The sequence below is a fragment of the Gigantopelta aegis genome, chromosome 4, assembly GCF_016097555.1.
Source record: "Gigantopelta aegis isolate Gae_Host chromosome 4, Gae_host_genome, whole genome shotgun sequence".
Lineage (NCBI taxonomy): Eukaryota > Metazoa > Mollusca > Gastropoda > Neomphalida > Peltospiridae > Gigantopelta > Gigantopelta aegis.
In genome coordinates this window covers 72406856-72521855 of record NC_054702.1, presented here as the reverse complement: position 1 = coordinate 72521855, position 115000 = coordinate 72406856, and the positions used below count along the sequence as shown (strand labels likewise).

At 35.3% G+C, this 115000-nt stretch overlaps 4 protein-coding genes across 8 annotated transcripts in view; 1 reads left to right on the top strand and 3 right to left on the bottom strand.

Annotated features, from left to right (window-relative positions):
• The window catches only part of LOC121372250, a 16806-nt gene extending 7745 nt beyond the window's left edge, over nucleotides 1-9061 (bottom strand). Inside the window, exons 1-4 of the mRNA XM_041498541.1 lie at nucleotides 8951-9061; nucleotides 7509-7553; nucleotides 4510-4625; nucleotides 2495-2658 (exon numbers count right to left, since the gene is read on the bottom strand). Coding sequence (XP_041354475.1) covers nucleotides 2495-2658; nucleotides 4510-4625; nucleotides 7509-7553; nucleotides 8951-8987 — 362 coding nt within the window. The 5' untranslated portion in view covers nucleotides 8988-9061. The remainder of the gene's footprint in view (nucleotides 1-2494; nucleotides 2659-4509; nucleotides 4626-7508; nucleotides 7554-8950) is intronic.
• A 13780-nt stretch (nucleotides 9062-22841) lies between these two features.
• Nucleotides 22842-34118, bottom strand: LOC121369982 (sorting nexin-18-like). Its single transcript, XM_041495065.1, has 6 exons — nucleotides 34082-34118; nucleotides 28137-28252; nucleotides 26495-26658; nucleotides 25402-25429; nucleotides 24901-25009; nucleotides 22842-23098 (listed from the first exon to the last, which is right to left on the bottom strand). The coding sequence occupies exons 1-6, from the start codon at nucleotides 34116-34118 to the stop codon at nucleotides 22842-22844; spliced, it is 711 nt and encodes a 236-aa protein (XP_041350999.1).
• Nucleotides 34119-34618: 500 nt separating this feature from the next.
• Nucleotides 34619-90270, top strand: LOC121371062 (neutral alpha-glucosidase AB-like). 3 transcript variants are annotated; one of them, XM_041496689.1, is made up of 23 exons: nucleotides 34619-34717; nucleotides 45482-45592; nucleotides 46743-46985; nucleotides 51212-51379; nucleotides 54474-54531; nucleotides 54867-54984; nucleotides 57049-57145; nucleotides 65364-65465; nucleotides 65755-65833; nucleotides 67758-67931; nucleotides 68900-68961; nucleotides 72749-72826; nucleotides 73574-73776; nucleotides 75873-76096; nucleotides 79533-79629; nucleotides 79982-80142; nucleotides 80752-81001; nucleotides 82159-82235; nucleotides 82701-82775; nucleotides 83323-83436; nucleotides 84699-84808; nucleotides 85639-85742; nucleotides 86591-90270. In XM_041496689.1, exons 2-23 carry the CDS (start codon nucleotides 45489-45491, stop codon nucleotides 86698-86700), a joined length of 2808 nt encoding a protein of 935 aa, XP_041352623.1. In that variant the 5' UTR covers nucleotides 34619-34717; nucleotides 45482-45488; the 3' UTR covers nucleotides 86701-90270. The 3 variants fall into 3 exon arrangements, with proteins under 3 accessions (XP_041352623.1, XP_041352622.1, XP_041352621.1); XM_041496688.1 differs by having other exon boundaries at nucleotides 54417-54531; nucleotides 67773-67931; XM_041496687.1 differs by having other exon boundaries at nucleotides 54417-54531.
• Nucleotides 90271-92792: 2522 nt separating this feature from the next.
• The window catches only part of LOC121371061, a 109732-nt gene continuing 87524 nt past the window's right edge, over nucleotides 92793-115000 (bottom strand). For all 3 annotated transcript variants that reach the window (XM_041496684.1, XM_041496685.1, XM_041496683.1), the window contains 12 exons: nucleotides 109890-109990; nucleotides 107492-107608; nucleotides 105516-105666; nucleotides 105021-105221; nucleotides 102491-102607; nucleotides 102059-102154; nucleotides 101300-101429; nucleotides 100744-100848; nucleotides 100078-100124; nucleotides 99665-99682; nucleotides 99050-99118; nucleotides 92793-98657 (listed from right to left, as the gene is read on the bottom strand). In XM_041496684.1, the coding sequence (XP_041352618.1) occupies nucleotides 95301-98657; nucleotides 99050-99118; nucleotides 99665-99682; nucleotides 100078-100124; nucleotides 100744-100848; nucleotides 101300-101429; nucleotides 102059-102154; nucleotides 102491-102607; nucleotides 105021-105221; nucleotides 105516-105666; nucleotides 107492-107608; nucleotides 109890-109990 (4509 nt within the window). In that variant the 3' untranslated portion in view covers nucleotides 92793-95300. The remainder of the gene's footprint in view (nucleotides 98658-99049; nucleotides 99119-99664; nucleotides 99683-100077; nucleotides 100125-100743; nucleotides 100849-101299; nucleotides 101430-102058; nucleotides 102155-102490; nucleotides 102608-105020; nucleotides 105222-105515; nucleotides 105667-107491; nucleotides 107609-109889; nucleotides 109991-115000) is intronic.

Sequence of the window (115000 nt, the reverse complement as noted above, 5' to 3'; positions counted from 1 at the left end):
TCCGATAGGCCTGTATTCTTTTGTATTACCCCATGCGTAACCTCATCGTGGTGCAGGGGTGTAACATTTTTTTTGAGAATGGCCAATACAGCACAAATTGAAATTTTGAGTAAAAGTCAGTATCTATCTGTGAAATGTGTACTTTTGCACAGTTCTTTACACTATTTTTATTTAAATCTTGATTTTTTTTATTGATGTTGATCATCACCTTATTTGTTTGCATTACCATAGTTTGACACCCAATAGCCGATGTATTTTTCGTGCTGGGGTGTTGTTAAACATACAATCATTCATTCATTCTTTTGTATTATTTAACCATGTAGAACAGACCATCAGCATTAATTTTCTTAACGCCAATATTACATACAATTGCTCTATTTTATTCTAAACCATATGGGGAAAAATACATTGCCTTGGTGGAAAAACAAAAACAATTAAACCTGTCAAAACATACTGATAATATGAAATGGGAGTTGCATTGTTTAGAGCAGTTAACACACTGTTATGATCGATGCAATGGTTATCTTGTTCTACTACGTTTTACCCAATTGCCACTGTTGTCGGCGGGGGTTGGGTGTGTGTGTGTTAGATCCACAAACGTTATCGGCCATTTTGGGTAAAGTGTAACTGACTCTACTCACACACTGCATTGAAATATCACATGTAGATTCAAATTGAACACTATCGTAGTTTAGACTTTGACACAGATGAAAACATGAAAAAATTACTCGTGCCAATAGTGATCAATATTAAAACTAGAGACGATTGATTACCACCATAATATAAAAACTTGCGTGTGCTGGGGAGGAGTTTGGGGGTCGAAACCCCTTCCTCCTCAAGCAATGTTTTGTTTTCTCAATGTATTTTTCGGGGAAGTACGACTCGACCCCACCCCGACGTATAAACCTCTGCCGCCACAGTCTAGCCACTACACCCTCTACTAAAATTCCTGCACTCCGCCTGCTCTGATTGTCAGCCCTTGACATCAACTTTTTTTAAAAGCACACCAAATAGATTGAAGATGACTGTCGGTGAAAACGATACTAGCTACTAGTAATGTAAGAATGATAATTGATTGAGACATTAACGAGATACGACTAGTCTAATTATAATATTGATTGACTTGTGATAACGTTATTTTCTAGGCTCTAGTTGTATTGATGATTTTGTTTGACATTCATTACCAAACTAATATACTGTGGAGCATACATTCGCAATGGCACACAAATATGAAGATAAAAACAAATTGGCACTTACATACATTTATTTATTTATACAAGGTGGTGTGGGTGGGTGTATGTAAACGAAAAGTGCGTTAATGATAAGGCTGCGTGATTGACCTTGCGTGTCCATATCCTTTTATAATCTGATAATAAGATATTGGATGTAGTTTTCGTACGGTTCACTTACACCATGCGTCCAAGACAAAAGTAGCCAACTGCTATTCATTGGCCATACACGAGCAACGACGAATCAATAAATCGAGTAGATTGTAATTTGAAGTTTAAATAAAGGTTTTTGTGTTCATGTTCAGTTATGCATGAGAAGTCGACCACAAAAATCGAGTTGAATACTTTGCCATGTTTAATGCAGGTACCATGATAACTGGAGAATACAACAGCAGGAGTTAGCTCCGTCGTGGAGGTGTAACAAGAAATAGGATCTAACCTTTTAATAATAATAATAATAATAATAATGTCATTGGTTTCAACCTGTGTTCCACAACTGTGGTATGTTTTGTCCTATCTTTGAAAAGATACATATACATATCAATTCAATAATAACAATCATTCAATATCTAACTAGTGTAATATTGGCGTGATGTGAGCGTGACGTAGATCACTTGCTGATCCAATTCGTAGACAACATGTAGTAGATCTCGACATCTGCTTACTTCTGCGTTGCGGCTTGTTTCCAGTTGGTTTGTAATAAATAAAATACTAAACTAGCTTGCCTGTCATACCATTTTTATGAAACTCGTCAGATACCAAAACTGTTCACTCATATATATATATATATATATATATATATATATATATATATATATATATATATATATATATATATATATATATATATATATATATATATATGAACTTTGGTGGATATTAAACATTAACGTTTGTTACTTCATTGGCGTAGCCAGGATTTGACATGGGGGGGGGGGGGGGGATAAGCACCGACCATAACCCACTACTAGAGTACCAGTAGCGGATCCAGAAAATCTTCTCTTTTTTATTTTTTTATTTTTGGGGGATGGGGAGTGGTGCGCAATGACATATGGCCGAAGGCAACAAACGTTTTCGGGCGGATTTCTCGGATTCTCGAAAGTAAAAAATGAAAACCTTTAATAAAAATATAACTGTCTCAAAATTTAGGGGGCCCCCCTTAGATCCGCCATTGAACTGTACATTTATTAATTAATTATCGGATACTGGATTTATGAGTGTAGTGGTGTCGTTAAACAAGGCAACAAACAGGTGTAAAGTCTCACTTTATATCCTCTTCACTTGAGCATAACGCCCACACCATCTCTGCGTTCTTGCTGGCTTGTTTAGGGATTCCAATCAGGTGCTCGATACGTCCACCTTCTGGTAGTTCTGGGCGATTCGGAACTTGCTGGCAAACCATTCCGACGGCAAGGAATTGGCAAACATCCTGCAAAACAAACACATTGTAGCCACATATAATTATAATTGCAACTGGGCGAATGATACTCCGTAATGACATTATAAACTTCTATTTGGTTTTGTAATTGACAAACATCCTGCAACACAAACTATGGTCACACATAATTACAACAGAAGCTGGGTAAATGATACTCCATAATACTATAGAAACGTTTATTTGGTTTTATTTGTGGAAACTGCCAATGTTCTACAACTGGTACGCCAGTTTATGCGATACGTGATATGTCTGAAACTATCAATGTTCTACAAATGGAACGCCAGTTTCTGTGATATGTGATATTAGTCTGAAACTGCCAATGTTCTACAACTGGAACGCCAGTTTCTGTGATATGTGATATTGTGTCTGAAACTGCCAATGTTCTACAAATGGAACGCCAGTTTCTTTGATATGTGATATTAGTCTGAAACTGCCAATGTTCTACAAATGGAACGCCAGTTTCTGTGATATGTGATATTGTGTCTGAAACTGCCAATGTTTCACAGCTGATACGCCAGTTTCTGTGCTGTGATATGTGAAATGTTCCACAACTGGTACGCCAGTTTCTGTGATATGTGATATGTCTGAAACTCCCAAAGTTCTGCAACTTGTACGCCAGTTTCTGTGATATTAGGACATCGCATATAACATACAATTTGTATTAATCAGTATAAGAATAGTTTGAGGAAGAAGGTTATTTCATTTCACATCAGATGGAGTTAACCATTAACAGAAGTTATATTATCATTATTATCATCATCATCATCATTATCATCAACGTCACCAGTAGCAGCAGCAGTTGTAAAGCGGTGATTATGATGTATGAAAACTAAACCTATACTGTTACCATGTGGGATCGATCCCCGTCGGTGTGCCCATTTGGCTATTTCTCGTTCTAGCCAGTGCACCACGACTGGTATATCAAAGGTCGTGTATGTGCTATCCTGTCTGTAGCTGTCTGTAGGATGGTGCGTATAAAAGATCCCTTGCTACTAATGGAAACATGTAGCGGGTTTTGTCTAAGACTATGTCAAAATTACCAAATATTTGACATCCATTAGCCGATGATTAATAAATGAATATACTCTAGTGGTGTCGTTAAACAAAACAAAACTATTACCATGTGCGCTATTTACGTACAACCACACCGTATGTGATAAATAAAAAGTACTGTACGTATTTGTATGTCTTGCATTCACAATCGATCATAATGTGTTTAAAATACTTACAACATTGTTTTCAATAGGTTGCATCTAGCCATATAATTTAGACAAATTGAAAATGTTGGTACTGGAGATGAATTTCATTATCTATTTATATGCAAAATATTTAGACAGAAAGATTAAAATATCTTAACAAATACTATGTAAATAGATCAAATATATACAAATTCCAGCAACTCTTCAGCTCAAAACGTATTAGTGTTCTTAAAAAATTGTGTAAGTTTATATCAATTATTAACAATTTTGTGCTTCTTGACTTACGTGTACTTTTAACTGTTTTTAATATTTAGCTGCTCATCTGTTTGTATCGTGGTATATATGTTCTGAAATCATCTTGACAATTTGTATGTTTATTATTATTTATGTTCCTCTGATGCCACCGAATGGGGCCATGAGAGTAAATAAAGTTCTGTTCTGTTCACAGACATAGCACATATAAACTGAAAGGGTGGGTTGGGGGAGACAACTATACCATTCCCCTTGTTTAGTTGCTGCTGTGTAATGGTTAAATGATCAGATTTCAGAAAAGTCTAAAATCACAACAAATGATTATCTCCAGAATACTTTTGTTTGAAAGAATAAATAAATAAATTAATTAAATATTGTAACAAACTTTTACCTTAAGCACGATACGCCCTTTGGGCTGAATGCTACGTTCATCTTTGAACCAGGCTAGAGTGCTGTCTCCGTATAAAATAAATAGTTCTTGATCCCAACTCTTTGAAAAGGAACTCTCTGCAACAGAAATTGTTTAAATATTGTTAAAGAAAAAAAAAGAAAGAAATGTTTTATTAACGACGCACTCAACACATTGTATTTACGGTTATATGGCGTCAGACATAATAGTTAAGGACCACACAGATATTGAGTGAGGAAACCCGCTGTCGCCACTTCATGGGCTACTCTTTTCGATTAGCAGCAACGGTTCTTTTATATGCACCATCCCACAGACAGGGTCGTACATACCTCGGCCTTTGATATATCAGTCGTGGTGCACTGGCTAGAACGAGAAATAGTCCAATGGGCCGATCGACGGGGATCGATCCCACACCGACTGCGCATCGAGCGAGCGCTGTACCACTGGGCTACGTCTCGCAATATTGTTAAAGATTACATACGGAATAGTACAATGGGTATCTCATTGTATGTTATGGTTAAATATGCGTATGACATGACATCGCATCACATTACATTATGTACATACACGTGTATTTTAAATATAGATTGTTTTAACAATTGACGTACAGGCTCCAATATATGTAGGGCGCCTGCTGATTTTTGCCAGAATTAAACGAAAATATCCGAATCTGGATAACAACGTTTATTTATATTAGCATTACTGCCAAACAGCTATATAGGGTTGTAAACAAATCAATATGCATTTTTACAAGGATTACAATTAATATTGTAGATGTAAATACATAGTGAAAGGTTTCAGGCAAGCTCATTTTGCCAAAATATCTCTTTTTTGCCCGAATTTGAGAATTTGGTCCAGCCCTGGGGAGGGGTCAGTCCCTCCCCGTCTCGTACGTTCGCGACGGTTTGTTTTGGTTGATGTTTTTTGTGATGAACATGATAGAAGAACTATATTAAATATCCAATGTACTTTAGTAGCGTCCTATATTCAAAGAAAACAACTTTTAACTTCAATGAAGAATTAAACTTCATTTGGTCTATACTAAGGCTTAAAACCGATTTTTGTGTTAAAATTATAGTTTTACGTATAGTACAAGACTTCTTATTATTGGTAGTTCGAACATAAAGGACACTAACCCCTTTCCAATTCTAGGTCTTTTTTCTAGTGTTGTGACTGCCTTATATTCAGTACAAAGGCATAAACAGAAAGTCAAATTATTTCAGCCGTGAGCGCTATTATTATATGTTAAATAGGTTTTGTGTTAATATATGTTTATAAAAATGTATATCGCTAACGACTAAGTCAATATTTATCCTTTTTAGCAACGATTACAATTTTCTATTGAACCAATGACGTGACGTTGTCAGGGAGAATACTAAATATATTTGCTTTGACGCAAGAAACTACTTTATGAAATGTACCACCCATTGTGGTACTTATAATTGCTGAATATCTACCCTTGATCTACTAAACAGACAGAATACGACGCGAGTATCGCTACTCTACACCAAACCTGAATGAGTGTATTTTTAGATTTCGTAATTCACTGTGTACAGATTATTGGTTAAAATGTTGTTTTGTCCCGGTACTTATTAAAACCAAGTTTCAATTCATACACATTACGTTGTAGTTTGAACGCGCGCAGTTTGAGTACTGTACACACACGTACCGGCATCGGTGGCGTAGTGGTTGTGTTATGCCTTCGACCTTAAATCTAGTAGGTACTGTGTTGGCACCCGGTACCAGCTGTCATCGAGTACTATGGCTGACTAGTGTGAATATGAACGACAAAACACTTTGAAAATCGTATCTCTGTGTAATACAGAATCAAAATGAAGTTTTTGGTGTCGTGGTTGATCCAATGAGTCAATGTGGGTGTTTCGCCCACATAATAGAAGGACTGCCAATTTCTATGACAGTATATTTTTCCTATATTGCCTGTAAGAGGACTGCCTCTCAGTACAGTTCCTAGTTCCGTGGTACGAATACAATGCTGATATATTTGACCCGATGTGTTATTGGTTAATCCGATCATCGTTCGATAATTAGTATACAAGTATATTAAAAGCCATGGTATGTACTGTCTTGTCTAAGAGAAAGTTCTAATAAAATGTCCCTTGCTACTATCTGTCAGCAGTGGGTTTTCTTTTCTACACTAACCAATTAACTTGTGTCCAGAGAAGACGTCCCTAGTCAATGTGCATGACAAACCGTAGTTTGATATAAGCTTGAAAATATAAATTATATTGCCATGGTACAAATCATACAAATACCCGTATGAAAGTGTTTTAAAGTAAACGTATAAGGTACTACTAAAAAAATTTTTTTTTAAAGCAACAGTACCTATTTTTATCATGGTAGGTATATTTGCCTAACATACATTTTGCAAAATTTCACATTATTCTTTACAAAATTTCCAATATTTATGTCTGTACACAGTATGTTTCAAATTCTGTATAACCATTCTAATGTGAGTTATGTGTAGCCTTGACACTATCAGTTTGATTTGGGGTACTAAAATTTAAAAATAAAAAGAGAAGGCAAACAGTCGATGTTGTTATAGACAATGTAAATAACATCGTTTTAACAATGACCAATGCAGATTAGTTAAATTATATTTTAAATATACTGATAGAGAAAAATAAGGAAACACTTGGTATTGTACCGACTTCAGTTCACCAATAGTATCAAATACAGAGATGTAACGTGAGGGTTGAATGTTAATAATGTTGGGTTGTATGTCAACAACACGGTTACATTTTTATGACACGATGGATGAGGTTTTTGGTTTTACTTACAATAAGATTATAGTATCACTATTTTCTTTCCATCAGTATATTAACACTATCCCCAGCATTAGTCCATAATATAATCTTGATATGTCCATATAAAGAATGCTTTAATGTAAATTGTATGGACTTTTTTTTTTTAAATTAAAAGTTTCAGAAGTCTGATTAAAATACGTCTGCAGGCCTACTTACTGTTAAATCTCCTCATGTGCCCAGCCTTTGATCTAGCGGCATTTCCTGAAAATCAGATAAATACGATAAGTCAATAAATGACATAATAATTAGTATCACATTATATGACAAAAACCTTTTACGGGCGAATTTTTAAAAATATATTTTTAATTAATTAATTTATTTATTTAACATATTAGAAATTAATTAAAATACGAAATATTAATGTTTATTTATTATTAAAAATGTAGTTCATTATCTTTTTTAAACAATAACAATAATGGATGTCAAATATTCTAATTTTTGAAGGATGTTCTTTCCGGACAATAACGTCGAGTTTTACGTATGCACGTTCATGTACAGGGCAGGACATACTACTACATTTGATATAATGCCAGCCGTGGAGCAGTGGTTGTAACGGGAAAGAACCCAGTAGGTTCAAAAAGAGGGAGAGGTGATCGACACTAGGAGATAAATTACAGGAACTCGACTACTCAAGCTACATCTGGACACCACGTACTTTATTAGACAGTTATATATATATATATATATATTTTTTTTTTTTTAAAGTCTGTCATTCCTTAGAAATTATTATAAAGGGCCAATTTCATATCAAAGACGTATGCTAACACGTTTCCAACTCATACAGTAACTTATAAATGGAACCATTGATAATATCATGATTCAACATCCAAACAAATACCTTTTTCAAATTATAGGAACAAAATATATATATAAAATTCCTTTTAAAATTATTAAATAAATGTTTTTAAAAAACACCCCAAACCAACCAATCACCAAATCTCCTCGTTTTCTGACGTAATTCCTTTACCAATCATTATTGCTTATACAGGTAGTTCTCTTTCTAATGCAGGGGCGTAGCGTGAGCTGGACCTGGGGGGTGGGGGGTGGGCCCGAATATGAACCAAGTGGACCTTTTCTATTTTGTTTTTGCACCACCAGAAACTCCATATGTATAAACCAGTATGTTTTAGTTCTGAAAGCGGACCATTTGCTTCAGCGGGGGGGGGGGGGGGGGGGGGTTGGGGTGGGGGGGGGGGGGTGGGGGGTGGGGGGGGGGGGGGGGGGGGGGGGGGGGGGGGGGTGGGGGGTGGGGGGGGGTGGGGGGGGGGGGGGGTGTGGGGGGGGGGGGGGGGGGGGGGGGGGGTGGGGGGTGGGGGGGGTAGGGGGGGGGGGGGGGGGGGGGGGGGGTTCTTCCGAACCCCCCTACCCCCAGCCTACGCCCCTGTAGTGTATGTAAGTTTAAGTCAACATTTGATTTCTATATCAAGAAAGGTATATAAAATTTTACGGTTGGTTTAACGCTTATAGTTTTTGTTGTTAACTCCACGGCTAATCAATGGTTAATCAAAATAAAGTCTAAAATTTCTCTGAACTGTAATTATTCCGTTGCCGTAGAATTTCTCAGATACATAATCATGTCTAAAAACTGAATTACTTACTTGTTAATTCTACGGATTTTTCGCCGCCACACGACATTATGAACGAAAGGGCAACACACGTTGCAGGTTGTTTGATTTGTTGACAACTGTCGTAAGGAAAGAAAAGAACTGGATAGATCGAATATGCCTGTTACCTGTAAGCTAGCCATACACACAAAAAAACATAGTTACTAAGGCCTGGGTGACGCTGTAAACACTATTATATAGAGTAACCTCACCGACACTAAACTTACTGCTGAATATCATCGCTCACAGATTAGTGACACAGACTGTAGGTGTGGTGTAACACAAATTAATACTAAGACCGGGGTTTTTATAGTTCTAGAAAAATAAAAGCAAACCCATGTGTTTTGAAATATTTTGTATTTGCCACTTAAATTCAGCGCCTTGCTTGGCACAAAATAACATGCTTGACAAACACGACGGAAGCATTAAGTGTGTGTGTTTTATATATATATATATATATATATATATATATATATATATATATATATATATATATATATATATATATATACAAATGTGTGTGTACACACACACACACACACACACAAACATACATACAAACAACATACATGACTCGATAGCTCAGAGCGCATCGTGGTTAGTCTAGAAATTTGCGGGCGATTAGGTGCCACAGGTTCGAGTCCCAGCAACGGCATGGGACAATTTGTGAGGCCAGAAAGGATTTAATTATCCCCTGCGCCAGTGCGTTAATATCTATATGTATGTAACAGTCAACCTCGACATACATACACTATATAGATATTCATACATCAATACATACATGCATGCATAAATGCATAAATGCATACATACATACATACGAATGAATGAATGAATGAATGAATGAATGAATGAATGTATGTATGTATGTATGTATGAATGAATGAATGAATGAATGAATGAATGAATGAATGAATGAATGAATGAATGAATGAATGAATGAATGAATGAATGAATGAAAAAAGAAATTCTCCAATTAGACACAAGGGATACTTATAAATAATATTTTTCTTAGAGAGGAGCTGCCCATACCCCCGCTAGGTATGACTTTGCATTTGTCTTGTTTATAAATTAGGATCAGATTGTAATCGGTGGCAGAGTTTACTGTGTAAACGATTTATCGGATTGATTTCCTTTGTACTACTTACAGCAACAGTCGCTTCACAAACAGAAGAATAGGGTTCGGAAATACAATATATACTAACCGTTTCCAACAATATGGATTTTTTCCTGCTAATATAATTAAGTTGGCCCATAGAGAGTAGTGGTAATTGTTAAGATCTTTGATACCGTCTATACCTTCGTCAATCGGCCTCTGAATTATGGTTGCCAAACGAGACCAGTGTCCCGGACCTTGGTTATTATGATCGTAATAAAATAACTTGCAACATATGTGTATTGCATGTGGCAATAAAGAACGCTATGTACATGTATAGTAATTACATGTCAGCAAAAAAAGTAATTCAGATCCAGTTGCGAAATGAGAACTCAAAGTAGTTATTTAAAAGTTTAATCAAATGTCAGGCTCTCAAGGCGCGCAATCCCTTCTTGATAGTACAGAGGAATGATATCGTAACATAATGCATTGCTTTTGCCAGAGAAAATGAAATTCTGAAGAAGAAGAAGAAGAAGAAGAAGAAAAAGAAGAAGAAAAAGAAGAAGAAAAAGAAGAAGAAAAAGATGAAAAAATCGGAGACAAGACGCGATGTGCAAGGGGGGGGGGGGGGGGGGTCGTAATCCTCTCAAAGAAAATTTTATTTTTTAAAGCGTATTTTCCGAAGAGCATGACCCAACCCCCACCCCCCCCCCCCCCCCTCAATTAAAACTTCGCTCGCCACAATCTAGAACCCTTCCTCTTGTACAATATGAATTAGCACTTTCTGCACATTATTGTATTCACGTTAGCTGTATATAATAAACGACATGCCCAACTGAACATTAACGCAATAATTGTGTTTGATATAACAAAACAAATCAGCCTGCAAAAACGGAAGTATTATCATACAGCATATGGGAATGTTTTGGCGAATCTGACCCAACCCACATAGATATATATGTCAATGTTCAAACTGAAAACATTATTAAGACTGAAGTTTCAGAGTGATGATATTGTAAGAATTGTAAATATATGATGATGCAAAAAATGGTATGTTATCTGTGTAAGCGTGTACGTACGTGTGTGCATATTTGCTTGCGTAGTATGTGGCGTTGTACGTGTCGCTTTGTCTTTTTTAGACCTTGATATGAAACATGAATGTGTCTAGTTCATACTAGAACAAATTTTCCGAGACTTCACTATATTAAAAACCCGTTATAGCATTGTGAGCGCGTTTTTAAAAAAAAGGTTAGTTATAAGACAAATTTAACAGCAATAAATTAGATTCACAATAATGGAATTTAAGTGATTTTTTGTTTATTTCTGAAAATAAGGGAAATGTGCCTTTACATACAAATCAAATGAATAAGTATGATCTCAATAATTAATTCTGATGCACTATTTGTTTTTCCCCGCAAAATGCAGTATTGCTGAGGCATAGGCTAGGGGGTTCGGTTCTCGCTGAGACTAAACATATTTTTATTAGGCTATTCATAGAGAAAATGTAGACAAACGGGTCCACCAAGTTCAACCCGCCATCCTGGTTCAGACCATGATTTGGTGTCATTTCTTTTGGAAAGTTGAGCAGTACCAAAGTACCAAGGATTAAACGTGTACAAACTACATGTATTAAAGTCTTTTACTAGATTTTTGATAGCAACATTATACTGCATCAACAAAGGGGGGGGGGGGGGGGGGGGGGGGTGGGGGTCGAGGGCCCGATAATAAATCAGAATTAAAAAAAAAATTTTTTTATATAAAATATGAATATTTAAAATATCAACCTACGGTAACTGATTTGATAACTATTATAAATAAACTTTTTACAACAGACAACTCTTTTATTATAAAATATTTTTTATTGTGAAAATATTTCTATACAGACATAAGTAATGTGCAAAATACAGCAGCAATGTAAACCTCTTTCTATACATTAAACTGTCATTAAATCTAAAGGTGAATCCACATGATATGAGTGCCTCATACAAAAATAGCCACAAGTATAGCTGACTGTTACGATTCTGTTGGTTGCTATGCTTTCGAACGAGGCACTCGTATCATATGGCATCGCCTCAACACATCATTTTCCTCAGTACTATTAACATGTGAAGTGCATTACATTTTACCAAAATTTCTAACATGATAGTCTTTGTCATTGCTGTTGAAAATACAATATGTTTTAGAGAATTCTTACATTGAGAAATACAGTATAGATGTACAGAACATGTATGTAGTTTGATAAACAAATTAATAAAAGCACAATGATTTATTAATCATTTATTAATAATCAGCTATTGGACGTCAAACATTTGGTAATTCTGATACATAATCTTGAAGGAAATATTTTACATTTTCATATTAGCAGCAAGGGTCTTTTATATGCACTTTCCAGACAAGACAGCACATACCACAGCATTTGATATACAAGTCGTGAGACACTCATTGGGACTAGAAAAGAAAATCAATCAGAGAATGGGCCCACTGTTGGGGTTCGATCCTGTGACCAAAGAGCCTCAGCAAGCGCTCTACTGACTGAGCTAGATTCTATCACCTGATAGAAGTGACAGAAAGAACTTAATTTGCATCTTGAATCACTAATTCAGTATTCAGTACTATTGGAAGCAGGATGTAGTTTAGGGATTACAGAACAGCTCAGTACCCTCAGTGTGCTAGTTCTCATTCCAATTAGTGTTCTACTTTTTCACTTAAAAAGAGTGGTATGTACTGTCCTGTCTATAGGAATATGCACATACAGCTATTTTGCAGGTAATCAAGATAGTAGCGACTACTAGTCTATGGTGGTATGCTATTCTTGTTGCATTCTACAGACAAAGTGTTTGAGTTCATATTGAACAGCCAATGATTAATAATGTGCCGAGGTCTCCTAACACATTATAATTTTCCTTCTTCCAAATCTAGTAACTTTTGTTCATACATCTCCCACGTAAGATGTTTTATCCCTAAAAACTCTGCCAAACAATTTGTTTTTAAAAACATTTTGTGCAACTTCTTAGTTCCTACCCTTTCCTACCAGTGTTACTGACTTGAGAAGAATATAAAATATACTCACTACATTTCTCATCTTTGTAACAAAACCTACTGAAACTGAAACAGATGCCAACACACCATATTGTGGAACCTATGGGTGTAAGCAATACTACATGGCACCTGTACTGTGTTATAACAGTACAATAGAAAAACTGTCCCACATGTGCTGCAGTACTTCTAGCTCTGTCATAGTTTGAGAAGGAAAAAAATTACTGTGTTTTATGATAATAAAATACTATTTATTTTATCCAAAATTACTCCTTATCTAAAAGGAAAAATTGTCATTTTTAACTCTTGAATTCAGTGACTTTTGGATAATAAATAAGAATATAGATTAAAATGGGAAAAAAGAAGATTTGATGTGCTGCAAGCATTTGAGTAAACTAAAACCTGTCATATAAAAGTGCAGAAACACTACATTTTAGTAACACTCCGAAGTACTTAAAAAACGGAAGCCAACTAATGTGCATGATATTTATGTCACATAAAATATAGTTTGTGCACAGAATATGGACTAAATGAGGTATCGACTGACTAGCATAAATATATTTATGTAATATAGCATCATAACATGTGTACAGAAGAAATAAGAGATACTTTCTCCATGTTGATCTGGGCCCCTATTTTTGAAGCCATCTTAGCACTATAAAATTGTAAAACCATTGTAGGTTATGACGTCACTACAGCACACGCCATAGTGACGTCATAGCTTATGATGATTTTACAATATGGGTCCAGGTGCACAAGATTTAAAGTGATTGCCAGTTACAAAACATGATTAAAAGATTAACAATATATGTTTGTCTTCTCATGGAGCAATTTATATTAACAAGGCTTGAGAAACACAGCATATCCCCTCGCGATATTATAGAGTTGAACGTCTCTTGTGGCTATTGATAACTATTTTGGTTCTACACTGTAAGTAGAAGCAATTAAAACATGTCTTGTTTTCTATCTCTAATCTCTGACTTTTGATAGATTGCATAACTTCAAAGATAAATATGACATTAGTTTTAAAAATCTGGAAAAATTTCCAGGGACTTGAAAATTAAAATTTTCATTAATGAACAGGGGCAGGAAGAGTTTTTCGGGTGGAACTAAAATCTGGAATTGCAGAAAAATTTGAAAAACATAATTATATTATTGGCTACAACATGATGATTTTTTGATGACATACAATACATGTTAAAACAAATATTAAAACATGTTAAATACATATATGTTAACAATAATAATTCATATATATTGCATATGTATAATTAACATATATATGGTTTAATTTGTATTAGTAACCAACAACTTTTTAATTTTGATAAATGCCTATGACTGAAATGTCGAAGAAGAGACTTAATTTTAGATATTATATTGTTGGAATTTTTATCCTGGTGGATACATTTGATGGTATACTACTTTCTTCAGCTGATGAATAGTTGTCATTTAAAGTTTATGCTGCAGATTATTACTAAAAGTGCACTATGAGAAGACATAAAAAATAAAAATAAAACACTGACCAATTAGAAATATCAAAAGGCTATACACAATCATAAATTAATAGAATTCTTAATTATGCTTGGATAAAAACAAGCTAAGTCATCGGTTTTGAAAAACAAACAGAAAATAAATACATTTCAAGAACACATACATGTGCATCAATTTATCACAGATTTTGGTAATAATATAAATAAATATTTTAAACATAATATATAATCACATATATGTAAATAGTTTTAAAATCTATCACACAAGAATTAACAAGGATAAAATATATACTAGGCCAGCTGCCAAATATTTAAAAATAAAAAGAATCAGATCACCTTTGGACGGATGAGTTTACCTGTAGCAAGCTTAAAAAAGGTAACATTATATGTCATTGTGTCACTTTTAACCTACGAATTCACATGGCAGTCATATGGATATACATGTATTAACATTTTATTTTATATCTAAACCACCAATGATCTTTCACTTTTGTTTACTACTGCAATATATTCAGCTTCTGTATCTTACTATATAATAGGGAAAGTATCAATATTAAAATCAAAATAAATCCCACCACAAACAACTTCACAAAATAAAATACTATACTGAAACCCAAACATTGAAGGAACGTGTGCTACATGTATAAACTATATGCTCCTTTAAAAATAGGCACATAGGTCTCAGTCCATTGTTATTGGGGCGCATGTCACATAAACCAAATTCTTTTTGAAATTACCAGTATTCACATTCAAAAAATTAAAAACAACAAAGCTTAAAAAAGAATGCGAGATTCTTAACACAATTGTAATTAATAAAGTGTTAACCAAATATAGATGGTTAAACAGACATATTTAAAGGTAAATATACATACTGGTTTTTAAAAAATAATATAATGTGTCATGATTAACGAGTTTAACACATACCACAGTACTATATATGATGAAATAGTTTTCTTAGTAATAATTCACCTGTAACTGCACCTGTCTTCTTCTCCAAAACAATTTCAACAACAACGTGTGATCTAGAAGAACCTGATATTACCAGTAAGTTATTTACAAAGTCAGGGTGATAAAGGGAGATAATTTATCCCAAGTCTTTTGTTGTCACAAATATGTATTCTTGATGAAAACCAAATACATATATTGAAAGCTATATATATTCTTAGCTAAATCTTAGCTAAAACAAACACTAAAGGTAATTCATATTGCTAAACACCAGCCAGATTGTTTTTGAAACAAATATAAATTAAATATAACAAAAGATCCGTAGTGATTTAACAATAGTTGACATATAACCCCACTGAGTTTGTCACTGAAACATATATCCCCACTGAGTTTGTCACTGAAACATATAACCCCACTGAGTTTGTCACTGAAACATATAACCCCAATGAGATTGTCACTGAAACATATAACCACACTGAGTTTGTCACTGAAACATATAACCCCAATAAGTTTGTCACTGAAACATTTTGACGGAATAAAAACATCTATTTTACTTATCACTGACATATCAAATTAAATGTAAGCAATGATACATTTCAAACACTACGGTCTTACTATCAATAAATCTAAATGCCTGATACAGATCATTACATGATGTGACCTGGCATAGCGACACAGTGAGTTTTGATCACTTTTAGAGAGATTCAAACACAACACAAGGCCAAACAAAATACATTTCTGGTCTCTGGTCAGTGCGTGCGTTGATTCTGAACCTTGTACGTACCCCCCCCCCCCCCCCTTCCGAGGTATGACGTCGATTTTTGCCGGCCTTTTTTTTTGCTACGATGTAAAACCACATTTGGAGTCAAAATGCCATCGCACATGAAGTAAGATGTGCATTCTGATTTCAATTTAAATTTGCCTCTTATTTCGGTATCAAATATTCCAACCTTTTCTGTGCTATCCATGCTTTAAAAAAAAGAAGAAAAAAAAAGCTGCACCGCCACTTCAATTCTTGAACTTTGGTCTGACCAGAGACTGACCTTTTTTTTGGGGGGGGGGGGGGGGGGGGGGGTGGCTAGTCCTGGTATGCTGACTGGAGACCATTCTTATAAAACTGTTAAACTTTACATTAACACTTTGGACAAATGTCCAATTACTGTCTAATCACGCACTGTTGTCGCTACATTGTGCCCAGTCTACACTATGGTCCCTCTCTGGCATTAGAGAAGATGGGACAGAAACACATTTAAACTAAACACCAACTATGTAATGATTCAAAACACAACACCATTCAAGTATAAATCTACAAACACAGACTTATTATCCAAAATGTTATCCTGTTGGGATACAAACATCAGTGTGCGTGCTTGGGAATATAAATTCCTGATATTCTTCAAATACGCTAATTAAAATAGGACATCATAATTAGAATATACAATTAAATTAAAATAGGACTTCATAATTAGAATATACAATTAAGTTGCATGAAAAAGGGAGTCTACACACTAAACAACTTCACACGAGTTCACACACAAGTCGATTAATTAGGAATATTATTCCAAGAGTTCACAAAAAAAGAAATCAGAAATCAACACATCTTATTCCCAATCACAGAAAAGGCAAAGGCACAGTGAAAGTTTTAATCACCAATATTAATCAAGGGAGTTAACCAATAAGCTGAAATGTTAACTAAATAAAATGAAGCTTTTTAATTTTAGGTCATGTTATCTCTGAAGGAAAAATGGTTTCTATAAATATTTCACTGAACAAAGATAAAGAAAACAAAGTAAAGAAATTAAAATAAAAACTGTATCCTCTACACCAATTTGTATGGCAGTGAAGAGTTTGCAACATGAAAACTTGGCGTGGAAAACAAATTGTGTGCAAACACTAGTCAAATTCCTGGAAGTTAATTAGGACAACAATGATAGGCTATTCTAGTCATTCACTGTTTATCAAACTTGTAGAGTTAACTGTTAGTGGTCAATCTGTCCGTCAGATTTTCAAGTCAAAGCAGTCCATTTGATGCAATAGTCAACATTTTATTTTTGCTTTTCTGCTACTTTGTTTTGCAAATACGCAGATTTTGATCAGAGACTATTCAATTAAACAGCTTGTTTGGCATATAATTTATAGTAAATGGTTTGTTGTTTCAACAAATATTGCAATTAGGTGAAATATTCATTTACCTGCTATGCAATTAGGTGGAACCCACTGTATTCCAGTATTATTTCCACAGAATTAAATGCCTCACCTATTTGATGTTGCTGACAGCTGCATCCACTAATGTTCATCTTAATGCATATTAAAATAAATAAATACAAATTTAATTAATAAAATGCAGTTAAAATTTTAGTAAAAAAAAAGAGCAATGGTTTAACTAGGAACCAAATGTCATTAATCTAGAACTTACAGTTTGTGAGAAATGGAGTTAAATGCGAAACTTTAACATTGAGCTGAACACAAAGTTGATGCTGTTGCCTAAAAAGTAATTCCTGTATCTTGTTTTTTTTACTTCATGAAGATGAGACAAAAAGTATATAGGGGAGGAAAAACTGTATTGGCTCTAATTACTTTTCAGCAGACTTGAGTAATACCCTTTAAATAATTTAAACTCAATATTTAGAAGTCCCCACCATCAAAATCTCCACCCCCAAAATCATCCCCACCTCCAAAGTCATCATATCCCCCACCATCATCATATCCTCCCCCATCATCATACCCTCCATCATCATATCCTCCCCCATCATCGTACTCCCCACCATCATTGTAATTATTCTCAACATTTGTTTCATTAATTTCTGTGTTTTCAATGTTCGTGTTGTCCGTGTAGTAATTGTTTTCAATGTGGTAATCGGGCCCGTAGTCATGATACCCTCCACCCCAGCCCCCACCATAGCCCATACCTCCGTAATAACCACCACCCCAACCAAAGCCAAATGGTCGGGCCATTCCATAGCCCAGTGCACCTCCCAGGAGCATCCCTGTGAAAAGAAAGAAAAAAAGATGAGTAAATCAGAATAACACACACATTGTTTCAGTACATAATAGCCTGCCATTTCGATATCCAATATTTTTGGTAGTGCTGGTTAGATTTTATAAAAATTATTACGTATCTAAGACTGATATGAGTTCTTCGGACTAATCTGTATTCTCACCAGTTCATGTCAATTTTGACATCACAGTGCTGATTTGTGTTCTATTATACATCTCACAGCATCATGTTCTTTAAATGATGTAACAGCATTGCTAATAATAAACATTCAACTAGGTATTACAGTGTTTGCAAGGTAATACTAGCATACTTGGATTATAATACTAACTGTTGAGAATAACTGCTTTCCACATAACTTTATAACATTCTACCTATTAAAAAAATACAATTTAATTTGTCCTGCTCATATTGAGCTCAAATTCATGTATGTTATCTTGGCAAGGTCTTAGGAACTGGTAAGGCCTGATTTATAATTTAAAAAAAGAGCATACTGCATGATGTTGTCAATCCTGCTCAAAATATTATATCACCAAACACTGTCATCGAAACATAAATTTATGTTTCAAGATAATATTCTATTGGACCATTTTAAACTGTCACCCTGCTTTTAAACTCAATAACTGCCACTGTGTCATGAAAAAATCTGATTCCCTCCACTCTGACACATGCTAACAGTAAAGGATACTTAACACTCACCAGTGGCAAAACTACCCATTCTATATGACCCCCTCCCCCCCACCTCCACTCTGACACATGCTAATAGTACAGTATATTCCACTCCACTCTATCATATGCTAACAGTACAGTATATAATATTACACTCCATCATATCCTGACAATACAGTATATTTAACACTCACCAGTGGCAAAGTCACCCATTCCATCTAACCCTCCACCCTTGAAACATGCTAACAGTACAGTATATTCCACTCCATCACATGCTAACAGTACAGTATATTCCACTCTATCATATGCTAACAGTACAGTATATTGAACACTCACCAGTGGCAAAACCACCCATTCCATCTAACCCTCCACTCTTGAAACACGCTAACAGTACAGTATATTCCACTCCGTCACATGCTAACAGTACAGTACATTCCACTCTATCATATGCTAACAGTACAGTATATTGAACATTCACCAGTGGCAAAGCCACCCATTCCATCTAACCCTCCACCCTTAAAACATGCTAACAGTACAGTATATTCCACTCCAGTACAGCACATGCTAACAGTACAGTACATACTCCATCCACTCCATCACATGCTAACAGTACAGTACATTCCACTCCATCACATGCTAACAGTACAGCATATTCCACTCCATCACATGCTAACAGTACAGTACATTCCACTACATCATATGCTAACAGTACAGTATATTGAACACTCACCAGTGGCAAAGCTAACAGTACAGTATATTGAACACTCACCAGTGGCAAAGCCACCCCATTCCATCTAACACCCTCCACTCTACAGTACATTCCACTCCATCATATGCTAACAGTACAGATATTCCACTCCATCACATGCTAACAGTACAGTATATTCCACTCCATCACATGCTAACAGTACAGTATATTCCATATTCCACTCCATCACATGCTAACAGTACAGTACATTCCACTACATCATATGCTAACAGTAACAGTACAGTATTGCTAACAGTACAGTACATTCCACTCCATCATATGCTAACAGTACAGTATATTGAACACTCACCAGCAAAGCCACCCATTCCATCTAACCCTCCACTCTGACAGACACATGCTAACGGTACAGTATATTCCACTCCATCACATGCTAACAGTACAGTATATATTCCACTCCATCACATGCTAACAGTACAGTACATTCCACTCTATCATATGCTAACAGTACAGTATATTGAACACTCACCAGTGGCAAAGCCACCCATTCCATCTAACCCTCCACTCTTGAAACACGCTAACAGTACAGTATATTCCACTCCGTCACATGCTAACAGTACAGTATATAATATTCCACTCCATCACATATGCTAACAGTACAGTATATTCCTCTCCATCACATGCTAACAGTACAGTATATTCCACTCCATCACATGCCACTCCATCACATCCTAACAGTAATATTCCTCTCCATCACATGCTAACAGTACAGTACAGTACATTCCACTCCATCATATGCTAACAGTACAGTATATTCCACTCCATCACATGCTAACAGTACAGTACATTCCACTCCATCATATGCTAACAGTACAGTATATTGAACACTCACCAGTGGCAAAGCCACCCACTCCATCTAACTCTCCACTCTTGAAACATGCTAACAGTACAGTATATTCCACTCCATCACATGCTAACAGTACAGTATATTCCACTCCATCACATGCTAACAGTACAGTACATTCCACTCCATCATATGCTATCAGTACAGTATATTGAACACTCACCAGTGGCAAAGCCACCCATTCCATCTAACCCTCCACTCTGACACATGCTAACGGTACAGTATATTCCACTCCATCACAAGCTAACAGTACAGTATATATTCCACTCCATCACATGCTAACAGTACAGTACATTCCACTCCATCATATGCTAACAGTACAGTATATTGAACACTCACCAGTGGCAAAGCCACCCATTCCATCTAACCCTCCACTCTTGAAACACGCTAACAGTACAGTATATTCCACTCCATCACATGCTAACAGTACAGTATACTCCACTCCATCACATGCTAACAGTACAGTATATTCCACTCCATCACATGCTAACAGTACAGTATATTCCACTCCATCATACGCTAACAGTACAGTACATTCCACTCCATCATAGCCTAACAGTACAGTATATTGAACACTCACCAGTGGCAAAGCCACCCATTCCATCTGACCCTCCACTCTGACACATGCTAACAGTACAGTATATTCCACTCCATCACATGCTAACAGTACAGTATATTCCACTCCATCACATGCTAACAGTACAGTATACTCCACTCCATCACATGCTAACAGTACAGCATATTCCACTCCATCACATGCTAACAGTACAGTACATTCCACTACATCATATGCTAACAGTACAGTATATTGAACACTCACCAGTGGCAAAGCCACCCATTCCATCTAACCCTCCACTCTGACACATGCTAACGGTACAGTATATTCCACTCCATCACATGCTAACAGTACAGTATATATTCCACTCCATCACATGCTAACAGTACAGTACATTCCACTCTATCATATGCTAACAGTACAGTATATTGAACACTCACCAGTGGCAAAGCCACCCATTCCATCTAACCCTCCACTCTTGAAACACGCTAACAGTACAGTATATTCCACTCCGTCACATGCTAACAGTACAGTATATAATATTCCACTCCATCACATGCTAACAGTACAGTATATTCCTCTCCATCACATGCTAACAGTACAGTATATTCCACTCCATCACATGCTAACAGTACAGTACATTCCACTCCATCATATGCTAACAGTACAGTATATTCCACTCCATCACATGCTAACAGTACAGTACATTCCACTCCATCATATGCTAACAGTACAGTATATTGAACACTCACCAGTGGCAAAGCCACCCACTCCATGTAACTCTCCACTCTTGAAACATGCTAACAGTACAGTATATTCCATTCCATCACATGCTAACAGTACAGTATATTCCACTCCATCACATGCTAACAGTACAGTACATTCCACTCCATCATATGCTATCAGTACAGTATATTGAACACTCACCAGTGGCAAAGCCACCCATTCCATCTAACCCTCCACTCTGACACATGCTAACGGTACAGTATATTCCACTCCATCACAAGCTAACAGTACAGTATATATTCCACTCCATCACATGCTAACAGTACAGTACATTCCACTCCATCATATGCTAACAGTACAGTATATTGAACACTCACCAGTGGCAAAGCCACCCATTCCATCTAACCCTCCACTCTTGAAACACGCTAACAGTACAGTATATTCCACTCCATCACATGCTAACAGTACAGTATACTCCACTCCATCACATGCTAACAGTACAGTATATTCCACTCCATCACATGCTAACAGTACAGTATATTCCACTCCATCATACGCTAACAGTACAGTACATTCCACTCCATCATAGCCTAACAGTACAGTATATTGAACACTCACCAGTGGCAAAGCCACCCATTCCATCTGACCCTCCACTCTGACACATGCTAACAGTACAGTATATTCCACTCCATCACATGCTAACAGTACAGTATATTCCACTCCATCACATGCTAACAGTACAGTACAGTATATTGCACTCCATCATAGGCTAACAGTACAGTATACTGAACACTCACCGGTGGCAAAGCCGCCCATTCCATCTGACCCCCCTCCTCCTCCACGACCACCTCTGTCCTGCACTATCACTGTGGTGCCTCCTCCTCCTTGGCCACCAGCCTGCTGTTGCCGGGGGTAACCACCTTGTTGAGGTCTGTTAGCACCATAGCCTTGTTGTGGAGGTGGGTATGATGGGGCCTGCCCACCATATCCTTGTTGAGGAGGTGGGTATCCTGGCTGGCCTGTGAAAATAAATTAATATTCATCACATTAAGAAGAGCCTGCCTCGGTGGAACAGCATTCATGTAAGGTGTGCTGTGTCATATGGTCATTTCAGCTCAGTGGACTCCGAGTTACAAGCAGTACACAATTACTGTTATATCTAGAGAATAATACATGAGTGGCTGTTAGATACCATTTATCTCACAACGAGTTGTTTTAAAATGTATCTAAGGAGCGTAAGCGAGTTTGTTATGTTTTTAAACAATGAGTTGGTATAAATGGTATTTAACGGACACAAATATATTATTCTATTTCTTACATATCCTCAAAAACCAGGTTTTAAACAAATTTTAACATCTTTTTTGACTAAAACTTATTTACAGCCGATGCACTTGTAAACAACTTACGTGTCAGGTTAATTATACGTAACAGTGTAATCTATTTCCACTGTGTTGTTTTTCATTGGCTGCATGGCACTGGTGACCTGGTCATCACCTAGTAGTAGCCAGTCGTATGTCTTCAAACTGTTAACACATGCACGTGTTATCACAAATAATGCATGGTGTTCTCACCAACGGGTGGGTAAGAAATTTATACATGACAGTGGTCAGGCTTTCTGTCAGAAATAAGTTGAGGGTATGTAATAAAAACAAAAACATCTTATGGGTTTTAAATCTTTTGAAAATGGACAGTGCATGTCATGCACTTTGTCAAATTTTGTACAGCAGTTTATTATAATCTTTCTAAAAATTACAAAAATGTATCCGTTAATTTCCAATATTTTAGGGATAATTTTACCTTTCATATCCTCTAGCATAAACCCTGGTAGTATATGCTATGTTAAATATGCAGACTTTCAGATTTTATAGATCAAAAAGAGTAGCCTATGAAGTAGTGACAGCGGGTTTCCTCTCTCAATATCTATGTGGTCCTTAACCATATGTCTGATGCCATATAACCGTATATAAAATGTATTCAGTGCGTCATTAAATAAAACACTTCTTTCTTTCTTTTCTTTTACCATTACCATGATTACTGAGAAGAGTTTCTAACAGATTTCAATGATCATGGGACATAGAACTGAAACAAATTTTCCAATAAACTTTTAAATATTAAGACCTGAAATGTATATACTAAATGTGAAATATTTTCAGGCACTAATATTTAGCAATTATTTCCCTTTATATATAATCAAATACTTACCTATGGCACCCAGGTGCAAATGTAAAAAAAAAAATTCAGTATGGTAAATTAAAAAAACTAAAATCTAATATTATACAATCTATTTAGAATTTTTGAATTGCAAATGGTTGTGTATTTTAATCATACACTGCATTCTTTAACCCACATACTTCTTGTTCATTTAATTTAATTAACCCACAACTCATTAACTCAAACCGTGAAGATTCTATATGATCATTTTGGATTTTCTTTATTGTTGCATTAGCATTATATCACAATATTGGCAAATACTAATGACCTTGCAGCTGACATAACAATTGGCAAAGGTATATGAAATATTAACAAATGTAAAAAACCCCACCCAAAACAGGATTTCTGTTGTTGTTGCATTTCATTTACACATTTACCTTAGTTTGACACCCAACAGCTGATGCATGTTTTGTGCTGGGGGGGGTCTTTAACAATTCATTCATTTGTTCGTTCGTTTGTTTGTTCATTCATTCTGTTGTTATTTTTTTTTAGTTATTCTATCCAAATAATGGTAGTTTTGACTATTTCTTGTACAAAAAAAAAGAAAGAATTAGTTTTTTAGCATTCTTAAATGTTTTTATTGTTTTCATTGCATTGTCATGAATTTTACCTTGGGTAACTCCTGGGTGGAATCCTGGGGGTGGGGCCACTGGTGGAGGGCCCCCTGGAGGTGGGGCACCAGGATGGCCCTGCTGTGGTGGTTGTGGTGGTGGAGGCAACTGAAATAAATACAGATACATGTGCTCACTTAAGTTACATCTCTCTATTATTCTTTACTGCCATGTCCTTTTTAAACTTTTTTTTTTTTAATATAGTAAATGTTCAAGCATTAAAACAAGTTTATTGTCATGTAAAGTGGCCTTCTAATAACCAAAAAACTGGGTCAGAAAAGATGCAATTCAGTCAGACAAAAAATATATTTTACTAAGATTATAAGAAACTTTACTTTAAATCAGTGGAATTATTAAATTTTGAGAATCAATATAAATGTTTTAAACAAACATGACGTATAATATATGTACAAGATTAAAATATTTATAATGATTTTCAAATTCTCAAAAAATTACTAACCATCATAAAATGTGTCAATTATTTTAATTATTATACTCACCACACCAATTATAGCCTCAACCCAGGACCTAAAACATACAGAATAAACAGTGTTAAAATGATCTGTAATAAATATTTTAGTATACTAATTCAATAAATCAACAAGCAGCAACATATTTTCACCACATAAATGGAATCTGAATAAGATGTAATCAGTATGGTAAGCATGTGGTCTGGCAGGCTTAAAACTATCAAACATACATAGTTTGCAAAATAAAAACTAAAGAAACAATAAAGAATTATAAAGAAAAAGTTGAATTGGAAAGAACTGCATAGAACAGAAACTCGGTGTCTGATTATTTTGTGTCACCACACTACAAGAGACTCATCAGACATACCTAAAAACATTACAATCACCACCTGTAAACATCAAAATGTTGACAAGACAGAAAATAAATATTTGTTTAATGAGCACATTTTTAAACCAAGGCTATATGAATCTAATATATGGTTATTTCAATATGTGATCCAGAGAAAACCTTCTGCTGCTACCACCACCAATAACTCCAGACTCCAAAATTGTTTAACATGGCCACATCCTTTCAAGGTTTAGTCATGTCTCCACTGGACCCTACCTCTGGCAAGACCAGTGGTTTGGCCTAAGGCAGAAACTACCAATAAAGCAGCACAAACAGAACAGTACATACCACATCCTATGATGTACCAGCAGTAGTGAAGTACTGGACAGGATGGAAATCTTCTCCACCCCGAGTCCATAGAGGGGGATTGATCCAGTGACTCACCGCTCTTCAGGCAAGCACTCTACCACTGGCCCCAACATTTTGATAGGTATCGCTGTCACCAGAACCACAAGCAGTCATAGACTCATAGCCACAGAAACTGACAGTCATAGGTAATAAAAACCTAAGATAATAGAGAGTCTATGATTTCTCTATGCAAAATGTCCGTGAAATGTGCGAGAGGCGCCTGTCTCATGAAATTTGATGAAGGAACAAATGTATCAACTTACATGTCTTCTAGACATAAAAATGCAAATAACATGCCTGTGGAAAGGGATTTGCTTGACCTAGAAACATGTATGAGGTGTATTACGCAGGAAAATCTTAAACTCTCTAATACGATGCACATCTTACTTGAGGTCCTCTTCAGATGAACACACTGCCCACACCATCTTCGTCTTCTTGTTGGGTTTCAAGGGAATTCCCATCATGTTAGAAAGTCGGCCACCTGACGGCAGTTCTGGGCGATTTGGCACTTGCTGGCATATTAACCCCACAGCAAGAAACTGACACACGTCCTGGTTTGAAAACACAACAATTCAGCACAATTAAATGTCTCGCCTACCATAAAGTTTTTTTAGTGAACCATGATAAACATCCATAAGTGCAACTATAAACCAAGTTTCAATGATCTGGAATTACTATTTTTGAGAAATGGATGTAAACGCGAAACTTTTAACGCAAATGTTGACACCATTGCTAATGCCACTATAGAAATATTAATGCATGTACGTATATCTCGCCTGTTTACTTCATAAAGGCTAGACAAAAAGGAAATGTTACATTGTAAGCTGTTTATCACTGACAAAAAGGAAACTTTACATTGTAAGCTGTTTATCACTGACAAAAAGGAAACTTTACATTGTAAGCTGTTTATCACTGACAAAAAGGAAACTTTACATTGTAAGCTGTTTATCACTGACAAAAAGGAAACATTACATTGTAAGCTGTTTATCACTGACAAAAAGGAAACATTACATTGTAAGCTGTTTATCACTGACAAAAAGGAAACCTAACATTGTAAGCTGTTTATCACTGACAAAAAGGAAACTTTACATTGTAAGCTGTTTATCACTGACAAAAAGGAAACCTAACATTGTAAGCTGTTTATTACTGACAAAAAGGAAACATTACATTGTAAGCCGTTTATCACTGACAAAAAATAAACCTAACATTGTAAGCTGTTTATCACTGACAAAAAGGAAACATTACATTGTAAGCTGTTTATCACTGACAAAAAGGAAACATTACATTGTAAGCTGTTTATCGCTGACAAAAAGGAAACCTAACATTGTAAGCTGTTTATCACTGACAAAAAGGAAACATAACATTGTAAGCAGTTTATCACTGACAAAAAGGAAACATTACATTGTAAGCTGTTTATCACTGACAAAAAGGAAACTTTACATTGTAAGCTGTTTATCACTGACAAAAAGGAAACCTAACATTGTAAGCAGTTTATCACTGACAAAAAGGAAACATAACATTGTAAGCAGTTTATCACTGACAAAAAGGAAACATTACATTGTAAGCTGTTTATCACTGACAAAAAGGAAACATAACACTGTAAGCAGTTTATCACTGTCTTCAGTATACAGGTGACAGACAGATGATAACAGGAAAATTAATGAGACTAAAAACATTTTTTTTTTTTTAAGCATGGAATTATTTCGTGAATTTCAACTTATTTCTGACCTTACATTCAATTAAGGATCAAGCATGCTGTCCTGAGCTGGGATTAATGGTTAATTAGAGTGAAATCGGTGTGGTGGCCTTACAGCTCAGGAGTCTAATTCACAAAACTCTTCTAGGCTCTCTCAAGTAATATTGCATCCTTCTTGCATATCGTTTTACACTGCACTGTGAGATCGAAAGGTTGCAAGAGTTTAGACAATTAGTCCCCAGCCTCTGGAGTTACTCTACTTACTGGGCTATAACTCTGGCACTTAACAACATTAAATCTGATGGCTTGACCAAAGTTTACAGATTAAATTACCTTCAAAAAGACACTCCCTTTTGGCTCAATGGCTTTTTCATTTTTGTACCAGGCTAGGGTGCTGTCCTGGAATAAAACGAATAGTTCGGGATTCCAGCTCTTTGAAAAGGAACCCTCTGAAATAGAAATTTGAAAGATTACAGCAAAATAGTCTTAACTCATGTAAAGTGAGATAGTTACATTATTAAATGTGTTTTCAAGTACATGTATTCAGTTTTATGAATATCATGTAACTAATGGCAAACAAATGCCATCTGGTAGATATATTTTCAGAGTATCTTGTAGATGTGAATGCAAAGGTTGTTTTTTTTGTTTTTGTTTTTTTAATTCTTAAAATATGTATATACAGACATACATTTGTGTACCTGTATGTACCTTTTTTAAAAATGCAAGGAAAATAACAAGTTTAATATGTCAGATAAAATTATTGACACTACAGAGTTTTTAATTATTACCAAATAGGTACGTATTAATATACAGACATTTCAGCAACACACATGTACTTTACATGTACCAACGTACTTTAAATTGGAAAAATAATGAACATGTTTTAACAAGCATGGGAAATAAATAAAAAATACATACTACTTGCACTGGTAATATTCACTGATATTATTTGCTGGACATCTGTCTAGTGTGTTCTTTTGTTAATTTAATACTTACACTACTTAGATACACCTGAGAGAGGAGAGTTTGCTTAATAATTCTCTCAGTACAATGTTTAATTAATGTTTATTGTTTATGTTTATATAATTAGCCAAATTCAAGTATAATTAACATTTGGCGACTGCATAAACAACAGCTATAAAAAAAATACAAAAAAATACACACTGTTAAACTTTTTAATATATCCTGACTTGACTCTAGCAGCATTTGCTGAAAAGAAAAATGAAAAAGAAGTCAAATGATGATTAAATAAAACAACTTGAACAAATAAAATTCCTAATGATAGGAGTTGTTTATTTTAGAAGGGAAAGATTTATGTCTAATAATATTAATAAAAATAAATATTGACGGGTTACGGAAACGAGCGGACAACGGTTGGGAGGGGGGCGAAGGGGGTAGTGGGAGGCTGACAAAAGAGGGCATCTAGCCTCCCCTCCCATCCTACACACTGAAGTCTTCGATGGGACCATCTTTACCCCCATATAAATAATTTAAAAATCTTTTTGTGGTTTAATGCCAAACTCTCTCTGCTTAGTTTTCCTGGGGCTAAAAATATAAAATTAAATATTTAAAATAAATTTTCTTTATTTGGACCGCCCGTCGAAAATTGGCATTTATTTGTAATATAAGGAATTAGTTATCATATTCATAATTTTTGGACATGCCATCTGAATTAAGCCATTCCATTTTAGTATAAAGTCAAAATTGTCCTTATTAATTAAATACCTTCTGTCCGATGCTCAGCCACTGGCCTTGCCAGAGACTGGATGTGGGATGGACATGCCTGAACTTCTTTTGGATATAGGCAAGTAAATAAAGTAACAGTAACAGTAATCCATAAAGTACTAAAGTAGAGTCGGAAATAGAATAATAATGATTTTCGTCAATTATTTCTTTCATATTAAAACGACAAGTAATTATTTTGTAAATACCTATTTAATGATATTCTACCTAAGTTACCATTTACTTGTTTGGGCTCTCACTGAGGTACAAGGTGGTGTTTACTCTTGAAATTGAAATAAAGATGTCAGTAAACAGGACATCTGTGACCTTTATTGGAACAAACCATAACACATTTTTATGACATACAAATGTCAATTTCATTTACCCTTAAATAAACTTAATTTAAAACTGCAAGTTAACTAATTATTTTGAATAATACTGCAGCATAAATTATTAATTATGACCAGCATATTTAGTGAATATAAATTCAATATAAGTATATTAGAAATTTACACAATCTTGCAACCACTTAAAGGTGCTATATTAGAAGCTATACGTGAACATCTGTTAGTCATAAACATTCTCCAATTGAAATGTATTTTCTACTTGTAGATAAATTATTTCCTATAATCATTTATGGGCATATAGTTAAAGGTGTAGTCTTTAAATGTTAGAGAAAAATTTAATAAAAACATGATTTGCAACAGTTGTCATTATGCAACTGAGATAGCACCTTTAATACCGGTATACTAGATCACAAACTTAGAATGGTTCTTGACAGTTTTGCTCAAAAGTTACTTATAAATATCTACAAATATTTAGTTTTGAAGATGGATAGGGGTACACTGTCATCAGAAGGGTCCCTCACATATGTGTAACAGCAATGAAATTGACACATGCTGACCAAATGTGTTATAGTCTGTTCCAATAAAGTGCACAAATCATCTGTTTACGGATATCTTTCTTTTAATTTCAAGAGTAAACACCACCTTGTACATCAATAAGAGCCAAAACAAGTAAATGCTAAATTAGGTAGACTATCATTAAATAGATATTTACAAAATATTTACTTGTCTGTTTAATATGTAAGAAATAATCAACGAATATCATTTTTATTCTACTTCCGACAGTACTATAGTCTTGGGGTTTTAAAAAAAAAAAAATTGTTTGTTTATTGTCACATGTAAAACATAAACGTCCACAATTTTTCTTTTAGTTAAATTTGTACACAGTAAATATCAAGATGTTAAAAAATTGCTACAGTTGATAGATAGTACAAAGTAATTAAATAAAGAAATCAGCTAATTTTTAGAGGAGTTATTGATATTTAAAATGATGCAATTGTGTTTAATTAGGCATATTTCATATGAAAAGTGCATGAAATGCCATGGGAAGTGTGTGTGTGGGGGGGGGGGCTGCAGCAGGGTGCAACTGCCCCCCCCCCCCCCCCCCCGGTGTTGGAGAAAATCCTCAAAGTCAGGCAAAAATTAAAGAGGTATTTGGGTAGTGATTCATTTGCAACCCTACAATCATGTACATGTACAGTCAAACTTCGATAATTCGATCTTGAAGGGGACGAAGAAATAGTTTCAAGAAGTTTGAGTTTTCGAAATTAATATATAAGAGTTCAAATTAAAACTGCATTGCAGCTGGATGATTTCGCTTAATACTGTAAAAAGCGTGTGCTTTACTGCTTACCTCTAAACTCTGAAAACTATGCATCCCCAGTTGAAAGGCAAAGTAATATATAACTGTCAGCCCTCCACTTTTTGTTGGCATCTTCTGACGCCTGTGATACATTTATTTTGCGTATATTGTAAAAGTAAGTAAATAACAAAACAAAAAGATAACCCAAATAAATTTGAAATACATATGCTTGGGCATATACATGTATTTACTGACAGAAAAAACAACAATGAAAAACGAGGGTATTTACTTACATCTATATAACAGGAAGTAAATGATAAAATGAACGCTGATGTATTTTGCAGATGTCAAAACATGGCGGAATGCAACTAAAATTTAAAACACCATTTCATTCCACTTAGCCGGCAATCTATTATTCTGTAATTATCACCGTAATCCTTGACAGTCCAGACTACCTGAGACAGGTGCGTTTCGTCTGATTGGCAATTCATTTGGCAACAACATTTTGATCAATCCACACACGTCGAGTTTTAGAGGCGCATAATCTATTAAATCTTTATTGTGGAACCAAAGAATTAAGTCAAGAGATTGAGTTTATCGAGTGTTTGAAGTTTGAGTTTTTTAAGGCCTTCATTACTAATTTGTATAGCAATTCGGTCGGGACCGTTGCTTCAGGTAGAAAGATCGAAATTTTCGAGAGATCGAAGGTGGAGTTATTGAAGTTTGACTGTATATAGCTGTTTGACAGTAATACTATAATATTAATACATGGTGTTATCCAGATTTTGGCATTTTCATTTAATTTTAATTCAAGCAAAAATTGGCCTGCCCTCACTACGAAAATGGGAGCCCATATGCTTAAGGCATATTTACAGCCATTATACCCAATCGCTGTGTTTTACTAACCACAATTATTTTTGCAAATGAACTACAAATCATATCTCAATACTTCATGATTTTTGTTGCTGGCAAAATGATCAAAAATATTATCAAATTAGCTGTCATACCAATGATCATAACTTTTTATTTAAAAATTCTATGTACATGTAAATATTATTTTAAAAAGCTAATTACCATAAAAAAATTATAAATGAGTGGTACATGTATGCACCTTCAATGTTTTAACTAACCTTCATGCTGTTCCACTCAATAATGTCAGATGTCAGTTAAAACATCAAAAGTTTGCAAAATCACCATGTATACCCAGTACCACACATAAGTTTATATGGTTACCGGTACTTCAACTACATATAAGTAAATACAATTGCATAATTTTAAACATAACTAACTACTCTAAAATATCATAAAAATTTGAAGAAGAAGAAGAAGAAGAAGAAGAAGAAGAAAAAAACAACAGCATGCAAATACTACTTCAGAATTGAATTGAAAAATTAGGAGAAGTGACTTCTCCCGTATCAGAAGAAAGTGTAGAAGTTTAATAAAAAATAAACAAGGCAAATATTTATCAGTACATTTCCAACCCCTGCAAAAAAAAATGCTGTGGAAAAATAGTGTCCACAGCACTTCCACTGCAATTTTATCATTAACATGTCTGCAACTCTGGATTGTAAGCAAATCTGAACGCTGAGTTTATTTTTTGTTTCTTTTGCCAATAAGATTCATTTATATCAGTGATGGCATTTGTTGACTGAAAATGATGTAATAGAATTAACATGTGAATAACGCATGCACAATAAAGAATAATGGGATTGTAAAGGGATGACAATTTATCATGTACAGTTTAGTCAGTCCGTAGTGACGTGCCAGTTCAATCTTTATCTTTTAATTCTATTACATCAAAGTGTCAGAATATATTTAGGAAGTCTGCCACCAAGACTGAATGCCCTCCTTTCAAACCTAAGTATATCAATATAGTTTATTTAGTTTTTTTTGGATTAGGCCACTCGGCACCAAAAAAGGGTAGCGTATTTTGTGAAAATAAATGACGAAGAAAATTTTATTAAACTATCGGAATTATCTCTCTATATATGTACAGTCAAACCTCGTTGTACTGGCCACTTTGGGACCCAACTGATTTTGGCATTATTACAAGTTTTATTGTTTCCACTCAGGTAAGTGCACCAAAGCTTAATAGCGGCCCCAAAGTATCCTAGTTATGTTACAGAATAACAAAACATATGCTATATTACAGCCCTCTTTATTCTGACTGATATGCTTGAAAGTACTGATGAACAAACGCCCAAAGAGAGGCTCAAATAGTGTATGCTATAAAACTTGAGGGAGGGGTATATGTTTAGAATTATGTCATTTTTCAAAACGATTTCTAATTTTATTTGTAAGAGCTAATGAAGTAATTTTGGAGGGTGGGGTGGGGGCTTAACATTACATACTATTTTAAAGGTTTAAATAAATAATAAAAAGGTAGCAATCTTGAGTTTCCATTATGGAATTGTTGGAACGACCATCATCACCTGACACAATGCTGGCATGTACCTCATGAAGTCACACATTTGGCGAATTAGTGATTGGCAGACTACACCCAAGATCAGTCAGCTAATGTTTGCAAATTATTTTCACTAGTTCCCAAAGTGGTAATTCAGTTTACTGTGTAGCATAAAAAAGTCTAGCAAACGGAAAAAATATCCGCCGGGTCCCCCCTTCCCCTAACCCTAACCTTAACTCCAACCCTAGCCCTAACCCCAGCCATAACCCCAACCCCAACCCCAACCCCTAACCCTACGCCTAACCCTCAACCCTAACTAAAAATAATAATGGAGGGGACCGGGCGGATATTATACCGATGGCGGTATATCGGGTTGTTTTACTATGCTTTTGTATAGGAATGTGTCACCCAATGTATTGGCAGACACGGGGCGAAACGACACGGGGCGATCGGGAATAAGGGCGAAACGACCCGATACCCTTTAATTTACTGATTAAACACTTACTTGATAAACGTACCGACTTGTCTCCACCACAAGACATTACAATATAAAATAAAACGAAGATAAATGGATATTTTTTAGACCAAACTAGCGGCCCTATTACATGCACCAACTGACAATCAATATCAGAAAAGTTGTTTGTGCCGTTGAGAATCACAACGGATGTAAACAGTTTTTTGACACTGTTCATTTCCTTTGCTACGCAACTTATAATAAGTTTCTCAACAGGGTAATAGTCGAGCAAGCGCATCTGCGGCTACGTACTTAGTAATTCATTTAAAGGCCATTTTCCATCCATCACTTAGGGGTTATCTCAAAAGCTGTTATGTGTTTGACCATAATGAATAAATCTGTCAATGCATTGTATTAGTTTTATGAGATGCTCCCGTCCACAAATAGCTATCTTCTATCAATATTTAATTTAATGTAAATAAACCAATAACTATATAATTAGTAAAATAATCCGTTCAATAATGTATAACAAATCAATGATAAGTTAAATGGTGAATACGAATGGGCGGCCAGCGCTTAAAGGGACTAGTTTTACTTCAATGAAGGCCAGTCGACATTTTACACGAGGATTTTAGAATTTCATGGAAGATACCCCACAGTAAATTAGAGCTAATAACTTCGAACTTTGTAAGTTTATCTTTCAAAATGTATTCTTTTCTCTAGTATAAATAACTAACATTTTGTTGACGATAACTCATTGGTTGGTTACTAGTGATCAATTGAAATGGAAACGTTGACAACACACTTTATTTTAACCGTTTTAGGTGACGTGTTTTCGTGAATAACTTCACTAGTTTATTGCAATGTAGAATCCGAAATTTAGTTCGGGAAAACAAACATTTCTATGCAATTTTTATATTAATTTTAATGAATGTTTTGTTATAAAATAAAGAGTTATTCTTAAGTTCTCTTTCACAAGCAACATCAATATCATGCTCAGCCAGACAAATGTTGCTGACACCTGTAAGCTGAGTAATCTGTAATCACAGTAATGGTAATCCGGAGAGACGTAAAAAGTGTGGTTCTTTCTATGTCTGGATCTCGTTACAGGCCCAATTTAATAGCTTGTATTCAAAACTTGTGACATCATGTTTCGACTGTTTCTCAAACAAAATAGTGCAACAGGTGGAATGCAGATGATTCGTCCTCTGGACGTTTCATCCACAGACGATTTGGACACTAAAAATTTGTCCACTGTTGAACTCGAGACGATTCGTCCACAACCAAAAATTGTTCTTGGCTAATTCGTCCACTATAAAATTTTTTTTAGTTATTTACCATATATTTCGTCCACGGACTAAAAAAATGTACGGACACTTTTTATTTTAGTGGAATATCGAGACAGAATTGTGAGAAAAGTGCAGATTGTAACCTAACCTAGCTTTGCCATGCCCATATCTCTGACATAACCAGTGGTTTAATAATAATTATATACATATACATACATATATACATACATACATACCAGGGGTGGGGAAAAATAAAATTGTCAATCGGTCCCACTTGATGTCACTACCGGGGGGGGGGGGGGGGGGGGGGGGGAGATAAAAAAAATAAAAAATTATTTGCCAAATAGTTTTTTTTAAAATCATAGTGATATTTGTATAGTTTTATCTTGAATCATGAACGCGAAACGATAAACATGAAAACATAAAAAAATTAAAAATTAATCACATATGATCATTGAAAACCCCCACAAATTGTACGTATATATTTTACATAATAGAATAAATAATATAAAAAAGGAATAAAAGTTATGAATTTTAATTCCCATATATGTATAAAAAGTACGAGTATTCACAATTAATAAAAGATAGCATCGTTAATTATTGGATAAACTACATTGAACAGTCAACAATAAATACATTTATAGATTATTTCATTATATTTTATGCTATTTTAAGCAGTTTGTATTGCACAAAAGCCTCTTGCTTTGGACTAGGACACTCGACCCGACAGAGCTCCGTACACAGGTGTTGATTGTAACCAGTTGCAAATTCTGGGTCCTTTGTTGTTTTAATTGGAGTGTAATACCTTGATGGCTCTCTAAACCAAGAATGGTGCTATCGTTAATGTCCGTGTAACTCATGACCGACTCAGCGACTTTGACAAATGTCTAGCCTAGTGGCAGTCGATTGACACTACTGTAGGTCCGACTCAAGTGACTGCGATATACTTAGGCAGACTTTAAAATCACCAACCTCTGAAACACCAGCCATATTGACCACTATTTATTTATTATTTTAAATCATGCACGAGATACCGATGTCTGGGCTGGCCGGTCCACTTGATCGATAGGAATTTGTTCCAATAATAGAATTGGGCAGGTACTTCGGACCGACAAGAATGACAAAAGTGGGACCGGCAAACGCGCGTTTTTAAAAAATAATTTCGGTCTCAGAGATCGAGAATCGGTCCCAGACCGGGAAAAAGGGGCTTTTCCCCATCCCTGATACATACATACATATATTAGATATATAGTTTGTTTCATTGTTTCATATACTAGTAGTTTATAACCTACCGTACTCGCTAAAAAATAACATTTTTGTAGGAGGATGGGACAGACTATAGTTTTTATGCCACACATTTAACATTAAACCGTATAACCAAGTCAGGAACCAGTCATCATAGTTTACAAACATTAGCACAGCTTACTGTCGCTAAACATGTCAGTAGACCAATTAATCTGCAGGATAAATGAGCAATGAATGTTTTGAAAGTACCGTACAGTCAAACCTCATCATAACGCCCTCCGGTATACTACCATCCCCAATTATCGCCTAAAACATTTTTGAACACAGATTGTCTGTATTTAAATTTATTTAAATGTACTCTTATTTTACCGTATTTCATGCTGTGTTCCAGTCTTCGCATGTTTATCATGATTCAGTCGTAACTTCAGTTGTGAATGGCCATTGATCATTTCAGAAGTCATATTCACAAGTGAAGAACTGAATGAAAAGCTGACCCCACTTTCAGGACATTTGTTAGGATAGTGTTCAATACAAAACAGAATACTTTTGGAAAATATTTAAGCATATATACCTGGTAATTATAATACATTTTGCAGGGTTCAAAATACACATGAAGGAAGTAAAATATGGCCTTCTGTTATTTTTTTAATATAGCAGGCTAAAAGAAATATAGCGTGCTAAGAAACAATATAGCTTGCTGGATATAAGACAGCATGGGGTGAGTGGAGGGTTTGGGATTGTGAGTGGAATGTTCGCTAAATAGCAGATGAAATAATCGTACATCCGTTTGTCTCTTGGAAAATTACCTGCATTTTTTTTTTTTTTTTTAGCTATTTCGAGATCTATATTTGGCAAATATTTATTGAAATATTTTACTGTGAAAAATAAATTGGCCAATAAAAAAATTAGACCTTTAGAAGTAAATAATAAATTTTAAAAAACCCTTCAAGTTCAACTGTTAATAAGTTAAATATTGTCAAAGGATCTGTTTCGGTGAAAAGCATGTTTTAATGGATGAATGCAACCAGAGGGGACTATAGGTTTCATCACTGTCTGTCTGTCTGTCTGCCCCACATGTTTTCCAGATGTTATTTTTAGAAGGCTTTGAGATATTGAGCTGAAATTATGTCTATAGCTTCACCATGTTTGACTTTTATGACGATTTACCAATGTTTGACAGTTATGGCCCCTAAAGTAAGGAGATGTGAATATTTGTTTTCCAGACTTTTTTTCAGAAGACCTTTAGATTTTGAGCTGAAATTTTGTGTATAGGGTTATCATGTAGTGTTACAGATCAAGTTTGACTTTATCTACCCGTTTTTAACAGTTATGGCCCTTGAACATAGGAGATGTGAAAATTTGTTTTCCAGACTTTTGCAATGCCTAGAGATATCAAGATGAAATTTTGCATATAGCTAAATATCATTTGTATGTAGCTTTACAGATCAAGTTTAACTTTCATAGTGATTTATCCACTTTTCAGAGTTATGGCCTTTGAATTTAGGAGCCATGAAAAATTGTTTGGCCCGGTAAGAGATATGTAGCAGAACTCTCAAAATGCTTGTTCTATATATAACAGTCAAACGGCTCCTGTGTTAAGTGACCACTCAAATTCCTCTATAATAATTTTCATTGTTAAGTGACCTGTATGATGTGACTACTTGTCTAATGGGGCCAACATCCACCTAAAATGGAATCCAAAATTGCTCAAATATAGTACATTTTTACTTTCTGTGAAAGGGTTATTTTAAACAGCAGGAAACAATCCATCATCACACCTTCACGGATGCTAGTAGACATCAATATATAACAATGCTATAATTAAACTACTAAAACCCAGTCACATACTTTGATATATACATTTAAGAACTGATGCTAATAATCCAAACAGATAGAAGGAAATAATATATAGCTTTAGCAGCTGCTATATTGAAATTGCTAGTATTGTTCTGTATACATTGATCAGTAATAATAATGAACACCTGTTACATGATTAGGACCTTTAGTTTAGAATCTACATACATGTATGTGGAAAACAAACGTTTAAAACAAAATTAATCAGGTATTGAAAGATTCATTATCCAATTTTTTGAATGAAAATTTTAATAAATTAATCAAGATACTTTAAGTTGGATTTTGTTTGATTGTAACTTATTTTCGGGCGTGTATCCATTTATGATTCAAGCATGCTGTCCTGGGCATACAACTCGGCTGTCTGTACTCTGTGTCAAAGACAGTGGGTTAGTGGTTAATGAAAGAGATGGCAGTGCAGTCATCTCCCCACTGGAATTATTGTGAAATGCTGTGTGGTTTAAGTTTGAGGCTTCTTTTTTGATGGACCAAAGCAGATTTTTAATCATAATGGTACAGCAGGTAAAAAATAGTTTAAAATGGGGAAAATTAACAACTTTTTGCAGAAATCAAGTAAATAAATTATTTGCTTACACTTTGTAACAACTTATGATAATTGTTTATAATTTAGATGTGTGTTCAGGCAAATTCATACGCTGCCTCGGATTTGTGGGGATTTTTTCCTATATCAACTAGTGATATACATATACCGGCTAGCTATGATTTCCCTATTAGAGACCATGGTATGTGCAGTCCTGTCAGGGTGGGGGAAGTGCATTTATATATATATATGTAAGAATTCATGTTGTTGCCATTGGTGCTTATATCATAGGATTGAAACTTTTAGTTGTCTCACTGGTTTTTATATACCCATCTATGGGTCATATTATGGTATGGCGTTGTCCGTCCGTATGTCTGTCCATCTGTCCATCCGTCCGTCTGTTAACATTTTCTTGTATGGACCATGTCTTACATACAGATGTATACAGGACCATCAAACCTCATATGTAGGAACAACTTGGAATGGCAGTGTGTCATGTACTATTACTAGGTCAGTGTGACCTACTTTTCATGGTCTATTGCACATAACAGTAAATCCTTGTCCAGACCATATCTTGCATACATATGCATACAGGATCATCAAACCTTGCATGTAGGAACAACTTGGGACGGCAGTGTGTCATGTACTAATAATACTAAGTCACTGTGACCTACTTTTCAGTCACTGCACATAACAGTAAATCCTTGTCCACATCATATCTTGCATACAGATGCATACAAGACCACCAAATCACACTCGGTATGGTGGTTGGTCCAAAACACTGTTCACTCATCCCATTGCAAAAATGTCTCTTAATTAGAATTGAATCATACCTGTAACATATTCATTAATATAGATATGGTTTTCCATCAAACTCCTGTATCATGTACCTCATCGGTACTCTTGTTTCCTCATGCTAGCTAGTGCCTCATGATTTGTTTATCAAAGGATGTGGTATGTACCGTTGTGTCTGTGGAAACATGCATATAGAAAATCCTTTACTGCAGTAGCAGCTGGGGGGGGGGGGGGGGGAATAGTTTTTTGAGGTATCATATGTTTGACATCCAATAGCCACTTATTAATCGGTCAATGCAATAGTGTTGTCGTTAAACAAAACAAACTTTAAAAAAATTCTGGAATAGCTTGCCAGAAAAATATGTCCCTATATAATATTTGTGTAGTAGTACCATGCTCCCTCTTGTTTGTTTATGCTATTATTATGCTCATATATAATCTACATTTAGTATTATTTTGAAAACTCATTTTACTATGACTGGCTGTCACATTATGGAGTACAGTAATAGTAAACAAATGAGAAAGTATTTTGTTTGAATGACAGAATGTGAATTAAGGAATTATGTTTATTCTATTGAGAATTTATTTTAAAGTTTTTTTTAGGATGGAGAATTGGGTTTTTGTGTATGTGTTTTTGTTTTTATTAATACCATACATGTATCTATGATATTTGATGTGTTCTTTTTATCTTTCTGCACAATATTTTTTATTAATAGCTGTTCAATTTTTTATTTTGATGTGAAGCATCAATTTTTTTCATATACCGGTACCTACCTTTGATACTAAATATTAGCCAATACAGTTTTTGTGCTGGGGTGTCTAAACATCAGTTCCTTAGTGTTTTTTTTTATTCATTGGTAAGGTCTGGTCATAATTATCAATATCAGTGTACAAACCATGTTCCTTTGTTTGGTACCTGCTTCGTCCTACTAAAGCATTGTTTGAATTAATACATTGGCTCTAACATAGTTTATACACTTCCGAATATGTTAATACATTGTAATTGTGAATGGTCCGTAGAGCTGCTAAATATTGCATACATGTAGTAATTTGCCATAAATAACTTGAAATATTTCAGTAGCCAATATGCTGGTATGGTATGTTGTAAATAATAGCAGTGTTCCTAATTAACACAGGTACCACACAGTTCTGTGTTTAATTCATTTGCTAGTTTTTAAGCATACATGTACATCTGTCGGGCTTTTCTGCCAGATAATAATTTGAGGGTACATAAGAAAAACAAAACGGACTATAAGTGCCCCTACATATGGGTTTGAAATATTTTCAAATTGGACACAGTTTATTTCATGTACTTTATAACTAATTTTAAACAGCAGTTCTCTTAGTATACTTTATCTAGAATTTATTAATATGTATCCATTAATTTCTAAGATTATAGGGTACATACTTCTACCCTTCATTCCCTTTTGCAGAAACCCTGCCTATCTGTACATGTAGCTTAATATGTATTCAAATACCCAGCACCAACCACCGTCCCTTTGGCAGAAACCCTGCCTGTCTGTACATGTAGCTTAATATGTATTCAAATACCCAGCACCAACCACCCTTCCTTTGGCAGAAACCCTGCCTGTCTGTTCATGTAGCTTAATATGTATTCAAATTGCCCTCCCTTCGGCAGAGACCCTGCCTGTCTGTTCATGTAGCTTAATATGTATTCAAATACCCAGCACCAATCACCCTCCCTTCGGCAGAGACCCTGCCTGTCTGTACATGTAGCTTAATATGTATTCAAATACCCAGCACCAACAACGCATCTGCATTTGCTGACTAAAGACCTTTGTGTACATAATATGTTCTATTTTTGGAAGTGCTTGCATGTTAATTATTTTTCATGCATATTTTATTTGAAACTGGATCGATTGCTCTTGTTTGTCTTTGGTAGCAGCTTTTTGCACAACTTGTACCGAGCATTGATGTTACATGAACATTGATGTTTTGCTGGTGAAGATCAATAGCGATCTGTACAATCCTATTATCACTGGCCATGTTTCATATAACAACCTTCAGCTTCTCGTCCCATTACTTAGTGTGAGTGAGACAAATCATTTTATTGTTGAACCTCTGCCACTTCATGCCTTGCTTTCAGTTTAGATCATACTCCTGGGCTTTTTCTTGTAGTCTGACACTACCATGGTTACCAGGTGGTGGAGGCAGACCTGTCATTTTACTGTCACTCCTGATCTGGGCCACTTCTCTGTCTGGGTTTATTTAGGCATGCTTTAATTCACTGGCTCAAGTAGAAGATTTTATTTCTCTCAGAGTTTGTTAGTAATACTAATCTGACATGTATAGCTGTATGATTGTCTTTTTGTTGTTTTGTAATTTGTAAAATTATATAATTGATTGTTGTTTTGTTTTGTTTTTTAAGAGTATAAATTATAAATGCAATTTTAATGTATCACAATGTCTTGATTTTATTTCCAGAAAAATGAAAAACATATCAATGGAAGTATATTTACTGCATTTCCATAAATTTTTTAAAATGTAAATGCATTTATGCTGTTGGATTATCTTTTGAGATAGGTTTTTGAAAGTCACAACTTGCCTAAAACTTTGGAGAAAGCATTTCAGTTGATTAATAATGCTTGCAATCTCCTTCATTAACAGTAATAACACAATAAAAGAAGACTCAAATATTTTCATTTCACTGATAATTAATAGCTGTTACAGACAGACAGTCAGACAGACACATACATATATACTGATGGAAAGAAATAAGGGATCGTTTTTCTATCAGTAAATAGGGTCATGATTGCGCGTTTTGCATTAACTCCCATACAATTTCAACGCTATTGATTGAGCCTAAACTCACTCCCTGTAATGTAATGCACATGCAGAATATGTTTCCACGATTTTTCTACAATGTTCTTTCGGGTATATAAGTTATTGTTGTATGGAGATAACAGGTTAGAAAGGGTTTTGAAATGGTACGACAATACATGACTTTAGCTCAAAAATGGACTGCTGTGGGTATGGTTAGGTCAGGAAAATCACTTAGACAGGTTGCAACTGCTCTTGGGAAGTCAATTAGCGTGATATCAAGGTTATGGAACCTGTACCGACAAACTGGCAACGTGAAAATGCGACCTGGTCGAGGAAGACGTAAAGTCACCACCCTTCGACAGGACCGTCAGATTCGCCTGATTGCTTTACGGGACAGATTTAAGCCATCGTCTAAAATAAATGTTGAATTCAGCTAATGTTGAATTCGGCTAAGAATCAGCGACCGAACAGTACGCAATCGACTGAAAGAAGCCAGGTTAAAAAGTCGACGACCAGTTATTGGAATCAAGATGACAGCCCAACACAAACGATTGAGGTTACAGTGGATGCGTCAATATGGGGTACGACAATTACGTCATTGGCGTTGTACAATGTTTAGTGATGAGTCTCGCTTCAATTTTGACTATGCTGATGGAAGATTGCGTGTTTGGCGCCGTCTTAATGAGCGATACACTGCATGCACCATTAATTTAAAGAACCTGACAGATACGGAGGTGGTTCTGTAATGGTATGGGGCGGGATAATCTACGACAACAGGACAGATCTGATACGGCTTGATGGAAGAGTCACTGGTATTCGATACAGGGACGACATTTTGCAGCCAGTAGTGATACCGTTTTCACGCAGGGTTGGACGCAACTTTGAGTTCCAGCATGATAATGCATGCCTTCACATAGCCCGTGTTTCGGTGGACTGCTTAAGAAATGCCAATATCCAAACTTTACCCTAGCCAGCAAAAAGTCCAGACCTGAATCCAATAGAACATTTGTGGGATGTTTTGGGTCGTCGTGTTCGTGAACGCCCCATTGCGCCCCAAAACATGGATCAACTGTTCTTGGCTCTCCGAGACGAGTGGCACAACATTCCAAGAGCTACCATCCGTACTCTCATTCAAAGTATGCCCCGACGTTGTGCTGAAGTTGGGCGGGTGTATGGGGGACACAACCGTTATTAATATTCAGTAAAACAAGTTCAAGTTTTCTTGTGTCATTTCTAACTGTATAGTGAATTCAAATTATATAACATAAACATCTGATCCCTTATTTCTTTCCATCAGTATATATATATATATATATATATATATATATATATATATATATATATATATATATATATATATATATATATATATATATATATATATATATATATATATATATACTGAAGGCCAAAAGAAACTACCATTTTCAATTTGGAATTTAAGAAAAAATGAATTGTCTTTAAAAAGTAACTCAATCCAAAACACATAGCCCAAACACAACAATAATGTATGCAGAAAATTATACCCACCCACTGCACGTTTTGGGTGGGACACACAGAAAAGTGAAAAACTCGTGCACTAGAAACAACAGCAATTGCACGTGCAATAAGGGTATAAAAACGGTTTAGACGGCATGTCAGACATCCACATAGATAAAAAAAAAACCACCATAGGAATGCCACGACTGACACCAGAACAACGCGAGAGAGCCCTGGGTATGATACAGATGGGAGCCACTCATGCCCACATCGCCAGAACCTTCGGTTGTTCCTGTGTTACTGTTACAAACTTGATGCAATGCTACAGGTAAACAGGGCAGACATCAGACAGGCCAAGAACAGGCAGACCCAGGGTGACTTCGCCCCGTGATGACCGGTACTTGCTTACCTTGCATCTACGAAATCGCTTCCTGACAGTGACGTCATCAGCAATGAATGCCTTAGGTCACAGGGTTAGTAGACAGACAGTGGCCAGGCGACTCAGGACTCATGGAATAAGGGCTTACAGACCATATAGAGGACACTTACTGACACCACAACATCGTCGTTTGAGATTGACATGGGCTAGGACTGTACGAGATTGGCTGCGGGTTCTTTCACTGATATAAGCCAGTTCTCTTTGTTCAGAGTTGATGGAAGACAGCGTGTGTACCGCCTAGGGGAGAACGAGTGGCGGCTTCTTGCGTTCAGGAGGTCGTGCCATATGGTGGAGGGAGTGTCATGGTGTGGGGAGGTATCTGTGCACAGGAAAGGACACCATTGGTCATCGTTCACGGAAACTTGACAGCTCAACGTTACAGGGATGACATTCTTCGTCCAACTGCAATACCATTTCTCCAACGGCAGCCATGTGGTGTCATTTTTCAGCAAGACAACGCCAGACCTCATACAGCCAGAATCGTACAGAACTTCCTTAGAACCAACAACGTAAACGTTTTATTGTCCCCCATAGAACACCTCTGGGATGTTTTGGATCGCCGTGTTCAACAACGACCACACCCTCCAGCCAACCAACAGGAACTGATCCAGGCCCTTCAAGAAGAATGGCAACGCGTCCCATGTGACCTCATCAGACGACTGATTTTTTCTGTGCGTCGGAGAATTATTGCTTGTATTGGGGAAAGGGGTGGTCACACACGCTATTAATGTGACTTGTTATTGAACTTGCATGTCGTCCATGAAGTTGAAAGCTCGATTTGTGTACACCACCTCGCTTTGGGAAAATGTGACGTCATTATCAGATGCTGAATGACACTCATTTTTAGTTATGTTAATGTTGACATATTGATCTAGTCAATATATTTTACCTCATGAGACTATCTTTTGTTGTTTTTACACCAGAGTGATTTAAAACTATGGTAAAGTTTCTTTTGGCCTTCAGTATATATATATATATATATATATAATTGACTCGGTTAATCTTATATTGTCTGCTTTTTTTTTCAGTTACACGATGAGCTTTGTCCATGTGTGTATCTGCATATCGGTACTTGTGTCACAGAGTTTGTCTGTTAATAAAGATAACTTTAAGTCTTGTGATCAAAGTGGATTTTGCAAGTAAGTTGTTGTTCATTCTGATTTAAATATGATTTTCAAAATATATGTACCCATATTTTAACACCATTTTAACAATTTGGTTTGATACTTCCTTTGCATATTTCAGCCAGCTTAGTGTGACATGCATTATTTTAGACTCATTTTATTGTACATACTTTTGTATATCAAATGAAAACAAGCAAGTCATGCAGTATTCTATTTTGTGCAATAGTTCAATTTTTATACAAGTTTCTTACGAATGATTTATTTATTATCAATATGGCAACATGTTTAAAAAAATTAAGTGTGGATTTAGGCCAGCATCCCCCTCCCCTGTCCCAATTGTTGGCCATGTCATTAATTTTGCCTTTATATAAGGTGAGGGGTTTGTTCATCATCACCTCCAAACTATATTACATCAATGCTATAGGCCCATAAAATCCCAGATCTCTGCCTGAATATGGAGAATAATTGTGGGGTCTTTTTCACTAATGGTTGAAAAGATCAAACACCACAATTATGAATTATGTTGAGATGACCATTTTGTAGATGAAATGATCATAGCAGATGATAAATACCAATACAATACTCAGGGGTCGAATTTTACGCTATTCCGCAAATAGTAAATCCAATATTGCGTCATGAAAGTGAAAATAAAGTACGAAATACCAAAATCGCCTGCGACTATTCTGCTTACGCTTTTCTTCAGCTACATTTTTCTGCGAAACAAATCCTCGTGCTACTAAGACCTTTCTCATGCACTTACCAGTACAAAATAAACGTCTTTTGGATCGAGAGTAATGTTTGGAGTAAGTTCGTTTGTAATTCCAGGTAGTATGCAGTAATGCATAGACTGGTATATAAACAATTGTTCGTTACGCAATGTTGTACAGGGCGATATAGCAGTCAGAAAAACTAGTGGTACATTAAAATTTGAAGGGATAGTACATTTTTTGAAATTCACTATTCCTTTGGAATAGTGGTAATTTTTTTTAATTTAACCCCTAATACTTTTATGTATTTACAATATATTGTATTTAAAACAGTATGTGAATAATTGTTCTTATACATACATCATGTCATGTAGCGTAATAACCTATTTTTAAATCAACTTTATTACCTGAGTATGTTTTGAACATGGCGAAACTAATAATAAAATCTTTGATTTCAGACGCCAAAGAAACTATGAACCAGGAGAGTCGACCTATATAGCTCTGTTGAACTCCCTTAAGACAACCTCCACGTCCATAGAGCTTCAGTTACTTAATAAAAAAAACAGTGTTAAATTATTGTTGCAAGTGATTGGTCTCCAAGACAACACAATACGTGTAAAAATAAATGAACTGTCGCCGCTGAAGCTGCGATATGAAATACCATATGGTGAAGTAATAACCAAACAACCAGTTCAACAGGAGTAAGTATTTATACCTATAATATTCAAACTAATATTTTGTCAATATATGGTGCTGCTGTCTGATTGGTTGAACAATGCTTTTTTTTGTTTTTTTACATTCATAATTCCGTTTTATACTGTGTTTTTACATAATTGTATAAATATTATTTCCATACACTTACCTTTTTATGACACCCAGTAGCTGACGTTTATTTTTGTGTTGGGGTGTTTTTTTGGCGGCGGGACGTAGCCCAGTGGTAAAGCGCTCGTTGATGCACGGTCGGTTTAGGATCGATCTCCGTCGGACAGTGCACCACAACTGGTACACCAAAGACCGTGGTATGTACTACCCTGTCTTTGGGATGGTGCATATAAAAGATGCTGCTAATCGAAAAGAGTAGCCCATGAAGTGGCGACAGTGGGTTTCCTCCCTCAATATCTGTGTAATCCTTAACCATATGTTCGCCACCATATAACCATAAATAAAATGTGTTGAGTGTGTTGTTAAATGAAGCATTTAATTCATTCATTCATTCACCGGCCTCGGTGGCGTCGTGGCAGGCCATCGGTCTACAGGCTGGTAGGTACTGGGTTCGGATCCCAGTCGAGGCATGGGATTTTTAATCCAGATACCGACTCCAAACCCTGAGTGAGTGCTCCGCAAGGCTCAATGGGTAGGTGTAAACCACTTGCACCGACCAGTGATCCTACATTTGTTCTTTTGTCAAGTGTGATCCATCGTCATTGTGTCATTTTCGCTTTTGCCCTCCCCCCGGGGAAAAATAATTGAGCAAACTCATGGCTGGTATCTAAACCCACTACCAAAATAATTAAATTTAAATGAGGGTACGACAGTGTGACACACGGTAATAGATGGTTCAGAGTATTTGGTAGTTGGTTATATATTTAGGGCCTACTATTTATGTGGCCAGGAACGGTGATGCCAATTGCTCAAATACAGGGCATTATCCCGTGTCAGACTGATATCAAAAGAATATAATGGCGACATCTAATCCGTTGTTAATTGATGAACAAAAAAGGTATTATCTTGTATCGGCAGCTGTGACGCAATATCCAAACTGCTACACGTAATAGGCCAAGCCGAGTCATTGCATGTGCGGCTACCATTAAAGTAAATTGTTTTCCTGATTGCCGATAACCACATGTCAGCGAAGTGTTAAATTAGAAAACAATAGGTAAATAAAACAAACACTGAAATTCAAAGCATGGTTTATTTGATTGAGATTAACCTGTCGTCGCGATTGGTGATTTCCAAGTTCTTAGCCTAAAACACATGTGCGAGATTAACTACCACGTGACATGTCTAACCAATCAAAACATGCATGTCATTAGACTTATTTCCTGTGCCAGAAACTTGAAAGAGAAAGGTAAACAATGCATGCTGTAACTGTGACGATGTAGAGATAGCATGTTACTGCAGTTTGCAGACCTAGCTCAAGTGGATTATTATTATATACTGATTGTGTTGTTGATATTATTCAATGACAAACGTCACAATCAAATTTATTAAACGAAATTTCAGCCGAGAAAAAAAGAAGAAGAAAACCCACGATCATAATATAAAACTTGGTGTAAGTTGTCAAAATACATATACATCGAACTTCGTTAACTCGAAGTTGAAGGAGACGATGAAATAGTTCGAGTTTCAGGGAGTTCGAGTTTTCGAAACTCATACAGCAGACCCCAAAGTGAAACTGCATTGTAGTATTATCATTTTGTTGATATTGGAAAACACGTTTGCTGCTCCATCCCTGTCCCCAACACACAGACATTTCTTCTGTGTATATGATAAAACTAAGTAAATATTAACAGAAACGAGATAAATCCGATTAATTTGACATACATCTCTATGTACTTTTATTGTATTTATTAATAAATTAAAATACTGGATGTCGATTAGCACTCAGTATGTTTGTTTACTAAATAAAAAATACACAATATAAATAGCAAAATTATTGTAAATCACAAAAATCATTTTGAAAAACCCTCACTAACATAGTGGGACATATATAACATAACAAATAAAACACTGTATGCCAAATAGCACTAGGTTATGTACTTTTTTCACATATAAAACATTCACAACAGTACAAAATAATTTATAGCTCTCAAATCACAAAGTACAAAGAGCAGAACTATCAGAATTTTTTTGTAATTAAAGATTGTTTGGCACACTTGCTTAAAAAATCGTCTTTCATTACTGTGTCTGTAATCTTGCACAGATTGAGCAGCATTTCTTCCGAATGTTCACGATTCTGCTAGTAGCACCTAAGGTTAGCACACGCTTCCATGGCCTGTTCGCTGTTGCAGTGTCTCGTTTCTATACTTTCTTCATCTTCGTCGCCGTCGTCATCGTTTGTTGTCCGTTTGGCATTTTTAATTTTGTCTACTATGTCGACGTCGGTGATTTCCGTGCAGATTGGTATGTCATTATCAAGATTGATGTAGTGAGTCATGGTGTCGCGTGTCAGTCCGTGTTGCAGCAATGTAGAGAGGGGGATGTTGTCATCGGGGTCAACATCATCGTTGTCATCGTGTATCAACTCTGTGTTTTTAACGTCAAACCCAGCATGGCGGAAACAGTTCTTTATCGTAGTTGACGTCACATTGCACCAAGCTTGCTGCATGAGATTTAATGCATCTAAAACTCCACATAAACAGCCAATATATAACGGAGAATAACCCTCTTTCTGTAAAATACTTTTAAATTCTGGATTATTCCCTGGTCCATAGGTTGTGTTTTTGATGTGGTGTTCGGTGGCAAAAAGACAAGTTCAAATGATTTTAGACCCGCTATTTTGGGATGGGCAGGGCAGTTACCCACTAAGTAAGGGAGATTTTTCTCTTTTTGCGGGTTTTACATTTGATAAGCAATGTTCGTTGTCTATTTTTTTTACGCAGTTAGTGAAAAATATCTGAAGTCATCCAGGCCTTTTTGTTAGCTAGGTTGGCATTCAGTTGGTAGCTGTTTGGATATTTTTGTTGAAAGCGTGGTTTTTTAAATGACTTCCCTATGATAAGCAATGGCAGTTTAGTCGTTGTCTGACATGTTACAGGGCCAGAAATGGGAACTTTTTAGGGCAGTAAGCCATTTCAAAGTTGCTCTTTCAAACATTCCTGTCTCATGTTCTTACGTGTCCCAAACTTTTAGACCGTTTTTAATTTGTACTCTTCAAAGTCATAGCCTTTGTCTTTCCTGTCTCCAATACTGTACTTCGCTCGATGTCCCCCCCATTTTTCTGTCTGGGGGCCCTTCGCCAGATTGCTTGGATGACAAGAAAGCGTGACTATTAACCGATCTGGCTATCCCCCAGTTTCCGGGTCCTTCCCCAGATTGCTCGATCTCTGATGTATCAGTTTCTAACATAACTAAATGACTAGTAATGAATCATTTTGAATTCACACTTAAATAGCAAAGAACAAATTTGACATGTTTCACTCGTTTAAGAGAAAAAACAAACCGCGTTAATTGTTATTACAACAGTTCTTTGAAGATTACAAGACTATCCGTACTTTGTGTAATGAGGCCTGCACCGACAACCAAATATGCAGGCATGTAGGAGCATTTCGTTCCGCATATTCGGTGATCTATTATTCTGTAATTACTGCATGTATCATCGATAGCCGAGACCAGTCGGGGCACTCACGCTTGGCTTGGGTGACAATTCATTTTTCTTTAAAGTATTACCAGTACAGTTAAAAGGCTCAGTCACTCCACAAACTTTGAGTTTTGGAAGTGCAATATCCCTTAATTTTTTTATAGTGGGAACAAAAAATTACTTTGAGAGATAGCGTTTTTCGAATGTTCGAAGTTTGAGTGTTCGAAGTCTGTTATTACTAGTTTGTATAGCAGTTCGGCCGGGACCGCCGTTTCACTTCGAGAGATCGACGTTTTTGAAAGATTGAAGTTTGAGTTATCGAAGGTCGACTGTATATGTTTACGTTAATTTGTAACTGTTGTGGCACCATGTTAATAAAAAAAAAAAAGACCATAAAATATTCCTGACTCAATAAATGTGGATACTGTTGGGGTTTTTTTTAGATTGATATTAAATAGCTAATTTATTATTAGCATAACTGAAAGTAACTGATAATGCATGCACAATATATTTTCAAAAATAGATCATTGTGTGTTCAGTTGTAAAGAATTAAAAACAACAACAAAAAACCCAGTATTCTTGACAAAATACATGTATTTATATTCATAATGAATTTTAATTTTTCAGAATAAAAGTAGATGGAAGTTCACAAAAGGGTGTAACCTTCACAGTGGGAGACACGACTGGTGTAATCTCAGCCGAACCATTCAGAATGGACATCTTTTCTTCAAACGAGCCCGTTATCAGCCTCAATGCTCGAAATCTTCTCAAGTTTGAACACATGAGAGTTAAACCGTATGTATTACCACACATTTGGTTTTGTCTGTATACACAGTAGAAATGTTTAGATATAGATCTAAGCAAAGTATGTACATTCACAAATTACCTGTTAAGTGATGTTGATATTTATGCATCAAATGACTTGTTCAGACAGGCTTTACAGTATCCAAAAGAAGAAAGTTTGGTAGAAAAATCTACTGAAAACTATTTAAAATGGTAAATGCAAAGGTTTTTATATATATACTCTTCAAAAACAGAAACGCAAAAGGGTACAAATGGGTTATAACTCCGATTTTATGTTTCCTACCGGTTCATGCTTTGTGAATATAAGGTCATTGCATGTCCCAAACACATTCCCACGGTTACATTCGATAAAACGCAGCTACTGTACAATAAAGTTCCAAAATGTGAATATTCGCAAAAACGCAGCCACGTGCAAACCATGTCACCACTGCACGTGCGTTGTCTGCACGTGCAACATGAACACCGACAGTATAAAAGTGCAGGGTGTTCGCTTGCCTGACCTCTGTATCTGGCCGACAGTTGACAATCCAGGACATGCCACGTCTCAGTGAACCGCAGAGAAACAATGCCATCGGCCGACTAGACGCAGGCGAATCCAGAACGGCCGTTGCCAGGGCATTCCATTTGTCCCCAAGCACCATCTCCAGACTGTGGGACCGTTACCAGCAACATGGATCAACACGTGACCCTCCCTAGATCCGGTCGACCACGGGTCACTACCCCCGGGCAGGACCGCTACATCCGGGTACGCCACCTTCGGGAACGATTGACTACTGCCACCTCCACAGCCGCAGCAATACCAGGTTTGCGCAGGATATCCGACCAGACCGTACGGAACCGCCTACGTGAGGTAGGAATTCGTGCCAGACGTCCAGTTCGAGGTGTCATCTTAACACCACAACACCGTCGACTCCGACTGCAGTGGTGCCAGATTCATCGACAATGGCCTCAACTGCGATGGAGACAGGTGTGGTTCAGTGACGAGTCCCAATTTCTGCTCCGACGTCATGATGGAAGATGTCGCGTGTATAGGCGTCGTGGTGAACGTTATGCGGCAAACTGCGTGCAGGAAGTGGACAGATTCGGCGGGGGTAGTGTCATGGTGTGGGCAGCCATCTCACACACTGGCAGAACTGACCTGGTCCACGTGCAGGGCAACCTGAATGCACAGGGCTACATTGACCAGATCCTCCGGCCACACATCGTTCCAGTTATGGCCAACGCCAACGCAGTGTTCCAACATGACAACGCCAGGCCTCACACAGCACGTCTCACAACGGCTTTCCTACAGAACAACAACATTAATGTCCTTCCTTGGCCATCGATATCACCGGATTTGAACCCAATTGAGCATCTATGGGACGAGTTGGACCGACAGCGACAACCACAGCCCCAGACCCTGCCCGAGCTGACAGCAGCCTTGCAGGCCGAGTGGGCCACCATCCCCCGGGACGTCATCCGTACTCTGGTTGCTTCAATGGGCAGGCGGTGCCAGGCAGTTGTCAACACACGCGGAGGCCACACCCGGTATTGACTCCAGATGACCTTGACCTTGGTGGTGTGTCCTATCACTTACTCACAATGGACTAGAGTGAATTGTGAACAATCCTGCAACATTTGGTAATTATCGGACTCACCATTCAATAATTAAATCAATTCTCCAAATGTTACGACAATGTGGTTTTGCGTTTCTTCTTTTGATGAGTATATATATATATATAATTATAAATTTCATGCCGGTATATGATTTACTCTGTTCTGATTGGCCAACGTCAAAACCTCTGAACATGACGTCATTACTTCAAATGAGATGTCATTACGCAAAATAGGTTATGAAAAGCATGCTAGAAAATGAATTTTTTTCAAACTCAAAAGAACTGTTCTTTGTAATTATAAAAAAATTGTTTGTCTTTTTTTGTTTGTTAATTTATCGATGTATAACAGTCACAAATTTGTGACTTATAAATCGGTAAATGCACCAAAAATGACAAACAATTCTTATATATCACTATATTATATCATAGACACTAATTCCAAATGTTTAGTTGTTCTTGGGTTACCCTTTGAGATTTCACAAGAACCACAGTATTCTTAGAACCTAATACAGACACATTGACCGGCCTCGGTGGCGTCGTGGCAGGCCATCGGTCTACAGGCTGGTAGGTACTGGATTTGGATCCCAGTCGAGGCATGGGATTTTTAATCCAGATACCGACTCCAAACCCTGAGTGAGTGCTCCGCAAGGCTCAATGGGTAGGTGTAAACCACTTGCACCGACCAGTGATTCATAACTGGTTCAACAAAGGCCATGGTTTGTGCTATCCTGCCTGTGGGAAGCACAAATAAAAGATCCCTTGCTGCTAATCGGAAGAGTAGCCCATGTAGTGGTGACAGCGGGTTTCCTCTCAAAATCTGTGTGGTCCTTAACCATATGTCTGACGCCATATAACCGTAAATAAAATGTGTTGAGTGCGTTGTTAAATAAAACATTTATTTCTTTTTCTTTCAATACAGACACAATCCCCATGGTATGTGCTATCCTGTGTGGGATGGTGCATATAAAAGATCCCTTGCTACTAATGGTAAAATGTATCGGGTTTCCTCTCTAAGACGTATGTCAGAATTACAAAATGTGTTACATCCAATAGCCGATGATTAATAAATCAGTGTGCTCTAGTGGTGGTGTTAAACAAAGCAAACTTTAACTTCAATACAGACAAGATCCCATGTTGGGAGATGATGTTTTACATTTTATTTTACTTTGAAATGTAAAGAAAGCATGTACATGTATGATTTGTTTTTGGGTCATATTTTGAATTAGCTTAAAATTCTTGAGCTGAATACATGTATATTGTATGTTTATGGTTTTTATAGTGATGCAGATATTCATGGTATGATGATGATGTGAAAACAGGATTCAACAACCATCTTTAATTAAAAAATAATTTTAAATTTGTTTTCAAATTTGTTTATCCCATGAAAGTAAAAGTGAACTAAAAGAACATCAGTGTTTTTCCTACCCTTGTAGGGGCTGGTTCAGTAGCATTGGATCTGGGTTAAAATCTTGGTTTTCCCAACCTTTCAGAGAGACTCCACAACCTGATCCACCGAACGATGACCACGAGGCTGAATCAGACCACAAGGTAAGTAGCCAGTTTTAAGAGATCCACTTTGAAACAAGAACAAAATAATACTTTTTGCTACAGTACTTGTGTTTGTGCCATCAATTATCACTTTTAACAAATGGTAATAACCAAGGTGAACAGTGGGTTTTTTCCAAGTATTATTGTATGGATATCATGTAATAAAAAACATTGTCTGGTTTCATTTCAGTATATTAATAAATATGTGCAGTGTTTAGTCTATATTAAAAGCTGAAAAGTAATAATTGTCAACTAAATCATTTACAGTTTGGTGAGATTTTGTATAGATTAATGTATTTTCTCATCTTGAAATTGTTGGGGGTTTTTTTATATAGGAAGGAGAAAATGAAGAAGGAAAAGAAGAAAATGAAGAGAACAAGGAGGATGAGCCAAAAGATGAACCTAATATGTGGGAAGAAACCTACAAAACATTCACAGATTCTAAACCCAACGGTCAGCTCAGTTTTCACTTCTTTTCGAAATTAGCTTTAATGAGTGATTCGCTATAGCAGTCTTTCATATAGGATGTGCTGATGTATTGAACAAAAGATTACATTTAAATAGAAATATTAGATTAATTTGTTTGATGTTGAAATTAGAGGCATTGTGTTTTGCAATGAGTAGGTTTTAACCATTAGACTACTGGATTAATTTTTCACAAAAACAACATTGATTGGGTACAATTTTATAATTTTTACTCACTTACATGTTTTATAAATGCATAAAATAAAGTTCATTTATGATATTTTAGATCAGTTGATATTGATTAAAATTAGGCAAAAAATAGAAACAGTTTAATTATGGTTATTTTTAGCCAGCTGTCCAGTATTTATGTCCATTATTCACGATAACTGGTTTTCTGACCAGAATTTAACAAAAAAATAACAAATCCAATTCATATCCAATATTCGTTAATTTTCATTGTGGGTAAAATGATCAAATTTATTATCAAATTAGCTGTCACAATCAGCTATCGATCCCAGAAAATGACCGCGACGTGACGGCATTGAACCACTTTTTGAAATAAAAATTCCAAGGTATTTTCCATTGAAAAACAAAAAACAAAATCCACCATGCTGTCAAGTAATCTGTTTTATGTATTATATTTCTGTTTCTGTTTAGTGCTGTGTGCAAAAACGGTGGGAAATATGAATTGGGGAATACACTGTATAAACTGTACAGTAGGTCGACTGGCGTGACGTCGGACGAGATATCTTGCCTGCAGTAGTCGGAAGATTAAAACATTATAAAAATTCATTGATGGTGTTCTCGTTGCTCCATATAAGTGGGGGGGGGGCGGTCCACCCTGCTATTGCATTCTGCCGCCTTCCTTTCACGTTCTGCCACCCTTGTTTATTTCCCTGCACCCTACTATATTTTACAGCACTCGTCTCCACTATTTCCAAATGCACACTTTTTGGCACACACAAAAAAAGATCAGTCTGCACACTGGACATCAAAGAAAACAAGAAACTGTGTGTATGAAAAACTTCAGTAGCTTACCATAACGTAATTTAACAGTATTTTTAACAGCCTTTATTTTGTCTCATACGTGTATCCATTTGTATTTTTGATACACACAATAAAAGTTATATTTTATTTTAGATTTAAAAAACATTTATTTGGCTCCAAAATTGTTAGGTGATCAGAACCGTCATTCTGTCTTTTGTGTCCACTAACTATCATCTGATATTTTGTCCTCAATTGCAGATTTAATTGGTTGTAACTGATGATTTTTACTTTCTGTCATTTGTTTATTCATCAATTCTTTATAAAATATTAGAATCTTTTTGTTTTTTGGGGATATCATTGCTTATAAAAAGAACAGAAGTGGTAGTATTCATCATTAGAATCATTTATCTTGGGTGCCAAATAATATATACATCGCCTATACAAAAACGAAACTACTTTTTATCAGCTGGCGATAACAAGGCGATCGATTCATTTGATGAAGATAGAAATAAAATGAATAGAAATTTTTATCCCATTTTATGGGATCACTTTACAGGTTTTTTAAAATTGTTTTTCATATATCTTGAAATTTTTATTAAAATAATAATATTAAAACTTTGATTGGTTCAGCAAAACAAATGGTCGTGAATGTCAGACCGACATCTCCGGTCGAACTAACAGTACATAAAAGATGAGTCGGCTTGTATTTTATGCCAACTTTTTTGTACCAAATACTGAGGGGCAAAATAAGAAAGTATTTCTTTCACAAAATTGACCAACACACAACAATATTGTAACCAAGCTTTCCCTCTCTCCCCCCCCCCCCCCCCCCACTTTTTTTGTTTTGTTTTGTGATTCTTCAAATGGAAACAAACCATCACTTAAAATTTTACATCATTTTGGAATAGCAAAATGGCTGAAGTTGATGTTTTCTGATATTTTTATGAGCATTCACAAAAGCTGTTTTGTGTGTGGATTATACTCGTGAAACTTTTGTATTGGTAAAATTAAGTGTCTTAATTTGTTTTGGTTTTGTCTAATGTAATGTTAAAATCTATTTTCCAGGGCCAACATCAGTTGGAATGGACATTAGCTTTCCCGGTTTCCAATTTGTATATGGCATTCCACAGCATGCTGACTCTCTAGCCTTAAAAACTACAAAGTGAGTAATATTAAACAGAAGTGTATTGTCTTTTACTTACTTAACCCTTATCAGGCTGCATTGTTTTTAAAAAGATTTCAAGAATTTGACCTATTATACATTTTTAATCATGTCTCTCTTAATTTTTGGCATATTTAAATGAAAATATACACACGTATTCTAAATGGACTGGCTACTTTACTACAATATTTTAAAATAAATTATTTTATTTTATTCCATGGCAACAAGTACGAAGTTCAAAAGATTTGTTCTTTGATACTACTTAATTAAAAATAATTTTAAGTTAATAAAGTTCTTGTAATATAAGACTATATCTTTATTTATTAACTATATTTATGATTTTAATGGATTTTCCCCCTAGAAAACACCTTTATTTGATAAAAAAAATGACATGACATGAAATGATTAGTACTATCAGAAAATTTCATCATAATTTTCTGCATTAACTACAGTTTTAAAAGTGTTACTATTGCTACATTTTTTGTTAATTATTTTCAAATTACACACACCTTAAGAATGTTAAATGTCCTTTAAATTAAGATAATGTGGTCCTGAGGTCAAAGGTCATGTACATAGTTAATAATGAAATGGTAGTTTCCATTGGATTACATACTAAATCATTTAAGAAATTTCTTCAAACATCTTACTTATGAACTTCAAACTAGGCAAACTAACTAATGCACATATTACTCTGTAGGTCATAGATTATCAAAGGTCAAGGTCACATTAAAAAAAGGGGGCAATTATTGGGCATTTCTAACAAAAAAGACGCAACTGTTGGGCATTTCTCACAAAACTTCTTACAAAAATTGTTAAACAAAACGACCTAAAACTTCTACTATGCATCACCAATCTATATTTTGCTTTTGGGGTCACCAAGTCAAATGTCAAGGTCACAATGAATAGAAAGAATCATTGTCAATGTATTTCTTATAGAACCGTTTACTTAATTGACCATAAACTTCAAACTATGCAAACTAACTAATGCACATATTATTTTGTAGGTCATAGATTATCAGGTCAAAGGTCAAGGTCACATAAAAAAAGATGGCATTTCTAACAAAAAAGACGCAACTGTTGGGCATTTCTCACAAAACTTCTTACAAAAATCGTTAAACAAACCGACCTAAAACTTCTACTATGCATCACCAATCTATATTTTGCTTTTGGGGTCACCAGGTCAAATGTCAAGGTCACAATGAATATATAGAATCAATTGTCAATGTATTTCTTATGGAACCGTTTACTTAATTGACCTTAAACTTCAAACTACGCAAACTAACTAATGCACATATTACTTTGTAGGTCATAGATTATCAGGTTAAATTGTTAAACAATCTTACCTAAAACTTCTACTATGCAACACTGATTTATATTTTGCTTTTAAGCTCACCAGATCAAATGTCAAGGTCACAATGAATAGAAAGAATAGTTGTCAATGTATTTCGTTTGGAACCGTTCAAGAAATTAACCTGAAACTTCTACATCATGGCCATTATGCTAAGCAGATCCATATTCTGCTTTCTTTCGGGGTTACAAGATCAAAGGTCATGGTCACAGTAAAAGAAGACAAATTGACAATGTGTTTCCTACAAACTGTTTAACAAACTAACATTAAACTTCTACTTTATGACTTTTATTTTAGACTGATCCATAAAGATCTAACTTTTGGGGGTCACCCGGTCAAAGGGCAAGGTCACATTTTGCTCATCATGTCACTACCAAACTATTTAACAAACCGGGGGGGGGGGGGGGGGGATGGAGGGCTTAGTCACGCCCCCAATTAAACCTTTTTTTTTTAACTTAAATTTTATAAATTGTACACACATACATACATAGTTGTACACCCCCAAACCCCCCACCCCCATGTAACAAACTGACTTCATTTGTCTTCTGCATGACCATAGTGCTAGATAGCCACATATTGGGTTTGGGTCATTAGGTCAAAGGTCAAAGTTACTTACATAAAAACAAAAAATTCAAAGTAGTTTTTTTTTTTATAGTGCATATTACCTTGTTTGTATTAAGAAGTGTATTATTATGTAGATCAAACTCATCAGATACAACACAAAACTCCTGAGCTCTGTATAATAATACATTTTGTAAATTGAACCCAATTATTGTAATACATTTCCAATGGGTTGCCCTTATATTGTAGTATATGCATTATGGGATGGGATAAGGGCTGTTAAAAATTAGGGTAAAAACAAATGTCTGCATTACGTTAATGTTGAATGGTCCTTTGTTGATCTTTGAGGGGCATGACGATGCCCAGTGGTAAAGCGCTCATTTGCTGGCGGTCAGTTTGGGATCGATCCCCATCGGTGGGTCCATTGATCTATTTGTTGTTCCAGCCAGTGCACCACGACTGGTATATCAAAGGCAGTGGTATGTGCTATCCTGTCTGTGAGATGGTGCATATAAAAGATCCCTTGCTACTACCTGTATTTGACCGGAAATTAGCCCATGTCATTGAATAAGCATTTAAGAAATTAGGCCCTTATTCGTAAATGAGCCCACCCCCAACTTCGTCACCTTATAAATAACACGAAATTGCAAGTTTGCTCAAAGTTCATTTAAAAGGTCATACCTCCTGCAGATGATTAAACACAAATGTAACCACCAGTGAGATTTAGCAGTCTAACAGTAACAGTGTGTAACATTGTTTTCAATTTCATGCCTGCAGTATTTCATTGAAGTACCCAAGTCTGAACTAAAAACCAATGTCTATTTTTACCACCACACTGGGTCCGCAGTTAATGCCAATTAAGCAAATACCTTATTCTAATTGGCTAAGAACAATGACCTAGATTGACAATTCTTTGTAGTGGAAGCTGACTGCCTGTGTCAGAAACGTGTGTATACGCTATTGAGTTTGTTGTTAATTGCTGTTGTTTTAAGTCTTCTCATCATTAAATTTTGGATGTAAATAAACAACACTAATAATGCGTAGTAAAAAAAATTGTTTGGTTCCGGTTACCCGACCGTCCCTAAATTTTTGGTGCCGACCCTAAACTTTTTTTAACCTTTTTTTAACCTTTTCCCCACCCTTTTTTTTCCACCTGTTTTATTTAATAATCCATTAATATCAATCCTAATTTTCGTCGACTCTAAAAACAACAACTGCAGAGAGATGCCACGAGATCTGTCAGTCCAAGATCTCGTTACCAGAAGACCCGGAACACTTCGCGCAATTTTACTTCCGAAGAGTTCCAAATGAAAAGCTTCCGAGAGCCATTCGGAACTCCTCGTACATTTCCACGAAATATAAGCGTAGCGGAATGTGACAAGGTGTTCCGATTCCTTGAATGTCATTTCATTTGAAATTGATTTAAATACATGTGTAATATTATTTGATTTGAATGAGCACATTTTTGACATTCTACTCTGTAAATGGAAGACGCCATTGACACCACATGCTCTCGGACGTGTTCTCGTACTCATTCGGAACTACTCGGAACTTGTGAATCCAATCTTCAAAATGTTACGCTAGTTTACTGTTAAAAAGCAGAATGATACAAATGTCCAGTCTATTTTGGTAGGGGAATTCCCTAAAACGTAATCGAACTTCTAGAAATACCGAGTTACGATTCAATGTTAAACATAAAGAGTAAACATGAAAATAGCCGATTATGCTGAAAAGATTACTTAAATTAAATATTTAGACATCAACTCTATCAATATTTTGCATTGTTTGACAAATAACCCCTGTATTTATTATTAAATATGATATCCATGGCATTTGAAATGAACTGGTAGTACCCAAAACCTTAAGAAATGACAACTCTTTTCACATTTAATAGCGTCTGCAGTGCTGTAGTTGTGAGGGGGTGTAACCATGTTGTGGATCAGACCTTTAAAAGCAAAAATACAAACCTGTTTTACCTCTTTGTCAACAGTGCAAAGATACTGTGCAGTGTCCTTATGGATGACCAAAAGGGAAACTGTTTTCCTGAAAATAGTTGTTTTCTTTTGATATCTCTGCTATGAGGATAGTTAGTATGGAGATCTTTTTGTTAACTTATTTTGTTAATTTTTATTGACATCTTCGTTGTGTTCATGATGTACATTTTGTTACTGCAATACTGGCAATGAAATAGGCCGGGAAGATCAGTGTTGTTGCTGTAGTTGTGAGGGGGTGTAACCATGTTGTGGATCAGACCTTTGATATTAAAACTTTTTTCCAATGAACAAATTATAGTGTTATTTTAGTGTTATCGTAGTTTATAACCTTACCGTGTAGTATTAGACTTGGGTGGTGTTTACATTAATACCGATTGTGGTTTGACTAGGTTACGACATGGGTTTTTTTTATAGAAAATAATTAATGATTCTCATTAGAGTATGTATTGTCAGTTGCACTGTAACACAAAGAAAGAGCTTTTAATATATTAATCTGCTATACTATTCAGGAAATATTAGCTCGAAAATGGGGGGGGGGGGGGGGGGGGGGGGGGGGGGGGGGGGGGGGGGGGGGAGTTTTCCCTACCTACCTACCCTATTTGTTTTTGGCATGTAACAGGAACCAAACAATTTTTTTTACTTGGCCTAAGTAATTGTAACATAGAAGGTTTGTTTCTGATAATTAGATCCCTTGTAAAAAAAAAAAGTTTTAATTAATAAACAATTATTATTTATTAATAACAAATGGAACACTAATTAATAGATGTGCTACTAAACGTTTTTTTTTCTTCCTAGTTCATTTAGTAATTATTATTTATTTTAATTATTATTATTTTTATTTTTTTCAATAAAACTGGCCCCTTGTCTGGGAATAAGCCCACCCCATGCTAAGCTCACAATGAGTTGTCTTGGCCCCCTGGGCTTATTTCCGGTCAAATACAGTAATGAAAAAACATAGCGGGTTTCCTCTAACACTATATGTCAAAATTACCAAATGTTTGACATCCAATAATCGATGATTAACATATCACTGTGCTCTAGTGGTGTCGTTGAAACCCCCCCCCCCCCCTCCCCCCCCCACCTTGTTGATCTTTGTGGCAAGTCAACAATAAGTAATGCAAAATCTTGCACTTTTAATACCCCGCTCTCTCTCACACTCGCAATAAAATATAGAATATCAGGTTTTTACGTTTTGATAACAGTTATTTGGCGTGGTTTAGACAACAGTGTAACAGGCGACCTTCAGTTAGCCTGTTACACTGATATCAAAACGTAGTAACCTGATATATTTTTTTTTATATAATGCAACCCTTTTCAAGTTATATTTTTGTAATATGTTTCAGTCAAAAGCAGTATACAAACGCATCCCACGATTCCACATCTCCTTGTGAGCATTACATAAATATGCACGGTGGAGACATGGCTCTAGTGCCCCACCCCCCCCCACCCCCCACCCCCCACACCACCACCATAATAATTCTGAATCAAAGATAATAATGTAGTAAATATTAAGGCAAAGATGAATTTTATTTGTAGAATGCAGAAAATTGCATTTCAGGTCATCTAGTTTTTAAAAGTTTACGAGGGAATATACCTCGGAACCCCCTAAAACATTTATTTCCACCCTCGATCTGTCGGCCCCTGTCTACTTTATTCCTCTGTGCCTGGTAAAATGTGTCGAACGACGAATGGTCCCATTAGCCAATCGTAAATAGTAAAGTAATATCGCTGGTTGGTAAATGTACATTTTTGACCGGATCGACACGTAATCTAATAGCTCGAGTCACCCCCAGTCCTCCCCTTATTTATATTGATATATAGTTCCCCTACATATCAATAAGCGGAGGGCTGGAGGTGACTCGAGCTAGTAATTTAATGGTCGCTGAGCAGAACTATTAACCGTGTACAAACACGCACGTGCTGTTCGACACATGACTTTACATAATGAGCACGGACATTACTTCAAAAATAGGAAGTTGCGCATTTTAATTAATGTTTTCACTTAATTTACAACTACTGTAATAACTACTTTTAACTTACAAAGACGTTATCAGAACAATTTTTGAAAAATAAATAATAATAATATGAAGAAAAAAGTACGAAACATATGCACACCTTTTGGAAAAATAAGATCGTCTGTTTAAACTTGCACAGAAAATATCGCATTGAATGTGTTGCTGAAGATCCCAAATGATATGTGTTAACGAAAATGGATAAATCAAAAGAAAAAGTTGTATTCTTCTACCAAAAAGGTATTATATCAAATAATGTAGGCCTATTACTAAAAACTACGATACAACCGACTGTATCGAAACAGGATACACCTAATTTGCATATCCAGGTCAGACTTCTTTGTCACGTGATTCTCCATTTTACTGTCAGTCGGAAAGCCCGAAACCATGGAAACTAAATGTTTTCGAAGTCAGTTTTATTTTAATCTAGTGTTCACCATTAAAATAATTTATCTTGGGTGTCAAATATTATTTTGACCGCCTTTATAAAAATGAAACTACTTTTATCAGTTAGCGATGTCAATGCGATGGATTCATTTGAAGAATATAAAAATAAAACAAACAGAAAATTTTATCCCACGTTAGAGGATTATTTCCAAAAATCTTAATTCTTTTCTCAAATCTCTTTAAATCTTTATCAAAATATAATAACGAAACTTTGTATCGGTTCAGGCGCACATGCAAGTGAGGGTTTCAGGTTGGAAACCCCTCCGTATTCAAGGAAATTTTCTCTTCCTCCCCCCAATATATTTTCCGGAGCATGATCCCATAAAACTGCGCTCATCAGAGTAACAACCCCCCTCTCCCTTGTTAAAATGCCTGCATACAAGCATAACCACATCTACTGGACTAATGCAAATGCAGCGCCTTGCCGCTCCATAATTATATGTGTGACATGCTATGTTCGGATTTTGTGATTGGTTCCTAAAATTGAGGAAGTTCAAAGCAATCCCCTCTGCGGTCCTATCGGCCTTCCCAAACTTTTGAGAATACATAACCTACCGGTAGTTTCATTTAATGTAAGAGTGATTTGATGGGAGTTGGGGAGAGAAACAGTACCGAGTGTAAATGCAGTTCACCTTTATTAGTGCAACAAAAACAATTATTATTATTTATTTTTGTTTAGGCAATTCATCTTTGTGAATAGCTATATAGGCCTGTAAATCACATGCAAAATTACACTGCATTACCGTACCATAAAGTTTAGTGATTTTTTATGAAGTACAACAATAATAACTTAGTGATTTAATGCACATCCAAACAAAAACCAACAAAAATTTAAAAAGAAGGAAAGAAGAAAAAACCCAAACCCCAAAAAACTAAACAACACAACAACACTGATATTCGTTGATATGTTAGGGCTACTGATATCTTTCGTGATAAAAGGAAGTGGTACTTGTGCTGTCAAATGATCCATTTTTGTAATAAATATCAACTGCTTTATAACATCTAATGTAACATCAACAAATAATTTTTTAAAATTCGATTGGGAAAGGGGAAACAATGACGTCACGTGGTCAGCTGTCGAAGATGGTTCGAATGTCCTTTTGGGTACCAGACGTCGTCAAGTCATTATAGTAAAACGTGTTCCATATAACTACGTTTTAGTAATATTTCGAAGTGAAACTACACTGTTCTTGTAATTCTGGTGATATAGCAATGTATAATACAGTTCGTTGTAGCATGTGGGTAGGCCTACACTGAGGAATAAAAACTGCAACATCATAGATTAAAAACAAACGCATTTTTATTTTTGTTTAAATTTGCAATAAACACCCATTCTCAGCTGTCAGTTGTCTATATCTTTGAGGATTTTATACACCTATTATCCATTAACGTTTTCATATGTAAAAAAATTAAAACCGTCAAACCATAGCGACGCTATGACAACGGTTCCATGTGACATCATAATACTTGACCTAGAACGTGTATACACGTCTGCAGGACTCTATGGGTTAAGATGATACATGTGTTTTTCATCTGTCATAGTTAAATCTGTTGGTAAATGTTGCCTTTATGGACAGCACCACTTATGTCAGATGAAACATATTCATTTGCACACAGAAGGGACATCTGATGTGCATTTAATAGACATGTATTTTTATAAATTAAATTTAATTTATGAGAAAACCTTTTATTATAGCACTATTGGTTATAATACCTTAACTTCTTCCTTTTTAGGCTGTATATAGCTAGGTATAAACCTACTTAATGGTAAAACATTTTGAAACGATTGCTTGTTATATGACTTGCTAACTTACAGACAAAAGCATTAAATGTTTATTGAACTTTCTTTGTTGTAGAAATAGTGATCCATATAGATTATTCAACCTGGATGTTTTTGAATATGACATCTACAGTCCCATGGCTCTTTATGGATCAGTTCCAATGATGATCGCTCACAAGTAAGCTTTTGTTATCTTTTGCTTATGTCTAGGAAAGATTTTTAAAAATATTATTGTACCTACAGTTGATGCAAAATAAGTCTGTTTATTATCATTGAATACTTATCAACTTAATGATTTTCGCATCTGTTTTTGACATTTCATTGATAATGTAATATATATTGTATGTTTCTAGCATTGTACAGATGGGAATAACAGATATAACTATTTTCTGTGATTGATCCTTGGGGTTTCAAAATGCCAGAATTTTTATAATTCCTGAAAGTGCTTATTTTCTGTAAATTTTTAGTGAGAAGAAGACTGTTGCTGTTTTCTGGCACAATGCGGCCGAAACGTGGGTTGACATTAGTTCTAATGTTGCAGACAAGGTACGTACTAGAGGATTACGTCTTCTGCATAGATCTTAGATTTGTTCTCCTGTCTGTGGAATAGAGCATGTTACAAATGTCTTACTGCTGATCGGTAGGATTAACTATGTGGACACAGCAGGCTTTAGCTCCAGCACCATTCTCAACCTCATTTCACTATAATCATATGCCCCACAACTTGTACATTAGACTATAGGATGTCAAATTTCGTAGAAAACACTTTTTCGGTTCCGTGCCTTATCATCATGGGAACCCATCGGAAACTGTTTTTAGGTTCCATGAACACAAGTCATGGGAACCCATTTTTAATACCATGGATTTAAATTATCACAAAAATCTTGTGCAAGGAGACACGTTTTAAACTCAATATAAAGATGATTTTCAACATGCCCTTTCCATTATATGCATGCTGTTGTGATTTTGACAGCTAAATAAAATATTTAGGTCTATACGATTGCCACCTTCAGTACTCTGGCACATACGTGACGTCGACAAAAGTCGACTTCAGTGATAGTAGTCAGGAGATTAAATATGTTCTGTAAAATTATATTTGAATTTAAATATTATTTCTTGACCTTATGTTTAAGAGATAGACTACAAATAATTAGTGCCAGTGATTTTGTTTCCAATGTGTAACGCGTTTGATTTGAGCGCGGGATGGAATACCGATTCCGGTATACTGGAACACTAAGAAGTTTGGTTAACACAACAATCCGAATCAGGTCTCGTGATTGTATTGAACAAACTCCAGTAGTGTAATATCAGAAACATAATTGTTTTTAAATAATTATATAATTTTTATATATTATTTTCGTTGAATAGTAATACTCGATAGAATAATAATGGGAAATGAATGAAAAAAAAAAAAAACTTAGCACCATGAACCAAAGTTATGTATATTTAATAATTTATAATAAGTACAGGTGTCTAACCACATGCACATGCCATATTTTAGACTTATTGATATCTAAAATAAATGTGTTTTTACGTTTTGTAAATTTGCCTCCAAATGTTAAACAGCCAGCAATTAAACACAGGCCTTCGGATTTCACAGTAACTATTGTTTCTGGTACCATGTTGGTAAAATAACAGGAACCTAAATTTTGTTTCCCATGATTATGATGTCGAGTACAACTATTCAACAAAAATAATGTATATATATAAAAAAAAAAATTTTTAAATATGTTTCTGATATTACACTACTGAAGAGTGTGTTTGACACAATCACAAGACCCGATTTGCTTTGTTGTGTTAACTGAACTTCTCAATGTTCTGGTTTAGGTAAACCCGAATCAGAGTTCCAACACGTGCTCAAATCAAATGTGTTACACATTTGAACCAAAGTCACTGGCACTAATTATTTGTAGTGTATCTTTTAAATATAAGGTCACAAAATAGTATTTAAATTCAAATACAATTTTGTAGAAAATATTTATCCTCCTGACTACTGTCACTAAAATCAACTTTTGTCGACCTCACACATGTGCTTGAGTACTGAAGGTGGCAGTTGAATAGGCCCCACTATTTCCTGCGGTTTCCTTATGGGAGGAAATAACGTAGGCCTAAATATTTTATTTAGCTGTAAAACTCACAACAGCATGCGTATAATGGAGAGGGGTGTGTCAAAAATCAACTTTATATTGAGTTTGAAAATGTGTCTGCATGAATTTTTGCGATGATTTAAATCAATGGCATTAAAAATGGGTTCTCATGACTTGTTTTCACAGAACCTAAAAACAATTTTCATGAAATTTGAAATCCAATGGTCAGTAAACTGTGTACTGAATTAATGTTAAACTTAATTTTCCTTTCTTCAAGACATAACTATTGAATTTCGTAATTTAATGTGCATAAAATAATCAATAATGCAATTTTGTTTTTATGTCCATAAGAAGTGATTGTTTTAATTTCACTACATTTTCAGACAATCTTTTCCAAGGTGGCAGATTTTGTTCAAGGAAACAATGAAATTCCACAGACGGATACTCACTGGTTTTCTGAGAGTGGAATCATTGACCTGTTCATCATGATGGGACCTCGACCTAAAGATGTCTTTCGTCAGTATGCTCTTATCACAGGGACAACAGCTTTACCACCTGTAAGTAGTAGTATTTTAAGACTGTTAAGCTAATAGGTTGTGTCATCCCTGACTGCTTCAGTTTTTTGACATGTATTGCTATGTGATATTGGTTAATGATATTCTGATAGCCCCTTATTATCATATATTAACTAGCATATCCAGTGTAATCAAAGTATGTGATATTTTTCAGATTACATACTTTCAGAATTTGTTAACTTTGCAAATTAGATGTAAATTAATCAACTATGTTTACTGGACATTTAAGCAAACATTCTACAGTGACACTCCATAATAGACGCGTGCATTCATAGTCATCAAACAAAAACATTTCAATAGCAACTTTACACTGAAAGCTGTCCAGCAATTCAGAAGAAAAAACCCATTCAGCACTTGTTTATTCTTATTTTATGGACATTTAAAATGATGTCATTAGAGTTTGACGTCATTTCCATTCAAAAAGTCTGCGTCACATATTCTTACATCATTTGAATATCGGGTGATGCCTGACTGAATTAAAATTGTGTATACAGTTTAAAATAACCTTAAGCATAAGATTTTATGATAAAGAGATTATTACTCTTGTATGTTTTGGTTTTGTCAATATCGTATATTAGGAATAAAAATAATGTATTATGCTTGCCAGAGGCTAGCATAATACAATTTTTATTCCTAATATAGGATATTGAAGATACTGAAAAACACTGGTAATAACCTCTATGTACTTTTTAAAAAACAATCAACAAGTCATAGTTCTTTTCCATCAAATGAGGTTTTTCTTTTGTAAACGCAATTTTTCAAAGTAGCCATTAAAACAGTGTTGTGGTTTTTGAAGCAAAAATGTAAGATGCACACAAGGGGATTCAGACCAGTAATAAGTAGATAGAAATACTTTATGTCACTGCAGATACATTTTTGTGTTGTTAATTTTCAGGTGTCTTTATTTTCTTGCAAATGTTTAGTTTTATTAATTTACTTTGTTTTTATAGTTATTCTCCATTGCGTACCATCAGTGCAGATGGAATTACAATGATGAAGCTGATGTTGCAGCGTAAGTATTCAGAATCATGAATTGCCTTCTTTTTTTTTGAAATTCCAACTTTTAATTTCTTTATCAAGTCATTTCATTAGATTTCATTTCATTTTCAAGTAAAATGAAATTTCAATTTAAAACAATAATAAAAAATTTGTTTTACTAAATAATTTTATATTGTATGCACTAAAAAAAAATTGTTGGGTTAATGAATATATGAATGCTTGGTTACACCATATTGCATACACTGTATTGGGTTTGGAGTATCTAACAAAACTTAGTGATTGAATAAATTATGGAAAAATCCTTTTAAAAAAAAAATTGTTTTATTAAATAATGAAAACACAATGTATACGGCTGTAGTAAATAACAGTGTCATAAAAAATATTTTATTGTTTAATTAATAAATTAATAACACAGGCATCTTAAAACTATATCTTGATGTTAAAAAAGAAAGAAGTTTATTGTGTTTAAAAACACCACTAGAGTACATTATTAATTAATCATTGGCTATTGGATGTTCTGGATGTTAAATAAGTATCTTTTTTTATTTTTGCTTGCTAGATGCCATTCTTTCAGAAAGTCTTTTTGTGGTTTTCTTAGATATTTGAGTTTACAAAACTGGAGCGATTTTATTTAGTTTTTTTTAGATGGATTATTTAAAACTTACATTTAAATAAGTTTCGGGTTCATTTATGTTGTCCCTAATAAACTGGCAAGAACTAAAAAAAAAAAAGAATTAGAAAGAGAAGAAACCTGCTGATACGGCATAGGCCTGAGTAGCACATGTGGCCATTGTGGGTGTCTTCTCTTGCTCTAGCCCGAGTGTTGCAGTTATCTAACACTTAAATAGCTATTGATTTAAAATGTTCTGAGTTGTCATTAAATAATCCTGTTTTTTTTATTATAAGTTTAAGCTATACCAATATAAAACGAAAAGAATCAGTTATAGTCTGTTTGCGTGAAAAGGGAACCAATGAATTGGCATATAACTTTATAATGAATAATGTTAAATCTTATATTAAAACATATTACTGAGTTTTAAACCCATACCAACTCACAAAACATTTTCTGTGTAAAAATAAAAAGGTTTTCGTTTCCTCTTCACCTGTCCTCAACACAAAATGCATATTCCCCAATGGGTAGTAGATTGGTTCAAACATCCCAACAGTCAGTGGATCCAGTGATGGCTTCTGGAACCTTGCCGGCAGTGGTCTCTGCCATACCCATGGCACCAACGGTTGCCTCGGGTAACGGGCCAATGGCGACTTCCACTCGGCAATCAACTCACTTGTCTTGAAATAGATGTCAACAGTTGACGGATTCCGACGGGACCATCCACGGTCCAGCTCGCCACAGGTAGCCGCTTTTCGATATCTTCTGCAGGTAAGTCTTCCAAGACGGCACAGATTTTCAAGCTTGAAAATTCAACCTACACATGGTTTGACGGGTTCCGCTGGGATCACCCTAGTCCATGTCATCTTGACTTGTTTTCTACAGGGGATCGACATGTCTCATAACAACTTAACAAGTTGCAGTAGCCCTTGCTACATGGTCTTTGACACGCAGCTGGTTGGGGGAATTCATCATGAGTCTTTTCGCTTGCTGTCATCAGTTCGAAGTTACAAGCATTACGGTTGGGCTGAAGACAGTACACTGGACTGGTCAACTACCGGATCAAGCGCCATGAACCTACTCCATACAAGCACTCTCATCTATTGTGGGTCCACACGATGTCGAGAACTTGTTATTATGTCCTGTTCGAGCCCTAAAGCACTACATTGAGAGAACATGGTTTTTCTGACATCGAAAACGACTAATTCTCTCATGTAACCAGAGCCACTTGAAAGACATCACTGACACTGACTGTGTCTACTAGAATACATTTCACGATCAATTGTTCTTACCAAGCTGAGGGTTTACCTCCACCGTCAACATCCAGTCCGCATGCACTTGCCGCTTTGATGTCACTGCTCTGTAACACACCTATTACCAATATACTAACAGGGTGTTTTTGGGCCACTGTTTCAATCTTCGCAAACTACTATCTGCATGATGTATCCACAGAATATGTTGAAGGATTCCATCATCAGGGTCCAGTGGACACAGCGCAAGCTCTGGTGAACACAGGTCGTCCTCGTCGCCACTGATGTTCTGTCGGATTCAAGGACGGCACACCAAGATGTACAATGAATCGACAGTTGAGGATTTGCCATGACAGTTGTTTGTTGCACTGATCTGAAGTTAACGCACTTTTGTCCAGATAACATTAGCCCTTGCACACGGTACATAGGCGACATGTTTCCAATTATTGACCTAACAGTCACTTGGCGTACTAGAAAGAAAACAGGGGACTGTTTAGTTCAATGTTCTGATGGATGCACCCATAATGTTGATGTTTTTATTGACACTCCAGTGAATTGGGAGGTTGCCTAACACTTGCATCCATGGTGGCCATGCCTTCCCACCTTGTCAGAACACGCATGAGAAATGGACGACTGTCTCCAGGGTTATGACTGCCATTACACTGATGGATGCCAACATCACTGTTGGCATCACTCTGTTATGATCTGTTTCGGGCATCCCATGGAGGGGGGCTTACTATAATTTGCCTATTCTTCCACTGTGTCAGACTCTTACTGGTCTACATCTTCATAAATCAAGGCTAATATTCGTTCCTCGTATTCAGCCTTGATACATGTCGTCAAGAAATCGTGCCACAAAATGCTTAAATTTCATTGGATGCGATGAGATCTGATTGCAACGAATCGCAATGCTCCTTATAGATTCCCTTGTTATTGTAAACAAAGATGGCAGCGTCAGCGTCCGGCGGTTAATTTTTGATATTGCTTTCAAGATTGTCACATGTTACCGATGCTGTGATTGGTCAGCGATGTCATCGTGTAAGGGACATAATCGGTGTTACAAATTTTCTTCCAATAGAGGGCGCTAGTAGTGGATATCAATAATCTTGACTACATATATCAAGGCTGAATACGAGGAACGAATATTAGCCTTGATTTATGAAGATGACTGGTCTATGGAGAGAAGACAAATGCATCTTTGGAGTATGGAACCCATCGCCTTCTGTTTGCTGTGTTTGTGTTGAGGACAGGTGAAGAGGAAAAACAAATGGAGTAAACCAGGGGAGTTTTCTCTTTGTTAAGATACTTCACCTGTCCTCAAGGGTTTATACCCTCCCAGGCCTCCCCGCTTCCAATTTTCTGTGCGATTCACTCAGGAAAAAGAAGGCAGTTAGTCACGTGACCAGAACAAGAGGGAGCATACAGTAGAAAGTTTAAAGGCCATCCCATTTGCTGTTTGTATGTTCGAACCAGATTACTACCAGCAGGGGAACATGAATTTGTGTTGAGGACAGGTGAAGTATCTAAAAAAGAGAAAACACTTCAAGTTTTCTTCATTCTTAACAAATTGCCAGCAAATTATATAGATTAATCTAATTTTTAATACAGGGGCTGAAGACATAAGCTAGAACTGCCTTTACTGCATTGCTATCGAAGTAATCGATAATGCAGTACACTGAGACTAAACGTAGAACTGTGTATTCTTCTACGTTGGCTGTTCCATCAGTTGACTTCATACCTCCAATTTAAAATAAGATTTAGCCTATGCAATTTGATGATAATTTGTAAAGAAACATTTATTTACACTTAAATATGGGTTTAAAACTAAATAATAAATGTTTCTATTAATTTTAACTTTATTCATTATAGTTGTATGCCAATTCATCAGTTCACTTTTCATGCAAATGGACTATAAAACCAAGTATTCTTTTTTATTTCAGCGTAGAGGAAAACATGGACAAGGCAGACATTCCATTTGATGTCATGTGGCTGGACATTGAACACACAGATGGCAAAAGGTGATTAATGTTTACTTGGATTAATGATCACAGTAAATGGTATCAAGTCTCTCTGAGTTAACTCATTGGTATTTTGCAATTGCTTTGATATGTTGTCTTGAAAGTATACAAACATCCCATTTTTGCAAATAGGGGAGGAATGTTGTTAGTGCAGAGGTCGAATTTTAATTTCTGAGGGACACGGCAAATCTGGTTACTAAAAATCAATATACAAAAACTTTCATAAATTGTTTTGCCAAACCTTATGATCGTCCCCATTTAAAATATAAAATAATCTCAATTAAGGACACATATATAACATGGGATGGGCTTCTATGTTTTTTGCAGTCAGCAATGTCTAATTTTCGTGATACAAGGGCAATTAAGGAGAGCAACCACGATCAAAGATCCCTTACTACTAATTGAAACGAGTAGCTCATGTAGTAGTGGCAGCAGGTTTCCTGCCTCATTAACTGTGTCCTTAACCATAAGTCTGATGTCCTATAACCATCATTAAAATGTGTTAAAACATATCCTTCCTTCCATTGTCAATAAAAATGTAGCCTATGTGATTGCAAATTGTTTCTTCTCCAATGCTTTTCCTGTACTTAATCAATCTTAACCACTAATATTCAGAAATATCTTGCACAGTTGCCCATAAATTTGTTCCAGAAATTATTAATAAATATGAGGGTCTTTACAATGAATATGTCATTTATCACAGTACTTATATTATTAATAACTTTTATTTATATTAATATTTTGCAGATATTTTACTTGGGCAAATGACAAATTTCCAAATCCTAAAGATATGATTGGCAAGCTTTCATCCAAAGGTCGTAAAATGGTCATAATCGTTGACCCCCATCTGAAGAAGGATGACAGCTATGATGTGTACACTGATGCCAAGTCTAAAGGCTATTTTGTGAAAAACAAAGATGGAAGTGATTACGAAGGATGGTGTTGGCCAGGTGAGACATTTTTAAGAAGAACATTTTTTATTTTCTAATTTTATATGCTTGTGTATACTCATGCTGTTTAGAGTGTATGTAACAAGGCAGACAACAACAGATGGCAGTGTCGACAGGAGCTGTTAGCCAGTCGACTGTTTCCTGGACGATATATATGCCTCATTACACATGTGCATACTACAGTTTGATATGACCATTTTAAAGATGAAAATAGACTAATATACTGTGATGAAATAAAAATTTATGAGCATTGTAATTAGCTTCTTGTAGTCGGTGAAAAAGACATAAAGAAATAATAATTTAAAAAACTAAGAAAACGTTTAATGGCAATAAAGCATCTGCTTGTGGTTTAGATAAGTATTATTACAAGTGAATGTTTATCTTCTGTAGTTTGCAATAATTGTATTTTAGTTGAAACAATAGGTTTGTAAAGATAATTACAAAAATATGATATTTATTGACAAAGTTGCAACGTCTTTAACATCTCTTGTTTGAATCTTATCACTATTACACACTGATGCAAATCAATTTTCATTGCTGATAAGGGCAGTCCCATGAAAATATCAACCTCAAGGTGAAAATCCAAAACATGCTTTCCAGGATATGTTATGGTATAGCACTGAAAATAATATACAATAAGTAGTATACATTTTTATTGTCTGTATGTTTGTGTTACTTTTCATGTTGATGGAGTACTTTGTTTTGTCAAGTAAACCTTTGTTTTTGTTAAGCAAACCTCTGCATGTGTATGTTTTCCCATGTGGATGTGTATTAAACATCACCTCAGGTTATGGTTTCCACTTGGTAACTGCTGGATGTATGCTGTGATAACTGACAAATGTAAGGAAGTAATTACAAGCAATCATTCTTTCCTTGTTGTTGTTTAGCTAAATTGTGAGAGATTAAACTTTTCATATATGGGGTTTTTTTCAACTGAAATGAATTGTAAAAATACACAAATACTGTGTGTATATATTTATGTGATATTAATCATTTAATATTTTTCAAAATAAAAAATTATGCAATAAATGCTTGCAACATTCAGGTGCATTCTTTTTCACTGAAGTCGCAAGTTTACCCTAGTTTGATCCCATAATAATAGACGCAAAGTTTGGTTAATCTAAAAACCTGTAACACATGTAAAAATGAAACAGGAATTTGTAACATTGAAACAATGAAATACCTTTTAAAAACACACTAGAGCTATTTTCCATAACCTTATTTGTTGTGAAACAGTGATAGAAATAAGAAAACAATTTCACTTGTACTCAGGACAAGTACATCTAAAAATCTACTTGTCTGCCAATAGGGAGAGACGTAGCCCAGTGGTAAAGCATTTGCTTGATGTGCGGTTGGTCTGGGATTGATCCCCATCAGTGGGCCCATTGGGCTATTGCTTGTTCCAGCCAGTGCACCACGATTGGTATATCAAAGGCCGTGGTATGTGTTATCCTGTCTGTGGGATGGTGCATATAAAAGATCCCTTGCTGTTAAACAAAAAGAGTAGCCCATGAACTGGCGACAGCGGGTTTCCTCTCTCAGTATCTGTGTGGTCCTTAACCATATGTCTGACACCATATAACTGTAAATAAAACATGTTGAGTGCATTGTTAAATAAAACATTTTCTGTCTGCCAATATTTCCACTTTTCCATATGTAAAACATTTTAAGGCAAGAGAAAAATTAAAGCCCTCTTTTTTAAACAAATTCACGTGTTACCCTTCTTTTCAAATTGCATGTAATTTCGTGAGTAATAGGATAAAATAGGATACAATGGAAACCAGTTATAATTATTCTTAACATAACTGGTTCTCAAGTTTCACTTTTTTATTATCGTTCTAGCCATTTTTCACAACTGTGAAAAATGCATTTTGTGGCATTAAAAACACTCTGAAAACCATAAACACTTGAGATGTATGGAAATGATTTCAGTTCTCAAAAATGGCTCTAATAGTGAAAAAATATGTATCAGTATATAGTGTTATTACATTATTGAACAGAGTGGGAAAAACTTTCTATATAGTAAATCTATTAGTTTCAAAAGACATGATTTTAGTGTTGTTTTAATAACTTGTATCTTCCTGTTGCTCTTCTAGGAACCTCAGCCTGGCCAGACTTCATCAACCCAGATGTCCAGCAGTGGTGGGCCAGCAAATTTGTTTATGATACTCAACCTGGGTCCACCCCTGACCTTTTTGTCTGGAATGACATGAACGAACCGTCCGTTTTTAACGGTCCGGAAGTTACATTTCTTAAAGATCTCATACATCATGGGGGCGTTGAGAATCGAGATGTTCATAATATCTATGGATTATATGTGGTAGGTATAAGTCTGTGTTTACCTTTCCATTATAGGCATGGCGAGTTGGCCGGATTTCTTAAACCCAGCTGTACGAAAATGGTGGGCCGATATGTTTGCTCTAGACGTACAGCCTGGTGCGAGTCTTGACCTGTGGGTTTGGAATGACATGAACGAACCTTCAGTGTTTCAGGGACCAGAAGTTACCTTTCCTAAAGACACTCTACATTATGGTGGCTGGGAAGACCGAGATGTTCATAATCTGTTTGGTCTCTACGTGGTATGGACATTATCATACTGCTTTTGCCCGTTTCATCCTGGAACGCTGAGCAAATAAATCTGCTTTGTTAAAGGTGTCCACCTTGTAATTGCCGCAGCTTACACTAATCTGTGATGCTATGTGGGCTGATTTATTTGTGTTGGAAATGGAGCCAAATATTCTTAAAATATCTTCATGTGCACTGTTAAAAATATTTAAAGTATTCATTACAGAGATTTTCCTCCCTCCGTCATCAGTATTAGCCTGTTATTTCCAAAACCTCCAGGACATTACATGACAACAATGCTCTTGCTGTTGTTTAAGACTGGTAACCTGGTTGACAGCAGTATAAGAAACGAGAGGTCTGTTGCCAGTAGTCTGCCATCAGAATGGGGTCTAGTACTTTGGTTTGATAAAACTACTTTATGTTGGGGCCCATGTTTTCGAAGCTATCTTAGCACTGCTATATCATAAAACCATAGTGACATCATAGCCTATGATGGCTTTACGATATAGTAGTGTGTCCTTTTAATTTGTAAGTGTCTTTTTTGTTGCACCCCTAGGTATTTGTGTGTTGCTTATTTGGTAAATTTGCTTTGTTTTATCCTGAATGCTTTCAAACCCTAATCTTTTGTTTCTTTCTTCTTTTTGGGGAAGTGGGGGGGGGGGGGCAAATATATTTTATGTTTTTGTTCAGTAGCACACTTTCCTAAATGTTTAGAGGGTACTTTGTATATGCATCTCAAATGTTGTGGATCAGCTCAGATCTAGATATTTTGTGGTGGATTTTTGTAGCACTAGCATTCATTAGGGTTTTTTCAATGTTACTTTTTAGTTAATGTTATCTGTTGGGTACCTTGTTTGTGTAATAGTTTTCAAGTAATATATTTAATTTTAATATGTTCTGTTCCTACCATTTAAGATTTTAATGATTTTTGTTTAATACGTGATTGTACGCTGTTATTACAAACAGTAAACACTATTCCTAAAGGGTTCCCCTTTAATTCTTGCTATTTGTTTCAGCTATTCTCAAACCATTTTTGATATTTACCTGTTTGAAGCTTGTTCCTTTAGACAACACACCACATTTCTTGTGTCGTTACTTGCTGTAGCAGCTTAATATAGTCCGGTTCCTCATAAAACAAAAATACTACAAAATTCTGATACGCCTTTTGAAATCTTTCTTTGATGATTACAAGTAGTGATATGATGCCACTTGTATAACAGCAACACATGAGGGTGGCTGACAGAAAGGTTTCATGGTCGACCTATGTTGATTTTTTACATGATACTTGTTAGTAGTCACATGACCCTTTCGATAATGTTGGATTTTTCACAGAATATATTCTGACATAGAAATTATGTTGAACTGCATGGAGTAATTAATGGTGGTTTGGCACCTTTACTTCCCAATAATTGTCTTTAACCGTGTTAAATTTATGTCCTGACACCATTATTTGACCTGTGTTGACTTGTATACTACTCTGGGCCTATTGAACTATGTCTGGCTTTGTATTCTTAATATAAACTGTCAAACATTCATTATCATTATTATTATTATTATTATACAGACCTGTCAACCTTTAGTCAAGAGAAAGCAGGAGGTGTGTGTTGAAAAAGCAGGAGATTTTTTAAATTCACACAATTTAACCCAAAATCGCAAGATTTAAAAAAAAAACATTATTACAATAAGTTATATGAATACTTTATAATGTCATATATACTTCCTAACCTTAGATCTTTGCATTTTTATTTTTTATTTTTTTTTAAGTTTAAATATTATGATTTAAAACATATTTAAAAAAAAAAAATTTTTTTATCCAAAAATGTTAAGAACATGAACAAGAAAAAATAAATTTAATTAGTACATTTACGGTATTACACTTACAGCGTTACAGGTTGCGTTACATTATCATTTGTGGTTAGTGTACCTAAGTACCAAAAACAAATTTATATAAATCTTATAAATTAATATTCAGTTTTTACTATAATGAGGAACGGTGGCGTGGTACTTATTTAAAATCATTATAATGATGCAATAAACATTGTATTTTCATTAATCGTAAGTAAAACCTCATTACGGACATCGTGTGAAATATACCGGAATTATACCCATTTCCGTGAGTAACTTTATGTCAATGTCAAACAACATTTTTTTAATTGTACAAAATAATTTCTTGAAGTGTATCCTTATAACCAACATTTTACCGCACAAACATACAAAATTAACTGACACAAGTATGTTTATACAGCTAATTGGTCTTTTCGTTGTCTTGCTGTGACATGTGATTTTAACATGCATCGTGTGTATCGCTGTCAACTCAGGAGTCTGGCAGTTCAGATTCATCATAGTTGCATTATGTAATCCAGTGGGAAGACATTTTACAATTCAGAGGTGTTATTAGAACTAAATTGGATAGTTTTGTTTTTTTATATGGCAACACTGAATGTCAATACACAGCCTGTTGAATTAGCGGCAACACGCTTCGTAGCCATTACGATGACAACAAACATTATAATAACACGTCATTTTATAAACTCCATGTGCTTTTTTAACAATATAAATAGGCTATCCCACAATTCTCACTTCGGCAAAGGTTAAACAGTCGGGACAATTTGGCCTGTTACATTCTCGGAAACTGAAAGTAGTCGACATTTTCCGAATGAGAAAAAAAAGGCAGAGTTACTTCCCTTCTGTTATTTTGACAAAAGAGGATTTTTTTTTATGCTTACAAAAATGTCATTTAACAGGAGAAACTGTCTCCCGCACAGGTGAAAGGATATTTTATCAAATACCGGGAGACTCCCACGGAATCCGGGAGGGTTGACAGGTCTGTTATTATACTGATAATTTATTCAATACAGATTACTGACATTAACATATGTTTATCTGTATTAGATAAAAAGTATGTGGGTCAATATTCTTTTTTCTTTTTTTTTACAGTAATTTTATTCAACTTGATTTACACTCACTACATACATACTATAATCTGATTTGCATTGAAAATGATATATTGAGTTTCAAAAACGAGAATAATTTTAATTACAGATTTGGAGTCATCTGAGACGAAATTGAATATTTTGACTGTTGCCGTTTTCTCTTGAAATTTTCAAAGAACATGAAGTATATAAATATTGTGTTATGGTAGTAGTCTGGGAGGTGGTCTACAATCATATTGGATTTGGTTTTCTTTACAGCAAAAGGCAACTGCTGATGGACTAGTGCTCAGATCGGGAGGCAGGGACAGACCCTTTGTGTTAACGAGAGCTTTCTTCGCTGGCTCACAGAAATATGGTAACAATGTATTTTATTGAACTGTTTTATCTGGGTTTTTAGTCACATGCAGGGATGAGAATCTGCAACATAATTTGTCTTGCACTTCAGTGAATCTTGTTTGAAGAAGGTGGTCAGGTCTGTTCTCAAATCTTAACGTGATCATCGGCACAAAATTACAAATATTCTTTAAACATCATTCATTTTTGTCATTTGTTTACCCTTTAAAATTTATTTGATAAAATAAATCGCAATATATATTCAATTAGAACAGATTAGAGTTCTATAGTCAGTGTAAAACCTCTAGATATTTAGTACTGGGGGAAAAAAGCTATTTCTCTTATTTAACTCCAGAATATATATATTTTTCCAGGTGCTGTGTGGACTGGTGACAACATGGGAGAGTGGTCACATCTGAAAATATCGATACCAATGATTCTGTCACTGAATATTGCAGGAATAACATTTTCAGGCGCAGATATTGGTGGCTTTTTTAAAAACCCAGATGCTGAGCTTCAGACTCGTTGGTATCAGGTTTGTAGATGATAGTTATGTAACAGTATCTCTTACTTAAGCAGTATATATCTTGAAGATGACATGAAATAATTTATGTCCATTGGAAGGGGAATGTTTGTTTTTGGGTAGTTTTTTTTTTATCTCCAGTTCAAAACTGCTTTTATTACTTTTATGCCTTGTCCACCAAATGGTTCAAGGTGAATGTAATTGGATTAGACGAGAGTGTTCCCATTATAAATAAATGTTTTTATCTCGCTGTCTGACTGACTGGCTGCATTAAAATGGGACAGTTAATGTCCTGTGTACCAACTTCAGTTTTTTTTTTATCGTATGTTTATGGAATTAATGTTTATGCAAACCCAAGAACCAGAAATATTTTTTAAAATTCAGTCAGTCTTTGTTATCTCTATGTTAAAGGGACTGAACAAAAATGTTTGAGACATTGATGGTTTTAGATATAAACATAATAGTTGTTGATGAACATAACAAACCACATGATGGTCCCTTAACCTTGAGATATTCTGGGTTTTGGAGATCACAGAGATTGAGACAATGACAACTGACAGTACTTGTATTACATTAAGCAAGTTGTAAATGCATTATGGCTTGACATTTCTTACATTTCAGGCTGGATCATTTTACCCATTTTTCCGTGCTCATGCACACTTGGATACAAAACGCAGAGAACCGTATCTCCTTCCAGAGGAAAACATGAAAATTGTCCGGGATGCCATCCGTGCCCGCTATTCACTCCTGCCATATTTATACACTCAGTTTTACTTAGCTGAAAAAGATGGACGGCCCATTATGCAGCCACTTTGGGTAGAATTTCCAGAGGAAACTGCCACCTTTGGCATTGATGATAATTTTCTCTTGGGTAAGTTGAAGAATTGGTGAAATGTATAATAATATTTTTATTTTTAACTTGTGTTCCATAATGGGTATACTTAAAGGGATGATTGGGCAAGACTTTTATACTGGTATGCATATTCAACGATATTTAATACATATTATTGCTTGTTATCAACATGTTTATTGGTATATTTAATTAATAAAACCGTACAGCTATTATATATAACGGGCACAACCATTTTGTTCCATCCCAATGAATCCGCCCTCTTGTGAGCCGGTGGTTACATAATACTTAACACGTCACATCAGGTATTAGTCTTCGAACTCAAGAAATCGACGAACATTTGCAGAATGATAAAACAGGCATGCTTCTCAGTGTTTTGCATTCATATCCATCCCAGTAATCTAGAAATTAGTATACATTATTTTCCTGTACAAAGTAAACCACCATTGTCAAAGAGGCTACAAAAACAATTCAAAATAACTGTCCATCCAAAATAACTGTCCATCGATGTATCATGTTTTGTCGATACAACAGCTGTATAATCAAATGATAACATGACTGTTTACTTAGTTCATTGGTCTATTCTTTTAGTTACCTCCACCTGGGCCTTCTATATACTGTCTTGTCTCCAGAAAAGTTTTAGATCTCCTATAATAAATTAATCAATTTTATGTAATTATGCTTAATGTAATGCTACCATTATCATATGTTTGTTTTTGAACGAACTAATAATTTTGAGCTGAAATCCATTAAAGGTTCTAGAATATTAATTAAAAAGCTGTACAAGTTGTACCAAGGCTTCTGGATTATGGTAGCCCTACTCCCATGACTAGTGATATTCAATGTTGGGCTAGTAAATGACTACTATTGCCATGCCCGATGGCTAGTGAAATTTTTTTTGTCAAATGTCTATTTTGTAAATATGAATATTTTGCCTCACCCCAAACCCCAATGTTAGTGTTTTTAAGCTCTATCTCCCTCTTCAGGTGACATATCTGATTATTACTATTATTTAGTAAAATTGTATTAATTTAAAGTAAAGTAGGGCTATTAAATTTTTCAAATCACCAGCCCTGTGTATATATTTTATTCTCATTGTTTGGTTAATAGCCAGACATTTTTTAAAAGTAACATGTAATTGTGTTGTATTTTCATCAATGGTGTGTTTATGATTTCAGGTCCAGCACTGTTGGTCCGTCCTGTAACCGAACAAGGTGCTACAACAGCAAACGTCTACTTCCCTGGATCAGATCAGGTACTTGGTAATCCTTGATCTTCTGCGTTGTTAATCAGCTTTAAATGGTGGAAGTTAATTTAACAAACTCTGTTCATGAAACTGTCCTCATTCACTTGTATTCCGAAAATTAATGTTTTTTTGAGTTGCTATAGGATTTTAGTGGATAAGTTTTCATAAGTTTGTTACCGAAAAAAGTAAATTGAATTTTGTGTCATTATATGTTGTGAAACTTTATTAAGAATGTAATCTTTTCATATATTGATTGATCCCTTATGTACAAATTGTCAAACCTGTTTATGAATACCACCTCCAGTCAGGGGTTAAAACATAAATCTGTTCGCAGAAGGGACGTATCAGAAGGCTTGTATGTGATTGTCTTTCACTGAGAGTTTTATTGTCAAATCTTCGGAGTTCAAGATGTCTTAAACACATGTATTTAACTGACATTATTTCTTAATCATTTTGAATACTGTTTATTTTCAGATTTGGTATGATGTACAGACTTATGCCCAGTTTTCTGGTGGACAAGAGAAGAATATAGACGCACCTCTTAATAAGGTTGGTATTATTACAGTTAATTATCGGTTAATTCTGGTTTTATTACCCAGTGAGATCAAAGAAAACAAGCCATTAATGTTTAATTAATATGCAGTGTAAAAACATTTGAAATAACCCAATTACCTTTAAATTGGATTTTGGTGGATTGGTTAAGACCAAAGTGTAAATTCACGATTGCTCAGATGATATTCCCGTTTGATCATTAAGTTTTAACTTTATAAACTAAACAATAGTCAGTACACTACCTGATTTATTATCTTTCTTCGTTTCTTTTCGTTTGGTGTAAACACTAAATATTGAATTTTGCTCAGCTATATCCTGTAGCTCAATCTGTTTACAATCTATTTTTAGCAAACATAATATGTTAATTTAATCAGCATATTAGTTTGGGTGTTATTTTAACATATTATTTTTTGGTCAGTGATAATTTTCACATTTTTCCTGCATCGATGAACATCTTATGAATGTTACGCTGTATATTGTACACTGTAAGGACTGATGTACAATCGAAAGTGATTTATCAGTAACAGTTGTGTTGCATTTACAGATTCCTGTTTATCAAAGAGGTGGTACTATTATTCCAAGAAAAATGAGAATAAGAAGATCAGCAACACTTTCATATCAAGATCCTTTTACTCTTATAGTGTGTTTAGATAAACAGGTATTGACTCTTATAGTTTGTTTAGATAAACAGGTATTTACTCTTATAGTTTGTTTAGATAAACAGGTATTTACATTTAGTTTGTTTAGATAAATAGGTATTTACATTTATAGTTTGTTTAGATAAACAGGTATTTACTCTTATAGTTTGTTTAGATAAACAGGTATTTACATTTATAGTTTGTTTAAACAGGTAGTTACACTTAGTGTGTTTAGATAAACAAGTATTTACTCTTATAGTGTGTTTAGATAAACAGGTATCTATACTTATAGTTTGTCTAGATAAACATGTATCTACACTTATAGTTTGTTTAGACAAACAGGTATTTACTCTGCTCTAATAAGGTCATACCCTTATGTGGTGGTGTGATTTTATTAGTTGTAAAGTAAACAAGAATAATGAGTATATACTTGAGTTGTTGGCTTAGCGTTTAACTAATAACACCAAATAGTTTATGAACATTAAAATATATTACATGACGAAGAATCGTCTTGGATTTATTGTCAGACCTAAAAATATGCATGTTTTGTAACTTGGTGTATGTGTGCGTGTGTGTGTGTGTCTGTGTGCCCCTTTTTTCAACTATGAAGCAAGTATAATTTTCTGCAATGAAGCAACACTATCTGGTTTAAAGGTTAACTTTGTGAAAAAGTAATGTTAAAACTAGACCACAAAATATTTTGCCACATTATAGTCAAATATCAGGAGATTACATTGTGTATGTTTTCGTTTCTAATTAAGGCTGTTCCAATTTTATATGAAAAAAGAAGTTAAAATCTTACATTAAATTGCTTTATGACTAAAGGGGGAAAGTACCATTGAGTTAATTATCCTTGAATAGTGACATAATTATTATGATTTTCCAATATCTGCAACTATGTAGTGATGTACAGAAAGTGACTAAGAATGATGTCATATATGGATAATATCATCCTCGTTTTCGAACAGAGTTTGGAACGTATTTAGTAAGACACTTTGCGGCACTTAAATGAAAGCAAAAGTAGGAATAGCACTTGTTTACCTGTTATTGAAAATGCAAAGTATACAGTAAAATATATTTTCACTGTATAGCTCATAGCTTATAGTCACACAATGCTCATAGCTAATAGTTCATAAGTTTATTATGAATTTAACCTTTAACATTGTTTTTAGATTTATTATATTGTTACAGGCAACTCGGTTGAACAGTTGAATATGCATAGAATATTGTATACACAACTGATGAAAAATAATTGTAGTAATTGTTTTTTGTTTTTTTGCAGGCTAAAGCTTTAGGACATTTATATGCTGATGACTACAGATCTTTCCAATATAAAAATAGAGAATATATTCATAGAGGATTAATTTTTGAAAACAATCAGTTAGAAAGCAAGTAAGTAATCCTTTGATTTCTCACTGAGATAACAGCTGACTTTTCCAGTCAGTATGTATAAATTTGTTGCTGCTAAAATCATGGGAATAAATGAGTTATGAAAGAAGTGCAGTCAAACCTTTAAGCTAGGAGTTAGAAAAATAAATTATGTATAATTTTGTGTTTGTCTTTATTCCATTTATGTATCTCATCTTGTTGAAGTCAAAAGGTGTGATATAAGTAATTTTTTTCTGATAGCGACAACTTTGTGTTTAGCTTCAATTTTTATTTTCATATTTAGGTCCATTTTTCATAAACAGTATGTCCTAGAATATTGAAACTTGGTTCGTAGTTCCGTCATTGATTTAAAAAAAAAAAAAAAATCTTAATGTTATATCACAAATTATTTATTTGTTCATGGAATCAAATCTATGGTAGGTGATGGTATTTAATTCCTTAGAATGCTTTGTTCTGTGTAATAAAAAATATCAGGTACATAACTGTCAGTGGTAGATGGTTGACAACGTACAGGTGTGTTATTAAACAAGCTATTCCTTTCCTCAAGATATTTAATTATTATAAGGAAAACAATATGTTTATTGACATGTCAAAACAGTTTAGCAAGTTGTTTTATATGTAGTTTTCAACTGAGAGGACAACACATACTCTTTGTTATGAATAAAAGTCTAATGGTTCCACCAAGAGTGATTGATTCTGTGACCCATCACACCTCGAGCAAGTGCTTTATTACTGAACTATGACATACCTCCTAGTTACAATGAGCACATTCAGTCTTATAATATCTATTGTATACATCTGTCATTGTAATAATTGTTTTTTTTATTTTACAGAAATTTTGATCGAAATAGTAAATACACAACAAAAGAATGGATAGAAAAAATTGTTATAGCTGGTTTCAAGAAAACACCAAATAAAATTTTTCTGAAAAAATCAGGTAAGATCTTTCAAGCTTTTTATTGTTGTGTACTCTTGTTTATGTATTCTCTTTTTAAAATGAAAATTATCCATATTTATATGGTGACTACACTAAACCTTAAAACATTACAACTCGCTGTTTATAAATTTTGTTGTCATTATAGAGTTCAGTTGATTTGTAGGTGATTTGCTATTGGGTTTTTCCACCTGATTTTACTGTTTAATAAAATATTGAGAATGTAAACTAACAGCTGGTACAGACTAGTCAATTTTAAGCCAACAACTGAATTGACGATTTATTGTATTCCCAAAACAGCTACATAATCATCAGGAAAATAATGAATTATCAGTTTACAGCACTTTCACTAATGGATATCACTGTTTTTATCGTAGGTTACACATATAATTAAAAAATAATATTTGGACTGTTTGTCAACTGACTAAAAGTTGGCTTACAGTCTGTGCCCCTCTCTGGACTATTGCTTTGTTAATCATACCAGATATTGAGTAGATATGATTACACTGAGTTTTGATGTAAAGGGTTCTATCAATTTTTACGTATACCAAATCAAAACTACAAATCCAGTATTGCATATTAAAGGACAAAGTATGTTATTGTATATTAGTATATTAAAGATAATACTAGCTAACTTTTTATATATACGGTTTTTATTAATTGTATCTAAATATTATAAACTATAATTGTACAGTGACCACTGAGTAAAGAAAGAAACAACAAAACCATGTATTATATTATTCATATATTTTTAAGGAGGGGAAACTGAGATTAGTTTATATAACCATTTGACCTTTTTTAAAATAAACCTCTGTATCAATTTTCTTGACTTTTTTTTCTTTTCTTTGCAGATGGCTCCACAATAGAACTGGGGCATTCTTTTAACAGTGAAAACAAAGTTCTTACAATTCGCAAACCGGATGTTAATATATCAGAAGATTGGAGAATTACTATTAATTAATGCACATTCAGTTTCATTAATATTATTTCGTCATTTCATACATAAAACTAATTTCGTTTGTATATTTGGTTTTCTTTTCTTTCTTGTCTAACAGAAAAAAACATCTATAAATTACTGTACAACCTTGCAAACGTAGATTATTTATAAAACATAAAATATATTTTTTTTACCCAATTTGTTTTTTGTGAGCTTTAAATGTGTTACTTTGGGTACTCTATTTCCTCGTGTTATGTGCAATGTTGTATGATGTGCATCCCCACTTTGTGTGCTGATTTGCACTATTTGTATTACGAGTGTATAAAATTAGTAGTGAACTCAAGATGTATCAGTTTATTCTCCAGCTATAAATCGATGAATGGTCTTATTGGCATCTGGATATTGTTGTGTGGCATCTGGATATTGAGTGAACACAACACCTTTCTGTGTAGGTCAGTTGAATAACATCTCTGTTTGCTTTTTATAGTACTAAATTATAAAAGACATTTAGCATCTATTTTTCTATTGATTTTCTCGTAATATAATTTTGATTTATTTGATATATTCACAAGAAATACAATTCACTAGTTATGCAAAAAAAGAAGACGATCTTGATTACTTTAAAGGCAGGTGAAGTCTTTGATCATGTGCAAATCTATTGAGAGGGACACTGATGATGATTGTTGCAATCTGGGTATTGGTTTGCTGTACAGAGACGACTGTAATTTATTTAGTTTCTTGTATCGGGGTATATGTGCTGAAATAGTTTTTTGTAATTTTGTCAGTTTGTGCTGAAGGTCTGTGTACGATTTTTGTCTTAGTGTTACGAAAGTAAAAATTTGAGATATAGTTATTACTTTTCCGATGGTGGAGTCAGTGTTAACTTTTGCTTTAAAGTTTTACATTTAGATCACTTTCTCACAAATGAAACTTAGTTTTTAGTTGTTCCTTTGGATGTTCATCAAAGTGCACCAAAAACGTTTATGGTAGTCAAGACATATAATTCTGGTGAATTCTTGTAGTGATTTATTTATTTACATACAAAATTTGTTTAAAAAAAAAAACCCAACAAACCCTGAACTAATTGTAATAAGTAGATAGAATATATTGCAGTTATCTTAACTACCTGTATGTCATTTCAAATATTGCTTGAACTAAAATATTTATTTACAGTAAATGGTTCAAGTGATTGTAGTCTAGTTAGTTTAAAAACAAAACACTTATTTTGTTGTCCATCTATCCGTTAGTAAGGTCACAAGAAGATGAAGAAAGAAAAAAACTTGTATTACCAAACCAGCTATTCCTACAAAGTATGAAGTTGACAATTGTTGGAAACTGCAATATTTAACGGAGTTGTGAGATCCTTTCTTTAAGCTGCTGTTTGCCAAATGTAAACTGAATTTGAAGTTGATAAAAAATATTTCATAATAGATTTGTCAAAAAGACAATAATTTTGTTTTGTTAAATGAGTTACTTATTTTCAAATGAGGATCACTAAATTGCTGTAATTGGTTTTAGTTTAAACCTCTGTGTTCAGATTTGATGAATTTGCTTATATTTTGATTGTTTTTTGTCATATGTATTGTTGTTTGCACCAGGGACTGGAGTATTACCAAAGTATTTCATGTGTGTCTCTCTCCATTCCCCCCCCCCCCCCCCAAATCCAAATAGATATTTCTGACAACAATAATTCTATTATTGTTAGTTTATTATTTATATAATGTCATTAACACTCCAAAAGCTTTTTGGGTTAACTTACATTGTACAGCCATTGGGTCTCATTAACACATTTTTCTAAATTATCTTTAATATGTTATGGGATACATATATTTCATGATTTGTTGTATTGGACAATTAGTGTTTTCTTCTGTAAACACCATTCAGAACTAACTCTCTTTGTGTGACCGATAATGGTGACATAAGAATTTTTTTACTGTGCAGATAAGCTTAAACTGCCATTGTTTTTTTTCTAATAATAGAGTATTAGTTGGGACTTTACATATTATTTATTCAGTTACCACATGTTGTCGAGACTAGAATTGTACCTTGTTACAAGCAAAAATTTAAAACTAGTTATTTGTAAGTTAGATGCCATTGGCCTACCTTTCATGTTTTTTAAAATAGTGTGTATTTGTGGGCATTATTACATTTAGTCATGTCTACTGTTTAATATTGTTTGAATTGCAAGTGCTAAGATCTACTTACTAGTAGTATTAAGAAGTGCTCTTTCAAATAACTCATGAAAATAGTGCTGTGGTTTACCAATATGAATCTTAAACACATGTCACATCTGTTGGTCCATGTTGATTTTTATTACTAATGTAAAGAATTTTTTGTTTATTCTAAATTCGGAATGCTAGTATCTTCTACCGTGTATCATGGTCTTGGGTGTATGGACTATTATGCTAGTTTATTTTAATGCACTAGACTGGAAGGTATGTGATAAATTTTTGTTATTATTATATTTTTTATAATATGTATTGCAGTACAGCGAGTATTGACAAGTGAAGTACATGTTTCCATTGTTACATCAAGTTATGTCTTGAATCTGGGAGGAACTGTAGCTGAATAAAGATTGTTAATAGTGAGTAGTGTTTTAAGAAGAATGATCGTTTATTAAATAGTTTTCCTTTCTACTTAACTTGACATCAAACAAAGGCATATTCCACTTCGGATATTAGTCTGGTTCAGGAGAAAGAAGGAAGTGTCAGTCACATGACTGGAGCAGGAAGTAGAGGACTCATTTGATGATTTTTAGCCATCCCATTGGCTGTTTGGATGTTTGGACCTACGGGAATGTGCCGAAAGAGAAAATATTTTTTAATCTTGTATGTTGTGATCCATGTCACAAAAGTGTGGAAAATGTTTTTTAAAGTGGACTTTAATTAATTAATTAGACATGGGTGCATAAATGTGTTTGATACATATTATATTTGCTATAAGATTAAAAATGTCAGAAGTATACTGCATGAATGCACAGACAAGATTTTTACTAATGGTTGCAAGGTACACAGCACATATGCTGATTTATGTTATAAATACTGAATGAGTGTATTTTATGTGATCATGCGACTAGGGTTAGAATTTTGTGGGAACTAGGTTTAATTTTCTGTGATGGAATTGAAATGTCAATTTGTACATTCGAGGAATCATGTACATAGTCTGAGGTGTTTTTTTTATCAGAATTGTGATTTGTAAAATGTATTTGACATCCAACCACAATTTGTCATCTAGCAAACATCTTCATTGTTGTATTGGTGATACTTGACATTTCAAGTTATTTTATACATGATGTTATTAAAGGATTGTTTTGTAAATGATTACATGGTGGGGAGGGGTGCAGTATGTATAATACCCATCATGTACAGATCAAAATTAAATTAACTGCTACCACCTACAAAATATATTTTAAAGCAGTACCACCATACATGACAACAAAATGCATCAACTGGTACTAATTTTAGTACACAACATATTTTTATATGCCCATCTATGGTGGGTCGTAATATGGTATGGCATTGTCCGTCCATCCATCAGTCTGTTAACTTTTTCTTGTCCGGACCATATCTTGCATACATGACCATCAAACCTCATATGTAGGAACAACTTGGGATGGTGGTGTACCACATACTATTACTAGGTCACTGTGACCTACTTTTCATGGTCTACTGCACATAACAGTAAATCCTTATCCAGACCATATCTTGCATACAGGACCATCAAACCTCACATGTAAGAACAACTTGGGATGGTGGTTGGTCCAAAACAAACAGTTCGTCCATCCCATTGCAAACATTTCACATAGTTAGACTTGAATCATACCCGTAACATATTCATTAATATAGATATGGTTTTCCATCAAACTCCTGATGGGCGTATCATGTACCTCACCAGTACTCTTGTTTAAAATATTACGGTAACGGGTAATATCCTAGAAAAACCAAATTTCTTAAGTTTTAAAAAAAATTCTTTTTGGCCTACAACATTTCTATTAAAGTTGTAAAATTTAATTGTAAGTATATAATAACTTGTGTGAGAATAAGAGTTTTCGGTCCCACATGAACTCCTACTATGATTAACTTGTGTGTGGTCATCTTTACTATTATGGAACCTCCAAAAAGGATTTTTATATCACTTATTAATCTTATTTAGTTATTGTTACTAGCCTGACTGAATTGTAGACTGAACTAGTTGTCACCAGGCAATAGAACCATTTGACTCGTGAAATCAAGGATATTGTCATCTTTGTTGCAGGTGCTTTTCTAAGACGGGAACATCTGATCAAATAATTATGGTTCTGTCTGACATTTATTAGCAGATTTTGAAATTATTCATGTCTAAAATAGTGGTTAAAAAAGTAAGACCTGTAAGTTTTAAAGTAACTTATATAGGCTTCTTTATTTTCTATCCAGTATTTAAGTGAAATGCATGTTACATTGTTATCTTACCTGTAAGATTATGACACATTTTCTGATCAATATCTTTTGTAAAATGTTTGTTATTGCTAAAAATGTGATTGTACAGATGTTCTTTCAAGATGCGAGTGTTACAGAATATGCAATTCTTTATACTAATAATCTTTGTAAAATATTTTTGTTTGCTAATTATTCAAATATAACTTCCAGAAATTTTCATTGTGAACCAACTTTAAATATAAAGTAATAACTTCAAAGTTTGACATATTTCACACTACTGGAAAAACTTGACCGTAACAAATTTCTATTTAGTCTGACTAAGTTGATTATCATTCATGGTTTAATTAAGTCTCGGTGTAAAACATGGTTATTGTTTTCTTTCAGCTGTTGTCATTTTCATTAGAAGACTTATTTTCAGGTTATTGTCTAAAAGTAATGTTTAAATTGTTAGTGTGAAATGTGTACAACAGTTGTTTATGTACATAATTCTTCAGTTATAATTACATTAGGGTTTTAGGATACACATTTATCATTGTATAAACAGAACAATAACCAATTTTTAATTCTTCTTTGATGTGTATTTAACTTTCCAATTAGAATCTTACTACTGGTATGTCAAAGTCCAAGTATGTGCTCTCCTGTTAGTTAGTTATTAGTCAATAAGGCCAATAATTACTAATGTTGAACACCTAATGGCCAATGAATAAGAAAATACTAAAGATTTTTCACAAGTCAGTGCTAATATTCAGTATTAACACTGTTTAATACTTCACTGTTTAATACTTGGTGATACATTGTGGAATAAAGGTTTCTTAATTATGTCCCTTGTGTTGTCACAGTATGAACTTGAAATCAGAAAATGTGTACTAGATTTAAACATTTCTGATAGACCCATTGGTTAAAATTTGACAAGCAGATTGGTCTTGTCATTAACAATATATTGTGAAAGTTGTCAGATATCCATTTGTGTGTCAAAGTTTAGTATTAGTGAAGGATATTAGTCTTGGCTTGCACAATCAGAAAAAGCAGACTTTTGGAGGGTTTTAAACTGAAGAGTAAAAAAAAAGAAAAGCACTTTCCTTAAAATGGAAGGAAAAAATGAGATTCCTCAAAATAGTTGGATAGCAATCATATACATGATTAAAGAGTAATTTCAGAGATTTAATGTCATGTTTTTATTTAAATTATTTTTCTTACAATTCAGTGAATGGGCTTCAAAGTTCAGGCACAATTAAAAAAAAGTACAGGTGTGCACAAGTACCATCTCTCTTGTTGCCTCGAAAACAAGTCTGTAAATGGTATTTTCTAACACTGGAATAATGGAACAAGACAGAATTTTAATCATTTTCTGCCAATTTGAGTTCTTAGTGTTATTTTAGAGTGTGAAAAGTGTTTGGTGTATATTTAAGGGTTCTCTGTAAGTTGAATGCGATTGTGGTCTTGCTCATTTTCATTCAGGTTGGATGTTTTCCATCATCGTGCGAGTGCTCTGGTGCATCTGTTTCATCCTATAGCATTCAAGTGTGTGCCATGTTTTTCTTTCAGTGAAAATTCACCATTATCATGAATAAAGTGTTGAATGCTGAAGACTAGTGTTTCTTTCTTTCTTCATTCCAACAAGCAAGAAACACAATGCCAAAAGGTACATTAAAAAATGCCAATGCCAGAATGCCAAACGGTACATTAAAAAACCAAAACTGATTGTCATGAAATAAATTTATTAGCACCACCTGTCATATTTGTGTGCTCTGTGTACAAGCACAAAATAAATACAATAATTCCAAGTACAAAGGGTTTATTTACAGTTGTAGAATTTAATTACTTTACAATAGCTACCAGTACCATTTAATTGCTCACACACAGGTATTGTCAGATGGTTCATATGCTTCATAAATATTGATACATATCTATATTTCAATTTAGATTACTAAGCATAAATTCAGACCTACCAGCAATAAAGCAAATATGTAAACAATTCAGTATTTCATGCATGAGATAAATTTATATAACATGTAAATTCAGTTGTTAATGCCCAGGAAAACATCTCCAAACCAGAAGAGAAAAGATCATATTTAATGTTCTGAGACAGATTAGAAGATAAAAGAAAATATAATAAATGGATACTGGTGATGTATTTTTGCTTGATCATCATCTTTCTTTTGTTTTTTAATTTCACCAGGATGAACAACCTATCCATTCTTGGAAAAACTTTTTGAGTGATGTGATATTTAAAAAAATGGATGGTATTACTTGGGGGAACATTTTTACTGCACCTAAACTGCAAGTAGTAAACTGCAAATTGTAAATAAAGTTGAAGAAAAAATTCTTCTTTGGACTACAGTCATTGATTCTTATACCATATCTTGTATCTTGTATTAATGCATATAATTAAGAAACATTGGCTATCTGGAGTAGTTCCATGAAGATGTATTCCCTGGTTTATGAATTGGAAAGCTTGAATTAAGAATTTTTTTTGATAATTCATTCTTTGCTGCGTGTCTACAGTTGATCAATCTTGTTTATACAATATTACAAAAATGTAAAAAGCAAAATATACATATTGGACCCACAGGAAGACCAAGATAAAGATGTAAAATTACACAATTGTCATTTTATCATTTACCTGGATAAATTTCACAACCAATTCATATTATATTTGAATAATAAACACATGAAAATGACTAATATAGATTCGTGATAAATAATGTTCATGAAGATCTGTTCTAGTCGATTGCATAGATTTTCTTTCTGGGTTTTTTTTTTGTGGTCAAAATGGGACCACAAAATGCAGTCAAAGCTAGAGTAATCCAGTTCTTTAAATGCTGTTTTCTTAGAAGTATTTCTTAAACAGCTTTGAAGATTCCATGCTAACTGAAAACTGCAAGCTTCAATGTATACAAACTAAATTTTTAATGTTCATGATCAAAATGAATTTATGCTCATTCACACAAAGTAGATGACAGAAACGGACAAATATCAAGGGCTGATAACCAGTACTAGTGTCCAAAACCATGATTAAAAACGCCCTTAAAAAAACCTTTATCATTATAAAAACTAACTAAAGCATTTTCTCGTCTCTTTCTTTTTAAAATTTATATAGCTTTTCACCCCCTTACTTGTATGTCCTCCCTCCCCACCTCGGAATAACAAATAAATTACTCCCCAATCCCCAAAAATAAAAAAAATAATTAAAAAGTATAAACGTAGACTACTATATCAGAATGTAGGACATTTGATAGAGTTCGAGATCTGACATTTCAGGTGCGAGAACGTTGTTCTCTTATCTAGGGAAATATTTACTTGAAACACTTGTATACCACACCAGTAATAACAGTTTTATATAGAATGAATACAATGAGATGGCATGTTTGTAAAGTGTATATAAAACGATTCATTGACGTGTATATATATATATATATTTCTGAAATAGCTTTTTATTATTGTGTATGTACAAGTATAAAAACCCACTAACAAAAAGTACACTACCCTCCCTCCCCCATAAATTGTCCAGTAATGTGGTAATTGTATTATGAATGTAATATTTTCCCATACGAGTGTTAGTTTGGGTAATAAAAATTAAATGTTCAATACATCATCAAAGAATGAGTAAACAAACGGAATAATGATTACATCGTGAACAACATTGTCAAGTCTTTTGTTTTACCCACCTACAAAACAAAAAATACAAGCAGGAATATGTTTTTAAGTTTGTTATCCAAAATTGTTACTATTTTTATTTCATGGTAATTTGTGTAAAAATTCCCCAAAACTATAATGATTTTTAAAATGTATGTCTGTGTGTGTGTGTGTGTGTGTGTGTGTGTGTGTGTATAATATATGTGTGTATATAATATATATATATTAAAACATTTATCAGAACAAAAACCTGCTGTCCACTGATGATGAACTATTAACAGCATATCAGTCGATAAGGACATTTTGTAACTAGGTTACGAACAAGTGACTGTTTCAGGACAGGATACCATTTGATTCATCCACCATTAAACTGTGCTTCACTGTTAACTGTTTAATGGTAATAAAAATCAGTTCCATTTCATTCACTGAACCATGACTTGATAATAAATTTAACAGCAGTTCCTTTTCAGCCACCAAGTCTAATTGTACATATCTTTAAAAAAAATGGTAATCAACATCAATGTCGGTTTCATCTTACTTTACCATCAACTAATCTTTTCTCCCCTCGTCACCTCAGCCTTCGTTCTGAAACTTGCTGATGAGTGATCTGACCCAGCCCTTCATGATGACAAGGTTCTCCACCTCGGTGCTGAGCTGGTCGAGGTGGCCGAGAGAGCGCGCGGGCTGCAGGTCGCTGTACATGGCCGGTGTGTCGAACCCATGCTCCGACTCCGCACGCTGGTAACTCGACATCAGCTGGTTCCCAAACAGGTTCACGCTGCTAGAGCAGCTCGAGTTGATCGACGTATTCGACCCACTCAAAGAAGTGCTCACTCCCAGAGAGGGATGGGTGCTGGCAACACCCAGAGAGGGATGAACACTGGCAATGCCCAGAGTGGGATGTGCACTGTTGATTGTTGTACTTGGGTAACTGTGGATACGTGCCATGGAATGAGAGTGGACCGGAGCGGTGTTAAACTGATGTGCTGTTGTGTTAGTTGAAGAGCTGGCATTAAGACACGATGATGCTGCCACTGAACAGGGCACATGGCTGTTTGCAGCAACTGAAACAACATGTGAAACCTGACTTGATGCTGGGTTCGGATTCAGTGTACCACAGTGGAGTGTTCCAAAACTTGGAGCTTGTTTCAGCGTTTTCGCTTCGTGTACCAAAGCTGCCTGCATGTCTTTAATTGACTTGGGAGGCATCAGTTCTCTCTCTTCACTGGTTGGCCGACTGCCTCGTTTGTACTGAGATGCTTCCTGTAGATTCTGCAGTCTCTGTTTTATCATACACCCGGGCTGGCGTTTCTTCACCTCCACAGTCTGCGGGAGCTTCGGTTTGCTGCGTTCTTCCAGAAGCTGTACAAAATCCCGGATGGATGTTATAGGTTTCCTTGGAGAAGGCATGGCTGTTGTCAACTGTTGGTCGCCTACAGGTGGAAGATTGTGAAACACTTCGGATTCAAAAGCAACGGAAAGACGCCGCTCGTAAAAACTGTCTACAGAGTCGGCCGATGAACCGGAATGAGTTCTGTTTCTTCTTTTCTCTTTTGGAGAATTATCTTGTTTCTTTTTCAGTCGTGAAATCCTGCCATCAGATTGATCTTTAGAAGTTTCTTTGGATTCACAATTACTAATTTGTTTTTCTTTGTCCATCAAGGTTTCTTTGGAAGACCCTGCAATGTTTTCTGTGGAAAATGAATCAGTCACATCACTCTGCATGGAGAAACCTGAATCTGACTGCTGCACATCTGATGAAGCTGCCATTACTGAAAGTGGTAAAAAGCTTTCAACAGCTGATGTTGAGGCTGGAAGAGAAAATCTTGACTGAGGTTCTGGAGTACTTTCTTTGCTAGAGAGTTCATACGATGACAATGAATCGTTGTCTCCCCTCAACAAACAAGCATTGTGGGGACGATTCTTCTGACTCAGCAGAGTTTCTTCACCACTTGTGGGTACAGTGTGAGCCATCCGAGAACCAATGGACCCACCTCCAAGACCTCGCTGCCGTAAAAAAGTCTGCAACTCGGCATCTTCCTGCAGCTGTTTCTGAAGTCTTGTGACTCCCTTTTCTTCAGACGGACATTTAGCTTTGTCATCATCCCACTTCTCATCATCAGTCATCACCAGAGAAGACGGACGAACGTCCGACACGCTAGAAGTTCCGGAATTGAGATCGCTGTCTTCCATTCGCTTGGCAATCCTGGATGTCCAGTTGTGGATCTTGTGTTTGAGTGTGTCCATCAGACCTTCTGTTGAACTGCTGGAATGACTGTCGTAGGATGAGGTGGATACGGATGATGCACAAGACAAGCGTTTGGACTTGGCGATATCATCGTAATTAAGAGTTGGAAGATCTTTAGGAAACTTGTTTGCGAACGATGACTCCGAGGACGAATTCTTCATGTAATCTTCCATCTCAGCCACCATCTTGTCACTGTCCAACACGTCATAGTCGAGTGATGCTGGTCGGTTTTTATCAAACATGTTCAGAGCGTCTATCCTCGACTTCGACATAGGTGTTGAATTAGATCTTAAGAGATAAGGCTTTCCATGTCGATGGAAATGATGGTGGTGGTGGTTGTGGTGGTGGTAATGTTTTGGCGATGATGGTAAAGACGAGTTTGACACCACTATTGATGGAACCAAGAGCACACCACTGGTCTGAGAAATGGGTGATAGATTCAGGACAACGTCATGTTCTGTTGGTCCAGCTTCAGCAGGACCAACTGTTTTAACAAACACATCGTGGCTCTTTATTCGACTAGGACTCGAAGGTGGAGTGACAGATCGCCGTTTATTGTTCTCAACAACTGGAGGAGACATTGGAACTCGGGGCAGGGTCCAGTGCTTGGCAAAGAATCTCAGCTGTTCTGGATTCTCGTTGAGAGAATTACGATTCACATACACCATCCAGTCAATATTCTCTCTTGGTCGAAGCTCACTGGCATCTGATGAATTTCTAGGCCTGCTAATGTTGTTCATGTTAACACTTTCTTTGGACACCTTCACATCTGTGTCTTCCACATTTTTCACCCACGGATCCTCCGAAAGGTACGAGACATCATTCATCGAACCTTTAGTGAGCTTTTCTGTACTGCTCCAGTTAGTTAGTTTAGCTTTACTCCCCTCTTTTAAGACTTTCTCTCCATCCAGTGACAAGTGTGAAGATACCAATGGCATGCGGAGTGCTCGAGATACCAGACTCTGCTGTGACTTCCTAGAAAAACTGTCATTGAAGGCATTCACTTTCTTGTTGTCGGGATTCATACTGGAGTTACTCAGCCTTTTTTCAATCAGATTTGTTACATCACTGTCGGTCGATTTTGACTTATTCTTTTTCCAAGAGTGCGGACTGCTCGACTGGGGCTTTGGTAAGATATTTTCATTGCTTTTTGATTCCTGACTACGCACAGTGTCGAAATGAATCTCTGGTGAAGGAAGAACAACACGTTGATGAGGCAACACGGGTAAACTACAGTACTGGTCGATTTCTGCTTCGGCCTGCGTATCAATGCGTTCATCGTCCGATAAATCAGACCTGCTACCAAAGACATAATCACTATATTCCTTCAATCCATCTTTCGTTAGATTTGGGTCATCTACGTCACTTTCAGAATCAGAGCCACCTGTGCCATTTGGCGATTTGCTTAATATGGGCCAGTCACTTAAATCCTGAGAATTCACTGGTCTCATTCGGGTGGCTTTACGGAAACTCTTGGCTCTGCGGATGTTTTCTGCCACTGCTGCCTGATCTGTGTGAGTTTTGACGGGACGGATGTTGATGTCATCGGCAGAAGCATGTGACTGGTAAGTCTCAGATTTGGCTTTCATCTGAGGAGATTGCTGCACTGGAGACAGATTCCTGTGAGTTGTCTCCTTTGAATTTTTGCTTGAATCATTGGAGGTAGCTCTTTGCAAATGACCCTGAAACAAAATGGAAGACTTTCAGAAAAAAAACTATCAGTATAGAAATATTTTTTTTTTTTTTTACACCAATGTTTTAATAATTACAAATGCTATAAAATTTGTAGACCCATATCAAGATTAAGATATTTTTTAAAACTTAAAATGTTTAAGTTGAATACTTGGTACTTTATAAAGAGTAAGCGAAACATCAGGTTTTATTACCCATTAGCATTGTACAAGACTAAGAGTATTCCGCATCTGTGACCAAGCCAAAGATAACACTGATTTGTTTTAGTCTGAGTTTTGAACTAAAGCAAATTTCTCACTTTTTATTTTAATTTAGTTTTTACTTTCAATGTTCTGGAATATGGAAGAATCATAACTTATTGGACTAATTTATTAGTACTGACCTTTGATTTATCAGGAGAGGGTTCTGACTTGAGCAGTGAAGGAGCTGATCTCCTCTGTCTCAATGGAGACTGGAAAACAAATAAAAACATGCAATAAATCAACTTCAGCTTTCATTAATGGTTGGATGGGTGAATTTTAACATGTTCATATATCACTACGGTTTCGAGCATGTTTGTCCCGGGTTCCGTCTCTGGATAGTCAGGGGCCCGATCCGGGACAGATTCATTAATGGAACAAAGAGCAAGGATAAAACATTTTGTTTTAACTAAGAACACATTTGAACTCTTAATCTGTATACTACTTGACAGAAGAATTAAACTGAACATATTATTGACACTAATTACAGCTGCTATAAATTTAAAACGGAGAAAATCCAATCCATGGTCTTATAAAGTACTTAAGATTTTTTAACAGTAAAACCTTTAACAATTCCCTCCAAAACATCAAAGTGATGCTTTTATTTCCTTTTGTTACCTCCAAAACAAAAGTTACTGTTACAAAGGTATGTCTGATAGGCATACATATGTAGTTTCTCCCTGTACTTCAAATTGTGTTAACTGTTTAAAAATAGATATTACAAAAAAAACTAATTAAATTCTGTTTTTAATACTCACAGGACTCTTATCTTCTTGCTGTAAAAAATAAAAATATAAAATTGTAATTTTTGAAAACAAGCAATACTAGTATTATGTGTCAGCTACTTTTAATTTTTTTTAATTATTATTATTATGCATAGATAATTACCAGGAAAAACTCTAACAAACAATAAAGATGTTAAAAGTAAATAAATGTACTTCTAAGAAATATGCTATATCCATATACTGATTAAAAGAAATAAAAATAATTACCACAAATAAATGTTCACTATTTTTCTACCTCTGTTATATCCGATAATGTGCCAGATGACAATACAATTGGAATATTTAATATATTTTAAAAATATAAAACAAAATAAAGTTGCAATTTAATAATAAAATGACACATTCTTGAAAACATCTAAAGTCAATAAATATATTGATTAACTTACTTTTCTAGGTGCTTTTTTTGCTTTCTGTGGTTTCAGCAGACTAAAATCTAAAAAATAAAAAAAGTCTGTGATAAAACCGACGACACTAACATTAAGTAATTTACAGGTATCCAGTGAAAGAGGAGCTAAGTAGCCACAACTGACTTTAGCCACTTTCCATCAATTTCCACATAATAAGAAATTGCTGACCAAATGACAGGAATAATTGAGATGAGTTCGCATCCAATGGAATTAATTATATTTTCTACTTGCTTCCGTGCGACTCTTTTAAAATACAACTCTATTAAAATATTTCCAATACCATATAACCGTAAATAAAATGTGTTGAGTGCGTCGTTAAATAAAACATTTCCTTCCTTCCTATTGAAATATTTAGGTATTTGTAAATGGTGGTACTTGTTAAAAGTATTTTCTCGGGGTTGGAAACTACCAACAAAAAATTTACAATGCTTACACTTGAAATTTCAAGAAAAAGGAAATTCAAAAACAAATCAATCAGCACCTTTTATTAATTTTTACATTTGTTATTTTCAAAATTTTTATTTTTTTAAAACAAATATGTAAGAAGCCATGGTTACAAACTTAAATGTCCAGTCAGCATTATTTGTTTTAAAGTACATGGGACATTATATAAAGAGTGTTACGGTCATGTTACTGTCATGTTACCTGGCATTTTACTTCCAGACTTTCGCCGGATTCGTCTTTTTTCCAGATACTCTGGGGCTGTATGGTGCTGTCGTCGTGGGTCGTGGTTTTCACTGTTCACATAATCTATCAAAAAACAATAAACACAATTAACAAATGTGTTACATGCAGTATGTACCAAATAATATACTTAAATATTTTTATGCATATTAAATTATTTTAATATGTGTCCATGTAAGTTGGGCCTACATTTATAATATGAGTGCCTAAAATCATAAAACTTGCTACATGTAAAAGAGCAATAGGCATAGACAAAAGTATTAATTAAGTGACTGTCACTCAAACTGAACTGAATGTAAGTTTGATATTCTGCTTACTAAGAAAACATGTATTCAATTATGTATTTAACACTAAAATATTTAAGAACCAGTGAATATTAATTTTTAAAAAGGCTCAATTTACAAAGTCTGTTTATGTCTTACAAGCATAAATGCTTAAAAACCTAAATTTGAAAAAAACGGGCTTCATCAATTCGGTCCAATATATTAATGTGATGTTTTTCAAACTGTTTGTTTACCATCATCGTGATTGCGTCCAAGTTCCATGACCAGATCCTTGACATTGTCTGGTATCTTCCCTTTGTAAGTTTCCAGGATCAGACGTTTAATTTCCTGACACCATCGCCGCTTCTGCTCCATGTTACGTGCCTGTTGACAAACATTAGACTTTATGTTAAAAGATATATATATACACTGTACTAGCATTTCTTAAAAAATAATATCTTGAAAAATTGGCGAAAACTCCAAAATCAATTACTGAAACATGCCATTAAAATAAACTAGAGAGTTTTGATTTTGCATATCTTGAAAAAAAATTGAGAAGAGTGGTTAACTGTTCCTTTAACTTATGATTATGGAAAGGCATTTATAAAGATATTACCATATTGATACCATATATAAATTCACATGCTACGGGAAGCTAAAAGTTACTCTCCTTGGACTAGTCTCAGGGCAGTGATGGGCAGCATTAAATGGAAAGATATGTTGATTTGGTTCTGGGCCCCGTTCCACGAAGCAATCTTAGCACTAAGATCACCTTAGTGCATATGTTAGCTGTGCACTTAAGGTGATCTTAGGGCTAAGATCGCTTTGTGGAATGGGGCCCTGACCATTATGGTAAAAAAAATTATGGAATCTAAAATCAGTGGCTTATTCAGAAGGTGAAGTCTAACTGGTTGCCATTGTATTTTATCCTATCACTTTTATTTAATGTCTCCTGAGCAAACCTCAGGCAAAACATTTGTATTGTAGTCTGAAAATGGGAGATAACTGCTCACCTGAAGGGTGTACTGCGCTCGTGGATTATCAAAAGGAATGATATGAAAACTGAGAGGTTCATTCGGAATGACTTCCACCAGCATCAGATTCGCCATCTGTGACATATATACAAATCTATTATTCATGGAGTAAAATAATGATTTTTTTTTCTAGAAAATTTATTTATTCCAAGAAAAAACACTATTAATATAAAGGTAGTAACAAACCAGTTTTCATACATCTGAATGATTTATACACTTAAGTGTGTTATTAACAATGCTTTTATAAGTAATGGATAAATGTATCTACAATGCTAATACATTTATCTACAATGCATAAATAAATAATGGATAAATGTAGAGACAATCCTATCATTTCCATATGCTTTATCTTTCACCACCACATATCTATGTCTCACAACCCATATTGTTGGTATAAAATGTATACCTTACCTGAACTTGTGCTTTACAACCCAACATGCCGCCTTCCTTCTTCTTGCTGATAAGAATGTCCTTCTCAAACAAGAATACCTGGCGGGATGCTTTTGCTCCATACACTCTAAATGAACCCTGCAGATATCAAAAATATATATGAGAATAAAGAAAAAACTCAATTTCAACTATGTTAAAGTATACATATGTTATTTGGTTGTATACACCATTTAAATATACTACTCAAAAGAATTTAAGGGTCAGACGATATTTTCGACATTATTTTCTGAATGTCAATTATATTAGCTAGACCATAATGTCACGCATGGTATTGTTCCATTTTGACGAAAGTGGGTCTAAGCAACCCATAACTGAATTAAAATCCACTGTCATTGACACTGTCGACTAGTTCTAATGGCGAAAACATGCTTACATTTGCACATAAATTAGGGCGAAAGCGAAAGGTCTCCTAAGTGCCCATAACTTGCTTTTTCACAAAGCGCTTCATTTGCACGCTTTGCACGTGTATTCCATGTTCCCAATGCTGAATTTCCGTATAATTGGAGCTTGCGTTCGTGTACGGTGCACACTCCAAATTCGACAATGGTACGACTTCAACTGACTATCGAAGATCGAGGAAGGGCTATTGCTTGGCTTCAGGATGGCAATACGCAAAGAAATGTTGCTCTGAGACTAGGTGTCAGTCAGAGTGTCGTTGGCCGACTGTGGCAACGGTACCAAGCAACGAATTCTGTTCGAAATCGTCCACGTTCGTGAAGACCCCAAAGCACTACAAATAGAGAGGACCGCTACATCACCAATATGGCTCTACGTCAACGCACAACCACTGCACGCCGATTACGTGACAATCTGCGGACTGCAACTGGAACTCGAGTGTCTGATCAAACCATACGCAATCGTCTGAGAGCCAATAATCTACGCTGCAATCGCCAGGCTGTTCGACCACCACTCCTACCACGTCACAGAACGGCCAGACGTCACTGGTGCACACTTCATCTGCGGTGGCAACGTGTTCAGTGGGGTCGAGTGATGTTCACTGATGAGTCCAGGTTTAGTCTCCAGTTCAATGACGGTCGGGTTCGTGTCTACAGACGTCCTGGGGAGCGCTTCGCTGACGTTAACGTTGGACAACGTCACCGGTTCGGTGGTGGCAGCGTCATGGTGTGGGGCGGCATCTCTATCCACCACAGGACCCCCTCTATGTGGTGGATGGCAATCTGAATGGAATCCGCTATCTGAATGAGATTATCCGGCCGTTGGTTCTCCCAGGCCTTCAGCAGATTGGCGGCGGGGCAGTTCTGCAGGATGACAATGCCAGACCCCACCGCGCCAGGGTGGTAATGGACTTTCTCAGACAACAAGGTATCGCCAGGATGGATTGGCCAGCATATTCGCCTGACTTGGCCCCAATAGAGCACGCCTGGGACAAATTAGGCAGGAGAGTTCGGGATAACCATGCCCCTCCGGCCAACCTTCATGATCTGGGTCAACTTCTTATGGCAGAGTGGCAGGCCATTCCCCAAGAGTTCTTCAGACGTCTGATCAACAGCATGAGGCAACGATGTGTCGAGTGTATTCGCGCCAGGGGTGGATTCACATACTATTAAACGAATGTTCTAATGTGCAAAATCCATGTTTGACAACCTTCAACTTTGACACCATGTCATGTGACTTTCTTGTATACAGTGATGTTTATTTGTGGTTTTTTGTAAATATGGAACAATAAATAAAATTTTTGGTGTAGTTTACATCATCAATCTAATACACTCTGAAACTTATTTGGTTATAAATTTTTGACCCTTAAATTCTTTTGAGTAGTATATATATAATAGGTGGCTATATATGCCATGACCAATACCACATATATTTATATTGTAAAAAGCATTCTTTTAACTAAAATACATATTTTTTAGTTTTTGAGAAAAATTCTTAAATGTATACAAATTTGCCAAATAATAGTTTTCATTTTAAAGTAATAGCTTTTTTTTATGTTCAGGTAATAGTTTTCCATGTTCAGGTAATAATGTTTTATGATCAAGTAAGAGTTTTTTTTATGATCAAGTAAGAGTTTTTTTATGATCAAGTAAGAGTTTTTCACTGGCAAATAATAGTTTTCATTGTCTGGTAATAGTTTTCCATTGTCAAGTAAGTTTCCCATTGTCAGTTAATAGTTTCCCTTCATATTAAGCTGTCTTTGTGAGGACGAGTTCTCCGAGACAGGTGAGATCTTTGCCATCAGTTATCTGTGTATATATATATGTGACAGTGACTAACCTCAAGGATGAGTTCTCCGAGACAGGTGAGATCTTTGCCCATCAGAGTTATCTCTGTATATATATATATATATGTGACGGTGACTAACCTCGAGGACGAGTTCTCCGAGACAGGTGAGATCTTTGCCATCAGAGTTATCTCTGTATATATATGTGACAGTGACTAACCTAGAGGACGAGTTCTCCGAGACAGGTGAGATCTTTGCCATCAGAGTTATCTGTGTATATATATATATATATATATGACAGTGACTAACCTCGAGGACGAGTTCTCCGAGACAGGTGAGATCTTTGCCCGCGTAGTCCTCCAGCTGACTCTGAATCTCCTGGATGCGCACCGCGTGTTCGTGTTTTCTTTTCATCTCGTTGATGTGGTGCGCCATCTGTGTCATGTGTTTGAACGCCTGGTCCAGAATACTGTACCCTGGCTTCTCCTTCTCGAAGAATTTCAATATATTCTGAGTGAAAAAACAATACAAAAGAATTACATAAAGGGAAAAAAAATCTTACAATTGTTTTAATGGATTTAAAAATTAAAAACATTCTTCTTTTTGAAGTCACACCAGCCAAAAACATATTTTGTTTCTTCTCAATACTTAATGGTGCAATATGTTAACTCTACCCTTATTATTTTCTGAATGAAATCTTTTTCAGCTTGTGTTTTAGAATGTACTTGTGATTACAACACCACTGTCTCTTCCTGACCTCCCCCTCCGCTCCCTTGCCCCCACTAGTGACACGGCAGTACGCACCTGAAGGAGAAGATGGTACTTGAGAATTCTCTGTACAGGTTTCAGTAAGTAGGCGCCCAGGGGCAGCCCGTGTCCCAGGATGAACTGCCGGTTCTTAAACACTTCAGACATGTTCGGGTCGGCCATAAAGCGAGTGAGCACTTCCACTGCACTGAAATACAGCAAGACGGAGATGTTGAAATAATAAACACACTTCATACTGCTGTGTGTTCAAATCTAGCTAATGCTGCTATTTATCATTTCATATTATTGGAGGTGGAGAGACACAAATAGAGAGTTAGAAAAAGAGACAGACAAAGGGAGAAACTGAATAAGAGAGAGAGAAAGGGAGAAACTGAATAAGAGAGAGAGAGAGAGAGAGAGAGAAAGAGAGAGAGAGAGAGAGAGAGAGAGATTGGGTGAGATTGTGTGCAAAACTCTTAACAGATTGAGTCTTTTCACAGTAATCTTCCTTTCAATGTTGTCATTCATTGTGCTTATTTCATGAGATATAAAACGTGTTATATCAGTTACCCATAAATAACGAGGCCTGCTGGTTTACAAATGAAGACTTTGAAAAGTTCAAACCAAAATAGCAAGCTGAACTGTGTGAATCATGTCATTTTAGTGTGTTGGAAATATACATGTAATAATGTGGGTGGAAATATACTGTAAACATATTTCAAATGCTAGTTTTCAGTGGAGACCACATTTTTCTTTATGACATTTATTTCCTGAAGGATTACCGGAAACTGACAAGAGATGGCATGTATGATTAAACTGAGCCATTTCAGAAAATAATAGATGGGAGATAGAAAATTTATTTTCTAACATCCATCACCAATAAAATATTACTGTGGAATTACAAAGAAATCTCTCTAAAACGGACCCTCAGTAAACCGGAATTACTTAGGCTCAAAACCGGAGGTGTTTCATGGTCCCGTTTTTAAATATCAGTACAGAACAGAACCCATCTAAACCAGATACCACTTATAACTGGACTTTTTACTTTGATCTGAGAATGTCCAGTTTAAAGGGGTTTCACGGCATTTGCTCATTTGTACTTTAAAAGATTATTGTAAGCCCACCACCAATAAAATAATTAACTCTTCATCAGCATACAATTACTTATCTAACATTCTTACATCCTGTAAACCCATTGACCAGTTTGTAACTGATAAAATTTTATTGGAAAATAATTTTTATGAACTTTAAAACAAAAATATTGACTTCCAGTTAAAAAACAAACTTAATTTCCTTTAGTCTCTGAAGTCACACAAACTGACAAACAAACACGAAGAAAATGTTAACATTTGTTGTTGGAATTGAGGCTAATGTTTCCCATCATCCTGCAATGGCTGGTCAGTCTCCCCCCCTCCCCAGTCAACAAAGCCAGCTGTCACCAAACTACTATGTTTGCCAATCAATCTGGAACCCTGGCCAGGATGGAAATCATACTGTCAATAACTTCCAAAAGTACATCTTTCATTAACCCAGAACCGGCTTGGATTTGTCAAGAGTCACAGCTGAAGAATCAGATCTGAATGACCATGTAAAATGACCAGAGAGGTCAGTAGATTTTTGGAGAAATTTCTTGTAATTTGTAAATTAGGTGGACAATAATTTTTGGAGAAATTTCTTAATTTGTATATTAGATGGACAAAATATTTTTGGAGAAATATCTTAATTTGTAAATTAGATGGACAAATTTTTCCATCACAGATACAAAGTTATTTAGCAGAGGCACACCTAAAAAAATGAAATGGAGTGGATACAATAATATAGTCTTCTCAGATAGATGAAATAGTCACTTCTAAACTAAAATGGGACTTTTTGTTATTTTTAGTGAGAGCTCAGAGCTCCCCGCCCCCCCCCCCCCCCATCCTTAGTTACGACTATTTTTGTATATTCTTGATACTCAAAAACAATAATGAATGGTAAGAAAACCCAAAAAATGGATTACTGTTTATAGAAAGAGGAGAAAACCAGTGTGATACCTGGGGTAGTTTGTGCAGTAGTCCGTGTAGATAACAAATCCCTCGTTGTTACGCACAAAACACTCGGCAACCCGCACCGGTTCTCGATCACACTGCTCCAGTTCCCATAGAAACAACCTGCATAAAAAAAATCATAGAAACAATCTGCATTAAAAAACAATCTTCATAGAAACAATCTGCATAAAAAACAATCTTCATAGAAACAATCTGCATTAAAAAACAATCTTCATAGAAACAATCTGCATAAAAAACAATCTTCATAGAAACAATCTGCATTAAAAAACAATCTTCATAGAAATAATCTGCATAAAAAACAATCTTCATAGAAACAATCTGCATAAAAAAAAACAATCTTATTAAAAAACAATCTTCATAGAAACAATTTGCATAAAGAACAATCTGCATACAAAAAAAAAACCTGCATAGAAACCCACCACCCCACCCCCAACAAAAAAAAAAAAAAAAAAAAAAAACCCTCCACAGAAACAACTTGCATTAAAAAAAACCCCTCTATTTAAATTTCCTGCATAAAAAAAAAGTTCATAGAAAGAACTTGCTTAAAAACAAACTTCATGAAAATAATATTAATTGGTTTCAGTGTCAATGGTGCAAAGGTCATGTCATCTGGGTTAATTTAAGGCTGGTAGGCACTGGGTTCAAATTCCAGCACTGGCTCTAACCCAGAGTGGCTGCACTGATAGCCACATACATCAACCAATGCTCAGTGAATGGTAAAACAAAGGCTGTGGTATTTCAGACCTGTCAACCCTCCTGGATTCCGCGGGAGACTCCCGGTATTTGATCAAGTCTCCCACGTGCGGGGGGGGGGGGGGGGGGGGAGAGAGAGAGAGAGAGAGAGAGAGAGAGAGAGAGAGAGAGGAGGAGGAGGAGGAATAAAATTTCTCCCAGGAAATCATTATTTTCTAAGCATAAAAAAAATTCAAGCTACCGTGGCTGTGTATTGACATTCAGTGTTGCCATATATATAAAACTATCCAATTTAGTCCTAATAACACCTCTGACTTTTAAAATGTCTTCCCACTGGATTACATAACGCAAAGTTCTATGGCTGGAAGTGCCAGAATAGACCGCGAATGCATGCATCAATACACACGATGTCAAAATCACATGTCAAAGCAAGACAACAGAAAGACTAATTAGCTATATAAACAATACTTGTATCAATTAGATTTGTAGGTTTGTGCAGTAAAATATTAGTAACAAGAGTACACTTCAAGGGATTATTTTCTTATGATTAATAAATCTTGTGTTTGACATAATGTTACTCACGGAAATAGGTATAATTCCGGTATATTTTACACGATGTCAGTAATGCCAATAACTACGGTTGACAAGTATACATGACATTATGTAGTGTTCATATAACTTATTGTAGTATTTTTAAAAAACTTGTGTTAAATCGTGTGCAGTTAAAAAATCTCCTGTTTTTTGACAAAATATCCTGCTTTTTCAACACACACCTCCTGCTTTCTCTTGACTAAAGGTTGACAGGTCTGTGGTATTTGTCATATAAAGGATCACTTGCTGCTAATTAGCAGGAACAGCCTATATGGCAGTAATGGGTTTACTCTCCCACACTAGCCAGTAACCTCTATTCTGGGAAGACAGCACTGTAGGCATTAGAGCTGTGTGTCAAGGACAGTGTGCTTGAACCTTAGTTGCACACAATCATCATAAATTAATTAACCCTGTCACCCATACATTGTACTGTTCATTCTACTGAGGTCATCTGGTCCAAAGTAGTTCACAGAGTTGAAAGAGTTAAATCACTGTTCTGATAAACAAGCCTGTTTTTAATATAAATACATGCCAGTCACAGTGCTTGGGCACTGACTACAGGTATCATTACTTCAGTGAAGTGAAAAACAACTCTAAAACCATGTTCTTTTTTTAATTATGATTAAATATCATATCAATACAAATACAGATCTCCCCCACCACTAAAAGAAAATTTGCACAAACTAGAAAATACATCATTTATTTGTAATTGCAAGTTATACTTGTATCGATACTTTCTGATATATATCTACTAATGTTTCTTAAAAATGACATTAAACATGTATTTATTTCACTTTAGGACAATTCCTAGTCATTTGCCCTCTTAGTTCAGACTTTTGACTCGCTGACAAAAGTTTATTTTAAACATTGGAATGGTGTATTATATGCCTTCCCTTATGAATATATCACTTTGAGAATAGTTCTCAACTGCTCAAAGATTGTGTTTACTTTTTAAGTGTAATACAGTAATCATGTTTGCAAAAATTATGATTATTTTCTTTTATATTTTAAATATATTAAAATGATATGTGAAACCAATATCATGCTGATGCCACTTAAAAAGCTAAATTCCAATATTCTACACATATTTTAGACTTACCTGCCAAACTCGTAGATCTGTCGAATGTTTGAGAATAGACATTTCAGATCTTTGTCTGTGACCTTCACCTTGGAGTTGTTTTCTAAGTACTCCAGATACCCCTATAACACAAACAGTTGAATTTGTAGACAAAATGTAATGATGACATTACATTAATTAATATAAACAGAATACATAACTGTAATAAAGTTAGTCTTGGAACCTGAAAAATTTAACAATAAATGATTAAATGGTGGCCTGTAACCAACCTCAAGACTTCAGTAAAGATTTGAACTACATTATGAAAAAAGAAAAGACTGCATACATGTATATCTTCCTGTGTAATTTGCAAGATGTACATTGTATGAATGTTCAATAGTTGAACCTGCTGTAACAGGACCTTCACTGTATAATGATAATATCTCATATATATTCTTCAACAAGCACAAAAGTTAAAGTTTGTTTTGTTTAATGACACCACTAGAGCACATTCATTTATTCATTATTGGTTATTGGATATGAAACATCTGGTAATTCTGATATCAAGTCTCAGAGAGGAAACTTGCTACATTTTTCCATTAGTAGCAAGGGATCGTTTATATAACCATTCCAGTCATGACAGCACACACCACCAACCAGTCATGGTGCATTGGCTGGCATGAGAAGTAGCCCAGTGGTTTTCAACAAGCATTGCATTCAGTGTAACCTGCATATAAAGGTCAGCTACATATAGCTTGGTGAAAGAATGCTAACCATGGACTGAGGAGCCAGCGCCCATGACAGGCATGCACTACAACAGTTTGCTCTGAATGTGCACGTTAAATCCTATGACCTGACCAATTCTCACCTAAGGTGTGACTGTTCACAGGATCAATCACCTTCAATGGACCTAGATTTGTTCCCCATCACAACCAGTGCACCATGATAGCTACATCAAAGGTAACGGCATGTACTATCCTGTCTATGATAAAGTATATATAAACAACCCCTTGCTGTTTTTCAGGAGAAGCCTGTGTGGCATCAGTGGGTTTCTTCTCTCATTCTCTGGACCCGGTGTTAAAATACACATTATATCTTAATAAGCATAGTTTAAAATGAGCTGAGATATTGCTAAACATTCCTCTTCTTTCTTTTATAATTAATCACAGCATCAGACGTCCACACTACAACTACTGGGGGTCTTGTTGACAAACATACTCTTCAAAAAAAGTAGGGGAACCTGAAATATTAATGCTAATATCAACTATTAGACCGAACATACATTTTGACCACAGACATCCTAGTAAAGAACGTTCAGTTTATCAACATACTTTGCATAGTTTGCATGTGCATCACACAGTTGCCCCGTACAAGTGTGTGGGGTGATATTCTCGATTTTGACCATTTCCAGGAATGTCGATTAATCACTGTGGAACATTATTTCTGTCAATCTTTTTCATTCTGTTGATGATACAGTTGTTATTGTTTTGTTTTTAGTCATTTTTATTGTATGAATTTGCGATTTACTGATAAAAAAAACATCAGCTTTCAAATTTCACTTCTGACCCCAATCGTCCTTCAAGATCTTTGGTGGTCATAAAACCTACTGTAATACTGAACTACCGGTTGTAATGTTTGCCCAATTAATTCACTATTATCATATAACCATTCCCTACAGCTAATATACCTTACAATTTTGGCAACTATAAATTCTTATTAGAGTTCCCCTACTTTTTTTGAAGAGTATATAATGATTAACTTGTTAATCCATCATAACTTGATTTTCTCTTGATAACCTAATACATCAGTTTGAAATTAGATCTTGCTTGACTGATGAATAACACTATTTTCTCACACATTTCAATATTTATATGACAACACATACCAATATATTATAAACCAGCCTCACTGGTGTAGTGTGATTAAGCCATCAGACTTCAAGCTGGTACGTACCAGGTTGGCATACTGGTACCAGCTCCCACCCAGAGCAAATTTAATGACTTAATGTGTAGGTGTAAGGCCACTACATCGTCTTCTCTCACTAACCACCAATCATCTGTCCTGGACAGACAGCCCAGATAGCTGACATGTGTGCCCAGAGCAGCATGCTTGAACCTTAATTGGATATATTTCACATGTGTGTTATCCATTTAAAGACATGACTGGCTGCTCCTAGGTGATGACCCAGTTGCCACAATCATACCATCCAATCAAATTGGCACTATAGTCGAAACTGATATATATTTGAAACATCACAATATCTTAGTGATAATATATATATTTTTAGTGTAAGATCAAAGTTGTTTCTATTTGTTTGTACTGTTTTTTGTTTCAAAGGCTGAATAATTGGCATCAAGTGTGTAAACATTATCATACTGTGAATGGTAAGCACGATAAAAGTGTGTAAACATCATCATACTGTGAATGGTGTATTCATGATACTGATATATGTGAGAACTTCTTCAAGAATGAATCCTAAAACCATTAACCCATGTATGTAGAAACAGGCATTCATATTTTAATATTTATAGTTTTCACATGTATACATTTATGTAGATAATGCTATATATTCAGTTTCAGTTTCTAAAATATTTCTACCTTACATTAAAGGTTTATTCCCCTAACTGTAAAAAATGAATTAAGGTTCTCTCCATGAAATTGTTTTAATGCACATTTAATACACGTGTTTTTCTCAATGTTTGTATAGAGCTCAAAAAAAGAGTTAAATGACAGGGCCCCGTTCCACGAAGCGATCTTAGCCCTAAGATTACCGTAAGCGCATAGCTACCCACCTGGACTATAAAAGCTAGCTACATAGCTTATTCCTTAAGGGCCCTATGGGCAACCTAGGGAGACACCACAGCATCATAGAGGTCTAATTAACGAGCTACTCTCGATTCACTAATGTCAAAACCTATATTAGCTCCGGAACTTTCTTTTTGACCGACCATTCAAAATTGCGCCCAAATTCCTCAATCAAACTTGCGCACCTTTTCTCTTTTGGCATAATTTTTGCTCCATTCAAAATTCCATAGCACCATTACCCTACCCACCCACCCACCCTCTGCCTGCTACCGACCAAGGTTGGGCTGCTGGTACTCACTTCCTCCCCCCTACATCTTTCCTGTCCTGACGGAGGAGCCCAAGACAGGCGTGCACTACAACAGTTTGCTCTGAATGTGCACGTAAAGCCCTATAATCTGACCTGACCTGACCTTATTCCTGTCCTAGATGGAGAAGCCGGCAAAAGTCGACACCTGCACCCATGACAGGCGTGTGCTAGAACAGCTTGTTCTGAATGTGCACGTTAAAACCTATGACCATACACTACTTGATTTCTGTCAAACATTTTACATACAGGTACATTTAAAGTATTAGGATTCCTGCTTTATATTTCACCCCAGTTTGACCAAGGTGTAATATTACATAAATGAGAACATTAATCCATATTTTCATGAGAGTCAATTTAGGGATGTCGGTGTAATTCCTGTTTATAGAGGAACACATACCTTTAAAACGTACTGCATTCAAATTAGATAAAAATGTCACCTATATCTTATACACTGACCTTTCTTGAGCAGTCATGTGTCTTAGATGACTACATAATTAAGTTTGACTGTATCTGAATAAAAACAACTGCTATATATGGAGAACATATGAGATGCAAATGTGAGTAAACTTTAGTTAGCAGTCATTTGTATTCATGAAGGTGAACGTAACCCATCTCCCTAGAAACGTCAATCTTGCAGTGTAAGCTGAATCTATGGCTGGGTTCCTCTGCTGTTTAACATTTAAATTTAACAAAACTCGGGACTTGTAATTTGTCTTCCTGTCAGTGTGACGTGGGCAAACTGACACCAGGCCCTGTGAATAACAGTAATGCAGCTGGTGTACATGTATATACTGTTTTATGACTCATCCAGTATGCATTACACACCAAAAAATACCCCCAAATGATTAAATGCAATAACACCCCAGCACATAGTGTTGGGAATCAGTTGGAGTTTCATCATCGATCATCAGTCAGTGGCGTAGGAAGGTGTCAAAAAGTGTGTGTGTGTGTGGGCACACTTTTATATTTACACACTTTTACACTATTACAAAGCAAATATAAAGCAAATTATCTGAAGTGTGGGGGCCACATGCCCCCTTGTCGCCCCCCCCCCATTTCCTACACCAGTGCCAGTTATAATCAATTTGCACCAAAATGTTTTGCAGATTGCAGATATTATTTTAAGTGAACCTTTTGACACAATTAATGACTCTTATTATTACTGTATGATTTTTTTAACCCTAACACTAAACCTAACCTTTGTCCAGATGTGGTGCACTGGTTGGAATGAGAAAAAAACAATCAGCTGAATGGATCCACCAAGCAAGCACCTCAAGCGAGCACTCAACCGACTGAGCTAAATCCCGCCCCTTAGATAATGAGAAAAAAGAAACCTACTAAGAGCTCTTGTCAACCTGCAGCAAGGGATCTTTTATAAACATTGTTGTACTAGTAATTGCTTTTTTTATGGACAGAACAGCATATCACCATCTTTGATATATGGGACCAATTAATCCAGGAGCATTACCCGGTAAATATAATGGGAAATATGCTAATACAGACCAAACTTTGACTGTTGCACCTCAAGCAAGTACTCTACCACTACTCTACATATGTGCTACATCATGTATGTATGCTGGTGTTTGTTAACAGATTTTTAACTAACCCTGAGTGAGGCATATAGTTGAGTGCAATGCACTCTTTTGACTCGTGATAAACTGACGTTAAGTCTCTGTTCACCTGTAAGCCAAAGCAGAATCCACATATACTTCCACATGCTGATAAACAGCTGCTTCAAAACATGCCATACATTTACAAAGCGCGTGGGGGATTTTCATAATGAATAAGCTGGCTATACTTCTCCACATGAGTTCTGCTATAAAGAATATGCCCACAGACTTGTTACCAGCCATTGCCTCCTACATCGTTATACACAATGTCATATACTGTATACAAAATACCTGCTATTTAATTTGCATTCTGCCTCATTTAGTGGAAACTGTTATGCGAGACCACCAATGATGATGATGATCACTGATTTATGTGCTAAGATTCGACAAGGTTCAAACATGCTGTTCTGAACATGCTACAAAGTTGCCTG

Excerpts from the sequence above, each read along its gene's own strand:
- LOC121369982 (XM_041495065.1), bottom strand. The coding sequence starts at position 34,118 with ATGTCTTGTGGTGGAGACAAGTCGGTACGTTTATCAA. Across the intron at positions 28,253-34,081 it reads CAAGTCGGTACGTTTATCAA|AGGGTTCCTTTTCAAAGAGC; the intron begins GTAAGTGTTTAA and ends TTTCTATTTCAG. Across the intron at positions 26,659-28,136 it reads AAGGGAGTGTCTTTTTGAAG|GACGTGTGTCAGTTTCTTGC; the intron begins GTAATTTAATCT and ends TTTTCAAACCAG.
- LOC121371062 (XM_041496687.1), top strand. The coding sequence starts at position 45,489 with ATGAGCTTTGTCCATGTGTGTATCTGCATATCGGTACTTGTGTCACAG. Across the intron at positions 65,834-67,757 it reads GTTCTAATGTTGCAGACAAG|ACAATCTTTTCCAAGGTGGC; the intron begins GTACGTACTAGA and ends CTACATTTTCAG. Across the intron at positions 82,776-83,322 it reads TAGACGCACCTCTTAATAAG|ATTCCTGTTTATCAAAGAGG; the intron begins GTTGGTATTATT and ends TTGCATTTACAG.